At 43.9% G+C, this 144,179-nt stretch overlaps 2 protein-coding genes, 2 long non-coding RNA genes and 1 pseudogene across 18 annotated transcripts; 3 read left to right on the top strand and 2 right to left on the bottom strand.

Annotated features, from left to right (window-relative positions):
- Gm19210 (predicted gene, 19210) lies at nucleotides 13,182-16,897 on the top strand (annotated as a pseudogene).
- Gm4450 (predicted gene 4450) lies at nucleotides 28,871-40,713 on the top strand. Of its 4 annotated transcripts, none has more exons than XM_017319861.2 (4): nucleotides 28,871-29,376; nucleotides 29,794-30,005; nucleotides 35,839-36,003; nucleotides 39,517-40,713. In XM_017319861.2, the coding sequence occupies exons 2-4, from the start codon at nucleotides 29,861-29,863 to the stop codon at nucleotides 40,326-40,328; spliced, it is 1,122 nt and encodes a 373-aa protein (XP_017175350.1). In that variant the 5' UTR covers nucleotides 28,871-29,376; nucleotides 29,794-29,860; the 3' UTR covers nucleotides 40,329-40,713. The 4 variants fall into 4 exon arrangements, with proteins under 4 accessions (XP_017175350.1, XP_001480548.2, NP_001357799.1 ...); XM_001480498.5 differs by having other exon boundaries at nucleotides 28,871-29,496; nucleotides 29,809-30,005; NM_001370870.1 differs by having other exon boundaries at nucleotides 29,262-29,376; nucleotides 29,809-30,005; nucleotides 39,517-40,328.
- A 13,723-nt stretch (nucleotides 40,714-54,436) lies between these two features.
- On the bottom strand, nucleotides 54,437-104,426 carry Zfp697 (zinc finger protein 697). Of its 7 annotated transcripts, none has more exons than XM_006501475.3 (4): nucleotides 103,810-103,984; nucleotides 74,901-75,897; nucleotides 60,888-61,165; nucleotides 54,437-59,226 (listed from the first exon to the last, which is right to left on the bottom strand). In XM_006501475.3, the coding sequence occupies exons 3-4, from the start codon at nucleotides 61,126-61,128 to the stop codon at nucleotides 57,758-57,760; spliced, it is 1,710 nt and encodes a 569-aa protein (XP_006501538.1). In that variant the 5' UTR covers nucleotides 61,129-61,165; nucleotides 74,901-75,897; nucleotides 103,810-103,984; the 3' UTR covers nucleotides 54,437-57,757. The 7 variants fall into 7 exon arrangements, with proteins under 7 accessions (XP_006501538.1, XP_006501539.1, XP_006501543.1 ...); XM_006501476.3 differs by having other exon boundaries at nucleotides 75,086-75,897; nucleotides 103,810-103,947; XM_006501480.3 differs by having other exon boundaries at nucleotides 60,888-61,119; nucleotides 75,086-75,897; nucleotides 103,810-103,947.
- Nucleotides 103,876-109,619, top strand: Gm52610. 2 transcript variants are annotated; one of them, XR_003954528.1, is made up of 3 exons: nucleotides 105,894-106,276; nucleotides 106,583-108,154; nucleotides 108,784-109,619. It is a non-coding gene; the product is annotated as a predicted gene, 52610 (long non-coding RNA). The 2 variants fall into 2 exon arrangements; XR_003954529.1 differs by lacking the exons at nucleotides 105,894-106,276; nucleotides 108,784-109,619 and adding an exon at nucleotides 103,876-104,116 and having other exon boundaries at nucleotides 106,583-107,159.
- A 21,469-nt stretch (nucleotides 109,620-131,088) lies between these two features.
- Nucleotides 131,089-135,482, bottom strand: Gm31420. 5 transcript variants are annotated; one of them, XR_003954526.1, is made up of 4 exons: nucleotides 134,727-135,188; nucleotides 134,227-134,395; nucleotides 132,292-132,428; nucleotides 131,420-131,595 (listed from the first exon to the last, which is right to left on the bottom strand). It is a non-coding gene; the product is annotated as a predicted gene, 31420 (long non-coding RNA). The 5 variants fall into 5 exon arrangements; XR_001783933.2 differs by lacking the exon at nucleotides 132,292-132,428 and having other exon boundaries at nucleotides 131,089-131,595; nucleotides 134,727-135,482; XR_003954525.1 differs by lacking the exon at nucleotides 131,420-131,595 and having other exon boundaries at nucleotides 132,237-132,428; nucleotides 134,727-135,184.
- Between the last annotated feature and the right edge of the window lie 8,697 nt (nucleotides 135,483-144,179).

Here is a 144,179-nt window from a genome sequence, read left to right as displayed (position 1 = left end):
GGTATGCCTTTAATACTCGAACCATATATTTTATATTTTGCCTTTCTAAGCTTGCTATGCTTGTTCAACCTTCTCTTTGTGAGACTTAACCAGAGAACAAAGTCTCTGCTGGGCTTTTTTTGAAACTTCCTTTGTCAATGCAATTAATGCAATTAATCCAATTCTCTTTACCTTAGCCTCAGGCAGACTTGTCAGACAAGGGTAAAAAGTAGCCACATTCTTCACCAAAATACCACAAAAACAGTCTTTATGCCACATACTGAAATTCTTCTCCTTTGAAATCTCTTGGGCCAGGTCAACACAGTTCAAATTACTCCCAGCAACAAAGTCTTCCATATTCCTACTAGGATGCCATTAAGCCCCATTTAAAGCATTCCACTGAGTTCCACATCCAAAGTCCAAAAATCCACATTCTTTCAAATAAAAGCATAGTCAGGCCTATCACAGCAATACCCCACTCCCAGTACCAACTTCTGTCTTAGTTAGGGTTTTACTGCTGTGAACAGACACCATGACCAAGGCAAGTCTTATAAAAAACAACATTTAATTGGGGCTGGCTTACAGGTTCAGAGGTTCAATCCATTATTATCAAGGTGGGAGCATGGCAGTATATAGGCAGGCATGGCACAGGAGGAGCTGAGAGTTCTATGTCTTCATCCAAAGGCTGCTAGTGGAAGACTGACTTCCAGGCAACAAGGGTGAGGATCTTATGCCCACACCCACAGTGACACACCCATTCCAACCAGGTCACACCTATTCTAACAAGGCCACATCTCCAGATGGTGCCACTCCCTGGTCCAAGGATATACAAACTATCACATACATAATAAAGAAGGATGATATGATAAAATACTGGTAGGGATTTAATGACAAATAGCTCATATTGGTTGCTGGATGCCAGAATTCTGTTCAAGGAACCTGAAACATGAAAACAGGGCAGTACTCAAATAAACAAGCACACTCACAGAATCTGGTACTCTTGGGATCATCAAATTATTTACTATTTTAACAAAGAGATGTAAAATAGCACTAAAATGGAAAGTGTGCACAAGCTGGGCAGTGGTGGCCCATGCTTTAATCCCAGCATTTGGGAGGCATAGGCATGCATATTTCTGAGTTAGAGGCAAGCCTGGGATACATAGTGAGTTCCAGGACAGCCAGGACTACACACAGAAACCCTGGCTTGAAAAAACAAAAAATAAAGTGTGCACAAACATCAGAAACATAGTTCAGATTGTCTATGAGCATTGGGATGGATAGATAGATAGATAGATAGATAATCATTTATCACATATATGTACAGTTACTAGACTGTAAAAGAGACCATGTGGCTTAAAGGATTAAGTGCTCACCTTCTCCTGCCTCAGAACTAAGTCATTTAAGCTCATTATCTTCTTCGAGTTTTGCTTATTAAAGACAGCAAAAGTAGCTAGCTTTTGACCACAATTCCCCAGGAAATAAATAGAACAAATGTCTCCAACTCAGTAATAAGTTGGATCAAGGAATCTTTAATATTTCAAGCATGGGACTCCAGGAAATCAAATAAACCCATTAAAAAATGGGGCTCAGAGCTAAACAACGAATTCTCACCCGAGGAATAGCGAATGGCTGAGAAGGACCTGAAAAAAAAGTTCAGCATCCTTAATCATCAGGGAAATGCAAATCAAAACAACCCTGAGATTCCACCTCACACCAGTCAGAATGGCTAAGATCAAAAATTCAGGTGACAGCAGATGCTGGCGAGGATGTGGAGAAAGAAGAACACTCCTCCATTGTTGGTGGGATTGCAAGCTTGTACAACCACTCTGGAAATCAGTCTGGCAGTTCCTTAGAAAATTAGACATAGTACAACCGGAAGATCCAGCAATACCTCTCCTGGGCATATACCCAGAAGATGTTCCAACTGGTAATAAGGAAACTTGCCCCACTATGTTCATAGCAGCCCTATTTATAATAGCCAGAAGCTGGAAAGAACCCAGATGTCCCTCAACAGAGGAATGGATACAGAAAATGTGGTACATTTACACAATGGAGTACTACTCAGCTAGTAAAAACAATGAATTTATGAAATTCTTAGGCAAATGGATTTATCTGGACGATATCATCCTGAGTGAGGTAACCCAATCACAAAAGAACTCACTTGATATGCACTCACTGATAAGTGGATATTAGCCCAGAAACTTAGAACACCCAAGATACACTTTGCAAAACACAAGAAAAATCAAGAAGGAAGACCAATGTGTGGATACTTTATTCCTCCTTAGAATAGAGATCAAAATACCCATGGAAGGAGTTACAGAGACAAAGTTTGGAGCAAAGATGAAAAGATGGACCATCCAGAGGCTACTGCACCCGGGGATCCATCCCATAATCAGGCACCAAACGCAAACACTAATTTATATGCCAGCAAGATTTTGCTGACAGGACCCTGATATAGCTGTCTCTTATGAGGCTATGCTAGTGCCTGGCAAACACAGAAGTGGATGCTCACAGTTATCTATTGAATGGAACACAGGGTCCCCAATGGAGAAGCTAGAGAAAGTACCCAAGGAGCTGAAGGGGTCTGTAACCCTATAGGTGGAACAACCAGTATGAACTAACCAGTACCCCCAGAACTCATGTCTGTAGAAGAGTGAGGTAACCCAAGAAGGCCAAGAAGTGGGGGGTGGGTAGGGGAGCAGAGTTGGGGGAGAGTATAGGGAATTTTGGGGATAGCATTTGAAATGTAAATGAAGAAAATATCTACCAATACATTTTTTAAAAAAGAATTCAATCTGGAGAGAAGTATTTTTAACATGATATTACTGAGTCTAAAACAATAGAACCCATCAGTAATAACCAGAAAGAAAGAAAGAAAGAAAGAAAGAAAGAAAGAAAGAAAGAAAGAAAGAAAGAAAGAAGGAAGGAAGGAAGGAAGGAAGGAAGGAAGGAAAGAAGGAAAGAAAGAGAGAAAGAAAGAAAGAAAGAAAGAAAGAAAGAAAGAAAGAAAGAAGAGAGAGAGAGAGAAAGAGAGAGAGCAAGCAAGCAAGCAGTCCTAAGAGGAAAACTCATAGTTCTGAGTGCCTCTGAAAAGAAGCTGGTGCGACCATTACACTAGCAGATTGACAGCACACCTAAAAGCTGGAGAAAAAAAAAAGAAGCAAATTTACCCAAGAGGAGTGAACAGCAGAAAATAATCTAACTTAGGGCCCAGGACCAGATGGGTTTAGTGCAGAGTTCTATCACCTTCAAAGGAGACCTAATTGAAATCTCCACAAACTATTCCAAAAAATAGAAACAGAAGGTACTCTACCCAATTCATTCTTTGATGCCACAATTACTCTGATACCTTAACCACACAAAGACCAAACAAAGAAAGAGAAACTCAGACCAATTTCCCTTATGAATATTTATGCAAAAATACTCCATAAAATTCTCACAAACTGAATCCAAAAACACATCAAAATGATCATCCATCATGATATAAGGATGGTTCAATATACAGAAATCTATCATCATAATCCACTATATAAACCAACTCAAAGACAAAGCCCACATGATCATCTCATTAGATGCTGAGAAAGCATTCAACAAAGTCAAACACCCCTTCATGATAAAAGTCTTGGAAAGATGAGGAATTCAAGGCCCACATCTAAACATAATAAAAAGCAATATACAGCAAACCAGTAGACAACATCAAACTAAATGGTGAGAAAATGGAAGTATCCCATTAAAATCAGGAATTGGAAAAGGCTGCCCACTTTCTCCCTACCTATTCAATATAATACTTGAAGTCCTAGCCAGAGTAATTAGACAACAAAAGGAGATCAAAGGAATACAAATTGGAAAGAAAGAAGTCAAAATATCACTATTTCCAGATGATATGGTAGTATATATAAGTGACCCCAAAAATTCCATGAGAGAACTCCTAAACCTGATAAACAGCTTCAGTGCAGCAGCTGGATGTAAAATTTACTCAAACAAATCAGTGCCCTTTCTCTACACAAAGCATATACAGGCTGAGAAAGAAATTGAGGAAATAACACCCTTCAAATTAGTCACAAATAATATAAAATACCTTGGTGTGATTCTACCTAAGGAAATGAAAGATCTGTATGATAAGAATTTCAAGTCTCTGAAGAGAGAAATCATTGAAGGTCTCAGAAGATGGAAAATGTTCCTATGGTCATGGATTGGCAGGATCAATATAGCCAAAATGGCTATCTTGCCGAAAGCAATCTACAGATTCAATGCAATCTCCATCAAAAGTCCAACTCAATTATTCACAGAGTTAGAAAAAGCAATTGACAAATTCATCTGGAATAACAAAAATCCTATGATAGCAAAAACTATTCTCAACAATAAAAGAAACTCTGGTGGAATCACAATCCCCAACCTCAAGCTGTACTACAGAGCAATTGTGATAAAACCTACATGGTACTGATACAGAGACAGACAGGTAGATCAGAAATGAACCCACACAACTATGGTCACTTGATCTTTGACAAGAGAGCTAAAATCATCCAGTGGAAAAAAGGCACATCAGCACAACAATCAAAGAAAGTGCAAAATGCAAAAAGATTCTAACTCAAACATCCAGGAAATCCAGGACACAATGAGAAGACCAAACCTATGGAGAATAGGAGTAGATGAGAATAAAGATTTTCAACTCAAAGGGCCAGCAAATATCTTCAACAAAATTATAGAAGAAAACTTTCCAAACTTAAAGAAAGAGATGACCAGGAACATACAAGAAGCCTCCAGAACTCCAAATAGACTGGACCAAAAAAGAAATTCCTCCCGACACATAATAATCAGAACAACAAATGCACTAAATAAAGATAGAATATTAAAAGCAGTAAGGGAAAAAGGCCAAGTAACATATAAAGGCAGGCCTATCAGAATTACACCAGATTTTCACCAGAGACTATGAAAGCCAGAGGATCCTGGACAGATGTTATACAGACACTAAGAGAACACAAATTCCAGCCCAGGCTACTATATCCAGCCAAACTCTCAATTACCATAGATGGAGAAACCAAAGTATTCCATGACAAAACCAAATTCAAACATTATCTTTCCACAAATCCAGCCCTTCAAAGGATAATAACAGAAGAGAAAAAAAAAAATACAAGGACAGAAACTACGCCCTAGAAAAAGCAAAAAAGTAATCCTTCAACAAACCAAAGAGAAGACACCCAAAAGAACAGAATGCCAACTCTAACAACAAAAATAATAGGAAGCAACAATTACTTTTCCTTAATATCTCTTAATATCAATGGACTCAATTCCACAAAAAAGACAAAGACTAACAGACTGGCTACACAAACAGGATCCAACATTTTGCTGCTTACAGGAAACCCATCTCAGGGAAAAGATAGACACTACCTCAGAATGAAAGGCTGGAAAACAATTTTCCAAGCAAATGGTCTGAAGAAACAAGCTCGAGTAGCCATTCTAATATCGAATAAAATCGACTTCCAATCCAAAGTTATCAAAAAAGACAAGGAAAGGCACTTCATACACATCAAAGGTAAAAATCTTCCAAGAGGAACCCTCAATTCTGAATATCTATGCTCCAAATAGAAGGGCAGTCACATTCATTAAAAAGACTTTAGTAAAGCTCAAAACACACATTGCACCTCACACAATAATAGTGGGAGACTTCAACACACCACTCTCATCAATGGACAGATGGTGGGAACAGAAACTAAACAGGGACACAGTGAAACTAACAGAAGTTTTGAAACAAATGGATCTGACAGATATCTACAGAACATTTTATCCTAAAACAAAAGGATATACCTTCTTCTCAGCACCTCACGGGACCTTCTCCAAAATTGACCATATAATTGGTCACAAAATAGGCCTCAACAGATACAAAAATATTGAAATTGTCCCATGTATCCTATCAGACAACCATGGCCTAAGACTGATCTTCAATAACAACATAAATAATGGAAAGCCAACATTCACATGGAAACTGAACAACACTCTTCTCAATGATACCTTGGTCAAGGAAGGAATAAAGAAAGAAATTAAAGACTTTTTAGAGTTTAATGAAAATGAAGCCTCAACGTACCCAAACCTATGGGACACAATGAAAGCATTTCTAAGAGGGAAACTCATAGCTCTGAGTGCCTCCAAGAAGAAACGGGAGAGAGCACATACTAGCAGCTTGACAACACATCTAAAAGCTCTAGAAAAAAAGGAAGCAAATTCACCCAAGAGGAGTAGACGGCAGGAAATAATCAAACTCAGGGGTGAAATCAACCAAGTGGAAACAAGAAGAACTATTCAAAGAATTAACCAAACGAGGAGTTGGTTCTTTGAGAAAACCAACAAGATAGATAAACCCTTAGCTAGACTCACTAGAGGGCACAGGGACAAAATCCTAATTAACAAAATCAGAAATGAAAAGGGAGACATAACAACAGATCCTGAAGAAATCCAAAACACTATCAGATCCTTCTACAAAAGGCTATACTCAACATAACTGGAAAACCTGGACGAAATGGACAAATTTCTGGACAGATACCAGGTACCAAAGTTGAATCAGGATCAAGTTGACCATCTAAACAGTCCCATATCACCTAAAGAAATAGAAGCAGTTATTAATAGTCTCCCAGCCAAAAAAAAGCCCAGGACCAGACATGTTTAGTGCAGAGTTCTATCAGACCTTCAAAGAAGATCTAATTCTAGTTCTGCACAAACTATTTCACAAAATAGAAGTAGAAGGTACTCTACCCAACTCATTTTATGAAGCCACTATTACTCTGATACCTAAACCACAGAAAGATCCAACAAAGATAGAGAACTTCAGACCAATTTCTCTTATGAATATCGATGCAAAAATCCTCAATAAAATTCTCGCTAACCGAATCCAAGAACACATTAAAGCAATCATCCATCCTGACCAAGTAGGTTTTATTCCAGGGATGCAGGGATGGTTTAATATACGAAAATCCATCAATGTAATCCATTATATAAACAAACTCAAAGACAAAAACCACATGATCATCTCGTTAGATGCAGAAAAAGCATTTGACAAGATCCAACACCCATTCATGATAAAAGTTCTGGAAAGATCAGGAATTCAAGGCCCATACCTAAACATGATAAAAGCAATCTACAGCAAACCAGTAGCCAACATCAAAGTAAATGGAGAGAAGGTGGAAGCAATCCCACTAAAATCAGGGACTAGACAAGGCTGCCCACTTTCTCCCTACCTTTTCAACATAGTACTTGAAGTATTAGCCAGAGCAATTCGACAACAAAAGGAGATCAAGAGGATACAAATTGGAAAAGAGGAAGTCAAAATATCACTTTTTGCAGATGATATGATAGTATATACGGGTGACCCTAAAAATTCCACCAGAGAACTCCTAAACCTGATAAACAGCTTCGGTGAAGTAGCTGAATATAAAATAAACTCAAACAAGTCAATGGCCTTTCTCTACACAAAGAATAAACAGGCTGAGAAAGAAATTAGGGAAACAACACCCTTCTCAATAGTCACAAATAATATAAAATATCTCGGAGTGACTCTAACTAAGGAAGTGAAAGATCTGTATGATAAAAACTTCAAGTCTCTGAAGAAAGAAATTAAAGAAGATCTCAGAAGATGGAAAGATCTCCCATGCTCATGGATTGGCAGGATCAACATTGTAAAAATGGCTATCTTGCCAAAAGCAATCTACAGATTCAATGCAATCCCCATCAAAATTCCAACTCAATTCTTCAACAAATTAGAAGGAGCAATTTGCAAATTCATCTGGAATAACAAAAAACCTAGGATAGCAAAAAGTCTTCTCAAGGATAAAAGAACCTCTGGTGGAATCACCATGCCTGACCTAAAGCTTTACTACAGAGCAATTGTGATAAAAACTGCATGGTACTGGTATAGAGACAGACAAGTAGACCAATGGAATAGAATTGAAGACCCAGAAATGAACCCACACACCTATGGTCACTTGATCTTCGACAAGGGAGCTAAAACCATCCAGTGGAAGAAAGACAGCACTTTCAACAATTGGTGCTGACACAACTGGTTGTTATCATGTAGAAGAATGCGAATCGGTCCATACTTATCTCCTTGTACTAAGGTCAAATCTAAGTGGATCAAGGAACTTCACATAAAACCAGAGACACTGAAACTTATAGAGGAGAAAGTGGGGAAAAGCCTTGAAGATATGGGCACAGGGGAAAAATTCCTGAACAGAACAACAATGGCTTGTGATGTAAGATCGAGAATTGACAAATGGGACCTAATGAAACTCCAATGTTTCTGCAAGGCAAAAGACACCGTCAATAAGAAAAAAAGACCACCAACAGATTGGGAAAGGATCTTTACCTATCCTAAATCAGATAGGGGACTAATATCCAACATATATAAAGAACTCAAGAAGGTGGACTTCAGAAAATCAAATAACCCCATTAAAAAAATGGGGCTCAGAACTGAACAAAAAATTCTCACCTGAGGAATACCGAATGGCAGAGAAGCACCTGAAAAAATGTTCAACATCCTTAATCATCAGGGAAATGTAAATCAAAACAACCCTGAGATTCCACCTCACACCAGTCAGAATGGCTAAGATGAAAAATTTCAGTGACAGCAGATGCTGGCGTTGATGTGGAGAAAGAGGAACACTCCTCCACTGTTGGTGGGATTGCAGGCTTGTACAACCACTCTGGAAATCAGTCTGGCGGTTCCTCAGAAAATTGGACATAGTACTACCGGAGGATCCAGCAATACCTCTCCTGGGCATATATCCAGAAGATGTCCCAACTGATAAGAATGACACATGCTCCACTATGATTATAGCAGCCTTATTTATAATAGCCAGAAATAAAAATAAATATAAATTTAAATTTAAATATAAAGCTGGAAAGAACCCAGATGCCCCTCAACAGAGGAATGGATTCAGAAAATGTGGTACATCTACACAATGGAGTACTACTCAGCTATTAAAAAGAATGAATTTATGAAATTCCTAGCCAAATGGATGGACCTGGAGGGCATCATCCTGAGTGAGGTAACACATTCACAAAGGAACTCACACAATATGTACTCACTGATAAGTGGATATTAGCCCAAAACCTAGGATACCCAAGATATAAGATATAATTTGCTAAACACATGAAACTCAAGAAAAATGAAGACTGAAGTGTGGACACTATGCCCCTCCTTAGAAGTGGGAACAAAACACCCATGGAAGGATTTACAGAGACAAAGTTTGGAGCTGAGATGAAAGGATGGACCATGTAGAGACTGCCATATCCAGGGTTCCACCCCATAATCAGCATCCAAACGCTGACACCATTGCATACACTAGCAAGATTTTATCGAAAGGACCCAGATATAGCTGTCTCTTGTGAGACTTTGCCGGGGCCTAGCAAACACAGAAGTGGATGCTCACAGTCAGCTAATGGATGGATCACAGGGCTCCCAATGGAGGAGCTAAAGAAAGTACCCAAGGAGCTAAAGGGATCTGCAACCCTATAGGTGGAACAACAATATGAACTAATCAGTACCCCGGAGCTCTTGTCTTTAGCTGCATATGTATCAAAAGATGGCCTAGTCGGCCATCACTGGAAAGAGAGGCCCATTGGACTTGCAAACTTTATATGCCCCAGTACAGGGGAACGCCAGGGTCAAAAAGGGGGAGTGGGTGGGTAGGGGAGTGGGTGTGGGTGGGTATGGGGGACTTTTGGTATAGCATTGGAAATGTAAATGAGCTAAATACCTAATAAAAATGGGAAAAAAAAGAGAGAATCAAAACAGCTCAGTGAGAAAGTGCACATTTATTATTGAAGACGTTATGATGATGACGATGATGATGATGATAATGATGATGATAATGACTGGTTTTTTAACTCAAGCCTTTGTCTGTCCCAAGTTTTTAAGGTCTTAAAAACTCCTTCACTTTTTCTCTTAGAATAAAATAACTTCTATTATGTTTAAAAAAAAAAAAGAAAGAAAGAAAGAAAGAAAGAAACTGACTGAGCACATTGCTGGAGAGGTACTTTATTTTTTTCTGTTTTTTTCTCCTGAAACCCAGGCCAAGGACATATCAAACATGACTACAGCAAAACACTTTTTAAAGCCCATGTGATACCTTCCATAAAGATGGGTCGTATAGATGGATTAAGAAAACAACCTTATGTTAAGAGTCTGGGGGATAGTCCCATGTAATGTCCAGCCACACAGATTTTACACAATTCATCAGGCTGAAGTGCATCTCTGCTCCCAGACTACTGGGCAGATAACTGGTTGTACATCCCTTCCCATGAAGACACAACTCTGTGCCTACATTTCAGGTTTCCCTAGGGCTTGTACATAAGCACAAGGACATCTGTTCCTCCCACAATAAGTTTTCTGCCTTTCTGAAAGTACTTTGTAGCTGTCTCAAACCATTTGCAAAGATAGTCCAAATGTTTTTATCATTCAAGGTCCTCTCTCTCTCTCTCTCTCTCTCTCTCTCTCTCTCTCTCTCTCTCCTCCATCTCTCTGTCTCTCTGTCTCTTGGATTTGAGAACAAACAAATCTTTAGGGGAAACAAACAAGCATGATTTCTCCCTTTTTCTCAACACATTTTCTTATTTTGTATTTCTCCTTATAAATCCTTATTCCACAAATCACAGTTTCTTCCCATACTTGGTTGTTTCTCTTAATTTCATACATCAAAATGCCAAAATATATAAACCTTGAATTTCTGTCTAATGATTTAGTATTTTAGCATCCTTAGGAATAACCTATGCACCCTGTCTCAAAGCAAGCAAACAAAAGGAAATAATTAATATATTCGGTCTTAGCTAGGGGTACTTACTATTCCTGTGACTAAACACCATGACAAAAATCAATGAGGGAAGGAAAGCCTTTATTTGTTTTGACCTTCAACATCAATCTTCACTAAGGATGGAAAGCAGGACAGGAACTCAAACAGAGCAAGAACCTGAAGGGACTAGGTGATGCAGATACCACAGAGGAACTCTGCTTACTGGCTTGCTCCCCATGGCAAGCTGAGCCTGCTTTCTTATAGAACACAGACCTAAGTGTCTTGGGACAGTACAAGTCACAATGGAAGGTTTCCTCCAACAATGGTCACTAGTGATGAAAATTCCCTACAGGCTTACCAACTGCCGCATTTTTTAAAAACATTTTGCTCAGTTGGCACTCCCTCCTTCCAGTAAGAGTAAAGAATCCTTCTAATGCCTTTTCAGCTAGAGACTTCTCAATGCTTTAAACTCTTTATTCCTCCTCAACATGAAATCCTTAAACAAAGATAATGTTGTCTTCTGATTCTACAGACAATGAGGCGACAACAAAGAAAAGTGATATCCCCAAAACCTCACAGGAAAAAGAAAAAAAAGGTCTGGCAGTACCCTCTGTCCTTTTAAAGGATGCTGAGTATGAGCGTCTCTCTGAATCTCCTTCTACTTCAGATCACAGCATGCCATCACGTCCATGATATGGCAATGCAGAACAACTGCCAAATATCTTGTAAAAAGTGGGAGCTGTGGTGTTATCACAGAGCACATAAGATGGCCTAGTATCTCGAGACAACCAAAATATTGATGTGTGAAGTTACTCTATTATACTCTATCTGGGTACCACCTGTCAAGTGTGAGCTACTCCTTTGACCCTATCTGTATAGAAGTCAGATCAAATGAAAGCAGAGGAAAGGGCATACAGAAAGAGATTCTCATCCTGGCACCTACTTCCTTCCTAGAAGGCTTTTCTCCATTATGGTGGTTTAAATAGAAATAGTCCCCATACATTCATGTGTTTGAAAACTTGGCCATGAAGAGTTGCACTATTAGGAGATGTGGCCTTTTTAGAGGAAGTATGCCACTGTAGGGCAAGATTGGCGTTAATATATGCTCAAGCTATGCCCAGTGGGGAAGGAGGTCTCCATTTGCAGCCTGAGGATCAAGACGTAGAACTCAAGGCTATGAAAGTACCATGTCTGCCCCTCTCTTGCCATGAAAATAATGGACAACAACTCTGAAACTGTAAGCCAGCCCCAAATAAATTTTTCCCTTATGAGAGTTTCCCTGGCTATGGTGTCACATCACTGCAATAGAAACCTTTATGAAGACACCCATCCTTTTGTATTTCAATGACTTTGAAGAGTTACTTGACAGGAGAAAGGGACATAGAGTAGACAAATCAAGAAGTTTTCATCTGTCTCAAGAGGAATTTGTCCAGCTCTGGATTTTGACTCCTGCCTCTGTCAAGATATTCTTTAGAAGCATTGTAGATTCAGTTGATCTGGTTGTCTCATCACAGTTGATCCCAGACAGTCTTGGGCTTAGAGTTTATGGAGAAGTGAGCATGAATTGGTAGGATACAAAGGGACATTAGAGCCTTCACTAGGCAAATGTGTTTCCTGAGGTATGTTCCTGTAGCTTTCTGTGGTTCCCCAAACTATACTAGGACATCTGCATGAATGTGTAATATCATGAGGTAGCTATGAAAGGAAAGAGCAACCTAAGAAAGCCATGTACAAAGTATGAAGCTCCAGTCAGTGTGGGGAGTGGTACAGGCTGCATGAGCACATGTTAATTTTTGGGTGACACTGGAATTACAAGTATTATCCAATAGATATCAGAGGAACCTGAATATACTGGTGTATCCATTGCCCTAGATATGTTGTCAGGTGAGGTTGCCTCATTTCCAACAAATCAATCTGACAAGAAATACTCCCCTAAACCAACCATTGGAGCCCATTCTGAATTCATCACAGAGGCCCCAGTTTCCTCTCATTGATTCTGCTACCTTTTCAGAAAGTTTCAAAATTGATTAGACTTTAAAATTTCCATCTTTTTGTCTCCCTGTTCTGAGTCTTCCCCACTGGGACTCTGCGGGACACATTCTGATTAACCACCAAATCTCCAGTTACTTTAATGAATGTAGGGATTTCCCATAATTCCATCGTATTGTGTAAGGCACAGTGGCATCTTCCTGCTCAGATGCATTTTCTACAAAGGGATGGGGCAGATATAGATGCTTCCTCATTCTCTACAACTGCTACATTCTGATTTTTGAGCATTTATGCTTCCTTCTATAGAAAGCCCTCCTCTCCACTGTCTTCTCACCATGACTGCCCTTGAAGACCTACATAACTGACACCTGGGTCAGGAAACTTCCATCCCATGCAGAAAGCTTCCCAAGGACCTGCTTTGTGTCCACAGAGAGGCAGACAAAGGCCAAGGTGGCAGTACTGAAGGGAAACATTCTGGATGCCCAGTGTCTGATTAGAGCAGGCCAGGGCATCTCTGTTGTCATCCACACTTCTACCATCATTGATATCGCAGGTGTCCTTCCCAGATAGACCATCCTAGACATTGATCTGAAAGGCACAGTACTCTAGGATAATGTGGAGCAGGCTAGAAAATGAAAACCATAGACAGGTTGGTGAGGGAAGCCCCTACTTTGGAACAACTGGAGGAATAGTGGGATACTTGCTGTATTCTGCCTAGGCCAGATGTATGTCCTTGCTGACCAGAGGGCAGAAATCAGGACCCTTGACCTTGGTGTTTAAAAGAAAAAATATATAGAGAGAGGAATGAACAGTAGGAGAAAATATTTATAAAGTCACATCCAGTGTATTCTCAATGCCTGGAACATTCTCCTGTCCCTTCTCAACTATGTGACTGGACTCCATCTCCACATACTTGATTTCCATCCACCCACTGCCACTATGGACAAAACCCTGACATTTCTTCTTTAGAGCACTTTCAAAGCTGTTCCATAAGAAGCAGACAGGAAGAAAGACCCAGGACGTGTTCTCTACTAAGAGAACAATGGTTTTCCGATTTCCACAAAATCATTCCCTTCAGAACAGCATCACTCTAGTCTTGAAGACTGGTCCTAGGCAGCTCAGTACTTTCCTACTCAGATCCATACACTTAAATGCTTACTTATAGCTTGTAGTAGAAAAAAGAAAACCACACTGAATCTGGCTATTCACCTGCCTATGTCTACCCTCCATGGACTGCTCTAAGAGGCCATCTTGCCCTGGTTCCTGCAGCTAGCTTGCTAAGCTAACCAAACCAGTTAAGTCAGAAATGCCTGGAGTTGCTGCTCTAACTTCTCAGGCCATCCAACCCCTGTGGCTGGCCTGCTCACTCAGCTCCCCTTAGCACCATGAAATGAAAATACCAGAGATTTAAATTATACCAGTCAGAATTATAATAGTAAATCTTTTACCACAAAATTCCCATGCAAGGAACACACTACGCAACAACACAATTACAAGCTGCCTGCTTAGATTGGAAAAGTAAACCACCACAGTACTTCATTGCCCAACTATGAAGTTCCTAGCTACATTCAGCTCCTCCAGGCCACCTCAGTCTGCTCCATCTTCAACCTCTTCTTCCTCCTCCATCTTCTTTTCCCTCTGCCCTCCATCCCTTCCCTTCTTTTCCTCATTCTCTCTCATTGATAAAACATCCAGCTCTGCCTTTTCATTCCCCTCCCAATCACAGTCTCTAGCCTAAGATTTCACCTGTCATCACCTGGTTACATGATCTACTCCTTGTTGAGGCACCCCTCTTTAGGGAGCAAAAAATACAAACAGAAATCCATGTTTAGTGGCTTTGAAAGTAGATTTCCAATCTAGTTTACATAAAGGACTTTACCATATAAAGTAAACACACTGATTCCTGACACCAGTCTTTTTAGCACCACTCTAGTTCAAGGTCCTGTTTGCCATGTATTCTGACATGACCTCTCAATGACTAACTGGACTAGGTTTTTAATTCAGTTAATTATTTGAAGGTGGCCAAAACCAATTCAAACAGATCCTGTTTGTGTTTGTTTTGCTACCTCTTTCTTAGCCACATTTCAGTGTGGTGCTATGAATAACCAGTTTCTCATTTCCATATTAATTCTTACAACATGAAAAAATTACACCAGCCTTTAATGTCAAATTATGAGTAATAAGGGCCCCCAGATGAAGTGGTGCATATCTGTAAACTTAGCACTCAGGACTCTGAACCAGGACAATCATATCTTCCAGGACAGTCTGAACTACATGTTAAGAGTCTACATAGAAAATAAAATACACTACTCAGAAATTGCTCCCGTCAGATAGGCCTGTGTGCATTTCTGTGGGTATGTTAATGATTGACATGGGATGTCCTACCCAGTATGGGCAGTAAAAACACTGAGCAGGAGATCCTGGGTAATATGAGCAAGCAAGCTGAGCATCCATGGGAAGCAAGAGAGGGAGGAGCATTGGTACATGACTTCTGCCTTTGTTCTTGCAGGAATTTTCCTCACAGATAAACTGTGATCTAGATGTGGGAGCCATAGACACCCTTTCATACCCAAGTTGCTTTGATCATGGTGTTTATATCAACAACAATAACAACACCCTCAGACAGTGTGAGAGCATGTAACATGGCTATAGAATGGTAGGTGTGAGTCACCATCAGGTGGCAATGCATTTATCCTGTCATGGCCCTTTCACAGGATTTGGGATGGAGACCAAGCTGACCACATTGCCACAGTGGCCCTTTGTCTTATTTCCTAGCAATGATTGTGAGCTTCCTATGAGCAGGTACTCAGCTCCTACTGGATGCTTGTGTGGAAGCCATTGTACCAGCCTTCATCTACAGTAGCTGAATACTTGTGGCTGGACTAAATTCATACAAGGAGATTGTCCAAATGGCCAGGAGGAAGAGCATCATGAAAGTACATGGCCTGACCCATACCCATACAGCAAAAAGATGGCTGAGAAGGCAGTGCTGGCAGCCAATGGGAGCATCCTGAAAAATGGTGGCACTTTGCATACTTGTGCCTTAAGACTCCCTTTCATCTATGGGGAAGAATGCCAAATCCCTTCAACCACTCTGAATATAGCACTGAAGAACAACAGCATAATTAAGAAAAATACCACATTCTCCATAGACAACCCAATGTATGTGGGCAATGCATCCTGGGCTCACATTCTGGCTGCCAGGAGCCTACAGGACCCCAAGAAGTCCCCAAGCATCCAAGGGGAGTTCTATTACATCTCTGATAACACCCCTCACCAAAGTTATGACGATTTAAATTGCACCCTGAGCAAGGAGTGGGACCTCCACCTTAATAACAGCTGAAGCCTTCCTCTGCCCCTGCTCTACTGGTTTGCCTTCCTGCTGGAAACTGTGAGCTTCCTGCTACGTCCAGTCTACAACTATAGGCCACCCTTTAATCACATCTTGATGACAGTGCTAAATAGTGTGTTCACCATCTCCTACAAGAAAGCTCAGCAAGGACACCATTGCATACACTAGCAAGATTTTGCTGAAAGGACCCTGATATAGCTGCCTCTTATGAGACTATGCCGGGCCTAGCAAACACAGAAGTGGATGATCACAGTCAGCTATTGGATGGGTCACACGGCCCCCAATGGAGGAGCTAGAGAAAGTACCCAAGGAGCTAAAGGGAACTGCAACCCTATAGGTGGAACAGCAATATGAACTAACCAGTACTCCGGAGCTCTTGTCTCTAGCTGCATATGTTTCAAAAGATGGCCTAGTCGGCCATCACTGCAAAGAGAGGCCCATTGGACTTGCAAACTTTATATGCCCCAGTACAGGGGAACGCCAGGGCCAAAAGGGGGAGTGGGTGGGTAGGAGTTGGGGGGTGGGTATGGTGGACTTTTGGGATAGCATTGAAAATGTAAATGAGGAAAATACCTAATTAAAAAAGAAAGAAAGAAAGAAAGAAAGAGAGAGAGAGAGAGAGAGAGAGAGAGAAAGAAAGAAAGAAAGAAAGAAAGAAAGAAAGAAAGAAAGAAAGCAAGCTCAGCAAGATCTGGGCTACGAGCCACTTGTCAACTGGCAGGAAGCCAAGCAAAAAAACTCAAAGTGTATTGGAACACTAGTGAAGCAGCACAGGGAGATGCTAAACAAAAAGTAGCAGTGAGATGAGAATGGTGAAGACATGGCCCTGGGTGTTATCAGGTCCTCTAGCAGGGACAGGCACACAACCTGGGTCCTGCTGCTTCTCTTTGATACGGAGGATCTTAGAGTCTTAATCAAGTCACTGAAAGCCTTGTCAGTCACTGACCCAGCCACAAGCCTTCTCCTTGAAGACCCTACCCAGAGATTCACAGCAGCTGTGCCCCAGTTCCACAGTCGAACCTCCTAAGCACCTCTTGTACCTCAGAGCTCTCGCCATGATTTCAATTCCCCATTCAAAGCATGTCTACCCTTCAGAAAATTCTGCTTTCTTTATAAAGCACAATGGAAAGAACAATAAATATTTGTCAATACCTCATCTATGGATTGTGGTTTTCTGTAAATAAATAATTCTATGTCCCTTCTGTGTCTACACATGGTCATTCTGGGATCAGAAAGAGATCATGGATCTGAGGTGAACTGAGGAAAAAGTCAGGAACAGATGCAGATGCAAGACTAACTGCAACCCATTGTCTTTTGAGTGTGTACCTAATGACTGGAATACTATTCTATTTTTTGTACTAGGGACCCTGACAGAAAGAATGCTACAGAATTACAATTTTGGTTACAGAGCAGAGAGGGTGAGGAGGCTGCGTCTGGCTCCCGCTCTCACAGCCATTGCAGTACATTGAGCTCCATAGAGACAGCGCCGGGGCAAGCGTGAGCCGGACGGGCACTGGGAATGGAAATGAGGAAAATCAACTAAACATGGGCAAAGGAGATCCTAAGAAGCCGAGAGGCAAAATGTCCTCATATGCATTCTTTGTGCAAACTTACCGGGAGGAGCACAAGAAGGTGGACCTCAGAACATGCATTTCTTTATTTAGCTAGTGTGTGCACTTATCTGCTCCTGCATGTGAACCAAGGAAGGAATGTGCAGAGGTGAAAGGACAACATGATAGAGCTGGTCCCAAGGACTGAACTCTGATTATCTGGCTTTAGAATTCAAGCATTATCTGCTGAACCCTCTCACCATCTCTAAATTGAACTTGTAAGTTGAATGCAGAGACTGTATCTGTGTCTGAAGTCCCTACCCCAATCATCTTTTCTTTCTGCTGCCACTTCAAAAAACAACTTTAGGAAAGGTTTCAGCTCATCTAGAGAAAATATTAGCACTGAAGAGAATTCTCAGCATACGCAGTGAATTTTCAGGCAAAATCTGGAAGATCTCTGAGTTTATAACAACAAAATGAATTCTAGGACAGCCAAAGTTACATGAAAAAAACCCTGTTCCAAAAGAAGGAAACAAAGGAAGGAAGGAAGGAAGGAAGGAAGGAAGGAAGGAAGGAAGGAAGGAAGGAAGGGAGGGAGGGAGGGAGGGAGGAAGAAAGGAAGAAAGAAAGAAAGAAAGAAAGAAAGAAAGAAAGAAAGAAAGAAAGAAAGAAAGAAAGGAAGGAAGGAAGGAAGGAAGGAAGGAAGAGAGAGAGAGAGAGAGGGGGGGGGAGGGAGGGAAGGAGGGAGGAAGGGAAGGAGGGAGGGAGGGAGGGAGGGAGAAAAGAAGTGAAGGAAGGAACGAAGGAAGGAAGAAAGACAAGACCTAACTCTCAAAGGATATTAAAGGGGGGAAATACATTAATTAAACTCTCAGTGTTGTTTTGAGTTAGAGATTTGCCAAAAGAGTAAAAGATACCATTTCAAATATATCAGAATGTGAAGTGGTGTCTCGTGCTACCCTACCTCCTCCATTCCATGGGAACTCCTGGAGGTTTGAGGCAGACCCAGTTTTCCTCTACCCTCAATCCATTTGTGAGAGTAGCATATATCTAGAAACACACCATTTCTTGGACTCTGAGTGGACACACCAGTCTACTTCTCAAGTAGGTGATTTTCATTATTCTTCCTGTCCTTCATTACACTCTATCCATCCTCACCCCCTCCCTGTAACAGCCAGCTTATAGGATCATAATGATCTATCCCAACTCCAATCCCTGGGACCATTCAAATCTTATAGCAGACCCAGCTTTCCTCCTTCCTGTAGACCCTCTTATGCCCCCTGCCATCTAATCCCATTCCTTTCTTTCAGCCCACAATACCTAGATGCACTTTCTACCTGAGATCCTGGATGCCACATCTGGAGGGACTTAGGTTAGGGAATCACTCTCTCCTACCTGTCCTTCATAATGATCTCTCCACATTCACCCTCCTCAACTCTTTTCACTGGAGAATCCAACTCTTGCTTCAGACTGAGTTCCCACTAGCCCATAGAAACCAGTCTCTACAGATCATTCTTTACCTTACTACAACCTATTTGAGGATGGAGGTACAACTCCCTGGGGACCCCATCTCTTGATGTACACAGGATATGACCAGCTCATTCCTAAAGCCCCTGTGACTCTCTGCCCTGTATTCTCTCCCTCTCGTGGTGTCCATATGCTGGTGTACACAGGGCTGGAAGGATGGAGCAGAGATTGGAATGGGCAGATTTCCAGTTAGACTGGGAGCCAGTGCCTCAGGGGCAGGGAGACAGAAGGCTGTCTCCCAGGATCTTAATGTTACAGCTCTTTCAGGCAAAGATCTTTGTAACTGTAAGCCACCCATGGCTTACATGAACCAGGTACTCATGAAAGATAGGATGGGGCTGAAAGAGACTAGATGGTGAGAAGAGAATGAGGCCAAGACAAAATTTTCTCTGACCAAGGCCCCAAAGTTTACTAAGAGTCTATGCTTATAAAGAGGGGAGGCCCATCCCTGCCAATTCATTCTTGGTGCCTGGAGCCAGCCTGTAGGCGACGTGCAGGATAGGATGTGTCTCCAGAATGTCTCAAGGGTCTCTCAGCAGGTAGCAGAGTCTCAAAGAAGAGCAGCAGTAGTTGATATAACAATATAGCCATCTAAATCAGAAGGCTACACCCTGAATATGATCTCATGTTCAGTGGCAGCAAAGTCTGAATCAGCCTGCTTCAAGGCTGAGGGAGGCTACAATTCCTCCCTAAATATATACTAAAAATTCGCTAGACTGGGGCATAAAATATTTTATGCTCCATAGTCCTGCCTGGGAGTTATGGTGGCTGGCAGCCTCACCTGGCGTGGGAAATCTCAGATTTTCCCTAACTATTCTTATCCATCAAGGAGAATATATGCAGCTTGTTTGTGTTTATTTTGCACAAACATGGCTCTGTGGTGTATTATTAATAAACCACAGCCTCCTGGCATATACCCCTGTCTTAGATTGATATAGTTCCGAAATCTGGTTGCCCATCATTGACTGACCAGCCCTCATAGCACACCTTATTTCCAAATCAAACCAAAGCCACAATATATACTCAATATGCTTCTTCATATAGATGAATTTCTGCCACCTGCGCTTGCTAGAGGTGGAGCTGCACACTTGCTGAAAACAGGCTGTAAGGCATTGACTGACCTGCTTGAAAAAACAAAGTCGGGACAGTTGAAAAACAACAGGATAAAAGCTTCTTTGGGGAAGCCCAGGTACTCTATTCAGTTGCAAATTAGCAATGACTGAGCTCAAACTCTGACCTCCTGGTGTGGGGGAGGTGGCTTTCAGAATTAACAGAAAGGCTATAAATTCTCTGGAAGTGGAGGCTGTACTCCAAATTAACTCTTCTGGCTAAAAAGGATTTTTAGCCATCATACTTACTAGGTTAGAATCATACTTACTAGAAGATTCAGGATCTGTGTCCACTTGATGAACCAGTCTTTCAGGCAGCCATCGTGTTCTGTCTTCTTTTTGTGAAAAAACACAGACAGAACCTCTTCCCCAGATTAAAACGGGGTCTGGACCATTCCATGCATTAGTTAATGGGTCCCACCATTTAACCATGCCATAAGAACTGAAAGTAACTGGATGCCAGTGGCGATCTGCTGCAGATTAACCTTTAACATCAGTTTGCAAAAAATTTAAAACGAACAAGACAAAAGCAAGATGTGCTTTTGGTGACCTTGGGGGTGTATAACTGCCCCTGTTTTGTTTTTAAAAGCCAATTTTTCAGAGTGCGATGAGCACATTCAACAATTCCTTATCCCATGGGGTTATAAGGTATTCCAGTTCTATGTTTGATACCAAATTCCTTACAAAATGAAGTAAAATCGTTGCCAGTATAGGATGGCCCATTATCTGTCTTAATGAGTTTAGGCAATCCCATAGTATTAAAAGCTTGTAAACAATGATCAATTACATTTCTAGAGGCCTCTCCCATATGTGGAGAAGCAAAAAGAAATCCAGAACAAGTGTCAATACAAACATGTATATATTTTAATTTTCCAAATTCTGCATAGTGAGTTACATCCATTTGCCAAATATGATTAGGCATAAGACCTCGTGGATTAACTCCTAAATGCAGCACTGGAGATAATGTAATACATTTAGGACATTGTTTTACAATCATTCTTGCCTGCTCTTTAGTGATCTTGTGTCAGAGCCTTAAGGTATGGCTAGAGAGATGAAATTTATCATGATCACATCTAGGCAAAGCAACAGGATCTGAAATTAAGGCCTCTCCTATTAGAGCTCTGTTGATGCAATCATTGCCTGCAGCTAAAGGTCCAGGGAAACCAGAATGAGCTCTTTTATGACCAATATAAAACAGATGTTTTCGGGCAAGAATGATGTTTTGTAATTGTGAAAACAGTAATTCTGCTAGCGTATTAAAGTTAAACGTACCACAAGTCTCCAATAAGGGAATCGATTGTGCAACATATAAACTATCAGTAAAAATATTAAAAGCATCATTTACAGACTGAAAAACATTCAATACTGCTGTCAACTCTACTAACTGAGCTGAGAGGCCAGGAGTCTCTATGACTACTTGTTGATTATTCATAAGATATCCAGCTCGCCCTTTAGAGGAGCCGTCAGTAAAAATCAAAAGAGTATTATACAAAGGCTGTAAAGAAGTCATATTAGGAAATATCACCTCATGTACATTTAAAATTTTTACCAACCTATCTTGAAGATAATGATTATCTATAGTTCCTATAAATCCTATTTGAGCAAGCAACCAATCCGTACTGTGCTGCTTCAGCCAAGTATCTTGATCTACACTATAAGGCTGAACAATGATATCTGGCTCTTTGCCAAAATAAGTTAGTGCCTGCTTCCTTCCAAGTATGATCATCTAAGCTACTGCTTCATAATATGGCAGGATATTATGTTTAGAAGATATCCTCAAATGTATCCACATTAGAGGTGCCCTTTGCCACAACAATCTTGTAGGCATTTGAATCGTATTAAAAATTAACAGATGTAAAGGCAAAGAGTAATCTATATAAGTAACAAATTGTTCTTCAATAGCTCTTTCCACTTGTTGTAAGGCCAGCAATCCTTCTGAGGTTAAAGATAAAGGGGAGGTAGGATCAGAACTCCCTTTAAGAATATCAAATAAAGGTTTCATTTCCCCTGTAGTAAGCTTTAAATAGGGGCAAAGCCAATTAATATCACCTAACAATTTTTGAAAATCATTTAAAGTTTTTACGTTATTCCTGCGAATAATTATCTTCTGGGGGAAAACACCTTGATTTGTAAGTCTAAAACCCAAATAATTATAAGAATCCTGAGTTTGTATCTTCTCGGGAGCTATTTGTAGTCCTTTATCAGCTAAGGTCTTTATAACACAAAAGCAAAAAAAAAAGATGGGGGTCTTTTCCCGCCATCAAGACATCATCTGTGTAATGAATGATGTAAATCATAGGCCATTGTTGTCTCGCAGGCTGAATGGCTTGTGCCACAAACTTTTGGCATAAGGTAGGACGATTAGCCATGCTCTGTGGGAGAACTGTCCATTGATATCTCTTCATAGGTTCTTTAAAATTTATAAAAGGAATAATAAAAGCAAATCTTTCACAATCCTCAGGGTGTAAAGGAATAGTAAAGAAACAGTCCTTCAGATCTACCACAATTTTATAATATCCTTTAGGAATGGCTACCGGAGATGGAAGCCCAGGTTGTAAAGCTTCCATAGGTATCATGGTTTCATTAACCTTTCTTAGATCTTGTAACAATCTCCATTTAGCAGATTTTTTCTTGATAACAAAAATTGGAGTATTCCAAGGAGACTGAGGTTCTACTAAATGTCCTGCCGCTAATTGCTCCTGCACTAGCGAAGAGGCAGCTTCTATTTTCTCTTTAGGTAAAGACCACTGATCAACCCACACCGGAATATCATTAAGCCATTGAATTTTATCAGCATAGGGTGCAGGCAAGATAGTGGCAATTACTGAAAATACCCCAAACCTCTTGTGTTAGAGTGAGGTTTAGGACCTTCAAAAGTCTTCATACCTTGTCCTTTCTTTCCTAGCCCATGACCAGGCAAAAAATCCTTCTCTGAGCATCTGCTTGGTCACTGCCTCATTAGGACTGCACATTATAACTCCCATCTGTGACAAGAGATCTCTTCCCCATACAGTAACAGGCAAATTTGACATAACATACGGCAGAATTTGTCCTGGATTGAATTCCTCATCTCTCCAGTTTAGCAATTTGGAGCTTTGTTTTAGGTTATTGACATAACCAATTCCTTGAAGGTGAGTAAGCATATTAGACAAAGGCCAAGTTGAAAGCCAATCTTGTCCTCTAATAATTGTTACATCAGTTCCAGTATCTATTAATCCTTCAGAGCCTTTTCCTTCAATTGTCAATTTAAGTTTAGGTCTCTGATTAGTAATAGATTGAACCCAATACACATCAGAGGAACCAAAGCCACCTTGTCCTCTCTCATTCTTAACAAATCTGGAGACATCTGGGCACCTTCCCTGCCAGAGGAGAGGTGTCCACCCGGCCCGGGAGGGAATTGCCGAGCATCTGCAGGAGACATCTTGGTTCCCAGACTCCACCTAGACTAGTCTGCACAGGTGAGAGTGTGGACTACAGAAGCCAACAGCTTCTGGGACAGGTCCTGTTTTGAGCCTTCATCTTCTGCCAGGAGGCAAGTCTGAATGCCAGATATCTGTGCACCTTCCCTGAAAGAGGAGAGCCTGCCTGCAGAGAGTGCTCTGACCACTGAAACTCAGGAGAGAGCTAGTTTCCCAGGTCTGCTGGTAGAGAATAACAGAATCACGAGAGGAACAAGCTCTAACCAGAGACAACTATAACAACTGACTCCAGAGTTTACCAGATGGCGAAAGGCAGACGTAAGAATCTTACTAACAGAAACCAAGACCACTCACCATCATTAGAACCCAGCACTCTCACCTCAGCCAGTCCAGGGCACCCCAACACACCCGAAAACCTAGACCCAGATTTAAAGGCATATCTCATGATGATGGTAGAAGACATCAAGAAGGTCTTTAATAACTCACTTAAAGAAATACAGGAGAACACTGCTAAAGAGTTGCAAGTCCTTTTAGAAAAACAGGAAAACATATCCAAACAGGTGATGGAAATGAACAAAACCATACTGGACCTAAAAAGGGAAGTAGACACAATAAAGAAAACCCATAGTGAGGCAACGCTGGAGATAGAAACCCTAGGAAAGAAAGCTGGAACCAGAGATGTGAGCATTAGCAACAGAATACAAGAGATGGAAGAGAGAATCTCAGGTGCAGAAGATTCCATAGGGAACATGGACAAAAAAATAAAAGAAAATGCAAAATGCAAAAAGATCCTAATTCAAAACATCCAGGAAACCCAGGACACAATGAGAAGACCAAACCTATGGATAATAGGAGTTGATGAGAATGAAGATTTTCAACTCAAAGGGCCAGCAAATATCTTCAACAAAATTATAGAAGAAAACAAATCTGGACAGTAGAGGATGCAAAGGAACTAAGACAAGTTAAGCTATTCTTTGATTAGCAGGTACAGTTATAACACCATGAGGGGAAGTGGCCATGATTTTAATTTCTCCCTCATAATCATTATCTATAACACCTGGATAAATCTGCAGACCTTTTACAATAGAACTGCTTCGTCCTAAAAGAAATCCACAAGTTTCTGCAGGTAGAGGTCCAAAAACTCCCGTAGGCAGACTTTGAACTCCCATTTCTGGGGTTAATACTGTGTGGGTGGTGGAACAGAGGTCCAATCCTGCAGTTCCTGGGGTTGCCCTGACAAGTTCAAAAACGGATTTCTTTGGATGGGCAGCAGCTTCATGGCCCCATAAGCTGCTTGCTGTGGGTATTTCGGGGCCTGGGGCTGGCCCCTCCTCTCGTTTCCTGGCAACAGATGCCCGGAATGTCTGACTTGGATTTAAACACCCTAGCCCAATGTTTGCCCTTCCTGCATCAAGGACAAACTCCTGAAGCACGGCCTGCTTGCCCACTCTTGGCACCTCTATTCTTAGGACAGTCATTTTTAAAATTACCAATTGCAGAAGGTAAGAAGAAAGGAGACAATGTCCATAAAGAGAGACTTTTGTCCTCAATGTCCAGTATATTCCAACAAGTATGGGCAGGCCTGTCTCTATGGCTTTGCTATTGGTAGCTCACATGGTCTCTCAGTCCAGCTGGTTCCACTTCTTGGCTAGGTATCTCTCTCTATTTGCTCCATATTACACACCTGTGGGAACTAAAAAGGGCTGGGGAAGGAGGGGAGAGGGAGGATAGCCATGTCCAGCCAGAGTTCCTTCTATGCTCTGTGTAGAGGACACGGAAGGGCTGCCAGATCCTTTCCACTCGGCTCCAAGTGGGCATCTAAGCCACTAACCCCATTCAATGGGGGATGGACAAGGAGTAGACCCCAAAACCAGGGGGGCCCCGGGTGACACACTGTGCCTCGAGGTTTCAAGAGCAAGGGCTCAGGGGAAAGGTTCCACACAGGCGAGAGTAAGAGCAGAGGGCATTGATGAACAGAGGCAGTCTATGGTTTTAGAGCTTTATTATAGAAAGGCAGGGGGGATCGAAAAGGTAGAAGACAGAGAGAGAGAGAGAGAGAGAGAGAGAGAGAGAGAGAGAGAGAGAGAGAGGAGAAAGAGAAAGAGAGAGAGAGGCAGAAAAGCCATAGCCAAGAGGAGAGAAGGGGGGAAAGGATAGAGAGAAGAAAGGCTAGAGAGGAAGAAAGAGAGAGAGAGGAAGAGAGTGAGAGAGGAGAGTAAGGGGAGTAAGAGCAAGAGGAGTGAGAGAGCAAGGTGGGGCCAAACAGGCCCTCTTAAAGTATGCTGCTATCTTTACTGTTGCTAGGTAACTGGGGAAGAGTCTAACCTGAAGGTCAGAAGGTTGGGACATTGCCTACTTGACGACTAGCCATGCTTCTCCTTTGGGGGCGGGGGGGTAACTTCGACAGAAGCCAGAGTTCCAGGAGACATGAGAGAACTCCTTCCATCCCATGTAGGTGAATTATCACCAACAGGTCCCAGGGTTCAAATCTAGCCTCAACTGAAAACCAAACTGTTTATGCAGAACCCAATGCCTCTCACACACCCATTATGTCGTAGGCTCTGTACAGAAGGCCATACTTCACCATCATAGCACATTAGTATCTCAGGCTTTCCCAACATAAATCCAATCTTACTACACTTTGCTCCTGAGTTCACAGTCTTTTTTTTTTAATGGAAATAAAAGCTTCCATGATACAAGAAACACTTACATTGCATAAACCTGGAAACTAGCATTATGTAAAGGATGCTGAGTTCTGCTGAATAATCAAGCAGCAGTTAGACCTCCTGGACCAAGCCTACAAAAAGGATATCACTCAGCCTTTAGTACAAACCTTTAATCCCTCTGGCTAGAACACAGATATGTGTTTAGTACACATCTTTAATCCCCAACAATGAACATAAACTTAGTTTGTAGACAGACCCACCCATGTTTGAAAGTGACATTAAATTGAAAAGCACACAAAGTGGTGAATTAGAGAAAGATTTGACAGAATGAGTAAGAGGTAGGAATGTCCACCTCTCACTAGAAAAGACAGAAAAAGGAGGCTACTTAGAGTAGAACCACAGGAAAAAAAAAAGAGGAAAGAGAGAGTAGAGAAGGAGGAAGTTTTACTGTGTGAGTTTTACAGACAGAGCTTAAAGAGAAAACAATCTAGACACAGGTGAAGACAGAACTACCCAGAGAATGGTGAGCCAGAATATTAAAGAGATTCCAGAATTAGTTTGAGGACAAGCACAGCAAAAAGTCAGAGGCAGAGAAGGAAATGAGACTGAGTAAGGCACCTTAGAGAAGAGTTTGAGTCAGAAGTAGCCAGCCAGAAATCAGAAAGAGCTAGGAAATGGTGAGCTCATTCAGTCTCATGTCTAAGAGGATGGACACATTCTAGGCACTGGTTAGATGGTTGGGAGGCTAGAAGCTTCCAGTACAAGGTCTGAGTAAGTACAATGAGGCAGTAACCCTCAGAGACAACAATGACACTAGGCAAATAACAGGTACTTTTACAGTGCCAAGTTCTGCTCAAAATTCAAGCAGAAGTCAAACCCTCTTGAACCAAAGCAGCAATGACCTCTAAGAGGTTTTACTGACAGAAACTCTTCACTCAGCAAGCATGTTTGGGTCCAGTACCCTGAAAAAATGTCTTTGAAAGAACTCAGAGGCAATTCTGAAGTTTTACACAATGAAGTCTGGGATCAAGCAGCACAGAGTCACTTGGAGTTTCCTTTCCCAGATTAATTACCTCATTACATTTGAGTTGAGCTTCATTGGTAATTCTTAGACGAAAAGTGATACAGAGACAAACCTAAGATGAGTGGTTTCTGGCCCACTTGCGAGACCTTCTTCACATTTGAAATGGCACTGCTTACATTAAAAATGTAGTGTTTACTGTCAACACATCTTTGGCATTCTGCTCTTTTGCTCTCCCACCAATCATGTGCTGATATATGCTTGTGACTTTGTAGGAATTTTCTATTCTGAATCTGGAGTCAAAGAATCTCTAGCCTGTACACATCATGGTGAACCATGAGTCAGAGAGCAAAGGTAGAACCAGGGCTGAACTGTTGCCTTCAGTGACAACATACTAGAGCTTCCCAGTGTCATTCCCGGCTTTCAGGTTTGTGGCACTCTAAGAATCAGGGTCCAAAATAAATTGTGTGGATGCGGAGATGACTAAGTGGTTAAGAGTACTTGGTAGTCTTACAGCAGATCAATGTCCTGTCAACAGCACACACATGGCAGTTCACAAATGTGGGGGTGTGGGAAGCAAGCTCTTATTTAAAAGAAATAAGGGGGAGTTGAATCTGGAGCCATTTTGAGCTACCATGACCGGTAACATAGATTTAGATAGCTCAAAATGCTACATTTCAGCATGGAAGCAATTTCACAAGATTGTTTTCGTTTAACAGAACAAGAAAGTTATAAATCAACGCAATGTGAAAATTCATTGGTGAGCTTACCAGAAGGGTAGGTACAGCAGGATGTGCAACCTATTCTATAGACCTAAGATGCTAGCTGATGACATTCCTGGCTATTGGACTAGTAGAAGTTAATATTCTGCTAAATGAATGGATTCTAGGAATTTTGTACTTATTATCACAAGATGTAAGTTCCAAGTTAATAGCTTATTTGTTAACAAGAGATGTTAGTTCAAATGCAAAGTGGGAAAAAGAATGGATGTTCCATAAAGCTAACTACCCAAAGATAAATAGTTAGCCCCTAACCCACTAACTCCACTGGAAAATTCCTAGAGTTGATAAACACTTAAAGCAAATAGCAGGATAGGAAATTAACACACAAAATCAGTAGCCTCCTATAATCAAATGACAAGTAAACAGAGAAAAATATTCTAGGAAGCAAAACACTTCCCAGTAACCCTAAATAATATAAAATATCTTACAGTAACTCTAACCAAGCAAGTGAAAGATTGTATGATAGACTTCACTCTGGGCTTGGTGTGGACATTCAGTACCAACAGGCCGAGAGCTTTTTCCATGCAGGTATGTGCCACCTTTTGAAATGGCATTCATATTTGGTCACCTATGAAGTTCTCAGTCAAGAACCTCATAATGGAGTCACAAAATGAAATAAACTTTTCTTAATGTTTTAAATAAATTCTCAATTTTGTGTTGGGCTGCATTTATGGCTTTTCTTGACCACATAGGTACATGGGCAATAGGTTGGACAAGTCTTAGAGTGTTTCTGCCATACACTCTAATGACCTTTTACTCATCTACTGTTGTCAATCTAAACAATGAAACAAAAAAACCATCAGACTATTGCATAAAATAATGATATTTCCTTTAGAAGAACATATACATTCTCTGCAGTGAACTGTAAGATAAATAGTTGACACTAAGAAAAGGATTTAAAATTGGCAACAAAATGTATCATATTTAATACATTAAAAGAACACTCTTTAGCTGGGTATTGATTAACCTTTGTTGTACACTTGACTTAACCTGAAGCCATCTAGAAAGAGGAAACCTCTATTGGAGAATAGTCTTCATTTAATTATTAATCATTGTCTTCATTATTAACTGATGAACGAGGGCCCAGCATCCTAAGCTTGTTTGTAGCTGAACAGTTAGACATTACTAGAAACTGATATATCAAACAAGGGAGTAGAAGCCTTGTGCCACTTTCTCTTTCCTCAGCCTGTGCATCACTTCCTCTGTATCCTTTATAAATGTGACCCTGGGTTTCTGAAGTCAGAGCGCTGAAGCTGAGAAAACTAACTATATACAGTGAGAATTTTTAGAAATAACATATGTGGGAGGTTTCTCATAAGCACAGGTAAGACATCCAGAGTTTGTAATTAGCATCTAAGGTGAGAGAGACAACCTTTGGGCACAGACTAATGCAGTACCTCAGGGTAAAAGATAACCTAAGCTAGAGATTGCATTTCTGGTGTCCAGTGCATATGTGTACTCTGGTTTTGATTTTCTGTTTTTCCTTGCTTCTTATAGAACATCCCACAAGATTTGGGATCAGAGACGTGATGTCTTATGAGAGGAATGGGTGAAGTTAGCTTCAGGACATTTTTTTTTCTACTATGTAAGTGTAGTAGCAATTCCTTGACCCTGTACACATTGAATCAATCCACAGGAGTACCTTATATCACATCTGCACCCTCAACTATCTGATTCCTGTGTTGACCATGCCTGGGTGGAGCTGCCTGGTGACAGGAGCAGGAGGGTTTCTTGGCCAGAGGATTGTCCGAATGTTGGTGCAGGAGGAAGAGCTGCAGGAGATCAGAGCCCTGTTCAGGACCTTCGGTCGAAAACAGGAAGAGGAATTGTCCAGTAAGTGATATAGGGGCTAAGGGACATAGACAGTCTAAAAGGAGGGCTCTCTTGTCTACAGCCTAAAAATCAGGTGGATCTATTAACAACATTCACAACTGGAACAGCACAAAAGTCACTGTATAGTTAGATAAAGTAAATTCAGGCCTCACCCACAATTGGTCATGAGCAGGTCCTGGGCCTAAAGGTCTTCTCCTATTTAGACACTACAGATCAGTTGTCTTTTTTGCTCAAAGCTCTTTTGTGTCCTAAATGGAATAGAATTGTCAGTATTTACAATATATTGCAATATTTTGTAATTCTAATGAAAGATTATTGAACCAGAGACCTTAGCAATGAGTCTTAGACTCTTTGATGTTCCTAATCAGCTTCATATTTAATTTTTATTAAAGACTAGAGAGAGACTGCAGTTCATAGCAGGAAGTACTTATTAGGGTACATTTAGGAAGGCTGTAGAGAAGGGGAGTGAAGAAGGGAAGAGGGAGATTAGAGAGCACAAAGTGTGGGCAAGAAGGACTTGATATGTGTCATCAGGAATCCTCCAATGCCTTTCCCAGCATTCCATCTCTCTACCATTTCCTCTCAAAGAAAGTGACTGAGTGCTTTGCTAGACAGGTACTTTTTTGTTGCTGTTGTCTCTTCCCACACCTAGGTCCAAGGGTAAGCACTGAGTTGATAGTGCAAGTTCCCAGCTGCTCCGTTCTCTCATCCTTCTGTGGAGGTTGCTATGGAAGGGCTTCAGCTCCGAGTGAGAGACCATTATGTATGTCACATCTTTCTCCACACTCTCCAGAGTTAATTTACACCCATTGCTTGGATCCCATCCAGCCATCACTTGGCTTTGTCAGTTTAAGTCTGGATCAAATCACCTATCAGACATTCCATAGTTTGATTTTTGATTGTCCATCCTCCCCAAGATAAGCCTCATCCTGGAGAAGATCTGACTAGGTCCTATGAAGAAGGAAGGTGATGGAAGCATGTCTTGCTTAATTTTCTGTTGCTAAGATAAGACACTGTGCAAGGTCATTTATAGAAAGTAGAGATTATTGGACACTTCCAGTTTCACAGGGTTAGAACCTATGGCCATCATGGCAGGGAGAATGGCAGCAGACTGATGGGCATGGCATTGTGGCAGTAGCTGAGAGTTCATATCTAGGTCCACAACCACAAGGCAGAGAATGAAGTGGGAATGATCCAAGTCTTTGGAGACCTCAATGACTACTTCTAAAGTCAAACCTCCTCCAATAATGCCATACCTTCTAACTTTACCAGCAACTTGGGACCAAGTATTCAAAAATATGAACCTACTGAGTTGTTCTCATTCAAATCACAAGTCTATGTTGAAACCCTCAGAACACAATTGAGGTTTAGAAAGAGCAGTTCATATTTATCTAAATTTCATTGTCAAGTTTAATTTCAAATGTTTGTATAATTAGCATCTCAAGATACTGAACCAGTATTGTTGGGTTAAAAGGAAGATTGTTCAGAGTTTTGAGATGCAACACTATCAAAAATTTAAAAGAAACACACGGGCTTCTAATTTTATAGTAGTTTTGAGTCCTACACCCCTATATTTTCATACAATTAAAATTTTGAAGAATTATAAACTAGTTAATTTTATTATGTTTAAAGCTTAGAGTAATGTTGTACTAGAATTATAACATAACATATATTCGAATATACCAGATATCCTGAGACTTATAAACACTTGGAATATATACAAATACATATGCTCAAATACAGGTCTTATATACATGCACCTTGTACTTACAGGACCTTCTGAAATGCCAAAGTTAATAGTAAATAAAAAGGATTTAGGGGCTAGAGAAATGGCTCAGTGGTTAAGAGCACTGGATGCTCTTCATGGAACCTGGGTTCAATTTTTCAGCACCAATATCATAGCTAACAACTATCTGCAACTCCAGTTCTAGACAATACATCAATGCACATAACAAAAAATGTATAAATCTTTTTTAAAACATAAAAATAATTTAATTTTTACTTTGGAAAATATAGAAAGGGTTAAAGTATTTGTTAAAAATTATACAACACAAAAAAAATCACAAGAACAGAAAAAGTAAATAAATAAAAACACAAAGCACAAGAGGTGTCTAAAGCTGGATTGTCCACCTGCACCGAGGAGGCAAAGAAGTGTCACAGTTCTCCACTAAGATGGGATATAAGAAATCTCAATATGTTTTGGATTTTTTCCCCCGTACTGGGGATTGAACTCAAAGCAATTTTATTACTGGGAAAACTCCTCGAGTTGAAAATAAAGAATCTAAGATCTGAATACAGAGCCAAAGTTCCCTGATATTTGTTCAATGTCTACAAAAGTCAACACTGTTTGATCTCATATGCATCAGTCCCAGAGGTCACAGGGGTCACTTAGACCACAAAGAACAAAAGGTGACAATCAATGAGACACCGGAAGGCCATTCGATTCAACGTGAATAAATAGTAGGTGTTGGTTAAAGTTTCTGGACTCTGACACAAGTGGTTTGATTTTAGTGTATTTAAGCATAACTATTTGGTGAACATATTCCTAGTGATAAGTAACTCAATCCCATGTGGACAATGAACTTTACATCAGCCTCCTTGAGGAAAAAAGTAAGCTAAATAAAGATCAGACATGACCACATTGAAACACTTTGTAAAATCCATGTGATACCTTCCATAAAGATGAGTTCTATAGATTGATCACAATAAACAACCTTATGGTGAGAGTCCAGTGTGGTCTCAGGACACAGAGACTGTACAAAGTTCACCAGGCTAGAATGCACATCTGCTCCCAGTCTTCTGGGCAGACAGCTCACTATGCATTTCTTCCTTTGAATGTGCCTACATTCTAGGTTCCCCTAGTGTTTATCTGTGACCACATGGTCCTCTGTGCCTCCAGCAAGAAGTCCTGAGCCATCCTGAAAGTCTTTTTTAGCTTTCTAAAAACCATTCGGACAAGTAGTCCAAGTGTTTTTATCATTCTGGGTCTTATCTGTCTCTCCTAATTTGGAAACACAATCATCTTTGGGGAAAACAAACAAACAACCACGACCTCTCCCTTTGCTCAGAGATACTTTCCTATTTTATAGTTTTTCTGATACATACTTATAACACATGTCACATTTTCCTCACTTTGTCTCATACAACAAAAAGCCAAATAAATATTAAATTTCTGTCTATTAATGTTTAGTATTTTAACTTTCTTAGAAATTACGTGGATACTCTGTCACAAGGGAAGAAAAAAAATGAAAATAACATAAGTACCCTGTCTTAGGTTATTCTTGCTCTCATGAAACACTATGACCAAAATCAACATGGGAAGGAAAGGGTTTGTTTGACTTAAGCTTCCTCATCAGTGGAGGAAATCATGACAGGAACTCTAAAAGGTCAGGAATGTAAAGGCAGGAGCTGATGCAGGCATCATAGTGGGGGTGAGGTAGGGAGGGGACACTGCCAACTGGCTTAATCACAAGGCTTGCTCATCCTGCTTTCCCATGGATCACACACCATGGGACCTGCACTCCCACATGGATCATAAATGATGAAAATGCAGGCTTGCCTGCAACAGTATCACATTGAGGAATTTTCCCAGTTTAGGCTCCTTCCTCTCAGAAACAGCAAAGAACACTGCCAGTGTCCTTTCTGTGTCAAAGACATACTTATGATAGAAATTCCATACCCACCACCCCATGATGTCACTTAAGAAAAGTTACTTTGTCTTCTGATTCTTAGGCAGGAAGGCAACACAGATGTTAAATGACTTCCCCAAGATGGGGCAACTCAAGTAAGGAAAAGAAGGGTTTGCGTCCAGGATGTCTATCAGTATCCCCTGTCCCTTAAAAGGATGGCGTGTGGGAGCTTCTCTATGCATGTGCTTCTACTGAAGATCACAGCATAACACCACCTCCATGATATGGCAGTTCAGAATAATTACCAAGTCCATGGTGTCTTGGGTAAAGTAGGAGATTTAGCTCTACCTCAAGAACCCAAGATGTTTCCTCCTGCTATCTCAGGACACCCAAAGAACTCATGTTTTTATGTACTACACTCTGTATCTGGGTTCCAACTACCAGGTCACAGCCACTCTTTTGATACAATCTTTATAATGTTAGCTGAAAGAGCAGATGAAACAATATACAGAAAGAGACCCTCATCCTAGTATCTGCCTCCTTCCCAGAAGGCTTTTCTTCATTGTGATGATAGAACACATAGATTCATATGTCTGGATGCTTGCCCCAAAATAGTAGCATTATTACAATGTGTGGCCTTGTTGGTGGAAGTGTGTCAAAGGTGGGCTTTGTGTTCCCATATGCTCAAGCTATGCCCAGTGGGGAAGACAGTCTCCTTCTTCTGCCTGAGGATCAAGATTGTAGAACTCAAGGCTCTGCCAGTACCATGTCTGCCTGCATGTTGCCAAATGATAAAGGACAAACCCTCTGAAACTGTAAGCCAACCCCAAATAAGTGTTTTCCTTTATGAGAGTTTCCCTGGTCATGGTGTCACATCACTGCAACAGAAACCTTAACTAAGACACCCATCCTTTTCTACTTCAAGGATTTCTCACGGTTGCCTGACAGGAGAAATGGGCACAGAGTAAACAGATCTAGCACAGGTTTTCACCTGTCCCAAGAGGACAGCACTGGATTTCTACTTCTGCCTCTGTAAAGCTATTCTTTAGCTGCATTGTAGATTCAGTTGACCAGTCTATCTCACAAGAGTCTATCCAAACCAGCCCTGGGCTTAGAGTTCATGGAGAAGTGAGAATGTATTTGAAGGAGGCAGAGGAACATTAGAGCCTTCACTAGGGAGATGTGTGTCCTGAGGCATGTTCCTGGAGCCTTCTGTGATTCCCCAACCTATTCCTGGGATATCAGAATGCCTGATATGATGACATGGTTGGGAAAGGAAAGAGCAAACCAAAAAAATCATGTGCAAAATATGAACCTAAAGCCAGGGTGGAGTATTTGTAAAGGCTGCAAGGGCACATGTTAATTTTGTGAGCTTATTTGTATGATATTGTGATTGCCAGTATCATTCAGTAAATTTCAAAGGAACCTGAAAACACTGCCACTGACTTCAAGCCCACAGTGTGGTCCACTTGAGGTTGCCTCATTTACAAGAATCTATCTGATAAGAAATGCTCACCTAAACCCTCATTTGAGTCTATTCTGGGTTCTCTCACAGAGACTCCTATTGCTTCTCTGTAATAGGGCTAACACTTCATTTATAAACAGCCTAGACTCAGAAAGTTTCAAGACCTGTCAGGGCAAAGCTAAAATGTCCATTTTTGTGTCCATCTTCTGGATCCTCCTCACTGGAACTCCAGAGAACATAATCTGGTTAACCTGTTGCTTATCCATATTTCTCGTATGTCTTCACACCAGGCAGTTTATTACCCACCCCCTAACTGCTGTTACAGATTCCCAAGGCAGGACTCTAGCTCTGTTTCTCCTTCAAATCCACACATGATTTCCCCATTCCCTATCAATTAAATCCTATTCTCCCTCTTTACATTTTTGTGCCATCACTTCTCCAGTTGCTTTAATGCATTTAGGAGCTTCCCATAACTCTCTTTTTATGTGCAAGACACAAATGGCATCTTACTGCTCAGGTGCATGTTCTACAAAGGGATGGTGCAGATATAAATGCTTCCTCATTCCCTACAAACACTACATTCTGATTTTTGAGCATTTATGCTTCCTTCTGTAGAAAGGCCTCCTCTCCAGTGTCTTCTCACCATGACTGCCCTTGAAGACCTACATAAATGACACCTGTATCAGGAAACTTCCATCCCATGCACAAAGCTTCCAAAGACCCTGCTTTCTGTCCACAGAGCTGCAGACAAAGGCCAAGGTGACAGCACTGAAGGGAGACATTCTGGATGCCCAGTGCCTGAAGAGAGCCTGCCAGGGCATGTCTGCTGTCATCCACACCGCTGCTGCTATTGACCCCCTTGGTGCCGCTTCCAGACAGACCATCCTAGATGTCAATCTGAAAGGTGCAGTACCCAGGGAAGATATGGAGCAGGTTGGAAAATGAAAACCATAGACAGGTTGGGGAGGGGAGCACCTAGTTTGGAACACCTAGAGGAAGAGTTAGAACAGGTGGGTAAATGAGGATGTCCCAACAGGATTATGACAGAAAGAGAAGGGCCAACCATGGAATACCTGCTGTGCTCTGAGTAGGTCAGATGATCTGCTCAACAGCACAGGTTGCAGAACTCAGGACTATTGTCCTCAGGGTTTAGAAAAAGAAACCAGACAGAGAGATAAAGAGTGACACCAGGTGTAGTCAGTATCACTGAAAGATTATAAAGCCACACCCATGACACCCCAACTGCCAGGAAAGTTCTCCTGCCTCTCCACACCAAAGTGAATTGACTCCATCTCCAAATACTTGATGTCCATCAACCCACTGCATCTATGGACCAGACACTGACCTTTTCCTCCCTAGAGAGCCTTCATTGCTGCTCTATATAATCTTCCTGGGGAAAAAGAAGCCTGTTTTCTTAATTACAATTGTATACCGATTTCCACATTATCATCTCTTCAGATAGGCAATAGTTTATTCTTGAAGTTCTGTACTGGGCAGAGCTTAGCATCTCTCCTTCTTAGATCCCCATCCCTTAATGCTTAGTGCCTCCGAATGTAGATTTCCATTCGACTTTAAATTAAGGATTTCTACCATATAAATGAAACACACTGAATCCTGAATCCAGTCTTCATAGCACAACTATATTCCAAGATTCTGCCTGCCATATATCCTCTCTGGAACCTCCAAATGAAGTGTTTGTTTTGTTTTGTTTTTGGTTTTTCTAAATCAACTAATTATTTGAGCATGCCCATAACCACACTTCAAGCATCCCTTTTAGTTCTGCATAACTACCTCTGTCTCATCCTCACTGTAGGGTGGTGCTATAAGCAATCACGTTCCCATCTCTGTATTAATTCTGACTTCATGAGGAAAATACACCAGCCTTAGATATCTAATGCTGAGAGTACACTGCATCCCCATATGCAGTGGTACACATCTGTAATCCTAGCACTCAGGGCACTGAATCAGAACAATCAAGCCTTCAGGCTCAGTCTGGGCTCTATACTAGGTCTCTATCTGGAAAATAAAATACAGTAAAAATACATATTGCCCATACACTATAGACAATTCACCAGAGTGGGCATGATGAAAATTCTGAACTACCTCTGACAATATGGTACCTTGCATTTTTATTTAAAACCCCACTGTCCTTTAATCTAGTAAAATGCGTGATGATTAGTAACTCTTTGCTTTCATTTGGTGAGGGAGTTCTTTTTAAATAAATTTTTGTGGTTTCTGGGAATCAAAGCAAAGGCTCAATCACTGAGCAATATCAACAAACTAATGTATTGACGTCAGTTTTTTTTCCATTTTTTATTAGGTATTTAGCTCATTACATTTCCAATGCTATAACAAAAGTCCCCCATACCCACCCCATCCCCACTCCCCTACCCACCCACTTCCCCTTTTTGGCCTTGGTGTTCCCCTGTACTGGGGCATATAAAGTTTGCAACTCCAATGGACCTCTCTTTGCAGTGATGGCCGACTAGGCCATCTTTTAATACATATGCAGCTAGAGACAAGAGCTCCAGGGTACTGGTTAGTTCATATTGTTGTTCCACCTATAGGGTTGCAGTTCCCTTTAGTTCCTTGGGTGCTTTCTCTAGCTCCTCCATTGGGGGCCCTGTGATCCATTCAATAGCTGACTGTGAGCATCCATTTCTGTGTTTGCTAGGCCCTGGCATAGTCTCACAAGAGACAGCTATATCAGGGTCCTTTCAGCAAAATCTTGTTAGTGTATGCAATGGTGTCAGCGTTTGGAAGCTGATTATGGGAAGGATCTCTGGTATTGGCAATCACTAGATGGTCCATCCTTTCGTCACACTTCCAAATTTTGTCTCTGTAACTCCTTCCATGGGTGTTTTGTTTCCTATTCTAAGAAGGAGCAAAGTGTCCACACTTTGGTCTTTGTTCTCTTGAGTTTAATGTGTTTAGCAAATTGTATCTTATATCTTGGGTATCCTAAGTATCTGGGCTAATATCCACTTATCAGTGAGTACATATTGTGAGAGTTCCTTTGTGATTGGGTTACCTCACTCAGGATGATGCCCTCCAGGTCCATCCATTTGCCTAGGAATTTCATAAATTCATTCTTTTTAATAGCTGAGTAGTACTCCATTGTGTAAATGTACCACATTTTCTGTATCCATTCCTCTGTTGAGGGGCATCTGGGTTCTTTCCAGCTTCTGGCTATTATAAATAAGGCTGCTATGAACATAGTGGAGTATGTGTCCTTCTTACCGGTTGGGACATCTTCTGGATATATGCCCAGGAGAGGTATTGCTGGATCCTCAGGTAGTACTATGTCTAATTTTCTGAGGAACCGCCAGACTGATTTCCAGAGTGGTTGTACAAGCTTGCAATCCCACCAACAATGGAGGAGCGCTCCTCTTTCTCCACATCCTTGCCAACATCTGCTGTCACCTGAATATTTCATCTTACCCATTCTGACTGGTGTGAGGTGGAATCTCAGGGTTGTTTTGATTTGCATTTCCCTGATGATTAAAGATGTTAAACATTTTTTCAGGTGCTTCTCTGCCATTCGGTATTCCTCGGGTGAGAATTCTTTGTTCAGTTGACGTCAGTTTTTAAAACACATAAGGGAACACCTTTCCAGAAGAAAAATCTAGAGACATATTTTCCAAGGTAAAAAGACAGCTTAGATTTTGTCAGCTTGACACACAGTAGTCACCTGGAAAGAAGGAACTTCTACTGAGGAATTGCTCCATCTGATTGTCTTCTGTGGGTTATTTTCTTGGTTAGTGATGGATATGAGAGGGCTGGAATAGATATGACACTGCCCACTTGGTTGTGTCAAGGCTGAGCAAGAGGTCCTGGGTTATATTATGTAAACAACTTAAACGATCATGGGATGCAAGGGAATAGCATTGGGACTTCTGCCTTTGTTCCTACAGTGACTTTTCTCAGTGATGAACTGTAATTTTGACATATGAGCCCTACAAACCCTTCCCTCCTCCAAGTTTCTTTGTTCGTGGTGTTAAGCAGAGCAATAGAAACTAAATTGAGACAGTGCCTCAGTGGTAGGGGCCTTGCCTAACATGTGAAAGAGCCGAGGTTAGTTCTGTAGTATTAACAAAAAAAAGTTCAAAAAAGAAAAAAAAACACATGGACAGAGAGAGAGAGGGAGAGAGAGAGAGAGCTTTATAAATTAAAAAAAAAAAAACACCTCAATTTGTAAATCTGGAAATCCCTCATTTCCAGAATCTACATGTCACCTCCATTAATTTCAGAGTGAATATTTCCTATAGAATAGTAGGTTTGTGTCACTATCAGGTGGTAATACATTTAGCCTCTATTGGCCATTTCACGGAATTTGGGATGGAGACCAGTCTGACCCCATTGCCACGGTGACCTTTGGCTTATTTCTTAGCAATGATTGTGGGCTTCCTATGGACAGGTACTCAGCTCCTACTGGATGCTTGTGTGGAAGCCAACGTGCCAACATTCATCTACAGCAGCTCAGTGCTTGTGGCTGGACCAAATTCCTACAAGGAGATCATCCTGAATGCCCATGAGGAGGAGCATCATGAAAGCACATGGTCTAACCCATACCCATACAGCAAAAAGATGGCTGAGAAGGCAGTGCTGGCAGCCAATGGGAGCATCCTGAAAAATGGTGGCACTTTGCATACTTGTGCCTTAAGACTCTCTTTCATCTATGGGGAAGAATGCCAAGTCACTTCAACCACTGTGAAAACAGCACTGAAGAACAACAGCATAATTAAGAAAGATGCCACATTCTCCATTGCCAACCCAGTGTATGTGGGCAATGCAGCCTGGGCTCACATTCTGGCTGCCAGGAGCCTACAGGACCCTAAGAAGTCCCCAAGCATCCAAGGACAGTTCTATTACATTACAGATGACACCCCTCACCAAAGCTATGATGACTTAAAATGCACCCTGAGCAAGGAGTGGGGCCTCCGCCTTGATACCAGCTGGAGTCTTCCTCTGCCCCTGCTCTACTGGCTTGCCTTCCTCCTGGAAACTGTGAGCTTCCTGCTACGTCCAGTCTACAACTATAGACCACCATTTAACCGCCTCTTGATCACAGTGCTAAATAGTGTATTCACCTTCTCCTACAAGAAGGCTCAGCGAGATCTGGGCTATGAGCCACTTGTCAGCTGGGAGGAAGCCAAGCAGAAAACCTCAGAGTGGATCGGAACACTAGTGATGCAGCACAGGGAGATTGGAAACAAAAAGTCACAGTGATATGAAGAGGGAGAGGACATGGCCCTGGGTGTTATTAGGTCCTCCAGAAAGGGACTTAGAAACAATCCAACTCTTAACAATTCCATTTTACACTCTGTCCAACTTGTCTTTGGGTCACCAGAAGCCTTGCAAGTCACTGGCCCAGTTGCAACCCTTCAGCTCTAAGCACTTGTCCAGCAATGCACAAGATGTGCCTCAGCTGCTGTGACCCAAGGATGGGTGGCTGATAGTGAGTTGCCTGGAACCTCTTGTAGGTTAGAATTTCATCAGGGCTTCCACATCTCCTTTCCATGTGCCAACGCATTTCGTGTCTGAGAAAATTCCCATACCTTTATGAAGCTCAAAGAAAAGAACAATAAAATCTTTTAATGCTTAATGTGGAAAAGGTGTGTGTTTGGTCACTCCAGTGGCCACCTTTCTTTTCTATATCCAGTGAAGTCCATAGTCAGTGCTGGTGAACCTGACTCCTGCTTAGTTGAGCGCAAGCCTGGGCCAACCATCTAATCTAGAGTGCTTCAGTTCAGCATTGCCAGATCACAGACCGAATCTTGCTCCTGGTCTTAGGAAATTAAAACTCGCCTCCCTCTGAGTGGTTGAGCTCACACTGGTTGGGGAGGTGGGTAGTGTATACCACAACTATAGAGCATAGTCTATCCCTCTAGGGCAAGTCTCCTTTCCCTCCTTTTTAGCAAAGAGACTCTCTAGAACCAGAAGAAGCCTTGAGAAGTACCCAGGAGGTCATGAACACGATAACAAATGGCCCTGGGCTGAAGAGATGATCTGAGAGTCTCCTTCTAATGAACACCCACACACAGACTAAATGTATCTCCTACTGAGCCATGGTGTGAAAATCTACTATCCCCAGCTCTAAATGCAACTGCCTCCCCCTCTTGTTTCATCCATTTCCCATCTTCTCTCTCTCTTTTTCCTTCTATTGATTTAGCCTCTTTCACGGTTTCTCTCTCTCTCTCTCTCTCTCTCTCTCTCTCTCTCTCTCTCTCTCTCTCTCTCTCTCTCTCTTTCTCTCTCATTGCTCCCAGTGTCTCTGGCCAGAGGAAGCCAGTCAAGACAGGTTTCAGGTCTTACATGATAATGGAGTTAGTAACTGACCTCAACTCCCACAGATGAAAGAAGCCCTACCTGCTCAACCAGACAGCCCCAAACTAAACAAGGTGTGGGGGGCTCCGGGTAGGGGGAACAAAACTGCCTGTCTCTTGTAATACCTGGGATTGCAGATTAGAGCCTCAGTTTCTACCCTTCCCATTTCTAATGTCTGCCTGTCTGTCTGCCTGTCCATACACAATTAAGCCATCATTTATCTGTCTGCTTACATTTATATGGGTGTTTTGACACATATATGTCTGTGCACTTAGTGGATACATGTCTGGTTCCCTTAGAGGGCAGAAGAGAGTTTCAGGTTCCATGGGACTGGTTAACAGACAGTTAAGTCACCTGCCTGTCATATGATATCACAGAGAGAAGTAAAATCTCACCCAGCATCAAAATTTCTTTCTTACCTCATATTTGAGGAGTAATGTTTATAGATTGGAACTGAGTTCCCATACTACAGTCAGGAGGCAAAACCATGCTGAAGTTCTATACAGCAAACCAAACCAAGAGTCCTGATCACTACAATAGACAGAGTTGGGAGAGAGAGAGAGAGAGAGAGAGAGAGAGAGAGAGAGAGAGAGAGAGAGAGAGAGAGAGAGAGAGAGCAGCACCATTTCACACAGGCTAGTAACAGAGTAGGAAGACCACTTTGTTTCTCATTAACACAGAGACAATCTGTCTTTCCTTGCCCCTGTCATATCAAGAAACTTTTAATTCAGGTAACTGGACAATGTTCTATGGTATAAAAGGAGAAGTTGCCTGTTTCTGGAAATGAAAGTAAATTTCAGGGCAGATCTCTAAACCACAGTTTGTTATACATTTGTGTTTTGACTCCTGCATCCCTAAATTCTTTGTGTTGGAGGACAGTCAGTGAGGATGTAGCTGCAGCATGCACTCTGTAAAGGGAAGGGGAAATCCTCAGGAATCCCTGCAAGGGCTCAAGTGGAGCTCACCACTGGACATCCAGGCTGTGGGCAGCTGACGGCTGCAGCACATACAACCCAGGCACCTTGCAGAGAGTGAGCATCCATCTGCCCTGGGGAAACTGAACACCTTCCCCAGGCCTGTTCTGTTAGATCAGAAGAAAATGGGACTGGTGGGGAATGAATGGATCTTCCATCTTGATGTTTAGCCTACTTGAAATCCCTTCTTGATCCACTGAGCCAGTTTCCAGAGGAAAGCAGCCTCCCAAGCTCTAGCAAGGGTGAGTGGAACGAAAGGAGAGTGAACTGGTTTGTGTATCTGGCTCGATAAGGCCTTAGAATGCTTTGGATAACAAAGATCTCCTTCCTTAATCAACCTGGACAGAGTGCTTGGTGGCAGTTAGGGTGACAACACACAAGAGTTCCTACAGGCAAATCATCACAAGGGGGCAGTAAAGGACCAGAAAGAATGGCAGCAGCCCAGTTCAAAGTAAGCCTCTTTTCCTTTCCCCTGCATTCTGTGGTCTTGGAGTAAGGGAACTGTTCACACACGGGTCTAAGTGTGATGTACTTATGGATGAAGGTAAGGGAACTGAACAGAAGGTGTCTGGGAAAGCTCAGATGACAGAAGGAACTTGAGAAGGAGAGCCAGGGGACTCCATGCAGGGATGGCAGCCTGAGTCTGATGCAGAGAGGGTCAGTGTGCAGGAGGGTAAGGAGGAGGGCCAGGGAAATAAAAGAGCCTGGATACCACTTCAGCTGGGTTTGCTGAGGGACATTAGGTGTGTCAGGTGCAAGACAGAGCTGGGCCCTTGATAAAGTTGGCATCTGAGAACCTGGGAGATCCAATGACAGGTGTGTTTAAAAGGCCATCTTCTGGAAAGTGGCAGGATACCAAAGGCTTGATCTTTGATGTTCAATTCCAGGAGTGTGAGCTTTAGGTAGTAGAGTGAGTGTAGCTCAAGGAAGAGGGTGAGTGAGTGAGTGAGTGAGTGAGTGAGTGAGTGAGTACTGCTGTTCACGTGGGTGTAAAATCCTTAACAAGATGTGGGATGTTACAGTGATATATCTGTCTCCCCTTGACATGAGTCCTAAGTTTATACTTCATCAAAATCAGAACTTTCAGAAAGCTTGGTACCAGCTTTGATTTTAAAGAAATGTGATCTGATGAAAAAAATATATCCAGGCAGTGGTGGCACATGCCTTTAATCCCAGCACTTGAAAGACAAAGACAGACAGAACTCTTTTTTTAAAAAATATTTTTATTAGGTATTTTCCTCATTTACATTTTCAATGCTATCCCAAAAGTCCCCCATACCTTCCCCCCCAATCCCCTACCCACCCACTCCCACTTTTTGGCCCTGGCGTTCCCCTGTACTGGGGCATATAAAGTTTGCATGTCCAATGGGCCTCTCTTTCCAGTGATGGCCAACTAGGCCATCTTTTGATACATATGCAGCTAGAGTCAAGAGCTCCAGGGTACTGGTTAGTTTTTATTGTTGTTCCACCTATAGGGTTGCAGATCCCTTTAGCTCCTTGGGTACTTTCTCTAGCTCCTCCATTGGGGGCGCTGTGATCCATCCAATAGCTGACTGTGACCATCCACTTCTGTGTTTGCTAGGCCCAAGCATTGTCTCACAAGAGACAGCTATATCTGGGTCCTTTCAGCAAAATCTTGCTAGTGTATGCAATGGTGTCAGCGTTTGGAAGTTGATTATGGGATGGATCCCCGGATATGGCAGTTTCTAGATGGTCCATCTTTCATCACAGCTCCAAACTTTGTCTCTATAACTCCTTCCATGGGTGTTTTGTTCCCAATTCTAATAAGGGACAAAGTGTCCACACTTTGGTCATTGTTCTTCTTGAGTTTCATGCGTTTAGCAAATTGTATCTTATATGTTGGGTATCCTAAGTTTTTGGGCTAATATCCACTTATCAGTGAGTACATATTGTGTGAGTTCCTTTGTGAATGGGTTACCTCACTCAGGATGATGCCCTCCAGGTCCATCCATTTGCCTAGGAAATACATAAATTCATTCCTTTTAATAGCTGAGTAGTACTCCATTGTGTAAATGTACCACATTTTCTGTATCCATTCCTCTGTTGAGGGGCATCTGGGTTCTTTCCAGCTTCTGGCTATTATAAATAAGACTGCTATGAACATAGTGGAGCATGTGTCCTTCTTACCGGTTGGGACATCTTCTGGATATATGCCCAGGAGAGGTATTTCGGGATCCTCCAGTAGTACTATGTCCAATTTTCTGAGGAACCGCCAGACTGATTTCCAGAGTGGTTGTACAAGCTTACAATCCCACCAACAATGGAAGAATGTTCCTCTTTCTCCACATCCTCGCCAGCATCTGCTGTCATCTGAATTTTTAATCTTATCCATTCTGACTGGTGTGAGGTGGATTCTCAGGGTTGTTTTGATTTGCATTTCCTTGATGATTAAGGATGTTGAACATTTTTTTCAGGTGCTTCTCTGCCATTCGGTATTCCTCAGGTGAGAATTCTTTGTTGACCTCTGAGACCCATTTTGTAATGGGATTATTTGATTTTCTGGAGCCCACATTCCTGAGTTTTTTTATATATTTTGGATATTAGCCCCCTATCTTATTTAGGATAGGTAAAGATCCTTTCCCAATCTGTTGGTGGTCTTTTTGTCTTATTGACAGTGTCTTTTACCTTGCAGAAGCTTTGCAACTTTATGAGGTCCCATTTATCGATTCTCAATCTTACAGTACAAGCCATTGCTGTTCTATTCAGGAATTTTTTCCCCTGTACCCATATCTTCGAGGCTTTTCCCTACTTTCTCCTCTATAAGTTTCAGTATCTCTGGTTTTATGTGGAGTTCCTTAATCCACTTAGATTTGACCTTAATACAAGGAGATAGGAATGGATCAATTCGCATTCTTCTACATGATAACCGCCAGTTGTGCCAGCACCAATTGTTGAAAATGCTGTCTTTCTTCCACTGGATGGTTTTAGCTCCCTTGTCAAAGATCAAGTGACTATAGGTGTATGGGTTCATCTCTGGGTCTTCAATTCTGTTCCATTGGTCTACTTGTCTGTAGCTATACCAGTACCATGAAGTTTTTATCACAATTGCTCTGTAGTATAGCTTTAGGTCAGGCATGGTGATTCCACCAGAGGTTCTTTTATCCTTGAGAAGAGTATTTGCTATTCTAGGTTTTTTGTTATTCCAGATGAATCTGCCGATTGTCCTTTCTAATTCGTTGAAGAATTGAGTTAGAATTTTGATGGGGATTGCATTGAATCTGTAGATTGCTTTTGGCAAGATAGCCATTTTTACAATGTTGATCCTGCCAATCCATGAGCATGGGAGATCTTTCCATCTTCTGAGATCTTTAATTTCTTTCTTCAGACACTTGAAGTTCTTATCATACAGATCTTTCACTTCTTTAGTTAGAGTCATGCCAAGGTATTTTATATTATTTGTGACTATTGTGAAGGGTGTTATGTTTTCCTAATTTTTTTCTCAGCCTGTTTATCCTTTGTGTACAGAAAGTCCATTGACTTGTTTGAGTTAATTTTATATCCAGCTACTTCACCGAAGCTGTTTGTCAGGCTTAGGAGTTCTCTGGTGGAATTTTTAGGGTCACTTATATAAACTATCATATCATCTGCAAAAAGTGATATTTTGTCTCCTTCCTTTCCAATTTGTATCCCCTTGATCTCCTTTTGTTGTCTAATTGCTCTGGCTAAGACTTCAAGTATAATGTTGAATAGGTAGGGAGAGAGTGGACAGCCTTGTGTAGTCCCTGATTTTAGTGGGATTGCTTCCAGCTTCTCACCATTTACTTTGATGTTGGCTACTGGTTTGCTGTACATTGTTTTTATCATGGTTAGGTATGGGCCTTGAATTCCTGATCTTTCCAAAACTTTTATCATGAATGGGTGTTAGATTTTGTCAATTGCATCTAAGGAGATGATCATGTGGTTTTTGTCTTTGAGTTTGTTTATATACTGGATTATGTTGATGGATTTCCGTATATTGAACCATCCCTGCATCCCTGGGATGAAACCTACTTGGTCAGGATGGATGATTGTTTTGATGTGTTCTTGGATTCGGTAAGCGAGGACTTTATTGAAGATTTTTGCATCAATATTCATAAGGGAAATTGGTCTGAAGTTCTCTATCTTTGTTGGGTCTTTTTGTGGTTTAGGTATCAGAGTAATTGTGGCTTCATAGAATGAGTTGGGTAGAGTACCTTCTACTTGTATCTTGTGAAATAGTTTGTGCAGAACTGTAATTAGATCTTCTTTGAAGGTCTGATAGAACTCTGCACTAAACCCATCTGGTCCTGGGCTCTTTTTGGTTGGGAGACTATTAATGACTGCTTCTAATTCTTTGGGGGATATAGGGCTGTTTAGATCATTAACCTGATCTTGATTCAACTTTGGTACCTGGTATCTGTCTAGAAACTTGTCCATTTCATCCAGGTTCTCCAGTTTTGTTGAATATAGCCTTTTGTAGAAGGATCTGATTGTGTTTTGGATTTCTGTAGGATCTGTTGTTATGTCTCCCTTTTCAGTTCTGATTTTGTTAATTAGGATGCTTTCCCTGTGCCCTCTAGTGAGTCTGGCCAAGGGTTTATCTATCTTGTTGATTTTCTCAAAGAACCAGCTCCTTGATTAGTTGATTCTTTAAATAGTTCTTGTTTCCACTTGGTTGATTTCGCCCATGAGTTTGATTATTTCCTGCCGTCTACTCCTCTTGGGTGAATTTGCTTCCTTTTGTTCTAGAGCTTTTAGGTGTGTTCTCAAGCTGCTAATGTGTGCTCTCTCTAGTTTCTTTTTGGAGGCACTCAGAGCTATGAGTTTTCCTCTTAGATGTGCTTTCATTGTGTCCCATAAGTTTAGGTATATTGTGGCTTAATTTTCATTAAACTCCAAAAAGTCTTTAATTTCTTTCTTTATTCCTTCCTTGACCAAGGTATCATTGAGAAGAGTGTTGTTCAGTTTCCACGTGAATGTTGGCTTTCTATTATTTATTTTGTTATTAAAGATCAGCCTTAGTCCATGGTGATCTGATAGGATGCATGGGACAATTTCAATATTTTTGTATATGTTGAGGCTCGTTTTGTGACCAATTATGTGGTCAATTTTGGAGAAGGTACCATGAGGTGCTAAGAAGAAGGTAAATCCTTTTGTTTTGGGATAAAATGTTCTGTAGATATCTGTTAAGTCCATTTGTTTCATAACTTCTGTTAGTTTCACTGTGTCCCTGTTTAGTTTCTGTTTCCATGATCTGTCCATTGGTGAAAGTGGTGTGTTGAAGTCTCCCACTATTATTGTGTGAGGTGCAATGTGTGCTTTGAGCTTTACTAAAATTTCTTTAATGAATGTGGCTGCCCTTGTATTTGGAGCATAGATATCAGAATTGAGAGTTCCTCTTGTAGGATTTTACCTTTGATGAGTATGAAGTGCCCCTCTTTGTCTTTTTTGATTACCTTGGGTTGGAAGTCGATTTTTTTAGATTTTAGAATGGCTACTCCAGCTTGTTTCTTCATACCATTTGCTTGGAAAATTGTTTTCCAGCCTTTCACTCTGAGGTAGTGTCTGTCTTTTTCCCTGAGATGGGTTTCCTGTAAGCAGCAGAATGTTGGGTCCTGTTTGTGTAGCCAGTCTGTTAGTCTATATCTTTTTATTGGGGAGTTGAGTCCATTTATATTAATAGATATTAAGGAAAAGTAATTGTTGCTTCCTGTTATTTTTGTTGTTAAAGTTGGCATTCTGTCCTTGTGGCTGTCTTCTTTTAGGTTTGTTGAGGGATTACCTTCTTGCTTTTTCTAGGACGTGGTTTCCATCCTTGTATTTTTTTTTCTGTTTTATCCTTTGAAGGGCTGGATTCGTGGAAAGATAATGTGTGAATTTGGTTTTGTCGTGGAATATTTTGGTTTCTCCATCTATTGTAATTGAGAGTTTGGCTGGGTATAGTAGCCTGGGCTGGAATTTCTGTTCTCTTAGTGTCTGTATAACATCTGTCCAGGCTCTTCTGGCTTTCATAGTCTCCGGTGAAAATCTGGAGTAATTCTGATAGTCTTGCCTTTATATGTTACTTGACCTTTTTCCCTTACTGCCTTTAGTATTCTCTCTTTATTTAGTGCATTTGTTGTTCTGATTATTATGTGTCAGGAGGAATTACTTTTCTGGTCCAGTCTATTTGGAGTTCTGTAGGTTTCTTGTATGTTCATGGGCATCTCTTTCTTTAGATTTGGGAAGTTTTCCTCTATAATTTTGTTGAATATATTTGCTGGTCCTTTGAGTTGAAAATCTTCATTCTCATCTACTCCTATTATCCATAGGTTTGGCCTTCTCATTGTGTCCTGCGTTTCCTGGATGTTTTGAGTTAGAATCTTTTTGCATTTTCCATATTCTTTGATTGTTGTGCTGATGTTCTCTATGGAATCATCTGCACCTGAGATTCTCTCTTCCATCTCTTGTATTCTGTTGCTGATGCTTGCATCTATGGTTCCAGATTTCTTCCCTAGGGTTTCTATCTCCAGTGTTGCCTCACTTTGGGTTTTCTTTATTGTGTTTACTTCCCTTTTTATGGATGGTTTTTTTTTCAATTCCATCACCTGTTTGGTTGTGTTTTCCTGCAATTCTTTAAGGGATTTTTGTGCTTCCTCTTTAATGTCTTCTACCTGTTTAGCAGTGTTCTACTGTATTTCTTCAAGTGAGTTATTAAAGACCTTCTTGATGTCCTCTACCCTCATCATGAGATATGCTTTTAAATCCGGGTCTAGCTTTTCATGTGTTGGGGTGCCCTGGACTGGGCGAAGTGGGAGTGCTGGGTTCTGATGATGGTGAGTGGTCTTAGTTTCTGTTAGTAAGATTCTTACGTTTACCTTTCGCCATTTGGTAATCCCTGGAGTTAGTTGTTATAGTTGTCTTTGTTTAGAGATTGTTCCTCTCGTGATTCTGTTACCCTCTATCAGTAGACCTGGGAGACTAGCTCTCTCCTCTGAGTTTCAGTGGTCAGTACTCTCTGCAGGCAAGCTCTCCTCTTACAGGGAAGGTGTACAGATATCTGGCATTTGGACCTCCTCCTGGCTGAAGATGAAGGCCCAAAACAGGACCTTTCCCAGAAGCTGTGTTGCTTTGGCCTGTCACAGAAGCTGTTAGCTTCTGTAGTCTGCACTCTCACCTATGCAGACTACTTTTGGCCAAGTCCCGGAACCAAGATGGCTCCCGCCGATCCTGAGGCAAAAGCCTCCCAGGCCGGGCGGACACCTGTCCTCTGGCCTGGAAGGTGGCCGGATGTCTGGAGCCCAAAAAGGGTGCTGCCCCAGAAGCTCTGTGTCTCCCACCTGTCCCAGAACCTGCTAGCCTCTGTAGTGCACACTCTCACCTGTGCAGACTACTTTTGGCGGAGTCCGGGAACCAAGATGGCTCGACAGAACTCTTTATACCTCACCTGGTCTACAAGATGAGTGCCAAGACAACCAGGGCTACATAGAGAAAACCTGTCCCAGAAAAAGAAGAGGAGGAGGAGAAGGAGGAGGAGGAGGAGGAGGAGGAGGAGGAGGAGGAAGAAGAAGAAGAAGAAGAAGAAGAAGAAGAAGAAGAAGAAGAAGAAGAAGAAGAAGAAGAAGAAGAAGAAGCAAAGGAGGAGGAAGAGGGTAAGAAGAGAAGTTGGAATAGTGATATGAAAACTGAGAAAATTTTATGCTGGACCTGGGGCCTCCTGCCTGTTTTCTATCTCTGATTCAGACTTATGGTTTATTACAGACATGTGACATCTCATAGTGGCTCCAGACAGGAAGGTGCACAGTGTGGAGGGAAAGGACAAGATCTAAGAATGTCCTATTCTCCCTGGAGGACAGAAGTGAGTAGTGCATGAGCCAGGAGCTAGAACCCAGGCCCTACTCACTATGCTATGGAAGGCAGTGAGTACTGAGTTTCAGCTTCCTGGAAAGCCTTCTGGATCAAAAGGAGTAGACAAGATAAAAGGATACCCCCAAGAATCTAGCAGCAAAATGGAGGCCTGGCATTTGTGACCATAGCAAAACAGAATCAGGTCTACTCAGCCAGTCCTGGGACTGAAAGGACAGAACACAAGGAAGGCTCGAGTATCCTCACTGTAGTAGACCCATGGGCTCATTTATCCCAAATACAAATCCAACATCACCCACAGCCTTCTCTGTGCTGATTAGTTTTAACCATGGTCTTGACATGACCTAGAACTATCTGGGAAGAGAGCATTAACAAGGAATTACAGAGTCCACAGTGGCCCATGTGCACGTCTATACTTAATCAAGATGGGAAAGACATGAGACAGAAGAAAGCTCTAGGGAGCAGAAGTAGCAAGCAGGCCCCATGAATACATTTGTTCCTCTTGGCTCTTGACTGTGTATGTGGTGTGTCCAGCCTCTTAAGTCCCTGCCTTGATGTCCCCAGAATGATTAACTATAACCTGAGATTGTTCATATGACAAATAAACTCTTTTCTCCTGAAGCTGCTTCTGGCCAGGGCATTTGTCACAGCAACAGAAATGAAGCTAGAATCTAAGCATCCAGTGCCATCCCCTGGAAGTCCTAATCCTGCCTGCTCTCCCTTCTCTCTGGCAGCCTAGCTTTGCTGCAGTCATCAACATTCCTTACTCCAGTCCCTACCAAGGCCTTACTGCCTGGATAGGCATTTATAACATCCTTATCCCATCCCTGGATCACTCAGTTGGATAGTTCATCAATACATTGAAACTTGAAGCTTCCTACACACACTGGGCAAGGTGGACACAGTATCCATTCTTCTTACAAGGTTCCAGCTGGCCTAACAGCCCATCCTCTCATTTCCCCCACCTACTAGAAGGTCTCCTTTCACTGCCCTCTGTCTTGTGCATATCTAATTACATTGCCTGTGTTGATTCTTTTATTCTATTCCTTCTCTGCAAGGGTTGTGCTGTGGGTAAAGCCAGCATACATGCAAGGTGTGTGTGTGTGCGTGTGTGTGTGTGTGTGTGTGTGTGTGTGTGTGTGTGTGTGCCCCAAATCATATGCATGACACCAATGCTTGACAAAGATGGCATACAAGAAGGAAGAGAAGGGAGAAGAGGGAAGGAGAGAGTGAAGGAGAGAGGGGAAGGGAAGGAGCAGGGTAAGGTGGGGGAGGAAGGAAAACAATTTTAGAAAATGGACAGAGGCAATAAGATAGAACAAAAAGCCACTGGAAGAGGCAAATGAAGGAAGGAGAGGAAAACAGACAGTTTTGGTTGACAAAGGAAAATATGACTTCAACAAAAGTGACTTCAACATTTCAGTGCATCTGAAGAAGTCATCATTGTGAGAATATGAGTAAGGAGACTGCACTGGAGGTCTAGTGGGAAGAAGTACTCATACAGTTACCTGTAAAGGAGGGAGGGAGGGAGGATGCAGGAGGGAGGGGCAGGAGGAAGGGAGGGGCAATAGGAAGGAGGGGGGCAGGAGGGAAGTACAGGAGGGAAGGAGGGGCCAGGAGAGAGGGAGGGGACAGAAGGGAGAGGGCAGGAGGGAGGAAGGGGGTAAGAGGGAGGGGCGGGGGAGGGAGGGGACAGGAGGAATGGAGGAGCAGGAGGGAGGGGCAGGGTCAGGAGGGATTGGCAGGAGGGAGGGAGGGGACAAGCAGGAGGGAGGGGGCAGGAGGGAGGGGACAGGCAGGAGGGAGGGGACAGGCAGGAGGAAGGGAGGAAGCAGGAGGGAGGGGACAGGCAGAAGGGAGGTGCAGGAGGGAGGGAGAAGGCAGGAGGGAGGGAAGGTAGAAGTCAGTGCCTCTGAAGGGGAGCAGCAGCTGCTCTGGTTAATGGTCCATGCTGGCTCAGGCTTGGTGACAAAGGCAGCTCTGTTTCCCCTTTGGCTTCCCATGGCCTTGCTGAGCAGGGAAAGCCTCTGGGTTATCTGAACAAGGTGACTGTGAATGTCAAAGGATAAGGTGATAAATTCTCATAATTCCATTTCTGCCTTGAAGATCTCTTTCCTGGGAACTGAGTTGGTGATTTTATGTGGCTAGGACCACAGCAGCTAGGACTTTTCAGCAAAAGTTTAGTCTAGCTGGTGAGTTCCCTTGGGTGTTCTCAGCCACCACTTAGACACAGTATTGTGAACTAAGGCACAAGAAACTTTGTTATGCGTATTATACTCTTCCCTTCTCAGTAACTATATTTTCTTGAACCTTTCTTCAAACCCACCATCATTCCCACACTGATGGAGACCAGCACTGAAGGAGAAAACATTGCCAGTAGTTCAAAGGCACATTAGACTCAATGTTGTGCAGTCACTAATAAGAATGTGCAAACTATTTAAACCTCCACTATGAACCAGTCTTTGATCTGGGATCTATCTAGTGTCCTAATGCAGGAGATGCAAGTATGCATAAGCTTAAGCCCTAGGGAGACCACATCTTGAGTGAGCTTGTGGATTGTGAGTTTGCCTTGACCTACTTGAAAACATGCCCTGGGCCTTCCAGCTTGGAAAAAGAGTGTACCTTCTTGTTGTTGTTATTGTTGTTTCAAAAGCCCATAGTTGAGTGGCTTTGGAGATTTTAAGGAGCTGGACATTTTCAAAATGTTTGAATTTCTTAAAGTCTTTAAAATTATTCTGTTTTATATTGTGACATTAACACACTCTTGGAGACAAAAAGAAAAATGCTGTTTTAAATGTTTTAAATGCATTTGTGTATCAAGGACAAGAAATCAATTGTGCTGGTTAGGTATTTTGGTTTTTTGCTTGTTTGTTTGTTTTGTTTTGTTTCTATTTGACGCAAGGTAGAGTCACCAGGGAAGAGGGAACTTCTGAGAAAATGCCTGTAAAAGACTGGCCAGTGGGCAAGTCTATAAGGCAGTTTTTTCATTAATGATTGATGGGTCAGAGACCAGCTCACTATGGTTGGTACCATCCTAGGGCAGGTGGTCCTGAGTCATAAAGACACTCAGAGCAAGCCCCAGGGAGCAAGCCAGTAAGCAACATTGCTCCATGGCCAGCCTCTGCTTCAGTTCCCACCTCTAGGTTTTTACCCTGATTTCCTTTCATGCTGAGCTGTGATTAAAGCAAGGAAGTCATGTAAACCTCTCCTCCCCACGTTGTGCTTGGCCTGGGCATGGTGTTTATCTCAAACACAGAAAGCGAGCTAGGACATACATGTGTGCATACAAACATGTACTGATTAAGCTAGGACATACATGTGTGCATACATACATGTACTGATTAAGCTAGGACATACATTAAGCTAGGACATACATGTGTGCATACATACATGTACTGATTAAGCTAGGACATACATGTGTGCATACATACATGTACTGATTAAGCTAGGACATACATGTGTGCATACATACATATACTGATTAAGCTAGGACATACATGTGTGCATACATACATATACTGATTAAGCTAGGACATACATGTGTGCATACATACATATACTGATTAAGCTAGGACATACATGTGTGCACACATACATGTACTGATTAAGCTAGGACATACATGTGTGCATACATACATATACTGATTAAACCTCTCCTCCCCACGTTGTGTTTGGCCTGGGCATGGTGTTTATCACAAACACAGAAAGCAAGCTAGGACATACATGTGTGCATACATACATATACTGATTAAGCTAGGACATACATGTGTGCACACATACATGTACTGATTAAGCTAGGACATACATGTGTGCATACATACATATACTGATTAAGCTAGGACATACATGTGTGCATACATACATGTACTAATTAAGCTAGGACATACATGTGTGCATACATACATATACTGATTAAGCGAATCAGTGGTTTTGAATCAGTGTCTTACTACTTAGACCAGGCTAGTCTCACACTGGCATTCATCCCTTAGCAGCCTCTTGTACCATGCCAACTGCACCCCCTCTAGATTGTACTTTTAAAAGTGTGATAGGAAATATTTTAGGATTATGGTCCTTGTGATTTCTGTCACAATTATTCAACTGTGCATGAACGTCTCCGCAGTCAGTTTGTGTGGACAGTGTAGGTGAAACTGCATTCCAGTAAAATTTCACTTACAGAGAGTCAAGTGTATGACACATAATAAAGAAGGAGGATATGATAAAAGACTGGTAGGGATTTAATGACAAATAGCTCATATTGGTTGCTGGATGCCAGGATGCTGTCCAAGGAACCACCATTAAATAAAATAACCTCCAAACAGGGCAGTTCTTACGTATACAACCACACTCACAGAATCTGGTACTCTTGGGGTCATTAAATTACTTAATACTTTAACGAACAGATGTAAAATAGCACTAAAATGGAAAGTGTGCACACATCAGAAACATAGTTCAGATTGTCTATGAACATTGTTTTATATATAATATATATATATAGGGTTTTTTTTCCTTTTCACATATATGTACAGTTTCTAGACTGTAAAAGAGACCGCATGGCTCAAAGGATTAAGTGCTCACCTCCTTCTGCCTCAGGCTAAGTCTTTTAAGCTCCTAAACTTCAAGTTTTTCTTATTAAAGACAGCAAAAGAAGCTGGCTTTTGACCAAAATTTCCCAGGAAATAAATAGTACAAGTGCCTCCAACCCGGTATAAGTTGGATTAAGGAATCTTTAACATTTCAAGCATGAACCACAGGTACAAGAGTATCCTGAAGAAACACAATTCTTCTAAGATGGAAGACAAGAAATAACCAGCTGGGCGCATGGAATTTCATGTAATGCAGGCATGTTCCCTGAAGAAGAGACTAGAATCACATTGTAAATACACCATTCGAGCACTCGGTGTGGCTGGACAGTTTCTTCTGCTAAGGGGTTTGGCTCAGATAAGGAATAACACAGTAGCTGATTCTCTTATCCACAGCGATAGAAAGAACAAGAGAAGTCCATGGGTTTCTACTGCCATTACTTCACGCCATCTTGGTTATCCACAACCCACCAAACCCACTCTCTAACGCTGCTGTTCTGTAAAACATTTGATAATGGCTCTCCTGTGTGTAATAATGGCAGCAAAGGGCCAAAGCAAAACAAAAAGCCCATAAAGTGGTTAAAAATATATATGAAGAATCAAAAGTTGGATTACATTTCATTGGCAAACTCTTGAGAGAACTTAAAACAGGGAAGAGGTAGATGTGCATTTCAAAAAAAAAAAAGGAAAAAAATGAACTGGTTATGGTTGGGGTCACCTGTAACCCCAGCACTCTGGATCAGAGGCAGGGGCAGGTGGAGCTCTGTGAGTTCAAGGCCAGCCTGCTCTACAGGATGAGTTTCAGGACAGCCAGGGCTATGGAAAGAATCCTTGGAGAGAGAAAAACAGAGAGGGGGAGGGGAGGGAGAGAGGGAGAATGAAGACTGCTTACAAATTGGCTGCGTTGTTTTAAGTGGCTCTCATACACTGGGCACCTAGACAGCATGAGTCAGAATAGGCGGCACAGACTTTGCAAGTGTAAGTCTTCACTAAAGAAGACTGAAGAGAATTAGTGTTTTTCAAAACTAGCCCTAGCGTATCTGTTTTCATCTGTGAACAACAGTAAACAGATTAAGTGTACAAGATCAGCAGGTAATATACAAAAGCCCGGATGTTCCCCAGATTTCTTTTTTAGTGTCCCTAGAATGAAAAATAAAAAAATAAAAAATAAAAAAAACAAAAATGCTTCTTTAGAGTCCCCAAAGAAGCTCATTATGAAAATACAAATAATCAAGTATAAATCTCTAGCATTCACAGAAACTTGGCTAAAACTGTAAAAACAATTGTATGGTTTCCCCACCACACTTTCAACTGTGTCCAACAGTTCCAGATTCCCATGAATAATCTAGGGTAATAAATGTTAGTGAAGAAAACTTCACTGCCGGCCACCACACTGACTTCTAAAGGCTAATCTACGGGAGGGAACTTAAGGGTAGGTAACCAAAATCTATACAAGTTATTTGACTCCAGCTCCCTACTAGAAATAGAAGACAGTGAGAATACTGGAATCAGGTGACAAAGGCCAGCTTTGTCAATAAGGACATCTTTGGTCCTTCTAGGCTTTAATTTTTCCATCAAGTGTAAGAATGCTCAGTCTTCTTGCTTTATGATATAAATCAGAGCACGTAAGTCATCCTCGCAACCGAGCTTGGAACACAAAAGGGCAGGCTCCACCATTCATTGCCCTGGGCCTTTCTCTGAAAGGCTTACCACACTCCTCCCCCAGACTTTCCCCAGTCACAGTTTGCAATGCTGATGTATCTCACAGGCATGTGAGAAACACTAACAGTCATTAAAAAGCATAAAGCACTCTGTTAAATACAAAAGTGCTATTTTGGCATCTCGTATAACTGGAAAACATTCACTGTTTGTGCTATTTGGCAATTTTGCATTTCCAACTCTCCCTGACTGTGCCCTCCACGTGGACATGTGTGCCTCTTATATATGGGGGTCGGAGGTGGGGGGTCGGGGATGGGGCAGGGACGAAAATCCTGTTTGGATCACATCTCTCATTAATTTGTGAGTAATTTGGGGGTTCTTGGGGTCAGGGCACACGCATGCAAATGAAGGCACCCCAACCTGTGAACTTGGCTTTCCTGCTCTACACAAATCTACACAAAGCCAGCAAAACTGAGCCAGCTAGTTGACTTTTGTGAACAGTTTCTGAGGCAGCTGCTGACAGTCTACCGGTTTCCTGAAACCTACTCTCCACTGACAGCTGAGACCTGGCAGGCAAGTCCTAATTTACATAGCAGATGGGGCCATCCCTAGGCACCCCTGACCCTACATGAAGCTTGAGCAGTTTCAAGAATTAGCGAAGAAACCGGTGCAGGATTTCCTAAGAGATCTAAGAACCAATGTATGTGGATTTCTAAACTTTTGCCCTTTGACATAACTGTGCAGTTTTTCTGCTCGATTTCCCCAGGATGTCTCAAAATAGCAGCTGGGGCTCATAGAAAGGGAAGTGGATACTTAGCAACCTCTTCTATAGGGATGAGAAGGGTCGTAATAGAGCTGATAAGTGAGGTGTTAGGGCAAACTCAGGCTTACCATGCCCCGGGAGTGTGACATTCTTATTTCTACCCGCTTTTTGTTGTACGCCTGTAACTCTAAACAAATCACCTATCTCAGTTCTCACACAGTCCAAGCCTCTCTACACAGCCCCAAATGCCTTTCCTCGGGGTCCTCCCAACTCTGCTTTTCCAAGCTTTTCACTCTTCGCAGTGTGTATTTAAGTAAGCTATCAAGTCAAGCACATCTTCTAAGAGTTACTTTGAAGGTGGAGGTAGGCACCTCGAAGTAACAACTCTTATTAACCATCTCCTGGGGGGTGGGGTGGCAAACACCAAAAGGCTCCCCCAGACACTCTCAGACTGTCCCTCCTGCCCCTTCCCCAACATCTACAGATCAGTAGCCAGACGACTCCCACCGCCGCCTCATTCGGATGCCCTCCCTAACACAAGTGCAACTTCTGGTGCTGTGCAAGGTGCGTCTTGTAGCGGAAGCCCTTGCCACAGCCCGCGCATTTGTGAGGCTTGTTGCCGGTGTGGATGCGCCGGTGGCGGATGAGGTGGGAGCTCTGGATGAAGCTCTTGCCGCACTCGAGACATGTGTAGGGCTTCTCGCCGGTGTGCGTGCGCTGGTGCTGCGTGAGCGTGGAGAAGTCGCTGAAGCGCTTCTCGCACTGGCCGCAGCCGAAGGGCTTCTCGCCGGTGTGCACGCGCAGGTGGTTGACGAGGTGCGAGTTGCGGCCGAAGCCCTTGCCACACTCCCGGCACACGTAGGGCCGCTCGCCCGAGTGCGTGCGCTTGTGCGTGAAGAGGTGCGAGCTCACGCTGAAGGTCTCGCCGCACTCGGAGCACATGTAGGGCTTCTCGCCCGTGTGCACGCGCTGGTGCTTCACCAGGTCCGAGCGCCAGCTGAAGCGCTTGCCGCACTCGCCGCAGCCGTGCGGCTTCTCGCCGGTGTGGATGCGCTGGTGATTGGCCAGATGCGAGCGGCGCACGAACCCCTTGCCGCACTCCCCGCATGCGAAGGGCCGCAGCGCCGCCGCCGAGCCCGCCGAGCCCGCGCCGCCGCCCGCCGCCGCGTGCGCGCGCCGGTGGCTGAGCAAGTGCGAGCTGAGGCTGAAGGCTTCGCCGCACTCCGGGCACGGGTAGGGCTTCTCGCCCGTGTGCAGGCGCCGGTGCTTGAGCAGGTCGGCGCGCCAGCTGAAGCTCTTGCCGCAGTCGGCGCACAGGTTGGGCCGCTCGCCCGTGTGCAGCCGCAGGTGGTTGGTCAGGTAGGTGTTGCGGCTGAAGCCTTTGCCGCACTCCCCGCAGCGGAAGGGCTTTTCGCGAGGGGGCCGGGCCAGCGTGGGCCCCGCCCCGAAGCCGCCGGCCACGCCCATGCCCACGCCCATACCCATGCCCATCATCCCCACCACTCCTCCGCACTCGCCGGCCAAACCGAAGGGCTCCAAGCTGGCCACGGCGGCGGCCTCTGCCAGGCGGTGGATGCGCTGGTGCTGCAGGAATGCGGCGCCCGGGCTAAAGCTCTCCCCGCAGTCTGGGCAGATGGTGGGCGCGTCCATGATACTGGCCATCAGGCTGTCTAGTTCCCCGAGGTCCATGGCCATGGGGTGATGGAGCCGGTGGAAGCGGCGGTGAGCAGGCTTGTCACCCCGGTGTCGACCGCCCAGGGAGAGGTGACGCCTCCAAGGAAGCACGGGAGTAGGCAATGGATCTTCCTCCTCTATCAAGCGGTTCTCCCCAGCGCTTTCCTCTTCTTCGTCTTCCTCCTCTTCATCTTCCTCTCCCCGCGGACTCCGGGATATGCTGTCAGATTCTGACAGTCCTGGGAACAGAGCCATGTCAGCCACACCAGGCTGGTCGTCCTCTTCCTCACGGAGGATAGCCCTTTCTTCCTCACTCAGCCGCCCCTCTGCAACAGACAAGTTGGCAATGGGGTCAACTAGACCTGATGTGCCAGGAGGGTGAGCCAAAGGAGTAATGCCCCTCCCCCAGCCCCCTTACCCCTACTTTTTACTCGGCCTCTTCCCTACCAGTTTCCTCCTGCTAAGACTAAAGGATAATGCACTCTGCCCCACTGCCAACTCTCCTGGCAGACACCGCCTACTAGACACCCCAGCTTCTGCTCAGCTGAATCACCTGAAGCCTGCGAATGGCTAGGTTTGTACCAGATGGGAATATGTTTCCAGAAGAAAAAAACGAGGCGGGGGTGGGAGGGGGGATTCTCAACCATACTTTCTAAAGCTAGAGCCTCAAAACACAAGTCATGTTAATCACAGAAAGTATGAGACCAGTAGGACTCATCAGGTCCCAGACAGATTCTAAAACAAAACAACAACAACAAAACCATTTGGTCAGTCTGGGAACAACGTGCAAGCATGTCCAACCTTTGACATTGCAACAGTGTTGTCATCTACCAAGTTTGTGCTCAAAAAGCAGTCAAGTCTTAAGAAAAAAAAAATCAAAAGAGCTCATCTCTATAGCACTGGTTCTCAACCTTCCTGATGCTGCGACCCTTTAATATATAATTTCTCATGCTGTAGTGACCTCCAACCCTAAAATTGCTTCCCTTGCTACTTCATAATTGTAATTATGCTTCTGTTATGACTTGTAATGTAATTACCTGTGTTTTCCAAGGGTCTCAGGCCAACCCCTGTGAAAGGGTCATTAGACGCCCACAAAGGGGTCAGGACCCACAGGTTGTGAACCACTGGGCTACACTGACGCGCATGCTTTATAATTTAATTTTGATACCCAGAACCTACAGAATGGACCCCCCCCCCTCTTCTACTCTCCATCTCTGTTCAGTGGGGGAGAGGTCACGAGGGTAGGGGAAGTGGCTAGAGACCCAGAACTTGCTTTCAGGTCAGAAATAGCAAGAGTGGTAACCAGGAACTTGGGCACTTGGGTAATCAGCCTCATGGACATAGGTAGGTCACTTAACCACCAAATTTGCTTCTAGAGAAGGAAATGATGATTTAACTAGAAATATCAATGTACTTCACCCAGCACTGTGCTAAGTCACTCTTTAAAATATATGTGTATGTGTGTATACATATATAAATTCATCTATTATGTATGAACGTGAGTTTATGTGTGCCAAGTACATGCAGGTACCTGCAGAGATGAGGACTTTGGATGCCCTGGAACTGATTCCAGGTAGTTATGAGCAGAATGATATGGGTGCTTAGAACTGAACTCAGGTCTTCTGCAAGAGTAGTAAGCATTCCTAACCACTGAGCCATCTCTCTGGGGTCCAAAGTCACTGTTTAAATCCAACACATCATGGTACTCCCCCAGCATCTATGAGATAGGCCCCAGTATTGGCTGCGATTCCACTGTAGTGTTGTCACAAGTGATCATCTGTAGCAAGGAGCAGCACCTAGGAGTGGCCTTTATTCATACTTACCAGTGTGGCCTCAGTGGCAGATGGTATAAAGGAATGAATACTCATGGCACCAACTTTTGGAGAGCCCACCCCTAGGTCCCCAGGATGCTGGCCCTGGTTGTATGCCAGTGGAATCCAATGTAAATGTGAGTTCTGCCACCTCAGAGGATACTCATTCTTCTCACCTGAACAGACAGTGGACGCTATGTCCCTCTCTCGTGAGTCCCCTCTTAGATCATCATCCTGTGGGTTGGAGTCCACTTCCTGCTCCAGGTGGCCTCTATCTTCTGTGTCCCATGGATTAGAGCCCATTCCTCTTTCTTCTGGGTCCCCTTCTCGGTCCTCAGAGTTCTCCAAGTCAGAATCCATGCCTCTGTCTTCAGAAGTCTGGTATTCACACACACCCTGATTATCTTCCTGTTCCATCCAGCAAGAGAAGGGCAAAGAAGGTAAGCAAGAGTCCCTGCTCAGACAAAACACAGAGAGGGAAAGGTTCTATCAACCTGCATTCAAGCTTTTACTCCGTGTGGTCTTGATTTATCCGTCCAATAAAACACGCTGCATATGCCAACAGCGAGTCAACTCTCTACCACACGCACACCTCGGATAAACAACTGTGTAAAGTAAAACATCTGGGTAGGGGAGGGACAATGGCCACACACTGAGACCACATGCCAGCACTCAGTTCAGTCTACGAAGTAAATGTCTGAGTGTACATTTATGACTTGACATGGATGTCAACATTGCTTCTGTTTGTTTGTTTCACTTTCACTTTAATCCGTAGTACAGGGGGATTGAACCTAGGGCCAGAAGCACTCTGCGACTGAGTTATATCTACAGCTACTTAGTTATTATTTTGGAACAAGACCTTCTAAGTTACCCAAGCTGGCCTTGAACTCATTCTGTAGCCCAGATAGATCTTGAACTTTCTGTCTTCTGCATCCGTCCCCTGAGTGTCTGAGATTCTAGGACTATGACATTTTTCTTTGAACTGTTTAGAGAATCCGTGTTTATTTAGCTTCCTGACTCTGTGCTTGCCACTGACACATTTAGCACACATGGAACCACCACAGGCCATGTCCACCTGGCCACACACTGAATGTGGAGTTTGATGTTTTCAACCTTCTTGATATAAAACGTCAGCAATTCTCTTGCCAGTGGCTTGGGAGTTGAAAAGGCTACCATGGAGTGTTAAACCCTAGACCACTCTGGATACCTCTAAACACTGTCTCCAGAAGAGAAAATAAAACACTTCCATGGATGGAAAAAAATAAAATAAAATAAAATAAAATAAATCCTTAAACTGAAAAAGAAAGAAGAAAAGCCCTGTAGTGGCTATTCCTGGTTGTCAACTTGACTATTTCTGGAATGAACTACAATTTAAAATTGGAAGGCTCACCAGTGATCCTAATCTAGAGGCTGGGAAATACAAGTTTCTGATCTGGATCCTGGCATGGAGATCTTGAGACATAGTGGCTATGAATTCCAGAAGATTAAGACAGGGAGACCTCGAAGTTCAGGGTCATGTGGGATTAAAGGCCTGGTGGCACACACCTTTAATCTGAGCCACATCTTCTGCTGGAGACCTACACAAGGCCATTGGAAGAAGGAAGACTTACTCTCTCTCTTCTCCACCTGCTTGCCATGTGGGACTGAGCAACTGCTAGATCCTTGGACTTCCATTCACAGCTGCTGCTGACCATTGTTGGGAGTTGAACTACAGACTCTAAATCATCAACAAATTCCCTTACTATACAGAGATGACCCATAAATTCTGTGACTCTAGAGAACCCTGACTAATACAAGCCCTAATACAATTCTCTCTAGTCCATGAAACTTCTAGTGTAGACAGGAAGCCATTTTTGCTATCCTTTGCTTCCTCCATTTTGGGAAGCCTGCCCTCCATAAGCCTGAAACATTCTTACAATTATTTAGCTAATTAGTGGAGCCCCTTTATGGGGCCAGAGGGAAAGTACACAAGAATAACAAACATCAATATGGCAACTTCCTACCTAGGACTACTGTCTTCCAAGGCACACTCAGCCTGGCTTTGTGGCAAGGCTCTGCTGTATTTTTAGAAGAAAGCCAAGATGATAGAAACTGTGGCAGGCTTGTTGAAAGCAAGAGCCAGATGCTAGAGCCTGCTGTGCTACAAGCCACATTCACAGTCTGAACTTCATTCAGTGTGGTATGTCAGTTATAGATGAACGTGAAAAGGAACATGTATCAGGGACTACTGGTAGTCCTCCTGCAAAGAAGGAGGAGAAGGGGGAGAAAGGGGAGAAGGAGGGGAAGGAGGAGGAGGAGGAGGAGAAGGAGGAGAAGGAGGAAGAAAAGAAGAAGAAGAAGAAGAAGAAGAAGAAGAAGAAGAAGAAGAAGAAGAAGAAGAAGAAGAAGAAGAAGAAGAAGCCCAACAGCATCAGATTCTGAAGCCCTCTGTGGATGTCCAGTTTGCATCTCAAATGCAAAGCATGCCCTGTCAACACTGGGAAACTGAGCCAAAATAATTAGTTTCTGCCATCCATCATGCTTGCAGCTTAGCTCAAGGAAGGAAAGGCACATCGAGGTCAAGGATCTTGGTCTGTGGTTTGAAGGATACCGCTGTCTAAGCAATCCCCAGAGAGGACTGCAGGAATAAGGCTGTAGACTTGCTCCCGTGCATGGGAAGAAGGGGGGGGGGAGGCAGTAGTGGCTGGAGATGCAGCGCAGATACATCTTGATAGGGTACTTGCCTGGTGTGTAAACCCTGAGTTGAGTCCCAGGCACCGTACAGAACCACATGTGCTCACGTGTAATTGGGATCCCAGCACTTAGGAGGTGGAGGCAGGAGGAGCAGAATCTCAAACAGTGTGTCAGAGAGCAGCTGCACTACAGGAGAGACCCTGTCTCAAAAACAGAACGTGCTAAAATAGAAAGAGCAAAGAAAAGTATGGTGAGCAAGGATGTCCCATCCTTGGCAAGGAGCTTTCCCTCCCCTATCAGGGTCTTCCTTGTCCTGAAAAGCAGGAGTTATGCATTGAGGAGATCCCTCCCCTGGGTGGGGCGGGCCCAACGGAAGTCAACTAGCCTCAGTCAACTAGGTTAAGTCTCCTCAGTGGAAAGAGGGTAGTGCTACTTAACCTTTCTCGCGGGGAGGGCATCAGAAGGAAACTAAAAGGCACTGTGGAAAACATCAGAGAGAGTCTTAGTGCTCTGAGCTTCGAGGCTGTGAAATGGGTACATTGTTCCTCTCCTCTCCGCCCACCTCTCGAAGATAAACCGGCTCATCTGGACAGACACATCACCCCAACAGTGTCTCAGATCTTTCTCCATGGTGATGACATACTCCCTTCTTAGAGTGCAAAGACTGAGCCCTTCCCTTAAATGTCCTAGGGAAGCTGTTGTGTCTGAGCTTAGTCAATAGCATCATGCAGGGCAGATGGGTTCCCTTGGAAGGTGGACCAACTACGCTGCCAAGTTTCAAAGGAAGAAAGGGATATTATTATAGTCGTGAACCTTCTCAGAGGTATACCAACTCCATGTGAGACTTCTGTCCCAAGTCACACTGTACACCACTCTTTTGCCTTCTGGAGGTTAGACTCAACAGTCAGGTACATCCCTTGGATCTGCACATACAGTGCACCTGAAGGTGGTGGTGGAGGATGGGACTCATGCAAGAAGAGGTTTGCAAATGTGACTTATTGGTTTGCTGGGGGTGGGGGGGAGCAGGGGGTTAAGAGAGGTTTTGTTTGTTTTGGTTGGTTGGTTTTTTATATATTTTTTATTAGGTATTTTCCTCATTTACATTTCCAATGCTATCCCAAAAGTCCCCCATACCCTCCCCTCCACTCCCCTACCCACCCACTCCCACTTTTTGGCCCTGGCGTTCCCCTGTACTGGGGCATATAAAGTTTGCATGTCCAATGGGCCTCTCTTTCCAGTGATGGCCGACTAGGCCATCTTTTGATACATATGCAGCTAGAGTTAAGAGCTCCGGGCTACTGGTTAGTTCATAATGTTGTTACACCTATAGGGTTGCAGATCCCTTTAGCTCCTTGGGTAATTTCTCTAGCTCCTCCATTGGGGGCGCTGTGATCCATCCAATAGCTGACTGTGAGCATCCACTTCTGTGTTTGCTAGGCCCCGGCATAGTCTCACAAGAGACAGCTATATCAGGGTCCTTTCAGCAAAATCTTGCTAGTGTATGCTATGGTGTCAGTGTTTGGAGGCTGATTATGGGATGGATCCCTGGATATGGCAGTCTCTAGATGGTCCATCCTTTCGTCTCAGCTCCAAACTTTTTCTAAGAGAGGTTTCTGACTGACTAACTGCAGCAAGAAAAAAAGGGCGTGCGTATCCCAAAACTAAACGGCAAGGTTAGGGACTGCAGCCCACCTCCCTGAAGGGTGGAGCATGGTGGTCCAACCTGGCAGGGAAGGAGTACAGCTTTACTGCTGAGACCTTTAAATGACAGCTTCTTGGAGAGCAAGAAGCAGAGGATGCTCTGGTTGGTGACCTCCTGTACACCCAGAGATCAGATCAAATGCAGCAGCTCTGTTTCTCTAACTTCAAAGAGAGCTAGGGTCTGAGCTCCCTGACTGAGGCTGGCATCTGAATTCACAGGACTGCCAGCCACACTGAATCAAGGCAGGCTCTGAGCTCCCAAAGGAATCCTCCTTCATCCTCACCACAAGGGGACAGAGGGTTAAGTAGGCTCTGGAAAGAAGAAGAGCCCCTATCACCCAAATCGACAATGTTAACAGATTTGTTTTTAAACGCCTTATGTTTGCAGTAGACTTGAAGTCTATACCTGCTGCCCCCTCCCCCCAAACACACACACACACACACACACACACACACGCACACACACAGACTCAATTCCACTCACACCATCCCATCCTGGATTGTCTATCAGGCTATGATAGAAGTTATTTAGAGTTAAGGACAGATTTTCAAGACACGTTATTTAATAAAAAGCTACAGCTGGGTTTGTTTGTTTGGTTGGTTGGTTTTGTTTTGTTTTGTTTTTCAAGACAGGGTTTCTCTGTATAGCCCTGGCTGTCCTGGAACTCACTTTGTAGACCAGGCTGGTCTCGAATTCAGAAATCCGCCGGCTGTCTCTGCCTCCCAAGTGCTAGGATTAAAGACGTGCACCATCACCGCCCAGCTACAGCTGGTTTTTAAAATACCTTATTTTCATTAATGTAGACACAGTCGTGTGTAGGTTAACACATATATACACAGGCACAGAAAGAAAGGTCAGGAGCCCATCATTAAACTATTAACCATCTCTCTGTCACTTCTTGGAGGCTTCTGGCTGGTAATGCTTATCTTACCAAAACCCAAGGATATAGACTATGTTCAACTTCACAGACCAGAAACAAGTACAGAGGTGATTAGACCAAGGTGAACTACAAAGCAGACCTTCTCAAACAGCTGCTGGTACTTTGGGAGATTGTCACCATTTTTGTATGCATTTGCATTTTCTACAGTAAACATGTATTTTTTTTTTAACCCAGGAAAAAAGGTTGCCTTTATTTTCAGTAGGATCAAATATGTTAATGAAAACCTGTGATTATTCTAGAAGCAACAAAACTCACAAGCCGAGCAGCTGGGGTTCTGTCACTCCTGAGGACTTAACTTTCAGAAGTGCTATCGACCCCCTGGGGAGGTTGTAAGGGGGTCGGGGTTGTAACTGGAGTGTCCGCTGGGCACCAACAGACACTCAGCCACTTTGTTCCAACTCCTTTCCTACTCTTACTCAAAAACTAGCAACATTTTTCTTGGGGGAGGGGGAGTGCTCAGCCAGGGTTGGATAATGAGTAGTCAGTAGGGCAGAGTGATCACTTTGTAGCCAGACTGACCCACGCTTGAACTGTCTGCTCTTAACCAGCTACCTGACTTTATGTGAGTCACATGACTTGGAGGAGCTCTAATTCAGTGCCCATAAAAACAAGGATGCTCCCTCCTACTTGCAGAGTCATTCTAAGAGCCTGATAAATTACCATTTGTTAAAGCTGATGACACGTTAGATACAGCGTAAATAGAATTTATAATGAATTACTTTATTATGAAGTTCCTTGACTTAAATCATTGCACAGTAAACTAAAGTCACTGTCCACAGCTATACTCCCTGGGAATACATTATTTTTCCAGCTTCAGGCAGAACTTCCCTTGGCCTTACTGCTGTTAATAAACAACTCAGCATGTGAAGACAAGAGTCAAGTTGTGGGTGGTTGCTGAAGGGAGCTGGATATAGGGTGAACAGTTGGTAGTTGCTAAAATATCCATCTTAAGCACAGAACTTCAGTCTAAAGCTAAACAGAGGAGTGGGTGTGTGTGGCTTAGCATACTGTTGCTAAAGGAGCCTGCTCCCCCAGTAAGAACTGAGAGGAGATTAATAAGGGAAAAAGGAGTTGTCCAGCAGGGAAAACTAACTCCACATCTAGTTCTCCGGACTCACAGAGGCAAAGGAGAGGAGCAGCAAGTGCTGATGGGACAGAGTCCAGGGTGCAGCCAGCACCGCCACTGCACTGTGTCGGATCCCTGCTTCTAAGAGTTTAAATGTGGGAGGTGAAGGGCAGGTGGAGAGATGGCTCAGCAGTTAAGAGCACTGGCTGCTCTTCCAGAGGAGCCAGGTTCAATTCCCAGCATCCACGTGGCAGCTCACAGTTGTCTGTAACTCCATTTCTAGGGGATCTGCCACAAACATACATTCAATAAAAATAAATAACTTTTAAAAGGAGTTTGAATGTGTCTTGAGTCCTTGACAACCAGGTTAGTTGGTTAATAGAGGCACTAAATCAGTTTTACGAGCTCTATCTTGTTAACCCACCACCACCTTCAAATGGCCTTTCTCTTAAATACAGAGCTGGGCACCTCTCTAACTCTATTTAAATCCAAGTTTCTAAAATTTATATATTTTTCATGTCCCTTGTTCCTCCTCGATGGTCCCAGCTTTTTAAAATGGTAACATCCTTAAAATAACTAGGAAAATGCTCAAAAGCCTCACTCATCTGAAGGCCATCTGAAATGCCCAGTCATTGCACCGGGAAGATACTGCTACAGAGTGGGGGAAAGGTGATCTAGTAGCTTTGGGGGAGGGGTTGTTGTTGTTGTTGTTGTATGTTAACAACATGGTCTGTGTCCGAGGCTGGCCTTGAGCTCCCTACATAGTCAAAAATAATGCTGAGTTTCTCGTCCTGAGATAACAGGTACTACCTGCTGGGCTTATGCAGCACTGAGACCCAAACCCAGGAGATCAGGTATGCCTCCCAAGCCGTGACAGTTCACTCAGTCAACTGAGGTGCATACCTACCCACAAAGTATCTCTATAAAAAGGAAGAGGCGAAGACTGGAGCAGAGGGGAGCGGAAGCCAGGAGAGCTAGAAATCAGACTTTGACCTGGGTCTACTGACATATTTAGCCCCCTCTAGAGCTACCTGCAAACTATTCCTTTGATCGGGGTCCTACCCCTTCAAAGATCAGATCTAACTTCCTAGGATGGTCAGTCAAGCCCATACCACCCTCCCACCTCCCTGGATTTTACAGAGAGAAATTAAGGCCAGAAATAACACCAAGTGACAGAGCACTAGCAACTCCTACCCTCCAGTGGCCCTGCCCTGCCCCCAGGGAGATCAGAGACCAGCTTCAATAGTCCCAGGCTGGGAGGCAGTGTCCCATTTGATTGGACCTATGCAACTTATCGTGCTGTTGGTCCAGTCCCTCTCCATAGATCCTACAACTATCAGGAAAGTGGGTTACTCATTTTATGTGTTAAGAATACTACTAGGCAGTGGTGGTGCATGCCTTTAGTCCCAGCACTCGGGAGGCAAAGGCAGGAGGATCTCTGTGAGTTTGAGGCCAGCCTGGTCTACAGAGTGAGTCCCAGGACAGCCAGGGCTACACAAAGAAACCCTGTATTGGGGGTGAGGAAAGCAAGCAAAACAAAAACCAAACTCTGAGCATGTGGCCCATCCCCTAGGTAAAGTTAAGACTCACCTATATCATTGCAAGTGGGGGCAGCTAGCAAAAAAGCCTTGTGACTCAAAGAGGCAGGCTAAACCTGGAACCTCCTGCCCACTCCCTTGGAGTTGGGTAGACAGGAGTCATGTGCTAAGGCCACTGCCAGGTGGCAGGTGGCCAGGCCAGCAGAGACATCTTGTCAGGGAAAGGAAGTGCTCTCTGGGCAGGAGGCCAAGAGTGGCTCCATTCAGCAGCCTCCAGACCGAAGCGCCCTTCCTGTCTCCTACTCATCTCGGGGGGCCCCTTCCTTACCTTCTCAAGATTGAGCCAGAAACTCAGCAGCAGAATCTAGAAGCTTCTTTCTGCTGCTTCCCACGCCCCTGGCCCACCACTCTCTCCCCAGGGATAGTTTGCATATGTGTCCAAGCAAAGACACCCAATTTGGAAGAAACTGGTAAAAACAACTCCAGGCAGCTATGCAAAAGGCTGTATTCAGGACAGGCAGTGAGATCCAACTGGGGACTGCAAGGGTTAATCATTTGTCCATCTTCATCAGCAACCAAGTAAAAGAGTTAACAGTCAAATTTCTTCTTGGTGGGGAGGGGATGGTCTCAGAGCCCTGCACCTTTACTGGCCAGCTCAAAGGGCAATAAGTCAGTCACTCACCTTACTGGACAGATGATGTCTCTGGTGAACAAGGAACAGCAGCTTTGTCACCCTCCTCCCATGTGTCACATTCACAGGTGCCAATGGACCCTCACCTTGGCTGGCTTTCACAGACCACCCACCCCTCCATGCCAGAGACCCGAGTGCAGACTGCTGAGCAAGGTGGACCTGAGTTCCAGACAAAGAACAGCAAAACACGCCTGCAACTAAATACTGACCACTCTCCAGACAGAAGAAGCCAGAATAATCTGGTTTCTGATCTGTAGTTAATGCCCTTTCACCTGGAGAGGGGAGCCCAAAGACAACATAGCCAGTGGGGGGCCCTGAATTCAGTCTCTAGACACACGTGCCCATGGATGTACATGAACAAGCACACACACACACACACACACACACACACCAGACAGACAGACAGACACAGAAAACCACACAATGTCCTTGGGACCAGGCATTTCCTGTCCATTATCTCAGACAGGACCCCTTAGCTTGTGCAACCTGTCACACCCGTCAAGCTTCCACCATGTGACCACTATGCAACTCCTTGTAGACAAAATAAGAATAAGTGTGACATAGAGACAGCTCCTAAATGAAAATTAGATTCTCTGCCTTCAAATGAGAAGCTGGACAAGCACCCCGTAATTCCAGCATTTGAAGGGTCAAGGCAGGAGGACCAGCCAGGGAAATCCTGACTCAGGATGAAACAGTTCAAGGTGCTGGTGAATACTCCCATCCATCCATATGCTCTGTTTTACTGATTAGAATCGTCTACCTGATGAACAAGAATACCTAGCATTCGTAATTCTTCCTCCCCTGAAGACTTACATTTTACTACCTGCTTTTTGGTTTTTCTTCATTTCTTATTTCATAACAGAAGCCCTAGGCTATCCTCAGGAGGCTGTCCTCCTGCCTGCTCAGCAGCTGGCTTCTCTGTTCAATGTATTTCACAGACTCCAAGACCTTGAAAATCTCTTGAACTTTTATGAGAGCAAACGGAGGCTGAGAGAGAGAGAGGACGAGCAATTGACCGGGGCTAGAGAAACAGGCAGAATGTCAGAAGCAGTGGGTCCTAAATCCCAGGCTTCTGATTGGTCCCTCCAACAATCTTTACATCCCTTTAATTCAAAATACCACTTAAAAACAGACAGCCAGGGCCAGGTGTGGCAACACACACCTATGATCTTGCCCTGGAGAGGCTGAGGCAGGGCGATTTCGATTTTAAGGTCAGCCGACATAACAAGACACACTCCCACCCCATCTCCCTCAAAAGGAGAGTGGAGATCAATCTATGACATACTCTGGCCCTCCTAAATCCCATGCTATATTAGTCAGGGTTTCTCCAAAGGCAACAGAACCAGTGGGATGTATGTATATTTAGAAAGAGATATATAATAAAGAGTTCGCTTATGCAGTTCTGCAGGCTGGCAGTTTCAAACTCTACCCTGAAGTGCAGACACCAAAAGCAATGGGATGGAAATGTCCTCCTTGCTCAGGAGGATCAGACTTTTGATCCCCGTAGTCTTTTAACTGACAGGAGGAAGCACACACACATGGGAGATGCTAGTCTGCTTTACTCAAAGGCCACCATCTAGAATGTTCACCACACCCAAGCCCGCCTTAACGGGGTGACTACAAACAGTGTATTATGGCACAGGTGACTGCAGATGTCATGAGGAAGCTCTGTAGGATAACCTAAAAAAAATAAAGCTTATAAATTGTATGTATTTGTTTCTTCTCTCTCCTCTCTCTCTCTCTCTCTCTCTCTCTCTCTCTCTCTCACACACACACACACACAAACACACACAAACACACAATTTGGCAGCAAGCACCTTGACCCACTGATGCATCTCGACAGCCCCTAAAAAAAAATCTCAGAAAAATATCCATAAGTATTTGATTATGCATCTTGCTGCCTTGTGGCCCAGACAAACTAACACAGAAGATTAACCACCACACACACCCTGGCTAAAAAACAATCTTAAATAATCCCTTCACACTTCAAATTTACCCCTAAAAGCATCGGTTTTGTCATGAAAATCACAATACATACTTGGATACAGTTTCTGTGTCATGTGATAAAGAGGACGAGGAGGAAGACTCAGGTTGATCTTAAAGATTCTCTAGACAGGCCTGGAAGTACAGGCCTAGAAGCCCAACATGACAGAGGCTGAGTAAGAAAACATGGCCAGCTTGGGCTACATAGTGAGTGCTAGGCTAGCCAGGTCCACAGAGCAAGACTCTGTTGCAAAACTAACAAACATGCTCCAAGTGGGGGGAAAGCTCTCTAGACATGAGTATGGTATACACAGCAGAAAGAGACACAGTTTATAACTGATCTTGCTTAAGGAAGAAGAGACTTGGAATGCAAGAGAAGTGTGTCTGATGAGACGTGCTCATAACAGCCTTGTTCTGGAAGGACTGATGGGGGGATGGTGGTCTCTATTAAGGTTTCTGTGATCCTGTTTCTGCTGGAATGAGTAGCCCTGAGAGAAATGTTCTTCATAGCAAAGGAGAAGAGGGGAGTGCAGGGCCAAAGAGTTTGAAGCAGACACTCTGTCACCCAGCTTCCCATGTAGATTCAACAGGAAGAAATGCTGTTCCCTTCTCTGCCCAAAATAACTGCCTGGTGTTACTGACAAGGAATGGCTGGCATGTTCCGCTCAGAGTATTTCAGCTGGGTAAGTGACACCTCTGTGTGTAACCAGCCAGGGTAGGGTCCAGTGAGTGCGAAGCAGGAGGAAATGCAAAGCTACCTGATAGCTAAATGTTCCTGCCTCATCACATCTCAAAATTCCAAAACTAGACTGATTTAAAGCAAAGCAAAGCAAAACAAAACAAAACGCTTGCATACACTTGAAAACACTTTTAAAACTATAACTCACTCTTATCTCTTTAAAAAATAACAGGATACACAAAACTCAGATCATAAGAAACTAAATAAGACACATGATCTCCAGTTGATTTACCAAGAGAACAATGACAAAAACAGCAAGAAAAAAAATATGATAAAAAGAAGAAAAGAGGGAGGGAAGTCCAAAGGTCAAAATGCAAGCAATAAATCAACCAACCTCAACATACATACTTACAGAACCCCAACTCAATTACCATACTACAAAAGCAAGTTCTATGCGGTTGGGCAATGAGCACAGACAGGCATTAAAAATCAAAGGTCAGCCTGAGCTACACCGTGAGGCACCCTCCAAAACCAAAGCCAAAGCTAATTATGAGACAACTGAGTAATTGTAAAATTCTGATTAGCTATCTGATATCAAGAACTGTTCATCTTTATGATGCTGGTATTTGGGTAAGTTCAAAGAGTCCTTTATCATCAATATATGAAATATTTATAGACGAGAGGATAACGTCTGGAATTTACTTCAACACAATTCCAAGGAAGGGAGGCTTAGATGGGTGCAGATGAAACAGGAAAGGCCATATATCGGCCACTGCTAAAATGCTGAACACCTAAGTTCATTATTCCACTCTACTCACGTGTATATTTGTTAGACAGAAAACCTGCTTTTACCCATAGCTCAGTGCTGCTGTCAACCTTCGCCAGAGAAACTTCTCTCTGCAGCAGGCAGAAAATAACGCAATAGACTATAGTGCTGACCGTGTCAAGCCCCGGGTCCCAAGGCTCAGCGAACATTGAAGCAGGCTGGAAAGGACGGCAGAATCATCGGAAAGCATCTCATCGTTAAAATACTTCAGAAATGGGCCACAGCAGTTTGGAGAAAAGGGGAAACCATTTTAGCATTGTTTGCTAAGATAGCTGGTTGAAAATAATAGCAACTAATCTAAATCCAGGAGATAACAGACAAATATATCAGCAGCTTCAACTGGGATACAGAAAGGGTTAAGGAAGTGTAGACAGCCCAAACATTGTCCACAAACGCATAACTGAGTGGCTGGCAGGAGCCTAAATCCCTGCCATACCAACTTTTGCTCCAATCACACTTGCGCCCCCCACCCCAGGTAGCCAGTGTACTTGGCTAATCATACTAGCAATCTGTACCTTTCAGCACACTAATGTGCCTGCTTCTCATTTCCTATTGCATGGTGTGACAGGTGCCCTAGGAGAAGAAAGCTGTTCCCTAAGACTCTAATATACTACCTTTCTGGGATATACCCAATTTACATATTTGGCCCTGGTATTTGTAGCTTCTGTTAGCTGCTTGATAGGACAGTGAGTCAAATCACATTAATCAACTCATAATCTGCCCAGTACAAGGATCCTCCATCCCTGTCATAGGAAAAAAGATTTAAAGCCTTGCCAAAGTCACCAACCCATTCCTAAAATCGTCTACCTGCAAATGAGATCCTGGAATACATGGTCAAGAGGGAGATTCTTACTTTAATATTTGCTTGTATTATTCTTTAATTATATACATGTGTGTCTGTGTGCGGCATGTACAGGGACCCACAGAATCCAGAGAAAGAAGGTGGATTCCCTAAAGCTAAAGTTACAGGCAGCTGTAAGTCATCCAATGCTGGCAGGCATGGGAACCCTACTGAGTCTTCTACAAGAACTGTAAGTAAAGCTCTTAACTGAACAGTCTCTCCATCTCCTAGAGGGGGCTTATAAGAATGACACAAAACCCTCCAAGACATGAGACCATAAACTAGAAGATGCATCTAGATCAAGAATCCAGATCATCTAGTCTACAATGGACAGTTCCTCAGATTCGGATTCACAGTATCTCTTTGCTTCTGTTTTAATAGTGTCACTCTCCCTATCTGGGAGGCTCCAAAGAAGTAAGCTGGGTGGCAAAGGTCGGGGACTACAGTGACATTTTGCTGAAGAGACTATACTTGTTAATGAGAAAGTCTGCCACGTTTTAAATGCTTAAGAGACAGAGACAGAGAGACAGAGAGATAGAGTCAGAGAAACATTATTTCCCATGGAGGAAAATGAGGCCCAACAAATATATAAGTTATTTGACCACACAAAGGTAGTGAGTGCGCAGAGCACTGAGACAGCCATTCCAGAGTCACCTGGTTCTTTTACATTCTCTTCTGCATCTGACCCCCTCTGTCATCTCCATGGCTTGCTGCTCTAGCTACAGTAACCAAGCTTTGTGGGCAACACCTTCCTTCTTCCTATTTCTGTTCTCTTCCACACTTCAGCCAACTTCTACTGTTACATTCCTATTATAATTATGATTAGCTTGCCTCTTCAAAACTAAAAAATCATCTTAAAAGTTTCATCTGATTCTCTAAGATGGATTCCAAGAAACCAGGTTTTGGATTGTCTATAGTTTTCACTCAAAAAACAAAACATCTTGTTGACTTTTTAAAGTTGTTTGTATTAGCATTGACTTAAAGAAACATTATGGCCAACACTGAATAACCCTAAGTCTTTTGTGTAATTGTGTGAAAGAAAAGTGGGAGTTGGCCAGCAGAGTCTTGCCCAACACCCGCAAGGGCCCACACGGGACTCCCCACGGGATCCTAAGACCTCTGGTGAGTGGAACACAGCGCCTGCCCCAATCCAATCGCGCGGAACCTGAGACTGCAGTACATAGGGAAGCAGGCTACCCGGGCCTGATCTGGGCACAAGCCCCTTCCGCTCGACTCGAGCCCCAGGCTACCTTGCCAGCAGAGTCTTGCCCAACACCCTGAAGGGCCCACACGGGACTCCCCACGGGATCCTAAGACCTCTGGTGAGTGGAACACAGCGCCTGCCCCAATCCAATCTCACGGAACCTGAGACTGCGGTACATCGGGAAGCAGTCTCAAAGCTTGGCAGAAACCCCGGAATCCATGTGATATGGACCTGTGACTTCCTGGGCTTATCTGTCTGTCTGCCACACACAGTGCCTGAAGAACTGCCACGATACTATCTTCCTAAGTTCGTTTCATTCTTCCCTGAATCCAACACACAGCTAGAACCCAGATTTGGTAATCCACAGACGCAGAAATGGAACGGGCCGGCCCGGAGAGAGGCACGGTCTTGAGGTTCTGACTCAGTCAATTTTCTATTGAGTCATTTTCCATCTGTTTCAACTCTGTCAACACACAGGGCCACTGGGGACAGCCACTTGACTCTTGGAACTTGGGCTGAGGGTGTGGTTGCTGTGGCAGCTGCTGCCAGAGTGCGACTAGATGGGGGCACAGCCTCAGCTGTGGTGAAGGTGACAGGCAACTGCTGTGGCCCCTCCCACTTTCCTGTTCATTGAGCATCCTGGCAAAAGATCCCACGTTGTTGCGTTGCGTGGCCTCCTGGAGAAGCAGCTGAGGGAGGAGGTGTGGGAGAGGGAGGAGGGCTTGTGGTACTGTCACTGACTGCTGTGTCCAGGGCTGGCTAGGCCTGGTATTCACAAGTAGCACACAGCGGAAGGCATCCAGGAAGGACATGCAGAGGTGAGGTGCTGGCTGGAACCGCCTGTTAATTCTTCACATTTCTTCTGCTCAGAGTGGTTTGCTCCTGAGTAGGGGTCCAGCGGAGCCTTGGAGCACTATCTCATATAGCCTATAGAGATGATTGTACAGTCATGAGAACCCAGCGACCATCTGTGGGCTGCTACATTGCAAAGTCATCCCTGGATGGAAGGAGACTCCAGGCTGATAACAGTAAATCCCCCAGACCTGAAATGAGAGTTAAGAGGACATTCCCATTTTATTCACTCCAGAGACCTTTTCATAGAGTATGCAACCAAGTGCGCATTTATTTTTAAAAATCCTTTTTGGAGAACTTCATACGTGGGCCCGTTGTCCCAGATGATTATTATTGTACCCCACATCCTTTACCTGCCAACAATGGTACCTTGGGCAAATCACCCATCTAAGTGGCTGTTTCCTCACCTGTGAAGTGTAAATAGTCAACCTGCCTCAGAAGGCTCTTGGGAGAATTGAGAGATTATTCCAGGGGCATGTTCAGCACCGGGTATGGTAGCTGCGATTATGATCTTTGCTTAAGAGTTTGTAACAAGTAATACATTTGTGTGATTTTACTGCCAGAGAAGTAGTCATTGTCTACAATCTTTTTAAAAATGGCTATTTTTATCATTTATAATTATGTGTATCTGTATGGGTCTGTGAATGCAAGTACCTTAGGGTTTCATTGCTGTGATGAGACACCATAACCACAACAACTCTTATAAAGGATGACATTTAATTGGGGCTGGCTTACAGGTTCAGAGGTTCAGTCCATTATCATTATGATGGGAAGCAGGGCAGCATCTAGCAGGCATGGTGCAGAATGAGCTGAGAGTTCTACATCTTCATCTGAAGGCTGCTAGGAGAAGACTGGCTCCCATGTGGTTAGGAGGAGGGTGTCATTACCCACCCCCACAGTGACATAGTTCCTCCAACAAGGCCACACCTCCTAATAGTGCTGATGCCTGGGCCAAGCGTATTCAAAACACCACAGTAAGTATCCATAGAATTCAGAAAATTGTGTCAGAGTTCCTGCTTCTGGAGTCACAGGTGGTTGTGAACTGTCCACTGTGGATACTGGGAACTGAACTTGGGCCCTCTGTAAGAACAGTGCCCAAGCTCTTAGCTGCCAAGCCGTCTTTCCAGCCTCTACTGTCTACATTCTTAAAAATGGGACAGACAGTAATGTTAATCAATGGGATCACAAAGAAAACCTTCAGTCAGAACTCACCAAGGTCTTTCTCCTGAGCCATCTGCACCCAGACATGGTTCATCAGAACCCAACAACCGAGTCACGTTGTAGACAATGCTGAAAGTGGCATAAAGTGATTGCAAAACAAATCACTCACGATGGCCAGCACATTGCTTAACCTAATGCACTAGTATTCTTCAAGTGGCAATGCAGACAAATAGCCTAGCCAAGAAAGGATAAAGGCAGCCACTAGAGTGAGCTGCATCCTGCATGACTGCTCCCAAGATGACCCTCTGCTCTCTCTGCCCCCCTTTGGGTAAGGAAACAAAGCTTCTCGGTCTACTCTGACAGACACCCGAAGGTGTGTCTGGTACTGTTCCTCGATGCAATTTTCTTCTTTGAAGCTCAGACCACCACCACCCCACCCCCTGGAGATCAGACCCTCTTACATGAATACAGAGAGAGCATGTTTTCTAACTGCCCATCTTAAGAGACGTGACACAAAAGGCAGAAAAGACAGAGGACCAAATGTCAACAGTCTCTCTGCTGGATTGGCAGCCATTTGGGCTCCAATATCCCATAATCATACTAGTAAATTTAAAGAGGGGGATAAAAGGCAGTTGGGAGTAGAGGAAACAGAGTTCCCATTTATGCAGCTTTTGCGGTTTATAACGATTTTGTAAGTATATCCTCACTTGAACCTCTCAGAGGCTCTGGAAACAGGGGAGCCATGGCCATTCCATCTCTGACGAGGAAAGTAGAGTTGTGGTTGTAGCTCAGAATGAGAGCATTTGGGTGTCGTGTGAGAGTCCTGGGCTCATCCCCAGCACTACCAAAAACAAAGGAAAAGTCTGCCTGAACTCTGAGTGACCAACTCCATGGCAGGTCTGCTGGGTTCCCAGCCCGGCTGTGCTGTGAGCCTAGTGTGACCACACAGGCAGGTATGGGACCTTTTAGTGCCCTTGCCTCCTGTATGGCTTGGAGTCATAGACTGTAAATGAATCTTAGTGCTTCTAATGATGTTAGGGCTCTTTTCACCTCTAACTCCATATGCCCTCATTTAGTTAGACTCAGGGATCATCCTGTCCATCAGTGACCACTCTGGCCAAGGACCCACATTTCTGAATGAAGATCTGAACCCTCCTCCATTCTGCTGATATGTCCACACCCACTCCAGACACTGAAAACTCCAGGACCCCCCCCCCCACACACACACACACATTTATACTCGTGGATAGATAGAACAAGAAGTTTTTTGTTCTTCACAATGCTTATGCTGTGGGGTGGAGGGGCCTCAGGCTTGGGGCTGGGGCTGACCTTAAAGGAGATGGACACAGAATGCCTTTTCCTCCAAGAGTTGGGCTTTAAAGGTACCCAAGTCCTGTAAGGTTAAGGTTCTGCAGTTAGTGGCACTCTGTGTTGAATGGGCTTCGGTGGGACAGCCTTACTCTCTGTCTTAGTTGGAGTTTCTATCGATGCAACCAAACACCATGACCAAAAAAGCAAGTTGGGGAGGAAAGGGTTTATCCAGCTTATACTTCCACATCACTGTTTATCACCAAAGGAAGTCAGGAGAGGAACTCACACAGGGCAAGAACCTGGAGGCAGGAGCTGATCAGAATCAACAGAGGAGGGCTGCTTGCTACCTTGTTTCCCATGGCTTGCTCAGTCTGCTTTCTTATAGAACCTAGCACCACCTGCCCAGGAGTGGCCCCCACCCACAGTGGGCTGGGCCCTCTTGCATCGATCACTAATTGAGAAAATGCCTCACAGCTGGATCTCATGGAGGCATTTGCTCAGCTGAGGCACCTTCCTTTCTGATGACTCCAGCTTATGTCAAGTTGACTCCCAAACCAAGCCAGTGCACTCTCCAATTCTTCTGTTCCTCTAAAGCAGGTATTTTAAGTTTTGTCAGATGTAGGCTAAAGAACACAGGCTTATTTTAGCTGCAGACTGTCCCCTCTTGGCCATCATTCCTAACTCTGCACTCACAGTCCTTAGCCCAGAGGCTGGCTATAGCATTGCTCAATCAGTGATTGCGGATAGCTGCTCTTTGGACTTGCTTCCATGGTAAAATGCCTTTTTCTCCGAAGTCTTCACAGGCTAAGCAGCTTCAGCCTCCTATACCAGGGCCAGAGCAGCAGTAAAGGGTGCAGTGTCGGTCATGGTGGATAAAGTCCTGGTGTTTTAATGTTGACACACCAGGCCTTTCTTCAAACTGCCAGCCTGGCCGCTGGACTGGGAGGGGTGTCTTGGGGGGCGTTTCTTATCTAGTGCTGACCTCCCTTAATAGAGTGTGGGGGCATTGTGTGGAACTTGAAAGAGAGACCAGCACACCCTGGCCTCATGGCAGTTGTTCGTGGTTTTTGAACATTTGTAGAATCATTTAAGAAAAAAGTTCCATAAACTCAGCTAACAAGTGTGGGAAATTCATCAAGTTCTTATTTTGTTAATTCTGTGTTTGCTTTCTGTGAGCACGCAGCATGCTGGGAGAAGCAGGCGTTTATAAATAGCTTGTATAGTAGGCAGCCAGATAAGCACCAGAGGAGATACATCACATGCAAATGTGTTGCCTCAGGAGACAGTTTCATTGGGAAGTCCCAAAGAGCATTTTGGAAGGGGTATGAGATTAGAACTGCATTGTCATTTTAAAAATGTAGGTCTTCCGCATCGGCTCAGAGAAAGGGAAGGCTCTGAAGAGGGGGAGAAAACCAGGTGCAGGTGCAGCTTGGGCCAGGGGTGGGGATAGTAGAAGCATCCGGTGTAGCGTAGCGTGTTAGCTCTGGCTTGGGCCAGCCAGGGGTGGGGATAGTAGAAGCATCCGGCGTAGCGTGTTAGCTGCACTCTCCATTGCTGTGATCAAGAGCCTGACAAAGCGACCTGAGGAGGGTAACTTTTGGATTACAGCCTTGAGAAGATGCAGCTAAAGCCACGACAGGGAGAAAGAGGCAGCTGGCGGGTGTGTCCCCTCTGAGAGAAAGCAGAACAGAGATGCTCAGCTCAGCTCAGTTTCTCCTACGCATTCCGTCTGGGACCCATAGAATGGTGTCATGGACATTCAGGGTGGGTCTTTTATCATAGACATAGTCAAAGGCTTATCTCCTTAGATGATCTTAGATCTTGTCACGTTAACACTATTAACCACCAAGTGTAATGAAGGGCAAAGCTAGGGGGAAATCCATAAGGTAATGTGGGAAAAGCAAGCTTAGGTCTGTCTTTCCTTCATCCCTCCTTCTTTTCTCTTTTAGACAGGGTCTCAAGTACCCCAAGCTGGCCTTCAACTCCTCTTACAGCCAAGGATGACCATAAACTTCTGTTCTTCCTGTCTCCCCCTCCAGAGTGCTGAGATTATAGGAGTGTACTACAGAGCTAGCGATCCAATTCAGAGCTCCATGCAAGCTAGGCACACATTCTACCAACGGAGCAACATCCTCAGCATGCATTGTAAGAGTGTTGAGTATATTCCATGAAAATCCAGTGAGGGAGTTGGAGGAGAAGGTGCCACGGCACGCCAGGTTTGTGTTTCAGGAGGCTCACAGGGATATCAGGCTGGTGGATGGACTCATCCTGGATGGTGAGAGATGGGTGCGAAAGCACTAGGCAGAATGTACAGGCAGCCTGCAGGACGCAGCATGGAGTGCCTGCTAAAGGTTTTAACAGTTCAGACACGCAACTCTTTAGAGCAGATTCTCTGTTAGCAGAGACGCTTTGGGCTGCTCTTGCAAGCATTTCAGTGGCTCCCTGTGGCCTGTTGGATCATGCCCAAGCTTCCTAGACTGTATTTCAAGCATCCATTATCTTCCTCCTTTATGGTTCTCCCTACTGCAGTCAACAACAGACTCTCACAATGAAAATATTTAGGTCTTTTTTTAGGCCAAGTCAAACTGCTCACGGTCTCCAGCTTTGCCTTAGTTTATGGTCCTGAAGGTCCTCAGCTGAGGTGATCTGATATAAACCTCAGCCACTCGGTCACTCAGCCACTCACATGTAGGTAAACGCAGGCTTGGATGCTCACCTTGGCCTCCCCCTCTTAAGTTCAATAATGTTTCATCCTGCCAGGGCTCTGTGGGCCTCACACCGCTCCAAGCCATGACAGATTGTTATAACTCATGCAGGCTCCCAGGGGAGAGACCAAGATGAAACAGAGTGGGTGAGGCTCATCCACATACTCCTCTCTGCCTCTAATTCAACCATTTCTGCTTGGCTTCAGGGGCTCTATATATGAGTTTATGGGAGAATACATTTGAACAATTTCGATGCTGCAAAAGAGGGCTGTGAACACAGTCACCCATACCAACTTCCTTTTGATTGAAAAATGAACAAAAGAGGTAGAAGGAGTTTTCCATCTATTTGTTTCTAGACAGGCACCTACAGGAGCACGGAGGCACAGTGGCAGGGGCTTAAGCAATAGGAATAGGAACCTTGCCCTAGGGCCTCAAAATCCCACTGCCTGTTCCCAGGTACAGCAGTTGCTCTGTGTTATGTATTTTGAAAAACTTTGGAATCCTTGAGTCAAAAGGTGGTGGTCCTGGGAATCTTTACTGGGCAGGAGATGGTGAAGAAACCCAGGAAAGCCACGATAGGGATGTGCCGTGTTTGAGGGTGAGGATGGTTCGGCTGGGATGACTTCAAGGACCCACGACAGGAAAGCAACCTTCCCGGCTACCACCTGGGCCCAACCCTCTCTTGAAAAGGTCTAATAGAGGATTCGTTGCTCTCAGAAGTCGAACAGTACTTCCAAGACACCTGCCCCTCACAGACAATGTTGGCGCCAGGGTTTATTTTTGGCTTTTAGATACAGCCAAGCCTGCTCTATCCTTGGCACAGATGGAAAGAGGCTGTAGGCCAAAGCCGGAGTAGGAGTCTGCCTCATGAGAGGAAAACACCCAAAACTGCTACGCTCCCAACCTCTCCTCATCTCTGAGACAGTCTCCCTCATGCCAGACTGAAAGAAAGCATGCCCATGAGTACAGAGGGGGTGCCTATGAGTACAGAGTGGGTGCCTATGAGTTCAGAGGGGGGTGCCCATGAGTACAGAGGGGGTGCCCATGAGTGCAGAGGGGGGTGCCCATGAATGCAAAGGGGTGCCTATGAGTACAGAGGGGGTAGCATCAGTCTAGAGAGCTACATCTTACAACTGATCTCATTGGTTGCTGGGGCTGCCTCACCCCAAGTGTATTCAGTCAGTCAGCTCCACTTCGTCACTCAAGCTACACTATGTGACCTCCTCCTCTCCTGACCCAAGGCTCGAATCATGACCATTCAGTTTTCCAATGTGCCAACCTGTAAGAGTAATGACATGAGACCACCTGTGTCAGAATGTCTGTCAGAGGCAATGCCAGAGCCTTGTTTTTCCTCATCCACAAACCAAATGTTTTTTGGTGTCTATCATTCGTTCAGTGAGTACTTATTTATTGCCTTAAGTTATTATTTGCTAAACACTGATGTCAGTGCTTATACTGATCTCAGGAATATAGAAATAAGAATGCCAAAGCCTTTGACACAGAAGAGTTTATATACTAACGAGGGGACACATAACATAGCTGTTCCCCGAAGTATTTCCGAGATGATAAGGGTGCATTGCTCCGTTAATAAGTGACAGGTTGAGGGGCAATAAATAAATACGGGATATGGTGGAGTTAGAAGTGATGAAAGTTAAGATGGAAATTTTATCATGGCCTATTAAAATTTCAGTTGTGGGGCTGGAGCGATGGCTCAGCAGTTAAGAGCCACTGTGCTCTTCCAGAGGGCCTGGGTTCTGTTCCTAGAACCTACATTGGGTGGCTCTCAACTCTAGCTCCAGTGTATCTGGTGCCCTCTCCTGGCCTCTGTTGGTACCTGCATGCTTTTACACACACACACACACACACACACACACCACAACTAAAATAAAAAACAAATCTAAGAAGCTAGATTTCAGTTACATGCAAGGACATGGGCTATGAAAAAGATCAACTTGAGTTATTGCTTTCTCACTTCAACCTGTGGGTATTCTGGTGGTCTTTGAGCAGCCTCCAGTACGTTGGGAGAAACATATGAATAAGGAAGAAAAAAAAGGAAGGGAAGAAGGAAGTCAAAGAGAAATTTGTGTGCTACTGACCACGAATCAGGCATTTATTAAGTCGGCATGTGATGTTCTTCACAGGATAATGGACAGAGAAGGGGAGAAATCTATATACAAATGGACGTCTACTCCAGTAACCAAGCTGTGTCCTCTGTGATAAAGAATCCAACACAATTGGCCTCCTGGGCGCGGGTTGAGAGTGGCACTTTTAGGCTCTAGTGCTGTATTGAAGACTCAAGGTTAGTTACTGCTCCAAGTATGCTGAGTTCTCAGCAGAGATGTGGCCAGGTCAACATGAATATAAGGATGTCCATGTCAGGGAACCTGTAAGTGTTAATCTCAAATGCACATAATCTCACTGAGAAAATATCAGGTGACCAGGAAGAAGACCACAACTCACAGAACAAGACACTTCGTTCCCTGTTAGAGAGACTTCCACACTGTGGATACTTAAGAGAGCATTTTCATGGAACAAACGGATTTGTTCCTCCTGGACCCGTTACAAGTATTCATAGACTGTTTCCCCACAAACTCGTCAGTTAATTCTTTCAAGTTTCCCCATCCAAACCACCAGCCATTGTTGATGGATCGGTTTAAATCCGCTTTGCAGGGCATTCTCTTTCTAGATAAGATGTATTTCACAAGTCCACTCCACGCTCTGACAATGGAAGGATTTCCCTTTCCCATAGTTCCCCAGGGCTGCCCTTTAAGCAGTTTAGTGACAGCAGTTCACTCACTGCTGCTGTCTGCATACTGCATTGGATCTGTCTGTTGCCAGGGTTTTTTTAAGTTGAGACCAAGGGTAGGAGCTGCTACAACTGAAATGGACTACTTGGCTTTATAGGATTTGATTAGGTCTAGACACTATAGCAGTGCTTAGCCACCAGAGGCAGAGTAGGGACAGTTACCATGAAGGGCATCAGGGTCAGAGACATAACCAGGTTTGACCCCTTTGAATTTTGGGGCTGAAGATGTGGATGAATGGTTAAGGGCATCAGCTGCTTTTCCAGAGAACCCGGGTTGATTCCCAGAACCCACATGGCAGCTAATGACCATCTGTAATGCCAATTCCAGAGGTTCCAATGCCCTCTTCTGGTCTCTATGGGCACCAGGCATGAATGTGGTGCAGACAGACATGCAGACAAATGCTGATGCATACTCAGTTTTTAAAAATTCAATGAATGGACTACCCGGGCCTGACCTGGGGCACAAGCCCCTTCCGCTCCACTTGAGCCCCGAGGTACCTTGCCAGCAGAGGCGCCCGACACCCGCAAGGGCCCACACAGGATTCCCCACGGGATCCTAAGACCTCTGGTGAGTGGAACACAGCGCCTGCCCCAATCCAATCGCGCAGAACCTGAGTCTGCGGTACATAGGGAAGCAGGCTACCCGGGCTTGATCTGGGGCACAAACCCCTTCCGCTCCACTCGAGCCCCGGGCTACCTTGCCAGCGGAGTCGCCTGACACCCACAAGGTCCCACACAGGATTCCCCACGGGATCCTAAGACCTCTAGTGAGTGGAACACAACTCCTGCCAGGAGTCCGGTTCGAACACCAGATATCTGGGTACCTTCCCTGCAAGAAGAGAGCTTGCCTGCAGAGAATACTCTGCCCACTCAAACTAAGGAGAGAGCTACCCTCCCAGGTCTGCTTATAGAGGCTAACAGAGTCACCTGAAGAACAAGCTCTTAACAGAGACAACTATAACAGCTAGCTTCAGAGATTACCAGATGGCCAAAGGCAAACGTAAGAATCCTACTAACAGAAATCAAGACCACTCACCATCATCAGAACGCAGCACTCCCACCCCACCTAGTCCTGGGCACCCCAACACAACCGAAAATCTAGACCCAGATTTAAAAACATTTCTCATGATGATGATAGAGGACATCAAGAAGGACTTTCATAAGTCACTTAAAGAATTACAGGAGAGCACTGCTAAAGAGTTAGAGGCCCTTAAAGAAAAGCAGGAAAACACAGCCAAACAGGTAGAAATCATTAAAGAAAAACAGGAAAACACATCCAAACAAGTGATGGAAATGAACAAAACCATACTAGAACTAAAAGGGGAAGTAGACACAATAAAGAAAACCCAAAGCGAGGCAACACTGGAGATAGAAACCCTAGGAAAGAGATCTGGAACCATAGATGCGAGCATCAGCAACAGAATACAAGAAATGGAAGAGAGAATCTCAGGTGCAGAAGATTCCATAGAGAACATCGACACAACAGTCAAAGAAAATACAAAATGCAAAAGGATCCTAACTCAAAACATCCAGGTAATGCAGGACACAATGAGAAGACCAAACCTACGGATAATAGGAATTGATGAGAATGAAGATTTTCAACTTAAAGGGCCAGCTAATATCTTCAACAAAATAATAGAAGAAAACTTCCCAAACATAGAGAAAGAGATGCCCATGATCATACAAGAAGCCTACAGAACTCCAAATAGACTGGACCAGAAAAGAAATTCCTCCCGACACATAATAATCAGAACAACAAATGCACTAAATAAAGATAGAATATTAAAAGCAGTAAGGGAGAAAGGTCAAGTAACATATAAAGGAAGGCCTATCAGAATTACACCAGACTTTTCACCAGAGACAATGAAAGCCAGAAGAGCCTGGACAGATGTTATATAGACACTAAGAGAACACAAATGCCAGCCCAGGCTACTATACCCGGCCAAACTCTCAATTACCATAGATGGAGAAACCAAAGTATTCCACGACAAAACCAAGTTCACACAATATCTTTCCACGAATCCAGCCCTTCAAAGGATAATAACAGAAAAGAAGCAATACAAGGACAGAAATCACGCCCTAGAACAACCAAGAAAGTAATCATTCAACAAACCAAAAAGAAGACAGCCACAAGAACAGAATGCCAACTCTAACAACAAAAATAAAAGGAAGCAACAATTACTTTTCCTTAATATCTCTTAATATCAATGGACTCAATTCCCCAATAAAAAGACATAGACTAACAGACTGGCTACACAAACAGGACCCAACATTCTGCTGCTTACAGGAAACCCATCTTAGGGAAAAAGACAGACACTACCTCAGAGTGAAAGGCTGGAAAACAATTTTCCAAGCAAATGGACTGAAGAAACAAGCTGGAGTAGCCATTTTAATATCGGATAAAATCGACTTCCAACCCAAAGTTATCAAAAAAGACAAGGAGGGACACTTCATACTCATCAAAGGTAAAATCCTCCAAGAGGAACTCTCAATTCTGAATATCTACGCACCAAATGCAAGGGCAGCCACATTCATTAGAGACACTTTAGTAAAGCTCAAAGCATACATTGCACCTCACACAATAATAGTGGGAGACTTCAACACACCACTTTCTTCAAAGGACAGATCGTGGAAACAGAAACTAAACAGGGACACAGTGAAACTAACAGAAGTTATGAAACAAATGGACCTGACAGATATCTACAGAACATTTTATCCTAAAACAAAAGGATATACCTTCTTCTCAGCACCTCACGGGACCTTCTCCAAAATTGACCATATAATTGGTCACAAAACAGGCCTCAATAGATACAAAAATATTGAAATTGTCCCATGTATCCTATCAGACCACCATGGCCTAAGACTGATCTTCAATAACAACATAAATAATGGAAAGCCAACATTCACGTGGAAACTGAATAACACTCTTCTCAATGATACCTTGGTCAAGGAAGGAATAAAGAAAGAAATTAAAGACTTTTTAGAGTTTAATGAAAATGAAGACACAACGTACCCAAACCTATGGGACACAATGAAAGCATTTCTAAGAGGGAAACTCATAGCTCTGAGTGCCTCCAAGAAGAAACGGGAGACAGCACATACTAGCAGCTTGACAACACATCTAAAAGCCCTAGAAAAAAAGGAAGCAAATTCACCCAAGAGGAGTAGACGGCAGGAAATAATCAAACTCAGGGATGAAATCAACCAAGTGGAAACAAGAAGAACTATTCAAAGAATTAACCAAACGAGGAGTTGGTTCTTTGAGAAAATCAACAAGATAGATAAACCCTTAGCTAGACTCACTAAAGGGCACAGGGACAAAATCCTAATTAACAAAATCAGAAATGAAAAGGGAGACATAACAACAGATCCTGAAGAAATCCAAAACACCATCAGATCCTTCTACAAAAGGCTATACTCAACAAAACTGGAAAACCTGGACGAAATGGACAAATTTCTGGACAGATACCAGGTACCAAAGTTGAATCAGGATCAAGTTGATCATCTAAACAGTCCCATATCACCTAAAGAAATAGAAGCAGTTATTAATAGTCTCCCAACCAAAAAAAAGCCCAGGACCAGATGGGTTTAGTGCAGAGTTCTATCAGACCTTCAAAGAAGATCTAATTCCAGTTCTGCACAAACTATTTCACAAAATAGAAGTAGAAGGTACTCTACCCAACTCATTTTATGAAGCCACTATTACTCTGATACCTAAACCACAGAAAGACCCAACAAAGATAGAGAACTTCAGACCAACTTCTCTTATGAATATCGATGCAAAAATCCTCAATAAAATTCTCGCTAACCGAATCCAAGAACACATTAAGGCAATCATCCATCCTGACCAAGTAGGTTTTATTCCAGGCATGCAGGGATGGTTTAATATACGAAAATCCATCAATGTAATCCATTATATAAACAAACTCAAAGACAAAAACCACATGATCATCTCGTTAGATGCAGAAAAAGCATTTAACAAGATCCAACACCCATTCATGAAAAAAGTTTTGGAAAGATCAGGAATTCAAGGCCCATACCTAAACATGATAAAAGCAATCTACAGCAAACCAGTAGCCAACATCAAAGTAAATGGAGAGAAGCTGGAAGCAATCCCACTAAAATCAGGGACTAGACAAGGCTGCCCACTTTCTCCCTACCTTCTCAACATAGTACTTGAAGTATTAGCCAGAGCAATTCGACAACAAAAGGAGATCAAGGGGATACAAATTGGAAAAGAGGAAGTCAAAATATCACTTTTTGCAGATGATATGATAGTATATATAAGTGACCCTAAAAATTCTACCAGAGAACTCCTAAACCTGATAAACAGCTTCGGTGAAGTAGCTAGATATAAAATAAACTCAAACAAGTCAATGGCCTTTCTCTATACAAAGAATAAACAGGCTGAGAAAGAAATTAGGGAAACAACACCCTTCTCAATAGTCACAAATAATATAAAATATCTTGGCGTGACTCTAACTAAGGAAGTGAAAGATCTGTATGATAAAAACTTCAAATCTCTGAAGAAAGAAATTAAGGAAGATCTCAGAAGATGGAAAGATCTCCCATGCTCATGGATTGGCAGCATCAACATTGTAAAAATGGCTATCTTGCCAAAAGCAATCTACAGATTCAATGCAATCCCCATCAAAATTCTAACTCAATTCTTCAACGAATTGGAAGGAGCAATTTGCAAATTTGTCTGGAATAACAAAAAACCTAGGATAGCAAAAAGTCTTCTCAAGGATAAAAGAACTTCTGGCAGAATCACCATGCCAGACCTAAAGCTTTACTACAGAGCAATTGTGATTAAAAACTGCATGGTACTGGTATAGAGACAGACAAGTAGACCAATGGAATAGAATTGAAGACCCAGAAATGAACCCACACACCTATGGTCACTTGATCTTCGACAAGGGAGCTAAAACCATCCAGTGGAAGAAAGACAGCATTTTCAACAATTGGTGCTGGCACAACTGGTTGTTATTGTGTAGAAGACTGCGAATCGATCCATACTTATCTCCTTGTACTAAGGTCAAATCTAAGTGGATCAAGGAACTTCACATAAAACCAGAGACACTGAAACTTATAGAGGAGAAAGTGGGGAAAAGCCTTGAAGATATGGGCACAGGGGAAAAATTCCTGAACAGAACAGCAATGGCTTGTGCTGTAAGATCGAGAATTGACAAATGGGACCTAATGAAACTCCAAAGTTTCTGCAAGGCAAAAGACACCGTCAATAAGACAAAAAGACCACCAACAGATTGGGAAAGGATCTTTACCTATCCTAAATTATATAGGGGACTAATATCCAACATATATAAAGAACTCAAGAAGGTGGACTTCAGAAAATCAAATAACCCCATTAAAAAATGGGGCTCAGAACTGAACAAAGAATTCTCACCTGAGGAATACCGAATGGCAGAGAAGCACCTGAAAAAATGTTCAACATCCTTAATCATCAGGGAAATGCAAATCAAAACAACCCTGAGATTCCACCTCACACCAGTCAGAATGGCTAAGATCAAAAATTCAGGTGACAGCAGATGCTGGCGTGGATGTGGAGAAAGAGGAACACTCCTCCATTGTTGGTGGGAGTGCAGGCTTGTACAACCACTCTGGAAATCAGTCTGGCGGTTCCTCAGAAAACTGGACATAGTACTACCGGAGGATCCAGCAATACCTCTCCTGGGCATATATCCAGAAGATGCCCCAACTGGTAAGAAGGACACATGCTCCACTATGTTCATAGCAGCCTTATTTATAATAGCCAGAAGCTGGAAAGAACCTAGATGCCCCTCAACAGAGGAATGGATACAGAAAATGTGGTACATCTACACAATGGAGTACTACTCAGCTATTAAAAAGAATGAATTTATGAAATTCCTAGCCAAATGGATGGACCTGGAGGGCATCATCCTGAGTGAGGTAACACATTCACAAAGAAACTCACACAATATGTACTCACTGATAAGTGGATATTAGCCCCAAACCTAGGATACCCAAGATATAAGATATAATTTGCTAAACACATGAAACTCAAGAAGAATGAAGACTGAAGTGTGGACACTATGCCCCTCCTTAGATTTGGGAACAAAACACCCATGGAAGGAGTTACAGAGACAAAGTTTGGAGCTGAGATGAAAGGATGGACCATGTAGAGACTGCCATATCCAGGGATCCACCCCATAATCAGCATCCAAACGCTGACACCATTGCATACACTAGCAAGATTTTATTGAAAGGACCCAGATGTAGCTGTCTCTTGTGAGACTATGCCGGGGCCTAGCAAACACAGAAGTGGATGCTGACAGTCAGCTAATGGATGGATCATAGGGCTCCCAATGGAGGAGCTAGAGAAAGTAGCCAAGGAGCTAAAGGGATCTGCAACCCTATAGGTGGAACAACATTATGAACTAACCAGTACCCCGGAGCTCTTGACTCTAGCTGCATATATATCAAAAGATGGCCTTGTCGGCCATCACTGGAAAGAGAGGCCCATTGGACTTGCAAACTTTATATGCCCCAGTACAGGGGAACACCAGGGCCAAAAAGGGGGAGTGGGTGGGCAGGGGAGTGGGGGTGGGTGGATATGGGGGACTTTTGGTATAGCATTGGAAATGTAAATGAGCTAAATACCTAATAAAAATGGAAAAAAAAAAGAAAAGTGGGAGTTGGAGTATGACTATAGAGACTGTAGATACGTAGACAGTTCTGGCTATGCCATCTTCAGTTATCTTTAACCCCCTCAATGCTGGTGCTTGAATCTAGGGCTTCATTTGTGCTAGTCAAGTGCCCCAACACTAAACTACATACATAGCCCCATTCAAAAAACGTTAAGTCATTATTTCCATTCAAACTATGAACTCTTCTCATTAAAAGGGGGCTAGCTGCTTCCTAATCCTGCAGTATCCTTTGCCTAAAGCCAGTCAGCAAACTTTACTGCATTTCTTCCTAAAGCATTATTTGTTTTCTTTCCAAAGACAAACTTTGCAGACCACTCACTGGCAAATGAAGGGACATTATCAAGGCACAAGGTCACCAAGGCACAGGGTCACAGCTAGCATCCCCACCACACACCCTTGTTCCTCGGGAGCCTGGGTGTTCAGGTGTGAGCTAGCTTGGCATTCTCCTCTTTCCTGGTGCCAACATCACTGCACTGGACACACATAAATACACACACCCACAAGTCACTGTAGAATCTATCCTAAAACACACTAGCTGCTGTTTGTTCTCATGTTCAGGAACTCCTAAATGGCACTAGCAGAGAGGCACAGACTCTTAGTGCTTAGTGATTTAGATCAAGACTACCTCATGCCTAGAATCCCATGAAAGGTACTTACTGTGCTAGCTCATGCCATCCTTTCCAGAACACACAAGAGATGTCTCCTGTTTTCTTCCCACATGTAGTGGTCAAAGTTCAGCCCTTTGGAGCCTATACTCTGGAGAACCTAGCCTCTAATGTTAACCTGGGGCAGGTTGGTAGGCCAGTATTCTACCACCGAGCCATATCCCCAGCCAGCTCTACCAGAGCTCTCTCAGCCTCCATTTGTTTCATTTATAAAATAGGGGAAAGAAATTTAACTTAATCTATAGAATTACTGTTAATGGTTCACACAGAATTATCTCATTTATTTTTATTTCACTATGATTGAATCTTGCTTTATTTAGTGAATACTTTAGTATTTCCTTAACAAAACCCACATAGATAAGACCTCACATATTTAGTAATGTGTTACCAGTGTACAAATGGGGAAAACATGTTTAATGTTCCTAGACCAGCATGGCTGCTAATTTCTATATTATGCTAGCTTCACAGAGTAGACCCAACTTTCTGAGGTACCTTCCCTCATCTTATTCTGCCTAACATTGGTTCATAATTATGGGCATATTTATAACTGACTAGGAATATAGTTCAATGATAGGATACTTGCCTACCAAGTAAAGGCCACTGGGGCAGGGGGGACGGCAGGGGCAAGGGGTTGATCCTCAGTGTCACTACAAAACAAATCTATGTGAATGTGAATTTAGTAAATATATAATGATTCATATCTACCTCTGGCTCTCCCTTTCCCTGCACCTCTCAATGAGCTGTAAGTTCTTTGGGTAAAAGTTGGGTTTTATTCACTTTGGTGATTCTCCCACGTGATTTCTTGAAACATAAAATTCTGTGTAGTCATTTCATTACCTCTGCTTCAAAAGGAAAAAACTATGAAATCCAGAGACCTGGCCAATATCATATCAAGTAAAACAGAATCATGAAAACAACTTTTTTTTTCAAAACAAACACATTTGTTTGTTTTCAGAGATAGACTCTATGTAATCCTGGCTATCCTGGAATCACTCTGTAGACCATATGGGCCTCACACTCACAGAGATGTGTCTGCTTCTGCCTCCCAAGTACTGAAAATCAAGACGTGTCACTATGCCCAGCTAACTTGCCACTCTCAACCAGATCCAATAACCTATTAGCATCAGGAGCCAAGCACACCCAACTACCCACTATGGAGGCAGTCATGACAGAATGGTAGTTAACTTCAGACACTGACAGAATTGTCTCAGAAAGGAAGTCTATGCCACTTAGTCGAGAATCATCACCTCCTGCTTATATCAGATGGCCCAGCATAGATACTTCCTCTATTCCCCCTGTGCTAAAGGGGAAAAACAAGGAAAGAAGGAAGCAAAGGAGGAAGGGAGGAAGGAAGGAAGGAAGGAAGGAAGGAAGGAAGGAAGGAAGGAAGGAAGGAAGGAGATAGAAATAGAAGAGAAAGAAAGGAAAATGAAAGCCATCCAGTGTGTTGGTGCCCCTCATGGAAAGCACCCCAGTTCCCCAGCCCTCTCAGTCAGCTGCTTCTCTCTCACTGATGACGGATAGGACAAACAATAGCAGAAATCTGAAAATGGACCAGAAAAGATCAAAACTCAACTTTTCTAGGATAGTAATGAGAGTAAAGAAGATGCTGGACGAGGAGGAGGGAAGGCACCATGCAAACACCAAGAAGCACCTGCATGTAGTGTTAAGAGTGTCTATGTGAAGGGAAGTGATTCTCTGATAGGTGTTTTGCTTTCCTTACTACAATTAGAAAGGTATAGATCTCCTAATTTCTTGTGTCAAATCGTCAACCACGAAAATCCCTTTCCTAAGGGTCTAGAGTTATGTTCTAATGCCAGAGGTGCCTGCACTGCAGTGATATAGAGGTTCTGAATCTCACCGATGTTGATGGTAGTGGTGGTCAGGCATCAACCACACACTCTTAAAGAAATGTGAAATGATTACAGGGCATAGGAAGTGGTTACCAGAAATAGCCAACAAACCACCAACTCAATCAATAAACCCAAGTGCCTATTGGGAAGTAGGAAGATGGAAATACAAGTTTCCTATAGTCATCCATCAGCTGTTTACAATTCATTGACCTCCTCCTCCTCCTCCTTTTCCTCCTCCTTCCTTCTTCACTTCCTCCTCCTCCTCTTCTTCCTCCTCCTCTTTCTCCTCCTCCTCTTCCTCCTCCTCCTCCTCCTCTTCTTCCTCCTCCTCCTCTTCTTCCTCCTCCTCTTTCTCCTCCTCCTCCTCCTTCTCCTTCTTCTTCTTCAACTGTGTCTGACCACTTTGCCTGCATGTATATGTGTGCACCATGCACTTGCATGGTACCCTCTCAGACCAAAAGAGGGTACTGGAAACCTGGGAACAGCAATCACACTGTGAGCTAACATGAATTGAATTTGGATTCTCTGCAAGAATACTAAGTGCTCTTAATTGCTAAGTCATCCTTCCAGACCCTCATTTTTAAAATCAAAAATAAGCACGAGATGGGTATTTCTTCAAAGCTGGCTCATGGTTTTGTCTCCTATTTCCAGGATAAAGCAAGTTTTGTATCTGTCACATGCACACACCCAGAGAAGAAAACAGATGGTAAATGTTCAGACATAAATATTGACACAGGTACAGATATAGCAAAACAATGAGATAAGCATAGACTTAGAGAAAATATTTGCAAAAATGTATCTGATAAAGGACTACCACCCAAAATACACAGAGTAATCAATCTTACTACCCAACAATAGGTCTGAGGAGATGGCTCCGCCAATAATATCCTTGCTCTACAAACACAGGGACCTTGGTTTAATACCCAGCTCCACATTACCCAGGGGCTGAAATGCTCCCATAACTACACCATTGCTGAGGCAGACACCAGGATAGTTTTCTACAGAGAGGAGACATTTCCCAGCTTCTTGTGTGGACTACAGAAGCCGTTTTCACCCCATAAGGAGTCCCATCCCACTTCCTCTGTGGGCATTTAGGCCATCGATACATATGGCAATGCCCTGGCAGGGAAGAAACCTGGTCCAGCCTAAGGTCAGACCAAGCCTCCCTTTCTTTACATTTATCATCCCTCGATAGCTGCCTCTTCATGATGTAACACGTGGTAACATTCAGTTCTTCCTCTGAACAGAAGCTAAGTCCAGGGTCTATACTCTAACCATCCAGGTTCCCTCATTAGAGGACGACGATACCAAATACTCTGTCATCAAACTCACAGCTTGGGAAAGTAATGCAGAATATTCTAGAGGCGTCTTTGACAGTAGGTTTTATATCTGTAGAGTCAACAAATGATTCTATTAAATGATTGTCCAAGCTCTTAGAACCTTCACAAGAAGGTGACTTACAGCAGTGGTTCTCAACCTTCCTAATGCTATGACCCTTTAAAACAGTCCCTCACGTTGCAGTGACCTCCCCAATCATAAGATTATTTTGTTGCTACTTCATAAACGCTATTTTGCAACTGTTATGAATTGTAAGATAAATATCTGCTATGCAATCCCTGTGGTGTTGGGACCCATGAGTTGAGAACCACTCACTTAGATGAAAGCAATTCTCTCCAACCTGGGTTCAGCTATAGTGCTTTGAGAATATCATCTAGTCTGTACCCAGGGCCAGAGCCCACCACTTGATGTCTACAAGGAGCATACAGGCCTTGACAGTGAAGTGTGTAGATGTTTTCTAAGGAATTTCAAAAGCCAGTATCTGTTAAGGCTCACTTAATTTTGTTATCTTACTTCACAACAAACCAACCTATTTTCAAAATGGAATCATGTTAAGAAAAAATATGCTTATTGCTTTCAGTATGCAGTGACCTAGAGCTCCATCCATCGGCAGAAGTAATGAGCTGGCTTCAGCCCTCTTTGTTAATTCAGTCTGCGGTGTAAATTATTTATCACCGATCCGACATGACCAGCTGCTTTCGTGTTTCATCTGTTGGCTGAGTGTATGGAATGAGAAGTTAGGGATTTTAAACAGTTCTGGTAACAGGGTTAATTTTAGAAAACTTTGTGTAGTTTTCATTTTCTGACATGGCTGTCACGGACTAGGGTAGTAGCTGAGGATGGTCAGGGGTGTTCTAAAGAAGAGCCTACTACAGAGCAAACAAGATAGTCACTGTCTCTGGGAGGATGTTTTCATCGGAAATTCAAAATCATTTCTTTGGGGGAAATACAATTTACAATTAAGCTGTCTCTTGGAATATAGGTGTAGCAATTTGATGTTAAGAAAAATATGTATTGTTATGTTTTTTTCAAATACTAGAGATGGTCATTTAAGGGAACAGTCCCAGTTTTTAAAATTTTTACCGTATCAAATGGTTTTTAACCATATATTTTGTTTTTACTTAAGTTACTGTTTTTGTTCATTCGATAATAGCTGGTATTGTTAATATTTAAAACACAAATACAAAGTTCATCATATGTAAAAGCAAGGAGCATCTCTCAGACACATTCCGTTCTGATCCACTCCTGGGATGCTGGCTTGAATTCCTTTTACAGGGCTTCCAGGTGCGTTCTTTATGCAGGAGTCTGATGAAACAACAGCTGATTGCAGGGACCTTTTCCTCCTACAGAACTCTGGTACATGGTTCAACCAGTTGTATAATTGCATTTAACTCCTGTTAATCTTGATGTAAAAGCTTTCCTCGTGTAACTTTGTTTCTTAATGTATCCCACAAAGTTGCACAGTTATATCTTCTGACTTATGTTCTGATCTTTGCTGACTATTAAGTTTTGCCATGGCTTCTTGGATGGACCTTCTTCTGAGAATTTCAAGTGCTGTTAGCCCTCAAACAGTTACAGAGATACAGACATTCCAAACCCCCTAAAAGGCAGTCGTGATGATCTTGAAAGGGGACTACTGTGCCACGGGCCATGCACGTTATCGCTCTTCCTGCCACTCTGCGCATTGTTTGGAGGACTCACAACTGAAGCATCTGGACTGAAACCTCTTTTCCCCCCCGATCTGTCTCACCAGCTCAAACCACCCTAACGTCCTTCAGGACCAGCTGGACGGCTTGCCTGCTGCAGTGCTCAAGATGAAAAAGACCTGACTGCTGGGATGAGACTTGTGTCCTCTCCACAAACAATGCGGCTTCCACGCCAACAAATCCTAACTGGTTTGAGATGGAGCCTAGAGACAGGGACCATGAAAAAGTCAACCCCAAGCCTCCGCCTATGTTCGGGCTCCTGGCTCCCTGCTACCCTGGCTCCTCCCCTGGGTCACATCCTTCCATCTTATTACCCTCACCCGTGGGTTTTTATCCTGTCTTCTAAGTGATTTACTTTTGGAACTTCACCCTATACCCAAACAAAATGGTCCAGGTGAGCTCTTCCAAAACTCACCTTACAACAGCTCCATTTGCCCCTAATACATCTGGAAAAGGATCTTTTAGACACTATGAAGAAACTCTGGCTAAAAACGACTATCATCTCTTTCACCCCAGACCAGATAAAATTCTTTATATTTCTCTTCTCTTTGCTCCTGTTCCTTCCTTGGATGCTCTGTTGCTCCCTGCTACTTCAGCTCCTCATTTCGGTGCAACAGCCCTGTCAATGGGACCAGTCACAGTCACCCGAAATCAACTCTAAGCCCACTTTCTCTCACTGGCCCACTCAGTCTTCCTGGCCTCCAGTCCTCCATATCACTCAACGGTCCCGGAAATTCTCTCAGTTTTAACTCTGTAACCAAATCAAATGCTTATGACTCTCTATTTTCCAAGTCTCTATAGGAATGAAGGTTGGCAACAGACAGCATCATCCAATGCAGCTGATTAAGACTGCCTTTTCACACGGTTGACCAGAGGACCCCTTCTTCAGTGAACCCAGAACTACCCGCTCCAACAAAGGACTACACTTCCCAGCATCCCTTGTGGCTTCTCAAGTGTAACAAATGTATCATGCTGGTACAGGATGTTGGGAGTGGGGGAGGCTGTGAAAGAGTGGAGACTGTACCTTCTGCTCAACTCTCCCGTGAACCTAAAACCTGAAATTCTCTCCTTTACAGTTGCTGACCATTTTGTTTTGCCATCATACTTGGGAACCTTAGTTTAGAAAGAAAGAAAGAAAGAAAGAAAGAAAGAAAGAAAGAAAGAAAGAAAGAAAGAGAGGGAAAGGAAAGGAGAGGAGAGGAGAGGAGAGGAGAGGAGAGGAGAGGAGAGGAGAGGAGAGGAGAGAAGAGAAGAGAAAAGAAAAGAAAAGAAAAGAAAAGAAAAGAAAAGAAAAGAAAAGAAAAGAAAAGAAAAATCACATTTTTCTCCTGGGCCTTTTTGGTAATCCCCGGGGAAGTGATAAATCCTGCTGAGGGAGTTTAAGATAAAACCTAAAAACAAAAACAAAAAACAAAACAAAACAAAAAAAAAAAGAAAGAAAGAAAAGAAAAACTTTAAAAATGTGTATTTTTAAAAATTATGTATGGTTGCTGTATGATTATTTCCTAGCTCAGACAGTATATAACCATTTGTTCTTTCCCACATTTCCTAGTCAGAAGTTGGTAGTACCATCATACTAGGCAAGAATCAAAATGTAATATTTAAAATATTTTAATAGATTTTAAAATAATAAGTATTTCAAATGTTTGAAACATAATGTGTTCAATAAATATTCGATCAATAACTATGTGTTAGACACACCCCAAGCTACCATTTTTCTAGGCTCTGGGTCACTAGAGATCATATCTAATGGATTTATGTTTCTATCCAATTTTCAAAAGCACCTACTATTGTCAGAAATCTTTATAAATATCTACTAAGGGATCACCAAAAAGGCCCAGGAAGAAAATGTGACTTTTTTTTTTTTAACCAAGGTTCCCAAGTATGATATTAAAAAAAAAAAAAAAAAACCAAAAACCAATAGCCGAGGAGATACTTTTCAGTAATGTCCCTCTTCAAGCATCAAGCAAAGTGTGCAAGCCACGTGACAGCACATGGCCCTGAATCGGAAGTGGGACATTTCTTAGAAAGAAGCCCAGGAAGAAGGGTTGCTGCCTGGTACTCTATGGCAGGATCCTACACAAGGTATCAGAAGGCCACACGTATGTAATACACCTCCTTGAAGAAAGGCCACCCCTAGCCTTCGAATGCACAGAATCTGACCTGCTGTGCAGCTAAGCACAGCTATCCCATGAGCTGCCTGCCAGAAGACTGTTTCTCATGGCAGCTGACAGCCGGGCCCACCCAAGGAGGACAGACAGCTCCACCAACCCTACTTGCTGAAGTAAAGCCCAAACGCATCCCACAGTGCGACTATTCCCACTCTCACGGCGATATTATCAGAGGTGCTTCTTCACCCCTGACTTTCTCTTTTCTATTTCCCGCCCTGCTGGCACCCAGGCAACCCCTATGGTTTTCTTAGCTGTACAGTAAAAGGGCCTTTCCTAGATCTAGTGAGGATGGACACGCCAGCTGAAGCAGGGGCCCCACCCACACCACCTGAAATCATTAACTTTCACATCATTCATGTTGCACAAACACACAAAACAGCCTGCCACAGCTCTGCCCTGCATCCTCCCAGCTGGAGCTGACAGTCCATTACCAAGAAAATCAACTTCTTCCTGGTCCTCCTTCTACACCAGAGGCCAACTGGAGACATGAACATGCTTCACGCCTCCATATTTGCATTTTACCCATGCCTAATAATTCGTGATGACCAGAGTTCTGAAAGTCCACCACATGCTAGGCTGTGTTCTGGACACACAGTCCCTGTCGTGTGCTCTGTTAGGTTCTCATGAAAATGGCAGCGGAACCCAGGCATCTCAGGCAGTGCAAGAGCTGATGGACAGCCTAAGGATGGCCTGAGATGATCAAGCTAACCTACCCAGAAGAGACTTAGCCTGGAAAGGATAGAAAACAAATTCAGACAGGCTGGAAGAAAATAGAAAACAAAGAAGAAGAATTCTGGGCACGCTTCTGTGCCCAAAGGCACTATGGATTCTAAATTTGATCTTCCTAACTGACAGCCATAGGAAATTAAAAGCATGAAAAAAATGTGGTTTGTTATTGTTTTTAATAAAAAACTGTGCTTCTCGGAATGAGAACCGGTAGGATGCTTTTAGAAGCCCATCAATATTCCTGGCAGGCAACCCGAAAATGTGGAGGGCTATGGAGACAGAAAAGGCAGCCACCTGGCAATTCCCTCCCATGAAAAGCAGTTCTCAAAGCTGTGGTCCACAGAGCTACATTCCAATGCATCTCCAGTTCAGAATCTGGGGCTCCAGGCAAGTTTCTTGACTTCTCTATGACCTCTGGTTTCCTCATTTTTAGAATGGAGATAATGTTATCAGATGAAACACAGCAACCCAAGTAAACTGTCTAGTTTATTCTGTGTATGTGCACGAGTACACACACACAGGAGCACACACACAGGTGCACACACATAGGAGCACACACACAGGTGCACACACACCAGTGCACATACACAGGTGCACACACACAGGAGCACACACACAGGTGCACACACACAGGTGCACATACACAGGTGCATACACACAGGAGCACACACACAGGTGCACATACACAGGTGCATACACACAGGAGCACACACACAGTTGCACATACACAGGTGCACATACACAGGTGCACACACACACAGGAGCACACACACAGGTGCACACACACCGGTGCACATACACAGGTGCACACACACAGGAGCACACACACAGGTGCACACACAAAGGTGCACACATACAGGTAGACACACACAGGAGCACACACACAGGTGCACATACACAGGTGCACACATACAGGTAGACACACAGGTGCACACACACACAGGTGCACACACAAAGGTGCACACATACAGGTAGACATACACAGGCACACATGCATACACGTGACTATGGAGGCCATAAGACAGACTTGGTTGTCATTACTCAGGTGCCGCCCACCTTTTTATCAGCCAGATCTCTCAGTAACCAGGAATTTATCAAGTATGCTAGTCTGTCTGGCTTATTGGATTCTCCTGTCTCTATTTCCCCAGGGCTGAGATTACATGCACATGCCACCATGCCTGGGGTTTTGTTTGTTTGTTTTTAAAGATTTATTTATATATGTATATGAGTACGCTGTCACTCTCTTCAGACACACCAGAAGGGAGCATCAGATCCCATTGCAGATGATTGTAAGCCACCATGTGGTTGCTGGGAATTGAACTCAGGACCTCTGAAAGACCCAGCCCCAAATTTCCTAGTGCAATCATTGATATATTCAATGATGTATCCAGTAAGCAGTGACTGCTATAAATCACATGAAAAGCAAGTAAAAACAAATACCCAATTATTTGTCAATGAAAAAAAATGCTAAATTGGAAGGAAGTAAAGTTTGAGCACTTTTATGTGGTATACTTTGACCCTAACAGACAGCTTAGGCCGTAAGAGGGAACAGGCATGTTCAATGTTTGACTCAGTTGCAAAGAGCAGGACTTAAACACTTTAACAACTGAGAGCAGAAATCACCTTCTCCCATGTAGACTTATAAAAACACCTGTCTATGCACTTGCTTTAACCCATTCTCTACGTTGCTAGAGTCTAAAAACATTCATGTTGGCAAAGAAGCTCAATGACATGGTGCTCATGAACACCTTTTACGAGACACGGTGACAAACACTATTAGACCCTCTTAAGCCAAGAGAGAGGAAAGGTTTCAGTATGCCATGAGACAGGTTTTATTTTCCCTGTCTCAATTGGTCCTCACAAGCCTATGAAAAAGTCTCCAAAGCTTTACTATAGAGACCAAGTAAGAGATAAAATAAGCTGTATGTGGACTGGGGACATAGCTCAGTTGGTGAAGTGTTTGCCAAGCTGGCACTACACCCAGGTTGGATCGCCAGTAAAGCATAAAACGAGGTGTCTTGAAGTACACTTCTAATCCCAGCATTCAAGAGACAGAGGCAAGAAGGATGGGAGCCATAGAGCCTTTCAGTCATCCTTGGCTACACAATGAGTTGGAAGCTAGCCTGGGCTACATGAGACCTGATCTATAAGTAAATACACGATGTATATGTTATTTCATTGCTTTCGTTTATTTACAAACTTCCAATTAAACATCCTTTGTGCATCTGCTAGTTATAAACATCAGGCAGAACAAGTTATTGTCCTCAAGGAATTTTATAATTTTAAGGGGAACAAGATGAGCTCTCATAACAGACAGGGAGAGGTGTCACCAAAATTCAAAATACCATGAGGAAAAGCTTGATAGTAACTAGGAATTCTTTCCTTCCTCCCTTTCTTTCTTTCTTTCTTTCTTTCTTTCTTTCTTTCTTTCTTTCTTTTTTAAAGAATTCTTTATTTATTTTACAAATATGAGCACAGTGTTGCTGCTTTCAGACACACCAGAAGAGGGCACTGAATCCCATTACAGATGGTTGTGAGCCACCAAGTAGTTGCTGGGAATTGAACTCAGGACCTCTAGAAGAGCAGTCAGTGCTCTTAACCACTGAGCCATCTCCCCAGTCCCACTAGAAATTCTTGAAAGGTTCCTATGAGGGAGTTAGGGATTGGGACAAAAATGAGAGGCAGCATGGGAATGTGCTACAGGGGTGTGGTTTGACCTGAGTAACCAATGCTCAAGAACGTGTGTTGCATCTTGGGATGAAAGCTGTTTGGTGCAAGGACCAGTAAAGAACGGAGATACAAAGGAGAAGTGGGCAAGCACTGGCTATGTGCAGAACTCTCAATGCCAAACTAAGTTATTAACCTTTGCCAATTACATTAACCCTAAATAGCATGTGGTATACCCAGAAACCCACCAAGACGTAGAGAAGAAAGGAAAAGCAGTAGCTTAGAGAGAATGTTTCAAATGGCACTCGGGGCACCCACACAGGGCTGCGACCGGGACTCCTGCACGATGCTGTGGCTTTCTGTCCCTTGGGAAGCAGACAAGCCCTTTGCTTGTCTTACTGTGTCCTCCTTGAAACCAACTTCCACAAGTTCTCCTTCCTTTCCCAGGACACTAAAAATTAGGCAGTCGAGTAAGTAGATTCTGGAGAAATCCAAAGAGCTCTTGGCAGGAGGAGAGGGAAATGCTATGCAAATCTATCAGCCTCAGACATACAGCCTCCAGTGAGGTCACCCGGTCCCTTCAATTTAGCTGCGCCCTTTGAGTTTTCTGACTTCTTGTCACTCACTCCTTAATTCCAGTAGGTTTTGAATGCCATCATGTTTTTTTTTTTTTCTCCTGAGTGACCTGGAAGGCAGCTTGACTTTCACTGTATGGTCTTGGTTCAATCTCAGGTCATTGTCTCTTGGACTGTCAATTTCTCCCCTAAAGATCCTACCTCCTCCAAGCACAGCCAGTGTGTACAACCGGGAACTTTTTCCGATGCAGACACTCTTTCTTCATTTTATCTAACATTGGCTGCCTGTACAATTCCAGTTAGTTCATTCCAACTTAGTTCACATGTCTTATCTAACAGTGCCAGTGAAAAGCCTTCCACCCCCTACAAGCCATTAATCCAGGGTCCAAAGCATCCTTTTCCCCCCCGTGCACCTGAAATAATCCGCCTACTACTCAAGAGGAATTCCTTTGGTTTTAAAGTACATTATACATTAAGTAATCACCATATGTTTCCTTAAGAGAAGGGATGCACACTTGTATACACATAGAAGATCAGAAAGGCATCAGAGGCAGGTGAATTAATTCCCTTATGGGAGTCACACTCCGGTTGTGTTTAAACTTGCCCATTTGTCCATAGCAGCTCACAAAGACCACCAACTCGCTAGCTATTGCCACATTTACCACAACGGTCTCTTGGGAAGAGACCCACTATATGGGAATGCTGACAGCCAACGGAGCCTGACTCAACAGGCAGGATTACAGCACTAAATTAAATTATGCCTCATACTCATGTGGGGGGTGGCTGATTCACTGCGGGGGGGGGATGGGGGCGTGGTTAAGAAAATAAAGGTTAAATCAGAGGAAGTCCCAGAGGAAGTCTTAAAGTCCCGTTCTAGAGACCTGCTATTGTGTGCTCTGGCTGTAAGGTACATCCAGGGTCTCTGTCTCACTGTTCCTCTTCACCATCCCTCATGCTAACATATGCCTCACCCCAGGCCACCTGAGCCTCAATAAGCTCTCTGGCCGCAGGCTCCAGCTCTGTCCACCACCTGCCCATGATCAGCCAACGTGGATATTTGTGGTTGGGGATTCTAGCAAAACCAGACAACGACCCCTCCTGAGCCACGCGCGGCTGGCTAGCTCAGCCTTCCTTTCGCAGGTCCTCATTGTACCTTTCTCCCAGTCCGATCGCAGCCCCCAGGTGGCAATCCGAATCGGTCAGACAGATGGGAGGAGCAGGTAACAGACACGTTTCACAAGGGCCAAAATGAACCTGCTGACCTTCGCAAAGTCCCCGCCTTCATCCCCTTCCTCACAGTGGGGCTGGGGGCACTGACTTAGTAGGCAAAGGGAGCACGATCTAAGCTGATGCACCGATGCACACAAAGCCTTTCACCTTCTGCTTGTCTTGCAAGCTCCTCCCTGGGCTTGGTCTCCCAGGGTCTCTGATGCCCCCTTCGGTGGTCTGTGGGACGGTCCGACTTGCTCTGGCAGCGCAGTCTCAGCCTCCTCCTCCCCTCCCCTCGCCACAGAGACCAAAGGGAGCTCAACCCAGCTATAGGACACGAAGGGTCCCCTTCTGTCCTTGGTTCCTGAGCCCACGGGGTGGCGGACCACAGTCCAGTGTGCGAAGGACAGCTTCGCGCGGCAGCTCAGCCACAGCACACATCCCAGCCCCTAGATGATCAGCTCAGGTTCCCAGCTCCCTATCCGCGAAGCCGGCGCGCCCAGCCGCAGCAGCGCTCCTACCTGTGATGCGCCGGGCAGCTCTGAGCGCACTGCCCAAGCCTGGCGCCCGGTGCTGAGGCTATGCAACCGCGGGCTGGCACTCGGGCTGGCTGCCCACTACCTCCTCGCTGGGGCTTCCTGTGGGGCTGGACAAAGGACATTTCCTGGGAGGAGCAGGGAATGTTCCCAGCATGCCTCGATTTGTAGTTCACCGAGACTTCCTGCCACCGCAGCAACAACGGGGGCTCTACTCAGACCCCAGGACTGGAGGAGAGGACCCTGTCGGGCTGTAGTAGCTCGGAGCCGATGGCCGACCCGCCGCCGCTTGGTAGAGTCGCGATCCTGCAGACGCATGCTGCCCTCACACGCTTGCTGCCCTGGGCGCGCAGTGCGAGCGGCCTTTTCTTTAGAAGTGAACTTTGTGATATGCTCTCTTTACGTCGGCTTCCCCCACCCCACCCCACCCCACCCCACCCCCGCTTCTTCTTCTAATAGATGGTCTTCCATAAGGTGAGGCTGGGGGAGGCGAGCATACTCTGACACTCAGCCTAGCCTGGGACTCACCTAGACAACTCACCGCGATTCTTCTTCCTACTCTTCAGGTGTATACCAACCCGAGTTTGTTGTTTTGCTTTGTTTCTGTTGTGCGCTAATCTACCTTAAAGCCCCCTGCATGCGTGGCCAGTGCTCTGTCCATCTACCAACTTTTTCACCTCCCAGGTTCTCTAGCTCAGTGTTTCTCAACCTGTCTGTCACGACCCCTTGTGGATCAAATGGTCTTCTCGCAGAAGTGGCCTAAGACCATCAGAAAACACAGATATTTATCAACATTACAGTTGATAAACAGTAACAAAATTATAAAGTAGCAATGAAAATAATGGTTAGGAGTCACCACAACATGAAGGGTCGCAGCATTAGGAAGGTTGAGAACCACAACTCTATGCAGTCAGGACTCTGGCTGTGGCCTGTTTAAGAAAAACATTTGGCTGCTCTTCTGGTATCCAGGCTCCTTAAAGATCTTAGCACTTTTGCCCTAAAAACCATGCAGAGCTGATCATTCCTAGATCCTGGCCTGGTGACATCCCTTTTCTCCACTGTTGGCCTCTGCCCAGGCTTCTTTTTAAGAGAAGTAATTGAGAGATAAAAAATAAACTTCATGAATTACATATGTGAGAGCCTAAATGACAAGCCGGATGGTGGAGCACACCTTTAATCCCAGCACCCAGGAGGCAGAAGCAGATAGATCTCTGTGAGTTATAGGCCAGCCTGGTCTGCAGAGGGAGGTCTAGGACAGCCAGGGCTAAACAGGAAAATTTTGTCTTGAAAGCAAAAAGCAAACACACAAAAACTAAATGACTAAAAGCTGAGCTGAGTCATTTTACCAAAGGATGGCAGGAAGGGTATAGTAAGTCAATCAAGGAAAGGATGGGTCCTAAGATTTTCTAGAATACTTGAAAAATAATCTGGCAATAGCCCCGTGTAGTGACACCGCCCAGAAGGCTGGGGCAGGAGGGTATGGAGTTCAAAGTTAATATGGGTTATCTAGCAAGACTCTGGCCACAGGTAATACCTGCATGCATACACAATCAGAAAGTCACAATTTGAGTTTCCATTTGTCAACTCCCATTTCAACTCAGAAGAAGTAGGGACCTTTAAGAGAGGGCCTTAGTCTGTGTTTAAGAACAGAGTATCTAAGAATGCTATCATCGTTCTTCTAGAGTCCTTTCGCCATGGGATAAATGGCTGGTTTAATTCAAGGTGCAGAACTGATGAGGAGCAAGTGGATAGTACTGTTTACTTCGCAGACGTCCTTGTTGATCTGTTGGCTATCCATCTGAATTAGTTGCACAAAGTATTTTAGCTTCATGTTTGTAGCCTTGGAACATTCAGGTGAAAAGCTCCCCATTTCCCCTAGATGGAACTCATGGATGTTTGTCAAATCACATAGCCTCATCATGCTCAGTGTGAGAAGGCGCTGGGCCTGCCTGCGGCACTCAAAATTGTCTACTCTGCCTCCATGAAGCTATTTTCTCTCCTTCCTCTAACACAACTTTTTTTCTACATTTCTTACTTTTGTTGACGATATGGAAATTTAGCCCATTACCTCCACCCCATATCAAACCTGCCCTTTTGCCTTTTGTTTGTTTGTTTCCAATGTAGTTAGCTCATTACTTTGGCAAGGTGGTTTTTTTTTTTAAACATATTCTTGTCTTTATAGCTTTCAACAGTGACCTCATTGTTGTAACAAAGTCCTATGAAACCTATAATGGCCTCTGTACGTGGACAGTGTGTTTGAGGTGCTAGGGAGAGATGCTAGCCATAAGAGTAGAGCTTTGCTTCCAGACTAACAAGCATCTCTGAGGTCTTCCACAGGATATTCATTGAATCATTAAAGGTGTGTGTTATCCTCGAGTACCTGCATCCCAGTTGACAAGATGTAGCTCACACCATCACTACATAGAATCCTCATCCATCGATGTGAGAAACTGTAAGCGAATTTGTGTTCTCAGAAGTTTCTGGTCTTTCCATAAGCCCTTTTGAACCTCCAAAGGCAGTGGTTCTCAACCTTCCTGATGCTGTGATGCTTCAATACAGTTCCTCATGTTGTGTTGACCACCCTGCAACCTTAATTATTTTCATTGCTACTTCATAACTGTAATTTTGCTACTGTTATGAACTGTAATGTAAATATCTGTGCTTTCCAATGGCCTTAAGGGACTCCTGTGAAAGGATCATTTGATCCATGAAGTTTCGGTCCTTAGTCCTTTTCAACCTTTTGTCACTTGAACCACAGGTGGAAAACCAATGCTCTGAGGGTTGGGAATAGGAATGAGAAGAAAACACGCAATGGGAGGCACAGTTAAGGTGTGGACTTTGGCTCTGAAGGACAGTGACCTCAATGGGAAAGGTGTGGTTCACGGAGTTTTCTTTGTTTGACTTTCGAGATGCGTTGGGGATGTTGGGATTTGGGCTAGGAAAAAAAGGCAGATGCTAAAGCCAGAGGGAGAGAGAAAGGATGAGGGATTAGCATCCAACAAATACTTGTTGAACTAACAAATTCCTGAAACGTAGCCTGACTGGTGATGTTGACCGTGAGATGATCAAAGTGCACATTCCCACTGAGACGCACAGTCTGAGACCAGACAGAATCGGCATTCCTTTCTCCCCGCTCATGCTCCCTCCCCTGCCCTTCACATCCCCAGAAGACAATGATGAATGAGGGGAAGGAGGAGCTCAAGCTGCCCTGGTGCTGGAGGACAAGCTCTCTCTGACTTCAGGAAAGATGTTGAAGGTAGACGGCATCTTCCAACTTCCGGAGCTTCCAGGGACATTAAATTTATTTATGTTTAAATAAATATTTACCTAACCTTTGCCTTGTATTATTCTTCCCAGTTCTGGGCACTGAAAAGGGGTCTCCAAAACACTAGGCAAGCACTCTATAACCACGACACATCCAAGCACACTCTTTTTCTTTCTTAATTCAAGGCTGTGTCATCTCTCGCTAAGTTGCCCAGGATGGCCTTGAATGTTTATGCTCCTCCTGCCTCGACCTCCGGAGAGGCCCAGGATAATCAGCCTGTGCTGCCTGGCCCTGCTGATTTTGTTACTTCTCCGCCCTGAAGTACAATAAATAGCTATTCTCAACCTTGCCTTCCAAAGAGGGGAGCTGAGGTTAGAAAGATTGGCCAAAAACATTTGTTAGACCAAATAGCCCTTGTGTTTTGTGTTAATCTCATTTTGTTATAGTTACTTTAGGTGAACAAGAAGTAGGATTTACTGGTGGGAAGGGTTATTACAGACAGGGTTGCTATAGATGTCTCTCAAATGCAGGGTTTTACACATGGTCAGCGGATGACAACTGGGGGTTTATTTGATCCTGTAGCCACTGGGATAAGTCACTTGTCAACCACCATATTATCAAGTTTATCTTTATTAAACTTGGTAAAAATTCAGTTTCTCTGAGATGTGGATCTTCTGGTGGTGGCCAGACAATCTAACTATGGCTCATTCATACGGCTTTGTTATATGTTCTTTGTTTTGCAGCCTGGTGGTGACAGTCATAATGACATGGCCAGTAATGAACCTTGGCCACTATGTCCTGGGTCTTCCCAGAGCCACCTGTCATACTTGTCTGGCATCCAGCCTGGGAACAGCTTGAGATCAGAGACTTGCACGCCTCCTTTAAAGGGTGGTCTGGAAGACTGTTGAGGGCAGCCATCCATATTCCGGCAAGAGGTTGTAGACATGACCACAAGGCTGCTTTTGTAGCCATTGCACAGAGAACACCGGGAGTAAAGGCACTAGGATGCTGAAGTTTTAGATGGCTTCAGGCATAAAGAAGATGCCTGTCCTTTTTCTTAATCTAGTAAGCAATCATCCCCCATTCATTGGTTAGCAGCACCTTTGCGAAATGACCCCCAAGTCCTTGCAGTTTAGAAAGAGACAGACAGCACCCACTTCCCCACTTCCATTTCAATGGGAGGATGTAACCAAGATGAACCAGTTGTGATGCTATACTAGGGACAGGGTGATAAAAAGAAGAAAAGCTGAACAAAGGGAGGAAAGCCCAAGAAAATCTTTAAGATATTTGTTGGGTTGAGGCTGAAGCTTACATGCCCATAGGCTTTTAGGTTCCCTGAGCCAAAACATTACTTCTGGGGTTAGAGCTATTTCAAGTAAATTCTGTGCCTGGCAGTTAAGAGTTCTATATAGCTGGGTGTGGAAGGTTGTAACGTAGCAATTGGCTGAGGTGTGGATGGGTGAGAATAGGAAGGACCCCCCCCCCCCCCCCCCCCCCCCAGTGCCAGAGCCAGGAATTGGAACTCCTTGTGATTCGATGGCCAAGGGGCTGAGCTCGGAGTGTCAAGTCAGCATGGGATGAGTCAGAGAGGTCTTAACAGACTGATGTTGGAATTTTAGAGGAGTTGTCCATTGATTGTTCTTTTTGTTGTTTTTTGTTTGTTTGTTTGTTTGTTTGTTTGTTTGTTTTTTCAGAAAATCAAAAGAGAGTTGTGTGAGGCTGGCTGCAGTATTAGCAGTGAGGAAGGTGTGACAGACAGGCTCCAAGGTGCTCTTCCTACCCATGGCCCAGGAACACCTAAGAGGGACTGACAAACACATCGATCGAAGCCAGGCTGGAAAGCAGACATTCTCTTCCCCAGCAAGGTGGCAGGAAAGATAGGAAAGTGATCCAGGAAAGACTTCCTGGATCAACTTCCTCCTGCATGATATCCATGCCATCCGTGCCATCCATGCCATTGGTGTTTAAGGAGAAGAGGAGCTAAGCCCCTTTTAAGTAGGATAACCACAGTTTGTCATGTAAATAGGGCAACTCCAAGTCTGAAGGAGGGGAGTGCTATTAATAATTAGACCTAGTTGATGTCGCTGAAGCAAGTTACTCTAATTAAAAGAGCTATCACTAGGACATGGTCCTACTTCAAAAAGCCAACCCCTTAGTCCTCCTCACCAACAGACAATTATTTCTGCTTGCCCCTGGCAGAGGCCAGGATGGTGGCTAGTCAGCTGAGGACTGGAAAGTGACCCAGCCCTGAGTCTTTCCTTAGGAGACAGCCAAGACTAAATGTAGAGGAGTTCTGTACTGTGAAACTCAATGGTCAGGGGTAAGCCATGCGTCTCAAGAAAGGGGCTGACTGAAGTTCCCTTCACAGTCCAGTCAAGGAATGTGCTAAGAAGCCTTGTCTTGCCTTGCCTTGCCTTAAAGGATGACTGGGTAAACTGGAAATTAGCCAGAAACCTCTCTCTTTGAGGTAGATAAGTTTTGTTTGTATGTGGAGGGTAGTGTGAGGGATTGAACCCAGGGTCTTACACATGATAGGCAAAAAATCTACCAAGCTACCCCTTTCAATTATGTTTTATTTTGAAACAGGATCTCGTTATATATCTCAGATCTGCCTCCCTAGCAGACAGAATTATAGGTGAGAGTCACCAGACTCCCTGTTTGGTTTTGTTGTTGTTGTTGTTGTGTAGCATTTTGTTTCATAAGGATTTTTTTTTACTGTTCATTTGTTCTCTCTCTCTCTCTCTCTCTCTCTGTGTGTGTGTGTGTGTGTGTGTGTGTGTGTGTCTGTGTCTGTGTCTGTGTCTGTGTCTGTATCTGTATGTCTGTGTGAGCTTGTGTAAGTACATACAGGTGTGTTTATGTCTGTCTCTCTGTCTCTCTTTCTGTGTGTGTGTGTGTGTGCATTTGCATGAACATATGTCTCTGTCTTTAAATCTGACTCTCTCTCTCTCTCTCTCTCTCTCTCTCTCTCTCTCTCTGTGTGTGTGTGTGTGTGTGTGTGTGTGTGTGTGGTATATGTTGGAAATGCTAATTAAAAATATAACCCAGGGGGTAGAAAGATGACTAAGTGGTTAAGAACATTGGCTGCTCTGACAGAGGACTTGAGTTCAGTCCCCAGCACTCACACAGTGACTCACAACTGCCTGTAACTCCAGTTCCAGGAAATCTGACAACTTCTCCTGGCCTCTGCAGGCACCTAGGCACACACATGATACATGTGCATAAATACAGGCAAAACATTCATACACATAAAATTAATAAATCACTTTAAAAAAAGGCTTGCACTCTTATTTAAAAAAAAAAAAAGACAACAATAGCTGAATGTGCTAGAAGTTCTAGCCTGTGTGCAGATGCAAGACAAGAAAGGAAAAGAGGAGACAAGATGGAAATTTCTTTAATTCAATATATCTGTTCCAGTCTGTCCCCCCACTTTAGTCATGTGCCAAATCAATGTCCCTCCTCTGCCATTTTGTTTTTTTCTTATATCAACAGAAACTGTTCCAAGAGACCTCAGAGAGTTTGAACTTTGTTTGTGTGTGCCTATGGCAATATTCCTCCTAAAGGGAGGAAGGAAAGAACAAGACAGTAGAGAAAGGTGGGGTTACAGGAACAACAAACCACCAACCAGGAACTTTCCCTTGGGAGACACACTACTCTTCCATAGTCAACATCAAAAAGTTCCAACTGACCACCATGCAGGACTGAAATGGTGTGGGGTGAAGTCAGTCAAATGTCTTGCTGTTAGATGAGCACAGCTGTGTTTCCAATATTCTATTAGTTCATTTGCTTGAAGAAAGAACATCTTTTTTTGAAAACAGGCCCTCCAGGTTAACTAAGCATTCCACCAACTGAGCTACAATCCCCAGCCCCTGAAAAATGATCTTTAATCCTTAAAGTTCCTGTTATCCTGACGGGCTTGTTCTTAGGTAACATTGTAGCTCAGGCTTTCTTGTTGCCTCAAGGCATTTCTCTCTTACCTGAGAGTTGCAAGCATTCCTTAACACACAGGGACCTTTCCCCCTCTTCTGCTTGGAGTCCACATTCCAACGGCAGTCCAGCCTTTCTGTGGCTCCTTCTCCTAGCCTGACTGTCTGGATAGAGACTGTGGCTCAATGGTAAGGGGTGGAGTGACTAAGCTCAGCATCATTCCTGAGATCTTTCGAAACTCTATCAAAGGCAGCCGCCCTGGCTCTTCGCAAGCTCTTTATTTTGTTCATATTTGAAATGACTTAAACTTTGCTTACCAGCTAGCTATTCTGACGCAATGAGATTAGCAACATCTTACATATGGTTCTTTCCAAGAGTTTAACATAGTAGTCAGTTTTTGAAGCATAAACTCCCTAGAATACTGGTTGATTCCTAACAACTATTTCATTTCACAAGCAGTTACAAGGATCATGCATGGAGGCTCATCTGGGAGCAACTTGTTTTGCATAGGCTTTTCCAAAGTAAGTTTATTATGGAAGTGTACAGTACGAAGGTGGCTATTTCATTAATAAGTTTGTATTTTGAAGTACATCTTGTTCCCTAGAGGAGACTTTGGGGAAATGGAAGTGAAAGTATTTCCCATGTGGTCAAAGGAATTGGGTGGGGGTGGCCATGAAGAATGTTATCACTGGGATGTGCCTGGCTGATTGAGGGCTAATCCTAAAATAGCATCCTGCCTACATTGTTTCCCATAGCAAATGCCCAACACTGGGTGAGCTTCATCTAGGCTGGGATCTCTGATCCTCAGGGCAGAAAGAGGAGGAAGCTGAAGCTGTGAGTCACAGGGAAACCCAGACTCAGAGATTCCACTCACCTCAACACTCCAAAGGCTAAATGTATTTCAATTCCTGAAATTTAAAAAACAAACTTGTATCTGGTTTAATGAAGGAACATGAAGTACTCAGCTACCAAGAAGTGACTCAGGGTAAAAATGTCCCGTGTCATTGCTTTCCAGCTTGGTGTGGGAAATCAATGACATCACAGCTAGAGAAGACTCTCGAGATAGTAAGAATAGAAGTGAAGAGCCCCAGCTGTTGTTTGCAGAAGCCATAATCAGCTGCATGGAATTCACTGTAATGCCCTCTCCTCTTATTTAATCTGTGCAAACAATGTTGATTTTTTTTTAAGTAAGGAGAGATGGGCTTTGGGGAGTTATATTTACCCAAGGTTGCTCATCAGTAGGTGTTGGAGACCAAACGGAAGCACAAGGCAAGAATTTCCACTGTTGAGAACAGCAGTTCTCAACCTGTGGGTGGTGATCCCTTTGAAGGTCAAACAACCCTTTCACAGGGATCGCATATCAGAAATCCTGCATATCAGATATCCACTATATGATTTTTGACAACAGCAGAATTAAAATTATGAAACAACGACAAAAATGATCTTATGGCGGGGGGTCACAACAACATGAGCAGCTTTGTTAAAGGGTTGAAGCATTAGGAAGGTTGGGAACCACTGGTATAGGAACATTCAGAATGGGAGTGTGAAGAGAAGGTCCGGGAAATTCCATCCTTCCACCCTGTAATCCAGCCAGCCAGCCAACAACCAGACACGCACTGCATTAGAGTATGTCTGCTCTCTTTTCTTTACGATGCTTGATTCTAGATGCCCCAATATGAAAGACAGGGTCCTGAGAACAGCCAGGCAGAGCAATAATCTCATGACCACTCAATGCTGAGCGGGTAACTGGGCACAGAAGCCATCAGGAGTTTTCGGAGATGCTTGCCCTTGAGTTGACATTGAGCTATAGGGTGAAAATAGGCTTTCTGGACATTTCGAATAATAGCCAAACCCTGAGATTTGTAAGACAGGAGGTGAGGCAAAGTGGTTGTACATACACACTGGCTTCTGAGCGGATGAGTGTTCACTCAGAAGGATGTTTCATGTTAAGGAAAAAATATAAATAATGGACACAGCAGTGATGAAATAAGACCCTGGTCGGGGGAGGAAGGACACCTATGCTGCCAGACAGAATCAAGAGCAAACAATCGGGCCCTGTAATAGGTTGAATGGGTTCGTGGAGTTAAGCCACTTTGTTTTCTGTTTCTTCTGTTGTGTCTATACTCAGTGGTAATAATGATCACTTCTGTCAACAGGCTAGTTTTCTGTAGTTTATACCCACCTGGTTTTTTGGTTTGGTTTGGTTTGGTTTTGGTTTGGTTTGGGTTTTTTTGTTTTGTTTGGGTTTTTTGTTTTTTTGGTTTTTTTGTTTTTGTTTTTGTTTTTGTTTTGTAGTTTAGACTCTGTTGTCTTTTCCTTTTCTCTTTTTACAGTGGTTAAGTTTATAAATATGTAATTGATAACAAAGATATTAAACCCTAAGTGAAGTTAAACCATAGTTTCAGAAAACCAATCTAATTATATAGGAGTTCACTGAGATGAATAGAGTTTGAAACTGGGCAAGGGTTTCAGTGGTTTCCTTAATCTCTCTGTGTGATATTTTTAAAGGTTTATTTTATTTAACGTATGTGAGTACACTGTAGCTATCTTCAGACACATCAGGAGAAAGCATTGGATCCCATTACAGATGGTTGTGAGCCACCATTTGTTTGCTGGGAATTGAACTCAGGACATCTGCAAGAGCAGTCAGTGCTCTCAACCACTGAGTCATCTCACCATCCCAGTTTACACCCACCTGACACAGTTTATTCAGTGGTGTCACTAAAACTTGATCCTATTCCAAGTAAAGTTTCATTAATATCTAGTTGCCTTGGCTACACCTCATCCCCGCTCCCTGCCGCTCCTCTCTTCTGTGTGAGTAAACATTATTTAGCCATATTTTATCACTAGCTATGGCTTTTGCAAAGGTGAAAAGATAAATGCATTCAAACACTAAATGTTTACAAGCATTTGTAATTCTATAAATATGTCAGTGGACAAAACACGGATCCTATTCTCAAAGAGTTCCGGCTGACCACAGTGGTTAACATAGCAGAAGTCACACATGCTTGATGGTGCAGTGAACTGTGTGCCAGGACATATGAACCCTCAGTTATTTACTGTCCCCAGCCACCCCATGTAGTAGTTCCTATTGTTGTCTTCCTTGCCCGGGTCACTTTGCAGATGAATTGAACACCTAGTCCTGTATGGTCAGCCTTCCCCTTAACAGCAGTCCACTGTGATAAATGACCTAGCATAGACATTTTCCATAGAGCTCTGTCCGAGGTGCTATCTAAGGTTTAGGGACCGGGAAGGACATTCTGAAAAAAGATCTAAACTGACCCTAGAAGGCTGTTAGCTAGCTAGGTACAGAGGAAGGGAATGAGATGTAGTGACAACATTGGCAGTTTGGTTTCTTTGAAAAGAAATATTATAAGAATATGTTTTTGTTTTAATCCCAAGTGTGGGGATGTGGGGATGTGGGGATGTGGGGCTGCTTCACAGCGGGTGACTGTGATTTGCCTCATGCTCTAGCAGAGGTGTGATTTTGCCAGCTGCAGATAGTTTCTGACATTGTGTGATATTTGAAATTCTGGGAACTTTTCAGAGGGTATATAAATGCTAGGGCCCCAACATGTGTGAGTTGGTGGTTGGTTCGTGGTGGTTTGTTAAGTAGCTGTGAACAAAGAAGAAACAAGAGGGGAGAAGAAGAAATTAGAAATTGACTTCAAAGATCAAACTTTTCCCAAGGAATTCAAACCACCTAATCAGAAATAGTCCAACAATAACATCAGCACCACCACCCCTTCCCTCTATTCTTTTTTTCTTTTTTCCTTCCCTATCTAGTGTTAGGGCATTGAAAGGGTGGAAGAGGTAGAGAAGAGTAGAAGAAAAGAAAGAACCCACAAAGTAGCAAATGGCAGCTGCTGTGAGGTGGTTCTGGGCCAAAGGAAAGTTATGGACAATGATCCTGAGCTCAGAAGCAGATTGGCTTACACAGTGACCGCAGAGCACCATGGAAGGCAAATGAGGCCAAGATGCAGGGGTGAAGTGAGGAGGGAGCAGAATACAAGTGAAACAGAAGGGGCAGGGTTGTCTGTCTGTCTGTCTGCCTCCCTTCCTTTCTTTCATTGTTGATGACTTTTTGAGATATGGTGTTGCTAAGTAGCACAAACTCATGGTCTTCCCAAAGGGATGAGCATTTGAGGCCAGTCTAGGATAAATTGCAAGAATCTATCTTTAAAAACAGCTTTTCTAAGACATATCTAAATTAACCCATAAGCTTAACAAATGACAACTAAGTCATTCTTAGACATATTCATCTCTTTTTTTTTTAATGTGTATAAATGACTGTTCTGCCATCTCTGTGTACCATGTGCCTACAGAGGCCAGAGGAGGGTATTGGATCCCCTATAGCTGGAGTTACTGACTGTTGTAAACACCCCGATTGTTGGTGCTAGAAACTGAACCCAAATCCTCTGCAAGAGCAGTAAGTGCTCTTAACCACTCAGCCATCTCTCCAGACTCTGGATTCAGTTTTAAGAGAAAATGTTACCAAAGATGGAAAAGCATCTAATATTTGAATTCAGGATTTCCAGGAAGTTATCTTTGTTCATTGCTGTGTTTGACTTCTTCTTTGTTTTTCAAGTGCAAACATTTTAAGATGTAAAATAGCCTGTTTGTTTGTTTGAGGTATCATCTCATACCGCCCATGCTACCCTGGAGCTCAGTGGTATAGCCTAGGCTTCTCTTGAATTCCTGATCTTCCTGCTTCCACTTCCCAAGTATGTGACCAGTGTTTACTGGGTGAATATGAGTGACTAACACTTTTCAACTTCAAGTGCATGAGAAACTGAAACAAAGACAGTATGAAGGGAGTAAAATACTGTGCCATCATTAGTGCATAGGCAAAGATCGTCTGAGAGCTTAAAGGGGACTTTGTTTTTATTGGTGGAAGCAATCAACAGTAGCCACAGTCCCTCATATTTAATTATAATGATATTTTAAAGATTTATTTATTCATTATATGTAAGTACACTGTAGCTGTCTTCAGATACCCCAGAAGAGAGTATCAGATCTCATTACGGATGGTTGAGAGCCACCATGTGGTTGCTGGGATTTGAACTCAGGACCTCTGGAAGAGCAGTCAGTGCTTTTAACTGCTGAGTCATCTCTCCAGCCCTAATGATAATGATTTGAAGAGCCCTTCACGCACCCAGAGTCTGGCTCTGGCTCCTGAGGCATCTGTCAGTGGCTGAGTCTCCTTTCTTTAACTGTGTGTAGGCTTCATGGTTTCTGCCGCCTCTATTTCCATATTCATTTTTTTTCAAACATATTTCAAACCAATGTGGATGTAGTTCACAGTCTGTGCCGCATGGTGCTGTTTTATTTTACCCTCTTTCCATTGGTTTATGAGACATCTTGTACAATTTACTGCTTTCTTCTCCCCAACTGGACTCAAAGCTTTCTTACACAGGGACCTATTTTCGTTGTATTTCTGATGGACACATCATAATTGTACATGTTTACAAGCTACTATGTGACAACTCAATGCATGCATAGAATATCTGATGAACAAATCAATTGTAATTGGCATTTCCATCTCCTGTGACAATTCCTTTTTCTTTGTATTTGAAGACTTCAAGCCCCAATCTTGTAATTCATGTATTGTAATATACAATAAATTGTTGAAAAGTCAGACATGTTTCTGAAGCCTTCAAAGTCCTCTCTTTTAGTTCCTTACAGAATACGTAATGAAACTACTGTGAAGTTGGATATGGAACCTCAGTCCTTGGGAAACAGATGCAAGAAATCAGGTCATCTCATCGTCATCTGTCAGCTATATAGCAGGTTTGAGGCCAGCCTGGGATACATGAGACCTTCTCACCACTATCTCACTGCCCAAATAAATAAGTAAACAAGCAAACTAAATAAATAAGTAGCACAAATAAATAAATAGATAGCACAAATAAATAAATAGATAGCACAAATCATCAGAATTGCCTTGCTCAGTCTTCCTATGGGAGTATGCTTTGGCACTTGTTATCCCACCTCCTTCTATCTGCTTCCAGTCTCCCTCTCTTTGGGGTCCAAATGACCCTTTCATAGCGGGCATATATCTCATATTTGCATGCAATTCCTAACAGTAGCAAAATTACACTTATAAAGTAGCAATAAAAATAATGTTACGGTTGGGGGTCACCACAACATGAGGAATTATAATAAAGGATCACAGCATCAAGAAGGTTAAGGACCACTGGACTAGGGACAACTGCCCACTCTTTGTCTATGAGCTCAACTGTTTCAACTTCCATGTGAGTGGGAGCATGTGGTTAAGGGATCTAGCCCCTGGCTTGTCCTCTGCCTGCCTTTTCCACTCTGCTTGGTAACTGAACAGTTTCCAAGTCCCTGGAAGAATATGTTCCTGGGCTGGTGAGATGGCCCAGTGGATAAAGGCACTTGCTGCCAAGTCTGATAAACTTAGTTCAGTTCCTTGGCCCCATGTGGTAGAAGGAGAAATGAACTTAACGCGGTGTCCTTTGACTTTGTGCTTGCACAAAACAAATGTGTGTGTGTGTGTGTGTGTGTGTGTGTGTGTGTGCATATAAATAAAAGAAATTAAAACAGGGACTGTGGCCCTCCCCTTTCTTGTGTGTGAGTCTCAGAGGCCTTTGGTACTTGGCCCCTGGGAACTTCCTCAGCTCTCCTTCAGCAGTCCTCTTCCTGGCCCTGATCGTCAACACAGCCTTACCTGGTGTACATAGTCCTCTTGTCAGTACCCCAGCTGCCTCAGTTCCTAACTATTCTCAAGCAGAAATCCTTTCTTATCCTTGCCTTCAACAACACCAGCTTCCTTACTTTATAAATTGTGCTTGCCCTCCCGATTCCAGAGATGACTCTGGAATTGTTTCTGTCAGCAGCTTCCAGGCACACATTAGCCATGGCCAATGTGTTCTTTAACAGCTGTTTTCATTACTAACGTTTTTTGTTAGTTACACAGTTACCGAGGCCAGCTAGGCCTGCTCAATGGGCACTCCGGTCTCAGGAGTTGGGTCAGTTCTTGGGTCACACTAAGATGTTTTCCATTGACATTTCTTTCTTTCTTTCTTTCTTTCTTTCTTTCTTTCTTTCTTTCTTTCTTTCTTTCTTTCTTTCTTTCTTACTTTCTTCCTTCCTTCCTTTCTTTCTTTCTTTTCCTCTTTTCTTTCTTTCTTTCTTTCTTTCTTTCTTTTTTTTTTTTTTTGCTGTGAGGTTTTATTCATGTTCCTTGTTAAGTAAACCAGTTTAATGACTTCCAAAGGTCAACTGAAAAAGTCAACCTGTGTACCTATTAAATATACATAGAAGTTAGTATATCTATGGAGGATGTTTTTGGTTTCGAGAAAGGAATATCAGGTGAGTCAAGAGACAGGAGATTCATAATCTGCCTTTAGCCATACCTACTGTAATGGTTGGGGGTCCCTCCGTGTGAAGAGACTAGAAAGTGGGGGGGGGGGGAATTATGCCAAGTTAGGATCTCATCACAGGGTGAGAACACTACGAAGAATGGAGTTTCGAGTGAATTTCTTGAAAGCTAGTTGCTTGAACTTAGTAGAGAGAGATGAGAGCTGGGTTCTGCTGATCAGACTTGATTTAACACCTGAGGTCAGCTCCTGTAGTGTTTCTGTCTGCACGTCGTTACAGCAACCCTCATTCCTCCTCCTGTACTGTGCTTGGTTTTTTGAGCCTGGAACTCAAGTGCAAGCATCCCTGGCTACAGGACTTGGGATGATGGAAATGCATCGTGGCCTTTAACCTTTAGTGAATCCCAGTGATGAACTGGGGACCTGGAGGCGACAACCTTTGTCTGTTAAGAGCCAAATAGTAAACATTTTAGACTTATGTGCTCATACAGTCCTTGCTGGCTTCTCCATTCTGACAGTATAGGGCAGAAGAAGAGAAGACAATAAGAAAATAAATCAACATGATTATGTTCCAATAAAGTTTTATTTACAAAAGCAATTGACTAGGACCAGTACCCTGACACCACAGTTTACTATCCTCATCCCCAGACTGAACTGTTGAGAGTCCTTGGACTTCAGTGTTTTACTTAACTGTGTCTTAGTGTGTGATAAATTAGGGTTGATTTTTGTTTTTTCCCTCTCTCTCTCTCTCTCTCTTTTTTTTTTTTGGTTGTTTTGTTTTGTTATTTTTTATTTGATTGATTGAGTTTTTGAAAACTAAAAGAAAAGAGTAAGAGGGCCAGGCTCACGTGGCACCTCTGGGAAACCAGAAGTCCTGGGCTGGCTACTAGGCGGCAGGTGGTGGTGCTATCAACTAAGCTTACTCAAGAAACCCTGGGGCACTTCTCTAGCAGACCTGGCTGTGTGATATTTCCTAACTCTGTCTCCAGCTTGGAATCCTATATCTACCTACCATCAGGAGTATTTGGAAAGAATGGGGAGGAGCTGAGATGCCTGGCTTTGAGTTTCCCAAGTCTCCATTAAAGTGCAGGTGCTGTGGGCAAGGCATTCATTATCGACTCTCCTGGTTGTAGTCACATTGTCTGATGGCATGGCCGGGCAAGAGGGTTGATGCACAAGCATAGCTGGGTGGGGTCCAAATCCACCTTCCCTTAATGTCTAGTCTGGGGAAAATAGTGTTGAATAACTATGGAGGGCTTCATATGTTCTACAGCCTCAGCTAAAAGTTAAAGTTAAATAAATCGATCCAGGACCACAGAGGCAGAGGCAGAGAGGCAGAGACAGAGAGGCAGGGGCAGGGGCAGGGGCAGAGGCAGATGAATTTCTGTGATTTTTAACGTTAACCTAGTCTATGTAATGAGTCCCAGGCCAGGCAGGGATACATATTGAGACTCTGTCTCAAAAAAAAAAAAAAAAAAAAAAAAAAAGTTTTAAATAGGCATTGCAACATCTTCATGATTTTGCTAACATATCTAAATTATACACAAAATTTATTTCATTATGGCATTTTCATATATTCAAACGTTTTATCATATTCACCCCCGTTTAAACTCTCTTGAGCCTCTCACGAATTTACTGCCTAGTTTGTTCTCACCACCATCAAATCCAGCAGTTCCTACTGTGGGACAACAGACCTTGCCAGGAAACTTGGTAAGGTAGAGTGGGTCTGAGTTCCTGGAAACTGGGTAAGCACCTCCCTGCTTGCTCCCTGCCAGATTCCTGGCCTGCAACACACACCACACTTCCCACATAAGGAAACATGGCCTGTGGTCACATAGGCACAGAACAGAGTTCTCCATGCTCATGAGGTACCTAGAGGCCCTGAGGGTTCAGCCAATGAGCTCCCCTTCTCAGACACTCCTCTCTGCAAAAAGTATTTACTCTCTGGTGCACCCTGAGAAGTTAGTGTGCATCCATTTTCCATGATAAACAACTAATCAACTGTTTGGAGCCAAGGACTGTCTCTTGCACCAAAACCACCATAGGAGCCGGGCGTGGTGGCACACGCCTTTAATCCCAGCACTCGGGAGGCAGAGGCAGGTGGATTTCTGAGTTCGAGACCAGCCTGGTCTACAAAGTGAGTTCCAGGACAGCCAGGGCTATACAGAGAAACCCTGTATCGAAAAACCAAAAAAAAAAACCAAAAAAAAAAAAAAAAAAAAAACCAAAAAAAAAAAAACAAAAAACAAAAACAAAAAACACCATGGGGAATCACGGAGAAAGCCTTCGGGACAGAGGTGCTGCCTAAGTCTCCCATAGAAGGCCTCTCTGCCTTTCCAGGCAATCACCACTACCTTTGACAGTGAGCTAAACTGGAGTTCTCACTTCCTTGACCCCAGGCTCGTTGCTGTAGGCCCCCAACTGCCTCGTCGAGGGCCCATGGAGCCCTGACCCTTCATTCCTGACTCCTCTGTGCAGCATTCTAGCGGCAACTAGATGTCCGGGGGTCAGGGAACCCTAATTTTGGCCTGTGTTCTCCCACCCCAGAGCGGTGCTTGGTGCTTCCCTGAAGCCCAGCACCCAACGGAGGCTTGGGATAAGTTCAGTCAAGCTCCCTGTGTTTTACCTTCCCAGTGGCCATGCCCAGCAGCAGGGCAGAATGCAGTCCCACACCTATTTTCTCTTCTGTGAGGGCAGTGGAGGCCAGAGAGGGTTGGTAACCTCAGGTGATCATCACAAGATGCCGAAGCCTACTGGTGTACAATATGGGTGTGTACAGCCCTCTGTAGCAGGGATTTCACAGCTGATATGAAATATCAGAAAACATGTAGCAAGTAAGACAAGCATGTTAGAAGAGCCGAAGCGGTGTGTAGTTGGTGGCACTTTGTATTAGACAAGGAAAGAATTCTGGGAGGCCCCAGGGTCACTGTGGAGAAGACAGGTTCTGAAGACTAGAGTGGGCATTTATCTTCAGTAGTGGAATCGTGAGATAGGTGTTTGGAGATAGAGAAAGCACCAGGTTGACCATAGATGGGCTAGGTTGGTGAATCAGGAAGAACAATCAGATGATGCAGTTCTTAAATATAATGCATGGCCATTTGATTTCATTGTAATAAATAAGAACAACAGAGCTAACCCCAGGCCTGTGAAGGGGCTTGACAACTCTGGAGGCTGTTGTGCAAGTCAAGCAGGAAGAGAACCAAGGGCTTTGGAAAGGAGAGAAGACTTCAAACCCAATCCCAGCTCTGCCATTTACTAGCTGAGTGACTTTGGGCAGCTTGTTTAATTTCTCTTTTGGTTTCTTCGTAAGTAAAACGTGGGCAGCGTCCATCACACGTGGGTCTGGGGCCACAATGTGCCAGCCTTGTCTGGATGGGCCAGGTAGATATTTTCCTTTCTGTAGGGCGGAGTTTGCTGCCAGTGCAAGGAAGGGGGAAGCGCATCAGCGGTGTGTAAACAAGCGAGCAGAGCTGTGTTCTAATAAAACTTTATTTGCAGACCAGATCAGCTCGTTGAATTTCATATTTGAGTCATAGTTTGTCAACCTCTGCTATAAAAGATGAAGTGAGCCTTTTTCTGAAGAGAAATGGGGGAGGAGTAGATGGGGAGGCAGACAGGAGGTAGGGGTTACTATATTCAGAATGTAAAAAAAGAAATAAAGATTTAAGGAAAGAGAGAAAATAAATGTATCTCTTAAATAAATAAACAAACAAACAAATAAAAGAGTAAATGAAATAATATTTACAAAGCAGTTACTACAAAACAGAATTAAAGCTGGCCTGCTGGGGCACATCTTTACTTCCAGGACCCCAGAGGCAGAGGCACATGAATCTTTGTGACTTCAAGACCAGCAGAGCAGAGCTATGTAGTAAAGCCCTGTCTCAAAAAGAAAAATTCTTTTAATCAGGAATTGAATATTTTAATGATTTTATTAACATATAGAATTATGCACAAAATGAGTTTCATTGTTATATTTTCATATATGCACATATTTTTATCACATTCTCTCCCGTTACCCTCTTTTGTACGCCCTCCTCTTCCCACCCAGTCCTTCTACTTCATGGTTTTGTGGGGGGTGGGGGAGCGGGATGAGTTTAGTTCAGATTGTTTACAAGAGCATGAGTGAGGGATTTGCTGGTGCCTGGGCTCTTTACCAGTGGCTACACCACTGAAGAAAATGTCTCTCCCTGCCAGCAATCATTAACCATCTATATAAATGCTCACAGAGGGGCACTGGCACACCCCTCCCCACTCCGTGGTAGATGTCAGTGGGTCCAGTCTTGTACACATCCTGAACAGATAAAGTGTTGAGTTTAATAGTGTGACAGCCTGGAAGACAGCATCCCATAACACCCCTCACCTTCTGCTCACTCTTATTCCCTGTGCTCCTTCTTTCTCTATGCTCCCCTGAGCCTTGGAGGAGGTGACATGGTGTCCCTTTCAGGCCTGACGTTTCAACACCGTTTAAACAGCCTTTTATTCTCAGCACCTTGACCAGATAAAAGTCTCTGCAGGAACCACTGCCCACTACAATGGAAGCTCCTCTGGCTTGGCACTAACGTAGGGGGATGGAAATAGTTATTTTGCAGGTAATATGGTTTAGCAGGACCTTCACCATCGAGGCCAATACCACCCCTGGGCTCCGGCTTTCAACCACATTTACAGCGCTGTAACTTTGGCCAACTCCTTTCACTTCTCTGAATGGCTCGTACCCCATCACCACAATGCTGTAATTGATACTGATGTGTATATATGCTTATCACTCCTTTTTCTGTCCTGCTGGCTATAGCAATATCCCCTTAAGATGGATTTCAGAACCAAGAGTTTGGGCATTTCTTAAAGGTGCCATTTACTAGCAATATAAGGAAAGAAACATTCCTTGGTTACAGTCATAAACAAGAAGCAGGTCCCGGTCTGGGTTGAGAAGAAAGGAAGCTGTATCAGTCATCCAATCTCTTTCCCTCAAGGCTTGGGGGAGCAGGGGGTAGGAGTGGGGGAAGATGTGTTTGATTCCTGCCCCCCCCCCCCAACCACCACCACCACTGGTTATGGATAGGAACTGTGTAAGGGGATTGTAGTGACAGGGTGCCCCCTACTGAAGATAACGGGGAATTACTAGTTCTATCTGTAATCAGTTCTAGCTGTAGCTACCATTACTATATTCAGAAATCTAGTTTCAGCTAGAGATGGTTGTTCACACCTGCAATCCCAGCTACCAGGGAAGCTATGAAAGAAATATCTTGATTTGGAGGCCAGCCTGTACTACATAGCAAGACTCCATCTCAAAAAGTAAACACAGATCTCACCACTCAAGCTTCTTTGAGAACATTTAACACAGCAGTATTTTGGTAGATTCTTTCTTGCTCTCTTCCTCTCTTCCTCTCTTCCTCTCTTCCTCTCTTCCTCTCTCTCTCTCTCTCTCTCTCTCTCTCTCTCTCTCTCTCTCTTTCTCTCTCCTTCCCCCCTCTCTCCTTTTCTTGTTGGAAGCTCCATTTGTTCAGACAGGGCTCCGCTGTGTATTTCAGACTGGCCTTGAACTTGTGGCCCTCCAGCACCAGCTTTCTAACTCCTGAGATACAGGCATGCACCACCACATATATCACCACCATATATATCTTATTCTTGGTGAAAACACCTTCACTTCAGGCTGTTCTTCACCGGAGCCCATTTGAGGACTATTTCCGCATATTGGCACAGTAGCCAGCACAGACAAATGGGCTGGCCAGGATTTATTTCATTGTTCTTTAGCTTTGCTTAAGTGGCAAGTCTCTCAGGTAACTGTGTTTTATCAGCTCAAATTCTTGTGTATTTCATCCTCTGGGCCATTAGGATAAGAACTCTCTTTGTTTGACTTTACTCTAAAAGCACTGGGCCTTCCACCTAGCATGGGAACCATTCTTGATAAATACCCAGAACCCTCAGGCTGCAGTGGTGTCTACTTCCTGCTTTGATGACCATACAGGGTGACCTTCATCACACAACTGACTTCCCCGGAAGCCTGACTTTTATACCAAGTGGGCTGATCTGGAAAGACAGTGGACAGGGATTGGTGGGACATGTTAGTCGGTTTCTAGATACCTGACCAAGAAGGACTAGGTCTGAAAGATTTCGCTAACTGTAAAGTGTGGGCCTAGGTTTGCTTGCTTGTTTTTAGACAGGAGCTTGCTCTGTAGCCCCTTCTGGGATAGTAATGGATATGAAGCCCATGTTGGTCCTGAACTTGCAACAATCCTCCTGTCTCAGTCTCTTGAACACTGTATCTGGCAATGTTTGTTTATTTTGAACTCTCAGTTTCTCAGTGTTCTTGTCAGGCTCCAGCCAGGGGATTTGCATGTAGACATGATCAGTCAGTATTATCCTCTGAAGGCTTTGCATACGCCGTGGGCATATTAGCCTCCCAACTGCCTTGGAAGATTTGCAAGAACTAGGCAAATGCTCGGTTATGTCTAATGGGGTTCTATCCTGAGACCCAAAAGCTGAGTTGTGGGACTGACAAGTCTTCCTGATTTGCCCAAGACCAAGGGAAACTAGAGGGATGGAACCTTGATTTCCAAATTACTGAGGTCTTGGGTAAACTGGGAGGAGCTGATTGCCTCACTGGTTGAAAGGATCAAGACCTTGTCTGTAATCAGGGTTCAGGAGCATGTAGAGCCATCTAATAGAGAAACCTGAGAGAGACAGGATAAGAGAGACTCTCAACTTGTCTCTTCAGAAATGACCAGGAATCGAGAACAGTACATCGGTATTATCAACTGAGCGATCGAGTCTGGAGTACAGAGGGCCAGGGACCTCTCCCCTGAGTCTAGTGGTTAGGATTTGACACTCTCAGTGGGTCAGGGGTTCCAACAGAACGCCCATCATTTATTCCTTCCTCTTTACATGTTCCACTGTCACACTCAGAGCACTCATGAGACTTGACAAGTGAGGGTGTGGCAAAAGGTCTGAATTGTATCTAAGGACTCATATGGTACATCTGCCGGCACCCTTCCTGAGACATCTGGATGCCTTGGCCAAGGCTCACAGAGAGTTCAGAGAAGAACAACAGAAGCAAGGCAGTAACTAGGGGTGATAAACATACCCATGGGCAGAGAAGGAGAGCGGCAACAGCATCTCTGGTTAGCTGTGAAGCTATGGTGCAACATCCAGGAATCTCAGCGTAAAGACACCCAAAGAACTGAAGTTACGCATCTTGGGAAATTTCCCGACTTACTTGGAGAAGTAAACACCACAGGAACGTAACCAAGAGCTGTTATGGGCGTGAAGGCAGGCGATGGGGATTATTATTACAAACACAACCTGGGGCTATCATTACACAAACTGCCTAGCAAATCTTGAGACATACAAACCATAATCACACCAAGCTATTATGAAAACAAAGCTGCTATCAAGGACACACACTTGAAATAGGAATGACCTGACATAGGTCAAGGTTCAGGGGGGTTTCCAATCAAATGTCTGGGTAACCCCAAATCAAGAAATAGAACTTCAACGTTATCCCAGAGAGCCACCCGCAAGGCTCACCTTCTTCTTCTTCACGGAGACTCACCATAGGTCGGCCTTATCGGTTCTTGAGCTTCAGATAAGTGACAGCCCAGGTAATTCTTCGTTTTCCTGTGTATGAAGATTATCCATGTCATGGCATCGGGCTGTGGTTTGTATTTTCAGCACTGAATGGGAATCCATCAGAAACGTGCATGATAGACTCACCCGTTCTTTCAGGCGGTCATTTGTGCTATTTCCGGCTCGGACTTCCGAGGCAAAGGACCACCATGGGACTTCCCACTGCATGGATTTTTGTTAAATTCAGTACATTTCTGCTGTGTGTGGGTCTGCATGTGCCTCAAGCACCTGTGTGAAGGTCAGAGAACAACTTGGGGACGTCAGTTCTTCCCTTTCTCCACGTGGGTCCTGGGGATTGAATTCAGTGGGCCTTGGCCACAAGCCTTTAACCTGTTGAGCTTCCTCACCAGCCCCCCCCCCCCCACCACACACACACACACACACACACACACACACAAAGGTAAGTTTTGTTCTCAGATCAAGCATTGTTCTGGATCCTAACCTTTTTTTTTTTTTTTTTTTTTTTTTTGGTTTTTTGAGACAGGGTTTCTCTATGTAGTCTTGGCTGTCCTGGAACTCACTCTGTAGACCAGGCTGGCCTTGAACTCAGAAATCCTCCTGCCTCTGCCTCCCACGTGCTGGGATTAAAGGCGTGTGCCACCACGCCCAGCTTAATTTTTTTTTCTTGAATGTCACCAACAGAAGTCCTCGAGATCAAGATTCCTATGCTCTTACAACTTGGCTCTTAAAAGTCCATGAAGTAGCGTCAAAATCCTTATCCCCTTTGGCTGTTGTACTGGCTAGTTTTGTGTCAACTTGACACAGCTGGAGTTATCACAGAGAAAGGAGCTTCAGTTGAGGAAATGCCTCCATGAGATCCAGCTGTAAGGCATTTTCTCAATTAGTGATCAAGGGGGGAGGTCCCCTTGTGGGTGGGACCATCTCTGGGCTGGTAGTCTTGATTCTATAAGAGAGCAGGCTGAGCAAGCCAGGGGAAGCAAGCCAGTAAAGCGCATCCCTTCATGGCCTCTGCTCAGTTCCTGCTTCCTGACGTGCTTGAGTTTCAGTCCTGACTTCCTTGGTGATGAACAGCAATGTGGAAGTATAAGCCAAATAAACCCTTTCCTTCCCAACTTGCTTCTTGATCATGATGTTTGTGCAGGAATAGAGACCCTGACTAAGACAGCTGTGCTATTGGGAAATGGTGAAAACTTGAGTGGATAGGAGGTCACTGTAGAAAGGAGGTCATGAGGGTGTGTCCTTGGGGAAAATGGTGAGATATTCTCTCTCTCTCTCTCTCTCTCTCTCTCTCTCACTCACACACACACACACACACACACACACACACTGTGTACGTCACCTAGTCTCAATAAAGTAAGTGTGTTCCCACCGTAGTCACCAGCCTATGTACAGAAACATCAGGGCCAAGTGACAGTGGACTGAACGGAAGAGCCAAAGTCAGTCTTTCCTCAGTCCCGTTGATTTTCTTAGGGTTCTGTCGCAACCGCAGAAGGCTAGTTAACAGGAGTGAATGGCTTCTCTCTTTCTGGGGAAGTTGAATGTGTTTGTAAGAGAGCTGGCTTGTAGATAATTCATTTCCAGTGAGTGTGATGGGCATGTGTCTGAGATTCCAGCACTTGGAAGACTGAGGCAGGAGAATTGCTGTGAGTTTGAGGTCTAAGTTTGGCTACTTGTTGAGTGCCAGGACAGCCTGAGCTACAGACAGACAGACAGACAGACAGATAGACAAAAGAAGAAGGAGGGGGAGGAAAAGGAGGTGGAGGAGAAGGAGAAGAAGGAGAAAGAGAGGAGAAGGAGAAGGAGAAGGAGAAGGAGGAGGAGGAGGAGGAGGAGGAGGAGGAGGAGGAGGAGGAGGAGGAGGAGGAGGAGAAGGAGAAGGAGAAGGAGAAGGAGAAGGAGAAGGAGAAGGAGAAGGAGAAGGAGAAGGAGAAGGAGAAGGAGAAGGAGAAGGAGAAGGAGAAGGAGAAGGAGGAGAAGGAGAAGGTGCTTACCACACACGTTCAATCCCTGGAACCCAAGTGAGGGTGGAAGGAGAAAACTGATTCCAAAAAGAGTTGTCTTCTGACCTCCGCACACACATGTTGTGGATAGGCCTGGTGCTGTTTATATGTTGATGCTAATTCCACTCTCCTGGGAGGTGTTGCAGACAAGGAGTGAGTCAAGTACTCAAGTGAGTTCTTGTGAACTTATCCCCTAATGAATAAAGAAGCCCATCACTGGGCGATTAGGAGGGACTTCCAGGTTGGATGGAGGAAGAGAGGAAGCAGGAGAGAGTAGGACCTCTTTTTAGATAGGGATAGCATGAGGACAAGATGTAATGACGAGTGTCTCCCAGTTTCAACGGTGAATCCTTTAGGATTCGCCACCAGAGGATTTGGATTTAATAAGTTAGGATTTCAGTTGTTGTGCCCAGAGATTGAGTTATCATTGTTTCTGAACTAAGTTTGTGTTGCATTTCCTTCACAGGGTGCCTCATGTGGGTTCAAGAGAGAAAAGTACAGCGGCAAAGAGTGGGTTTGCCTGAGGTACACCACAAAGGTCATGGGGTTTTGAAGCACTGGGTTGGTATGGCAGCGACCCTCCTGAAGGAACTTAGTGAGCTGGATGGAGAGATTTTGGAGCTCTGAGTTAAAGAGTCTCCATGAGATAAGAACAAGCCGACCAGCCTGGCAGGACTGAGAGTAGCTGGGAAAAGCACGGGAACTTGCCGATTCTTTTGGTATTTCCCACAATAAACACACATGCTGTGAGGCATGTGCCTGTACACGCATCATACAAAAACAATGATAGTAATAAATCTGACTTTTTAAAATTCAAAATCAGACAATAAGAAACTAAAACATTTATATGAGAACATTTCCTAAGCCAAGCAAGGTGATTCCAGCACTTGGGAGGTGGGAGCAGGAGGACCCAGAGGGAGTCCGAGGTCATCTTCCTCTATTGAGTGAGTTCAAGGCCAGCCTGGGCCACATGCTGTGTAAGTCAGTCCACTAATCCTCCTGCCTCATCAAGCCACACTTGGATGCAGTTGCTTCTTTGGTCTATTCTTGCTGCCCTGTCTAGGGTTTGTTTACATCTCCCCAAGACATGTTGCCCTTGGTTCCTGAATACAGATGAGTTTGGGAGAAGTTTCATTGCCTCTGCCCAGCAGTCTGAGGGGGCAAACCCAACATGGCTGACTTCACCAAATGGTATGTCATCACACACCTCCAGGTCGTAGTTGTGCTTCCCCTGCTGTCGCTAAGGAGCCAGTGGAGGCTGTGTTACCTACCCAGAAAGAGTGTGTCCCTGTGAGGAAGGGATTGCAACAGACTATCACAAACACATGGCATCTTCCACGTTAGCCTATGCTTTGACAGGAAATTAAATACAAAAGAGGAAGAGAACAAGGTACTGACTTTCTAGTCTTTATGGGGGAAACAAGGAATGGTCATGTGACTCCCAGTCTAAATGAATCAAAACTATTCTGACTTCAATAAACTTGCTGAGGCAATGCAGCCAGAAGTGGTAGTTGTTACAGTATTTTTCCTAATGGGACATAAAGAAACATCAATTCACACCACCACCCCCACCCCCATAGCATGGACAGACCAGATAAACAATGACTCAAAATGAGCTGTGTCACCCAAAACCCAACCACTAAAGTAGGTGGTGACATCCCTGGAGCTCCTGCTCAATGTGTGGCAGTCACCAAAGACTCCTTTTTCCTCTTCCTCATAAAAGTTTATTGCTTATAAAACCTTGGAGATGGGACCCATGAATCTCCCTCCTCCCTCAGGAAAGGACATTTTAGTTTCAAAGAAGAAGGAAGAGGAGGAGGAAGAGGAGGAGGAGACAAGATCACATACAGGCCATCCATCAGATACCAGTGAATAATAACATTTGCCCACAAATCTGATGGCCTGTGTTGGATCCTTGGATCACACGGTAAAAAATGGAAGGAGAGAGTGGATCCTGAGAGCTGGCCCCTGGCCACATGTGCACCGTATATGCATGCATATTCACACATATCTCACACACCATAATAATAATAATAACAACAACAATTATAATAATAACAAATTTTTAAAATCACATCCCAAAAGGAAGGAGCAGGAAAATAGCAAAAAAGAAACACTGGATCAAACAAAGACTGAAACCCAGCAGCGTGAACACCAGATTCTGCAGTTCAATATCGGGCATCCAGGTCACATGGGGTCATCATACGCTCGCTCTCCAAGGGGCCTATGCACCTCCACCTGCAGTCCATACAGCCAGGGCCTGACAGGTGCCACTGCCTGTCTCAGGTTTCCTCAGCCAGCACTCATCTTCCTAGCATACTAGGATCATGGCCTCTCTCTCCATTATGATGGGGGGAAAAGACACATTTAATCAAATTACACGGAGACTGAGCAGACGGGGAAAGCACAGCTGGGAGAGATGTGTGTCATCTTTGAAGGATGCCATGGTGGTAATGAGCTGGAACCAGTCATCCATCCACACAGGAATTTCCTCCCCAGGGCACACCTCATTCTGTGCATTCCATTCTATAAAACGTGCCACTCACAGTCGGCAAATGAGTGTGCAGCATGGGGACAGAGAGGCATTTGTGTTTCTGTCTTGGGTATCTCAGCGAGGCCTGGAAAGTGAACAATTAAAACAACCGATAGAAAAGTACACATGAGGCAGAAGTCACTGTGCTGTGTGCCTGTTCTTCCACAGGGTGGCTCACAACCCTCCAGACCTCCAGCTACAGGGGCTTGACACCCTCTTCTTACACATAAAATAAAATAAATACGCATTTTTCCACTGATTAATTTATTCATTTGTTCACTTTACATCCTGATCTCAGCCTCCCTCTCCTCCCGGTCCTTCCCTCACATGGCCCCTCCCTTCATCCCTCTCCTCTTCTCCTCTGAGAAGTGGGGAGACCACCCTAGGTACCACCCCACCCTGGCATATTAAGTCACCGCAGGACTAGGCACATCCTCTCTTACTGAGGCTAGACAAAACAGCCCAGTTAGAGGAACAGGATCCACAGGTAGGCAACAGAGCTGGGGAGAGCCCTGCTCCAGTTGTCGGGGTCCTGCATAAAGACCAAGCCGCACACTTGTAACATGTCGCTTCTGTCTCCGACCAGCAAAAAAGAGTGACGACACAGCGTTCTTCTCAAAGCAGTTTATTCAGGAAGCTTTCAACATGCAAGCAGGAATCTCCTCTAGCCCCAATCGCAATCCCTTATATAACCCCTCAACCACGCCCCATCAGCCCAGTCCGCGTAATCTCAGTTCATTGGCCTTCATCAAATGGCCTGATCTTGCATCATGGTGGGCCTGCGCAGCTCTCACGATGGACGTGCCTTATTTTCAGGTGTATGAGGAAGTCAGGTGCAAGTCATTAGACTTGGCTACAGTCCCGGGCACCATCTTGGGATAACCGCCACACCCACTCCCCACAGTAACATATGAGTGGGAAGCCTAGGTCCAGCCTGTGTATGCTCTTTGGTTGGTGGTCCGATTTCTGGGAGCTTCCAAGGGTTCAGGTTAGTTGACTCTGTTGGTCTTCCTGTGGAGTCTCCTTCCAAACTCCCTCTAATATTTGGTTGTGGGTCACTGCATCTGTTTCAGTCAGCTGATGGGTGGAGCCTCTCAGAAAACAGTTATGCTAGGCTGCTGTCTGCAAGCATAACAGAGTATCATTAACAGTGTCCAGGATTGGTTTTTACCCATGAGATGGCTCTCAAGTTGGGCCAGACATTGACTGGCTATTCCCTCTGTCTCTGCTCCATCTTTGTCCCTGCATTTCTTATAGGCAGGACAAATTTTGGGTGGAAAGTTTTGTGGATGGGTTGGTGTCCTTATCCTTCCTCTGGGAGTCCTGCCTGGCTACAGGGGATGGCCTCTTCAGGCTCCATATCCCCACTGCTAGGAGTCTCAGCTACAGTCACCCTCATAGACTCCTCGGAGCCTCCCCCATCCCAGGTCTCTGGCACATTCTAGAGATGCGCCCTCCACCCCAACTCTCACTGATTTTCCTTCACTCTCTCGGCCCTCTCTCCCCATCTCTCTCTACACCTAACCCTCACCCACCCTGTGAAATTAGGAAATATCATCCCAAGTGAGTGAGGTAACCCAGACCCAAAAGGAAATCCATGCTATGTACTCATTTTTAAGTGGATATTCGTCATAAAGTACAGGATAACCATGCTACAATCTACAGAGCCAAAGAAGCTAAATAACAAGGACGGCTCAAAGGAGGATGCTTGAATCCACTCAGAAGGGGAAATAAAACAGTAGTCAGAGGTAGATGGAGGGAGGGAATAAATAAATTAAAAAAAAAAAAAAAGTTCTAGTGACTTCTCTTGATCGCCACCTGGTGGACACATTTCTAATTTCCAATCGGATGACAAACTGGGCTGGGATCGCTTAGATTCCTCTCCTGGGGGACCAGATTTTGTTTCAGTTCTCCAGCCCTTTGCACAGTTAGCACATGATAGACAACCAGAAATCCTGTTGAAAGAGTAAACACTTATGCAATATGAGCCGGATAAGGTATGGAAGTCCTCTACGAACTGCTACTGGGGAGGGGTAAAGGGTGGGTGGGTGGGGAGGTGGGTGAGAAGCTGAGAAGCAGACTTCTAGGCCTTTCTGACTGCAAAGGCCAGTGCAGGACGGGGACTGAGCAGGAAAATCCATTCCAGGCTCCAAAGAACCTGAAACCGGTTCCCAGAGTTCTTGCAGGGAGCCTGACAGAATTTTCTATGAACCTAACTAGAGTCTTATAATGGAACAGACACAAGCCCTCTCCCCAAAAGGAACATAAAATGACTTAACTTATCCATGTCACTTTAGCACTGACCCCAACTCCACAGCTCCAAGCCCCCAGAGAGCAGACCTCAGGACATCAGCCAACAGTTATCCTTCTGTTGGAGAGAGCCTTCACTGAGAGGTCCAGCAGCTATTCATAGATTTAGAAATAGAACTCTTAGCTGGGCACAGTGCTGCATGTGTGTAAATCCAGAATTCCAGAGACAGAGGCAGAAGGATTATTAGAAGTTCAAGGTCACCCTAGGCTACAGAGTGAGACTGTGATTCAAATATAAAACATATGCTGGCTGTAGTAGCCCATGCTTTTAATTCCAGCACTCAGGTAGATCTGTGAGTTCCAGATCAGCCTGGTCTATATAGTGAATTTTAGTACATCCAGGTCAATATAATGAGACCTGTTTCAAAAAGAAAGGAAAGAAGGGAGGAAGGGAAAGGAAGGAAGAAAGGGAAAGGAAGGAAGAAAGAGAAAGGGAGGAAAAGGGAGAGAGGAAGGAGAGAGAGAAAACAAAAAAATTAATGGGTGGCAAGAGAGTTCAGTGGGTAGAGGCCCTTGCTGTCAAGCCTGAAGACCTGAGTTCAGTCCTCAGGACCCACGTGGTAGAGAGAGCCAACACCTGTAGGTTGTCCTCTGATCTGCACATGTGCACTCTAAATAAACCTACTAAAAAATGAAAGAAGGCTCAGAGGCGTAGCACTGGTGATATGGCTTCATTGGTAAGAGTTTTGTTTACCGTGCATGATGCCCTGGGTTTGATCCTTACCACCGGGCTAGGTTCAGTCCCCAACATCATATATACTGGGTGTGGTGGCACATGCCTGCATTCACAGGACTTAGGACGTGGAGGCTGAAAGTTCTTAGGTTCAAGGTCATCCTTGGCCACATTTGTAGGCTCAAAGCCAACCTAGAATATGTATGTGGTTCCCATCTCAAAATAATAAAGAATAAGACCAGGAACATAGCTCCAAAAGAGGCTGGGTATGTTGGCATATACATGTTACACCAGTACTGGCTTCTACATGCACCCATGTACACACATGAAAAATGCATCTTTATTATTATACAGTATTCTTTAGTTTTACAATGTTGGCTCCAGTAACCTTTGAAATGCCCCCCACCATAAAAACAAACAAACAAACAAGCAACAACAACAATAGCAATAACAAAAAAAAACCCTCTGTGTTCCTGGGCAAAAGTTAATGAGCCTTCACTGACAATCTCTGCTCTCTCCACTCTCGGCCACACACCGTGGCTCTGATCTCTGCCTACATGTATGTATGCATGGCTACTTTTTAAATAAGGTCAGCTGGTAACCATGGGTCAAGGAGCACCAGAGGGCAGGAGTGTCTTTTCTTTGAAGTTTCAGGACCATCAACTCTACGGAGAAAGACCAAGCTGTTTCTTCTCTGAAGATGAGTGATTTTCAGAGCTTTAAAGTGGTGCCCTCTCTTCCCCGTCCCCAAAATAGCCAACACAGCTCACCTGTGCTTCCCTCTGCTGGGTCGTGCGATTGAACCACTCCAAGCCTCTGCAATCTGAGTTACACAACGGTGAAGCATTTTTTTTTTCTAAAGGTGAAGATTTCATTTGTGCTGTTCAGCTGATTCTAATCAGCAACGTGGGCTGAAACAGCAATTCTTTAGCTGGTGTGCTGTGAAGATAGGTTTGGAAAAGATAAGTTTGATGTAGACAAAACAGACTCGATTATATTACATAGGTACAAAACGCAGTGTATATAGTACACCAAGGTCTACATTCAAACCTGACACACACACCACACATGCACACACCATACATACATACATACATACATACACACACACACACACACACACACCCTTAGTCCTTTGACTTAGCTATGCTAACAGTTATGGGAAATTTTCTAAAGCCATTGGTCACAAGCCCCTAGGAAAATCTGATGCTTCCTTTAAAGAAAATGGCCATGAGCTCAGCACTTCCCAAAGTAGACCTGGATAACTTACTTTTCCGGATGTTGTGTCAAATGCCTGACAAGAGACAATTTAAGGAAGGAACCAAGAAGAGATGCAGTCTGCCACAGCAAGGCAAGCATGCCAGCGGGAGTCTGAGGCAGCTGGTTACATTGTTTCCAGACAGGTAAGAAACAAAGGAATGCTCAACTCACCTTCCCTTAAAAAAATGTGATTGTGTAACTACATGTTCGCGTTGTGTCTGTTTGAGTTTGTACAGGTGAGTGCAATCTTCCCCTAGAAGGCAGAAAAAGAATGTAGGACCCCCCTGGAGCCAGAAGGTGGTGGTTGTACAGGGCCCAGTTGTGAGTGTTGGCAACTGAACTCAGGTCCTCTGCAAGGGCAATGCAAATTCTTACCCGATGAGCCCACGCTCCATCTCCCCACCTTCCTCTCATCCTGACAAAACCCAGCACATGAGATTCTGTCCCCTCATATTCAGGGTAAGTCTTCTCTGAATGCACTTTTATAAATCCACACAGTGTTGTTTCCTAGGTGCTTCTAATCCAGAGAAATTGACAAAGAAGACCAACCATTACAGAACTCCTGGGCATGCGGGGACCCCAGGCCAAGGTCTCCCAAAGTGTAAATGTGGCACAAATGGGGTCCTGGCTCTATAGATCTCAGTGGATGTGGAGTTAAGCGGTGTGCCCCTCCAGTACATCAGATGAGATTCTGAGGCTCTAGGCTTCAGACCTTCTAGAAGTGTTCCTCTTTCTTCTATTTTATTCTATGGAACCTTCTAGGAACAATGGCCTCCAAAGAGCTAGGCTTCCTCCAGCTCAGGCCGGCCTCCAAGTGGCCTCTATCTTTCCCACTAGAACCCTGAGGCCCAGGATGGCTACAGACGGAAGCTGCCACCGTTGGCTAATTCCTCTCATTTTTTGTGTTTGACAAGAAAAAGTGTTGGTTACAGCCTTTTAGGTTGGTGGCTCTTTCCTCTCCACACTTAGACGTTCTGCTGTCTTCCTTCTTAGCTCCCTCTGTGTGTCATGATTTCTATCCCCCACTCCCACTACCTTGAAAGCTTCTTCAGTTTTGCTTTATTGTAATTAAAAAATGGGTACCGTGTCTATCAATTACCTTCTAAATAACTGTGTTTATGCCCATAGACGAGTGCTGTGGTCTGCAACAGGCATCCATTAGTGCAGAAACTTGTAACTGGTTGGAGAGGTGAGAATAGATAACGGTTGAATGCTCTAACCTAAGCATGGAGGTCAATACCACCCCATCCAATGTTCAGAGAACATCACAGAAGAGGGCTGGAAAGACTGTAAGGGAGGAAGGTCAGGAGTGTGGTGGAATGCTGTCTTCCTGGATGACCTGGCCACTGCACTCTTGAATTCTCAGCAAGTGAGTACCAAGCAAGATTTACCATGCCCCACCCTCTCTGAGCTCGTACAGGCAGTTAGTAGTTAGGAAGGGAGGGGGAGGGGCTCACCAGACCCTGCCCTTGATTGAGGAGCTATTGGTGGCTAATGGCTGCTGGCAAGAGGGAGACATTTTCTTCTGGTAACTTGCCCATGCCCAGCATACTCATGTGAACAACCTAAATTAAACTCATAGGGCTAACCCCCCCTGCAAGGAAAGGAAAAAGGAGACTGGGTGGGGGGGGGGAGCAGAGAGTGGGAGAGGAGACAGGAGAAAGTAGTGAGGATGAACAGTGTCAAAGTATATCACATACAAGCATGAAAATATAATGGTGAAACCAGTAATTATGCAAAAGCAATATATGGTAACTTAAAAAAATTCCTGAGTCAGGGTCTCATGTATTTCAGGCTGGCTTCCCGCTTGGGATATAGGCAAGGCTGACCTTGAACTCCTGGTCCTCGACCAAGCGCTGGAATTTCAGGCATGAGACAATCATGCCTTAGTTTTTCTTTCTTTATTCATTGGTTTTTATTGGGGGGTTGGATTTTATTTTGCTTTTCTTAGAGGTAGAATCTCACATTCTGTAGCCCAGGCTAGCCTTAAGGTCATGAACCTCCTGCCTTAACCTCCCAAGTGCTGGTATTAACAGGGTCCTGGGTTTAAGTGGGGAAAGGAGGTGCTGGCAGGGTATGGAGAGATTGAAATAAATGGAAAAGAAAGGTATGGGGAGAAACAGATGGGACCTGCAAGAAACCACAGAAGCACGCGCTGCAGGGCACCTTTGGGTGAAACTCTCCTTAAGCATGCAGATCGGGATGTTCTCGAGCTCACCTGCTTGCTCCCACAGGGCATTGACAATGCAGAGCTCCCTGTTCTGCGTCTTGCCCCACTTGCTCACACAGCTGCACTAATTGGTTTCCTCTCTGCCTGTCAGAATAAAATAACCCCGATTTAAAGGAATAAGAAAGTAACTAATGTTGAGCTTAGCATAAGTGAGCAGGACCCCAGAACAATGAGTTGCCCTGACGGAGTCTCCCTTAAGGAAGAGGCCAGGAGAACGTTTATAATCATAGAATACAAGACATTATGAATTAGGGAACTACGCATAATCTCAAGCTTTTTTACTGTGATCTTAGCTTTGGGGCTGCTAGAGACAAAGAGGTCTCTTAATTATAACAGCTGTGAGTTTTATCTACTGGGAAAATGTTAGCTTAGATACAGAGTTTGATAGTCAACAGCTGTAAAAGGGGCCTGAGATATCTTAACAGCCCCTCTCCATAATCACTGCCCGTGGTCCAGCAGCCTTTGCAAAGGATTAGGGATGGCCCGCCTTTCCTTGGCCTCTAGGGGTCTGAATCAGTTAATCATTGCAGGAAGGAGGAGCTTGAGGAGCGAGGGTGCGGGACAGAGTGGGCGGAGCCCCGCCCCCTCCCTCCCCCCTTCCTGTCCCACCCTCCTCCTGCTGTTTCCCTCTAGCTACTCTCTTGGCTCTCCTGATTTTGTTTTGTGCAATTGGCGCTGGTACTCACTATGTAGCTCGGACTGGCCTCTGATTCTAGCAACCTTCCTGCCTCAGCTTCTGGAGTGCTAGGGTTACAGCCGAGAGCCACTGTGTCCAGTTCAACCCCATTGTGATTTTAATGTCAATGGTTAATGTAAACAAGGTGGTTCAGCCTCCTATCTTCTTCACTTTCTCTCTCCACTGCTCTCAGCTTCTGTCCTCAGTGTAATTCCTTCTCTTCGTTCTTTCCCTGTTCCTGAGTAGTGATTTCCTCTTGCCACTGCAGCAAATTAAACCATCAAGCATATATTCACTACAGTTCTATAGTCCAGGAATCTAAAAACCTTCTCCCTGGAGGGAAGTCCAGGTGCCACAGGAGGTTGCTTCTTGAGGCTAGGAGATAAATAAGCCTTTTCCTTGTCATTTCCTCTTTCGAGGGGCCACGTGTGCACTCGGGTTCCTGGCCCTCTTCCACAGCTTCACAGCAGACCACTTCCTACCTGCATCATCGTGTAGCCTCCTCTGCGTCTGTTTCTGTTTCAGTTTCTATAGTCAAAGCCTGGGCTTTGGCAGTCATAATATGCTGGGCTTGGCCACCCATCCTCAGCACATCAATCAGAGAGACAAGTGACAATAAAAAGGAAGGGAAGAAGAGTTCTTTAGTGTGGCCCCGAGTCCATTTTGTGATACTAACATGATGTTTGGGTTTAAACAGAGAGCCAAAGGTACATATGACCTAACAGAGATGGGATAGTACGTCCAGCCCATGACTGACTTTCATTGTAGGGATGGAACATCAAGGTACTCTGCTCAGCTGTCAGAACTGTGGGAAGTCTCTTCCTGGGTACCCCGTTCTTCCTCTGACCAGCACTGGGCTGCTGGCAAGAGATGCCTGAGGAAAATCCCAGTTCCTTGGTGTGATGGTTTGTATATTCTTGGACCAGGGAGTGGCAGCGTCTGGAGGTGTGGCCTTGTTGGAATTGGTTTGACCTGGTTGGAGTAGGTGTGTCACTGTGGGTGTGGGCATAGGATCCTCACCCTAGTTGCCTGGAAGTCAGTCTTCCACTAGCAGCCTTTGGATGAAGAACTCTCAGCTCCTCCTGCACCATGCCTGCCTGGATGTTGCCATGCTCCCACCTTGATGATAAATGGACTGAATCTCTGAACCTGTAAGCCAGCCCCAATTAAATGTTGTTTTTTATAAGACTTGCCTTGGTCATGGTGTCTGTTCACAGCAGTAAAACCCTAACTAAGACACTTGGGGTCTATGTCTCAGTAGTCTGACAACCAGAGGGGCACAGTAGTCTCTCTTGGGGATATGCTTCCTTCTGCTAAGGCAATTAGTCACAATTCTTCCTCTGATCCCTTGTAGTTAAACTGAGCCTACCCACATAACCCAGAATATTCTCCCTTTCCACGATCCTCAAGATAATTTTATTTGCAAACTCCCTCTGGCACTGCACAACACCATCCACAGAGGTGTGACGTTTTCTTGATCAGTGATTGATTGATAAGGGAGGACCCAGGTCACTATGGATGGGCACCCATAGCTAATAATAACTATGGGCAGGAGTCCTGCATGGGATAAGAACGTGTCTTAGTTTGGGTTTCCATTGCTTCAGTGGAACACCGTGACCAAAGAAAGAACAAATTGGAAAGAGAAAGATTCATTTAGCGCACAGTTCCACACTGTAGTCCATCACTGAAGGAAGTCAGGACAGAAACTCAAACAGGGCAGAAACCTGGAGGCAGGAGCTGATACAGAAGACCATGGAGAGGTGCTGCCTTCTGGCTTGTTCCTCATGGTTTGTGCAGCCTGCTTTCTAACAGACCCCAGGACCACCAGCATAGAGATGGCCCACCCATAATGGGCTTGGACCCTCCACCATTATTAACTAATTAAGAAAATGCTCTCCAGTTTGCCTACAGCCCAATCTTATGGAGGCATTTCCTCAGCTGAGGCTCCCTCCTCTCTGATGACTTTAGCTTGTGTCAAGTTGACATAAAACTGTCCAGCACACAACTGTCCCTTATTCAACTTGACAAACAAACACATCACTGTTAAGCCAAATGTTTATCGTTTTTGTTCATCCCCCAAGATCACACATTAATAAAGACATCACAATATAAAATGTTTTATAAACTTAAAAAGACCTATGGCCTTACAAATTCAAATACTTTAAAAGTTATCTCTTTAAAAAGATCTAGTCTCTTTTAAAATCCAACATCTTTAAAACTCTAAAGTAAACCCCTTCTCACTTAAAGTCTCAACTGGGGGCTCCTATAAAATAAAAAAATAAATACATTTTTACTTCAAGAGAGAAGAACCGGGTCATAGTCACCATCTGAGCAAAGCAACCCAAGCTCCAGCAGTGTAAATAACTCAATGTCCAATATCTGGAGTTCACCCATGACTCTAGACTCTTCCAAGGGGCTTGGGTCACTTCTCTGGTTCTACTGTCTGCAGCACACACAGCTTGGCTTCTAAGCTCAGGCAGGCTCCACACCATTGCTGATGCTGTTCTCGGTGGCTGTCCCAAGCTATTGGCATCTCCAATGTGCTGAGGCCTTTTGTTGCAACTGATCTGCACTGTCACCAATATTACATTCTTGGTACCCTTCATGGTACCAAGTGCCAACTTCCCTACCTGGCCCCTTTAATCCTGGGTCATCAACTGCTCCTGAAGCTGAATCATCACCAATGGCCTCTCACAGTGTCGAGTCTCTGCTTATCTTCATGACCCCTTCATTCCTTCAAAACCAGTACCAGCAGAGTGACTCTTGCACTGCCAAGTTCAGCTGCCAGCCTGAGGTGTGGCACTGGCCATCTCTGGGACCCACCTTCTTGTGCTGACTCTTAGGAAACACTTCTCAAAAGAGTTTGCCTCAATGATAGAGATCTCCTCTTAATCACCACTGCTTTCTCAGCTCCAGCTAACCAGCATCCATTCTCCCAGTAACCCAATGGTTTCGCATTAGTGGTTTTGCTCTCTTGTTAATCACAGCAGATTCTTTAATTCCAGCTGACCAGACACCGTAGATTCTTCATGCAAATAGCCTGGCAGAGTCTTTGCTTCCCTCTGAAACTTCACAAGCCAGGCCTCCATCCTTTGCATTTCTCTCAACATTTTTATCTTTCAAGCTCCCACAGAATAGCACATTGAACACATAATGACTTTTCTAGCCCAAAGTTCCCAAGTCCTTCCCACTGTCCTCACAAAAACATATGGTCAGGCATGCCACAGCAATGCCCCACTCCTGGTACCAATTTGTGTTACTGTTGTTATGATAAAACACCATGATCAAAAGAAGCTCAAGAAAGGGTTTATTTCACTCACAGTTCCATATCACAGTTCATCATCAAAAGCAGTGAGGGCAGGAACCTGGAGGCAGGAGTTGATGCAGAGGCCATGAAGGGGTACTGCTAGCTGGCCTTCTCTTCATTGTTTCTCAGTCTGCTTTCTCATAGAACCCAGGATGGCAAGACCAGAGTGTCACCACTCACAATGGGCTGGGGCCCTTCTCCAGCAAGCCCCATCTTATGAAGGCATTTTTTCAATTGAGGTTCCCTCTTTTCAGATAACTATAGCTTGTGTCATAAATAAAACTAACCATCACAGGAGGCATTCTCATTCAGACCACCACCATGCAGGTGCTCATACACACACACACACACACACACACACACACACACACTCACAGACACACACTCACACACTCACAGACACACACACTCTTTTACATACCCACACACACACATTCTCTTACACACAGACACTCACAGACACACATGTTCTCTTACACACATGTAGTCGACCCACAACCACCAGTCAGCCTAAGTACCTCGAATGGGAGTCTGGAAATTAAAGGACAAGGATGAGAGAAGAATGGAGCCAAGACAAAGTTCTGATCAAGGCTCCACTTTGTTGCAAAGCAGCAGGCTTATAAAGGCAAAAACCATAAGCCCAACCCCTAGACATGACTGTTGATGTAAATCACCTCATGCCGGCAGCCAATGGCATAGGTTTCCATTGGCACAGGTCTCATCAGTCCAAAAGTAGAACTACCAAATCCCACCAAGTGCTGTGATGACAAAAATAGCTGATGCAGCAACTCCTGCTATGCAGGTCAGGACAGAACCTACACACACACATACACACTCATAGACACACTCTTGTACATACACTCAGACACATACTCAGAGACACACACTCTTTCTCTCTTACACACATATATATATTCACAGACACACAAACTTATACACACACTTACACACACTCACAGATACAGTCTTTCTCTCTTATACATACATACACACACTCACAGACACACTATCTCTTAGACACACACACACACACACACATTCTCTTACATACTCACATACACACACACACTCTCTTATACACACATACACACTCATATATTCATTCTCTCTCTCTCTCTCTCTCTCTCTCTCTCTCTCTCTCTCTCTCTCTCTCTCCTTTTATTTCCATGCTGGAGTTTGAATCCAAGGATGCTTTACTGAGGCAAGATAAAAAAACAGGGCAGCCTGAGGGACCAAATCCCCTAACTCTAGAATCTCTAGAATCTGGTTAGACATTGAAAACCTGAACACAACTGGTGTAATTGAAATTGCTTACAAAGATAATGGTCGTCTTCCTAAAAACACCTCTAACATGAGTGTTTAAAACAAATTATGTTTCTAAAAGTTTTAAAGGGTACAACAAAGAATGTTGTACCATTGAATTAACTATTAGTACCTTTCTGTTATCCCCAAACCAAATTTGTAATTAGAATTCCATTTATTTAAAAAGGGGAATCTTTTAATTAAAATCAAGCAAACCAGTTTATGTTTTTAATTTTTAAACTATATTTAAATTTTAAGATTTACTTTTGTCTTTTTAAAACACTATTTCAAAAGTTAAATGATGTTTGTGAGTGTTTTGCCTGGATGTTGTCTGTGCACCCCTATGCGTTTCCACAGTGGCCATGGAGTCCAGAAAGGTCACTGAGTCCCGTAGAACTGGAGTTGTAGATGTTTGTAAGCTGCCATATGGGTGCTGGGAATGAAGCCTGGGTTTCCTGGAAGAACAAGAGTGCTCTTAACTCTGAGCCATCTCTGCAGCCCTAGCTTAGCTCTCCCTTTAAGCCTCGGGGTAAATTACAACCCCTGAGAATTTTAACTTAGAAAGACCCAGGATTATATACGCATGGCTATTGTAAGGACACCTAAATGTTATTGTTTGGAGAAGCCTACAGCCCCATCTCAGGTATGTGCTAACATCTACTATAATGGACTATCACTCTCCTAACCCAACCCCCACCCCATGGCCAGGCTTAGACATGTGCTCTTCCTTATCTTAATAAACTTTGCTTCTCTTTAACACTTCCCTAAGTTCTTTTCTGCAGCATAGTCAAGGGTTAGATTTCCTTAGGTCTCACCTTTGGGGTTGCATGTCAGATATTTACATTAGAATTCACAACAGTAGTAAAATTACAGCTATGCAGTAGCAATGACATAATCTTATGGTTGCGGTCACCACAACATGAGGAACACGAGGGTTAGGGAGGTGGAGAACCACTGCCTTAAGTGGAGGTTCCTAAGTAGGAAGGAGGTGAAATCCTCAGGCTGCTGGTGATGGGGTTGGACTTCATCTCCCCATTGCTGACGCTGTGGCTGAGCTATATCCCCAGGCCCCTTAGTTCTTTCTATAACTAACTTCTTATCAGTCTCAGCCCAAATACCATCTTCTCAGGAAAGCCTTCCATGAGCATAAAGCCTAAAGGTGACACACCTTCCTGTTTTTCCTACCGTATCGCTTGGCTTTAGAATCTTAGAATCTCTCTCTCTCTTTTTTTTTTTTTTTTTTTTTTTTTTTTTTTTGGTTTTTTGAGACAGGGTTTCTCTGTATAGCCCTGGCTGTCCTGGAGCTCACTTTGTAGACCAGGCTGGCCTTGAACTCAGAAATCCGCCTGCCTCTGCCTCCCGAGTGCTGGGATTAAAGGCGTGCGCCACCACACCCAGCTAGAGTCTCTACTATACTTATCACCATCACAGGTTATTATTTTTAATTTCTTCCTTCAGCCAGAACATACACTTCAAGAAGCATCCTCTCCCTTTTTATTGCCAAACCTTATTTAAATATATCTTTAATGTAAAAGCTAAAGGGAACCCTGATTCCATCCAGAGCATTCATAAATATGTACAGCATGACAAGTTCTTCATATCCCATTGATCCCACAGAAAAGAGCAAAATAGGATGACGCTGGGAATGAGTTCCTCCCCCGAGTGACAGCAACCCCCACACAGTGCATCTGATTGTAAGGTTACTGTACCATCCAGACCTTACAGCTTATGTCCTCCACAGAATAAGAAGGAAGAGCCAGTTCAACCAGTGAAGTGTCCCAGTAACATTCCTAAGGTCAGGAGACACGGACACTCCTGTCCCACCCTTAGATTAACTCCGGTTTCCCCTTCCTCCTTTTCCTCACAAAAAAAACTGGAAAGTGTTTTTTTGAATACACATCAGGATCTGGATGTTGTGGTGCATGCCTTTAATCCCACTACTAGGAAG

The sequence above is a fragment of the Mus musculus genome, chromosome 3 (assembly GCF_000001635.26).
Source record: "Mus musculus strain C57BL/6J chromosome 3, GRCm38.p6 C57BL/6J".
Taxonomy (NCBI): Eukaryota; Metazoa; Chordata; class Mammalia; order Rodentia; family Muridae; genus Mus; species Mus musculus.
The sequence above is the reverse complement of the archived record's forward strand: the minus strand, read 5'-3'. Positions and strand labels throughout refer to the sequence as shown.

Excerpts from the sequence above, each read along its gene's own strand:
- Gm4450 (XM_001480498.5), top strand. The coding sequence starts at position 29,471 with ATGTGGGAGGTTTCTCATAAGCACAG. Across the intron at positions 30,006-35,838 it reads ACAGGAAGAGGAATTGTCCA|AGCTGCAGACAAAGGCCAAG; the intron begins GTAAGTGATATA and ends TTCTGTCCACAG. Across the intron at positions 36,004-39,516 it reads CCTAGATGTCAATCTGAAAG|GTACTCAGCTCCTACTGGAT; the intron begins GTGCAGTACCCA and ends TCCTATGGACAG.
- Zfp697 (XM_030252619.1), bottom strand. The coding sequence starts at position 61,128 with ATGGAACAGGAAGATAATCAGGGTGTGTGTGAATACCAGACTTCTGAA. Across the intron at positions 59,227-60,887 it reads AGCGTCCACTGTCTGTTCAG|AGGGGCGGCTGAGTGAGGAA; the intron begins GTGAGAAGAATG and ends TGTCTGTTGCAG.